We start from the raw sequence: 144179 nt of genomic DNA on the forward strand, positions 1-144179 counted from the left end.
AAAGTGAGTCTGAGTAAGTTCATGAGGAAGCCCTTTAAAAGAATCACCTGAAAATTCTGCAGCCCTCCTCACTCAGCCACAATTCTTCTGGTTTTTACAGCCATAACTAATGGAGACTTCTCTTCTTGGCACTGGAATCCTGGGCTGAAGGCTTGATGTGGGGCTGGGAACCCCTTATTCCTTAGGGGGAACCTCCATAAGATCAAATATCTCTCCTGATTTTTATCAGGCTCTTGTGTCTGACAAGCCCCTTCCATGTCTCCATCTCTGTTTCCACCCTTCCTACAAGTCTGGATGTGGCTTTTTCTTTATATCCTTAGTTGTAGGACTCTGTTCAGTTAGATTTCATACATTTCTGAATGATGGCTGTTATGTAGTTTAGTTGTAATTTTTATGTGGTTGTGGAAAGATTTGAGTACCGTGTTTACCTGAGCCAACTTTTTATTTTTTATTTATTGATTGATTATCTTTTTTCTTGAAAAAAGATATATATATATATATATATATATATATATATATATATATATAGAGAGAGAGAGAGAGAGAGAGAGAGAGAGAGAGAGAGAGAGAAGAGACATTTATTTGTTGTTCTACTTATTTATGCATTCATTGGTTGCTTCTTGTATGTGCCCTGACCAGAGATTGAACCTGCAACCTTTGTATATAGGGATGATACTCTAACCCACTGAGCTAACTTCTACTTTTCTATATTTAAATCCCTCCTGGAAGGTGTGTTTGTATGTGTGTGTGTGTGTGAATTTTATGTATTTAAAAGCATAATGGAATCAGAGATAACTGTAAGTACTGAGATGATCATAAATAAAGGCAATTCATTGTTAGTAGGAATTCTGAGCTAGAGAGGATAAAGATAACTTACAGCCTACTATAATTTTATTAATTCTAAAAATAGGGCCTCGAAATTCCACAGTACATGCATGTTTATTTATGCCTTGGGGCATCTTGCTTTTTTGCAAATCTCTCTTGTGAACTTGGAAGCTGCTGAAAATCAGATAAGCTGTCTTATTCAGGTTTTGTAATGGTTACATTGACTAGAGCAGGTTCTGTATAATACGTACAGAAAACATTTTTTTTTTTACATTTTTCTCCCATCCCTGTAGTTGAAATCTAAGACACTTATCTAATCTTAGTTATCTGTTGATTTGTAATAAATTGCCTCAAAATTTATTTGCTTCAGATAATGACATTTATTTCACTATTTCTGAGTCAGGTATCCAGCCATGTCTTAGCTGAGACTTCAGGCTCTGAGTCTCACAAAGCTATGATCATGGTGTTGGCCAGGACTGTGGTTTCATCTGTAGACTTGGCTGGGGGTGGATACATTTTCAAGCCGATTCTACACATTTTTGGCAGGATTTATTTCCCTATAGGCTGTTAAGTGAAAGGCCTCAGTTTCTTACAAGCTGTTAACAATAAGCTTCCCTCACTTTCTTGCTACATGGACCTCTTCATACAATAGCTCTTAACACAGTAGCTGGCTCCATCAGTGTGAGGGTGCATGAGGTCAGAGGAGGATGGTCAGTAAAGAGAACCATAGTTTTTAGGAACCAAATCTCAGTAGTGATGGTATGTCACTTTTGTGATATTTTGTTTATAAAAACAAAACACTAGACCTAGTTCACACTCAAAGGCAGAGGATTACACAAGAGCATTAATACCAGTAGTTTAGATCATTGTGAGCCTGCTAATATCCATGAATTTTATAGTGGCATGGAGGTAACTAAAAGTGTTCACTTAAAATCATAACACAGTCTTGGTTCAATCATTAGGAAGTTTGTCCAATTTTTAGTTTTAATTTAAATTATAAATTATTCCCAGATATTGAGAAAGATGATTGGTTTGCTTTCCTTTTACCCAAGCCAATATCTATATTCATCTTATCTAGGACTGCTGTGTTAGATAGATCCTGACACAGCATTCACTTTTTTTTTTAAATGGGGCATAATGCCTTCTCACATCATAAAAAGTAGGTGGTCTGTCCTTTCCTGTTATGATGATCAATTTCTGACCTTGTCATGGCTGTGATATAAAGAAAAAGAAAATATAGGAGTAAGAGGAAAGTTATAACTAAATTTATTCTTATGCTAATATAGCATCAGCTTCATGGACACAAAAGTGCTTTCATTGATTTTTTCTTTTGGAAAATTGTTTGGATGGTGCCCATCACTCAGGAGCACTATCCATACGGGGCAGTTAGTTATCTATATATGCCTTCATCAGAGCAAAAATATCTTTTCACCTTTTAATTGTCTTTTTAAAAGTAGAAAGTTTGTAGTGGGATTTGTAATGTCTCTTGGCTGAGGTCTTTTTACACCTACAGTCAGTTTTCTTGGATAGTATCCAAGACAAAACCATGCTAACTCTTTTGTGGCAAGGCACACATCTGGTCCTTGGTAAAAACAGATGCTTTATTCCAACAAGCTGTGGAAGGGTGGGCCACCCAAAGAGGCTACTTTTCTTTTCTTTTCTTTTTCTTTCTTTTTTTTTTTAAATCCTCACCCAAGGATATTTTTTCCATCGATTTTTAGAGAGAGTGGAAGAGGGGGAGGGAGGGAAAGAGAGAAAGAGAGAGAAAGAGAAAGAAATATTTGTTGTTCTGATTATTTATTCAGTCATTGGTTGCTTCTTGTATGTGACCTGACAAGAGATCAAGCCCACAACCTTGGCATATCAGAATAATGCTCTAACGGAGCTGCCCCGTGAGGGTCAGAAGCTAGTTTTCTTTTACTTGTATGTCAGAGCTGCTAGTCATATCTAGCAGCTGCTCTCTCTTTAGATATCTCTATAGTGGTCAATTGTCAGTTCACTCTTCATAGGGCATTAACCTAGCTCAGTGAGTTTACTTAAACCTTCGCTGTTCCCCTCTCCTTTGGGGGAAGTGGAATTTCAAAGAGACCTTAGCTTTGTCAGTTAATCCTAACCTAGCCTCCAACTCCAGATACTTTTAGATTTTACAATGTCATTGAATATGGAAATATCATTAAAAAAATAAAACCCGTTTTACTGACTCTTTAAAAATACGCTTCTACAGTCTTTCTTCTTACTTTGGAGCCTAATCCCATAGGGAAACTCTGGATGTAAGTCTTACCTCTGAGTTGAACTGACCCAAGGCAAAGGAGCTAGGTCTTTCTTGTAACTGTCACATGCCTGCTGGTCACTGGTTAAGAGAAGATCCAGAGAGAATAAATTATCTGGCACTGCCTGGCTTTCAAAAGATATCAGGGAAATGGACTTAGTAGCCTGGGGGTCCCTTTCCTTAAACATACACACAATGTTGAAAGATATCCCAGAGGATCTGAGTGGAGTACCAAACTTGCAATATAGACATTTTTTTTTTTTTTATAGCACATGAGTACTAAAGCAGCTTTTCAGTTTAATCCTGCTATCATTTTTTATGTGTTTATAAAATTTACTATTATGTATCTTGCTCATTTATCCTAAAATTTTCTTGCTGAACCCTCACAGTCACACCAAGTGTTACAAAACTTTTCTGGAAGAAACAACCAGAGTCTTAACCAGATTACTTTTGAAAATATTATTGTCCTATAAGTACAGTTGTCCCTTGAACAACATGAGACTTAAATGCATGAGTCCATTTATACAGGAATGTTTTTCAATAAATACCTTTATTGTTTTGGATCTAAGGTTGGAAGTCAAAAGATGTGGAGGGCCACTTATGCATTAATCAACTCAATTTTATATAGTGGACTTCAGCATCTGCAAATTTTGTTATCTGCAGCGGTCTAGGAATACATACCCCATGGGAGTCAAAAGTTATACATGGATTTGCACTGATGCCCCTAATGTTGTTCAAATGTCAACTGTACTATCTATTGTAGAAAGAATAAATGAGTGCATTATGTATTTCTAAGAGATGTAGAAAAATGCTATCCAATTCTTTTACACAAAGGCTATTGTTAATCTCTTGTAGTCGTTTAATAGATCACTTGTTTTAGTTATTATTACCAATAAACTCAGTTTAAAATGCAATGGAATTTTAATTCTAATATTCCTTGATCATTCCTTAGCTCTTCCACTGTTAAAGATCTACTTCCTGAGCCTGGCTGGTATGGCTCAGTGGTTAAGGGTTCACCTATGAACCTTGAGGTCTCGGCCTGATTTCCAGTCAGGGCACATGCCAGGGATGCAGGCTCAATCCCCAGTGGGGGGTGTGCATGAGGCAGCTGATCAATAATTCTTTCTTGTGATTGATGTTTCTCTCCTCTCTGAAATCAATAATAATAATAATCTTAATCATAATAAAAAGATCTACTCCTTGAAATTATATAATCTCTTGGGTTTTTTTTTGTTTTTCATTCTAATCTTTATACAATTCAACAAGTGTGAGAAGATTCAGGAAATGCATATTTTGTTTGGTATCAAGTTGAGTGCTCCTGAGACTTCTCCTTTTTTATAATTATTTTAATTATACAAAAAAGGACACTATCAGTCCTCGATTATTACTGAAACAAATTGGCTTATTTTAAAAAATATATTGCTTGAGCAATAAGCAGCAATGATAAGACTGGAGCTTTAGTATTTTAATGCTCATTTAACCACATATTTGCAATACAGCCAGTTTAAGTAATTTCTATTTAAAGAACATTAGTTTCTTAACTGGTTATTAAAAAGGAGAGAAAGTATAAGAAATATATCCTATATAATAAAAGGCTAATATGAAAATAGACTGAATGGCAGAACAACCGAACAACCGATGGCTATGACATGCACTGACCACCAGGGGGTGTGTGTGGAACATGGCAGGTGTCGGCTGTGGCGGGATGGTGGAGCAGGTGAGCAGGGGCGCCATACCAAGGCAGGGTGCCTGTTGCTGTCATCGGGGCGAGCCTCTGGTGGTTACTGAAAATTCTTTGCTCCCATGTTGCTGTCCTGCCCAACGCTCGCACCCGCTGCCAGCACCGGCCCCACTCGCACCCGCTGTCGGTGCCTGGCATTGGCCCCGATCGCTCAGCGCCATCAGCGGGTGTGAGCGGAGGCTGCCAGCTCCAATCACCCCTCAGGGCTTCTCCACCTCCCCTTGCCCCTGAGGGGCAGATCAGGGCTGGCAGCCGCCTCTCACACATGCTGCTAGTGACAGCCCTGCTTGTAACAACTGCCGATGCCAGAGCCGCTGCTCTCAGTTGTTGCCAGTGCGTGGTGCCGGTCCCAATCACTTGGTGCCATCAGTGGGTACAAGTGGCGGCTGCCAGCACTGAGGGCTTCTCCACCACCCCCTGCTCTTGAGGGGCAATTGGGGCCAGCAGCTGCCACTTGCACCCACTGACGGCACCGGCCCAAATCGCTCCATGCCATCAGCAGGTGTGAGCAGAGCCGGCGCCGTCAGTGCCTGAGAGCGGAGGCAGCGGGAATGGGGCTGCTGGCAGACAGGGGACCGGGGTGTGCAGTGGGAGGGGTTGGGTGGGGGCACAGAGGATGGGCTGAGACTCGCCCCTGTGCCACTGCAGCCTCGTGGCCCACAGTTCCTTTTAAGGTGCACGAATTTGTGCACTGGGCCCCTAATATGTGTGTGTGTGTATATATATATATATATATATATATATATGATTAGAAATATTTGACAAACTTTACCTACTGTTAATAAAATCATTGATGGGTCTTACTAGATCAGTGGTTCTAAATCAAGACCATTGGAGTTGGAGTAGTATGTTGGTAAAAGTTCTCAGCAGATATTTGTAATTCCACCACCTACTGTGAATTAATGGATTACACATTTTTTCAGCTCTTTTAGTTCTTAGCTGCTTTGATCTATGAACTATTGAAAGGAGAGGAAAAGATATTTGTTCTCAACTCTTCCTATTTTGAGGTGTAGAAACATCTTGTCTTTTCCCTGCTCGCCCTCCCTTCCCCATAGTAGGAGGAATGGATTATCTGAATAGTAAATGGTGAGCAGAAACCAGGAATGTGGATTTCAGGTCTTTCGCTTTCATCTCTCTTCATTTCCACTTGCCTATAGAGAGCACATTAGTTTTTTTTGCTTCCCTAGATATTCCCTTTCCTGTGACAGTGGTTATCTAGTACTGCCTGTGTTTAGGGTGGTAAAGAAGCCTGTTTAATTCAATGATACTATCATAGTAGTTGTGCACCTAAAGTAAAAAAATTCACAAGTTCTAAAGTTTGATATTTTGACCTCATACCTTTTATCTATCTCTCAATTGGTTGATAATTCAGAAAGTAAATTTAATGTGTTATACATATTGCACCCCTCAATCCTCAAAATTTATCACTGAATGTATAATAAGGGTATTTTAATAGCTGATTATAAGGAAACTAGAGACCCAGTGCACAAAATTCATGCACAGGTGGGGTCCCAAGGCCTGGTCAGCAATCAGGGCTGATCAGAGCCAGGCTGATCAGAGCCAGGTCGATCAGGGCCAGGCTGGAGAGGGGACGATGGTGGCTGGGCCGGGTGCTGAAGGAATGGACACTGGATGCTGACGCTGCCATCATCAGCACACCACCACCACATGGTTCCCCACCCCCCCTATTTCTCCCTCTCCTGCCGCCATGATGCCATGCCGCCACTGTGGCAGGTGGGCAGCAGGCTGATTGGGGCCTGTTGACCAGGGATGAGGGACGGGGCACAGGAGGTTGGCCGCCAGCCCTGAGGAGGCAGCAGGCCCTTGGCCCTCCTGGGAAAAGGGACACAATCGCCGCCAGTCACCCCCAGTTCCCTGTCCCAGCCTGGGGACTGCCAACTGGGAAGAGGGACTGCAGGGGGTTCATTGGCCAAGGAAGGTTGGCTGTGGGAGCACACTGACCACCAGGGGCTACTCCTGAATTGAGTGTCTGACCCCTGGTGGTCAGTGCGTGTTCTGGTCGTTCCAGTTGCTTATAAGTCTATCAATTTACCTATTTATGCAGTAGTATTACAATGCAAATTAAGAAATGAACCCTCCATTTGAAGGATAAGAAAGAGACAAAACAGAAGTTGGCTTATGCCCTATAGAAAAGAACAATGTTCCAGATGGATAATGCCACTGAGGTGAAACAATGAGATTCCTGTTCAAGATGAGACACTGGCTAATTTCAAATAGCACTAGTTGACCTTTCACCTTCTCCCAAAACATTCAAGTCAAACCTGCTAGCATCACATCTCTTTAGTAAAAAAGATTTCAGTTAATATAATAAGAAATTAACAATATAAAGGCAAGCATGGATCCAAAAAGAATCAAATTTCTAAAGGTAACCAATATTATAAAAGGAAAACTGAACACATATTAGAACACTAAAATAAACCCATGGGAGTCTCATAGGAAAATATCCTATCTAATAATAGACAAACAGGGTAATTGACCGTACCTTTGCTACACCATCCATTGCCTAATCAGCATGATATGCAAATTAGCAACCAAAAAATGACAGTTAATTTGCATACATAAGCATCCAGTGGCTATCGGCTATTGGAGCCTGCAATCAGAGCTGAGAGATCCCCTGCCCAGGCCTGACGCCTCGGTCAGAAGCGTTAGGCCTGGGCAGGGCCAGAACCAGCCATCGCGGGGAGAAGGGGTGGAGTCGATGATCATGGGGAGCAGGGGGTCCCTTGCCCAGGCCTAATGCCTTGGCCAGAGGCGTTAGGCCTGGGCAGGGGAGGAGCCTGCCATCGCAGGGATCTGGGGGTCCCCTGCTCATGGCCTCAGGCCTGAGCAGGGGCAGAGTGGGAGATCGCGGAAAGCTGGGGGTCCCCTGCCCAAGCCTAACACCTCGGCCAGAGGTGTTAGGTCTGGGCAGGGCGGTGCCAGAGATCGTGGGTAGTAGGGGTGGAGCCGGTGATGGTGGGAACTGGGGGTCCTCTGCCCAAGCCTAATGCCTTAGTCAGAGCCGTTAGGCCTGGGCAGGGGTGAAACCAGCCATTGGGGAGAGCAGGGGCGGAGTCGGCGATCATGGGGAGCTGGGGATCCCCTGCCCAGGCCTAATGCCTTGGCCACAAGCGTTAGGCCTGGGCAGGGGCATAGCAGGAGATTGCAGAGAGCTCTGGGTCCCCTGCCCAGACCTAATGCCTAGGTGAGAGGCATTAGGCCTGGGCAGTGGCGGAGCCATCAATCGGGGGTAGCAGGGGCAGAGCCGGCGATGGTGGGAGCTGGGGGTCCCCTGCCTAGGCCTAACACCTTGGCCAGAGGCATTAGGCCTGTGCAGGGGCGGAGCAAGCAATTATGGGGAGCAGGGAAGGAGCTGGCAATGGCGGGGAGCAGGGGCAGAGCCAGCGATCATGGGGAGCAGGGCCTGAGCCCACGATTGAGTGAGCTGGAGGTCCCCTGCCCAAGGGCTAATGACTCGGCCAGAGGCGTTAGGCCTGGGCAGGGGCCAAGCCGACAATTGGTGTGAACTACAGAGGAAACAGCTTTTCTGACTGCTCATTGGCTTAGCTCCCTCTATGCCACTGGTAATATTCCTAGTAACTTGGGTAATAAGAATCCAAATAGGTGATCAAGGGTTTTTTACCACACTTCTGGATAAAAAAAGGAAGGTCTGCTGCTGGAGGGTTAAGAAATGTCATATCCTGTCCTAGCTGGTTTTGCTCTGTGAATAATGCCTCGGCCTGCCCACTGCTGGGTCTGGGTTCAATTCTGACTAAGGGCATGTACCTAGGTTGCAGGCTCCTCCCTGGCCTGGGCCCAGGTCAGGGCTCATGCAGGAGACAACCAATCAAAGTGTTCCTCTCACTTTGATGTTTCTCTTTCTTTCTCTTTCTCTGCCACATTCTCTAAAAATCAATGGAAACATATCCTCAGGTGAGGATAAAAAAAGAAAGAAAGAAATGTCATATCCTATGAAAGACACATCTTGAAAATGCCTAAAGAAAGTTGTCATTTTTTCATGATGAAGGGACTGGAGTCCATGTTGATGAAAACACCTTGGTGGCTGTGGTGACTGGCAGTGGCTGCAACAGCGGGGAGATGGGGTTGGTGCCTTCCCTGATCAGCCTGGTCGCCTCCCACAAAGGGAGGCCAGACTGTGGCTTAGGCCCGCTGCCCAAGGGGAGCAGGGAGCAGGGAGCAGGGAGTAGGACATCCCCTGAAGGCTCCCAGTATGTGATAGAGGGCAAGCTGGGCTGAAGGACAGCCCCTCCAGTGCACAAATTTTTGTGCACCAGGCCTCTAGTATTATATAAAATATTTTATTTATTTATTTAATTCTTGCCTAGGAATATGTTTATTGATTTTAGAGAGAGAGGTAGGGAGGGAGAGAAAGGGAGAGGAAGAGAAGGAAAGAGAGACACCAATATGAGATAGAAACACCAATCGGCTGTTTCCCACATGCATCCAACATGGGATAGATCCTGAAACCTAGGTATTTGTCATGACCAGAATTTGAACCTGAAACCTTTTTGGTGTATGGGATGATGATTCAATCAACTGAGTCGACTGGCTGAGGCTAGTGTTTTATTTTTGAACTAGAGGCCTAGTGCACAAAATTCATGCACCAGGAGGGTCCCTAGGTCTGGCCAATGATCAGGGCTGATTGGCCTCTTCTGGCTGCCATCCAGGGCCTTCCTTCGCTGGCATCCGGATACCAACTGGGGCCTTCATTCATTCTGCACCACCCCCTAGTGGTCAGTGCATGTCATAGCGAGCAATCGAACTCTCCGTCTCTAGGTCGAACTCCTGAGGGGACACTTTGCATATTAGCTTTATATATATATAAACTAGAGGCCCGGTGCACAAAAATTTCTGCACTCGGGGAGGGGGGGGCGGCGTCCCTCAGCATGGCCTGTGCTCTCTCACAAACTGGGACCCCTCGGGGGATGACCACTTGCTGGCTTAGGCCCGCTCCCCAGGGGACTGTGCCTAAGCTGTCAATCAGACATCCCTCTGGCAGCCCGGGAGCCCTCGGGGGGTGTCCACTTGCCAGCGGGGAGCAGGCCTAAGCTACAGTCAGACATCCTTAGCGCTGCTGAGGAGGCGGAAGAGGCTCCTACCACCACTCCTGTGCTGGCAGCCAACAGCCTGGCTTGTGGCTGAGCAGAGCTCCCCCTGTAGGAGTGCACTGACCACCAGGTGGCAGCTCCTGCATTGAGCATCTGCCCCCTGGTGGTCAGTGTGTGTCATAGTGACCAGTCATTCCCAGTCCTTCTGCTGTTAGGGTCAATTTGCATAATACCCTTTTATTATATAAGATAGAGGCCTGGTGCATGGGTGGGGGTCAGCTGGTTTGCCCTGAAGGGTGTCCCGAATTAGGGTGGGGGTCCCCCTGGGGTGCCTGGCCAGCCTGGATGAGTGGCTGATGGCTGTTTTCAGGCTGGTCAAGCCCCCCCCAGGGGGCCCTCACCCCATGGAGGTTTGGCCAGCCTGCATGAGGGGCTGATGGCTGTTTTCAGGCTGGCCACACCCCCTTTAGGTTGGGGGGGTCCCCACTGGGTTTCCTGTCCAGTCTGGGTGAGGGACTGAGGGCCGTTTTCAGGCTGGCCAAGGCTCCCCGATGATGGAAGCTCCCAGCCTCTCCATTTTTTCTTTTATTTTAATTCTGGGATTTATTTACCTTTCTATAATTGAAACTTTGTTGCTTTGAGTGGAGCTCAGAGCCGGCCGTGGCAGGAAGGAAGCTTGGCTTCCTCCATCATTGGGGCAACCAAGCCTCCTGCTTGCTCCAGCTCCATGACTGCCGGCTGCCATCTTGGTTGGGTTAATTTGCATATAGTTGCTCTGATTGGCTGGTGGGCGTGGCTTAAGGCATAGTGAAGGTACGGTCAGTTTGCATGTTCATCTTTTATTAGTGTAGATAAGAAAGACAAAAAGATATAAGAAAAGAATAATTGCTATAGATACACCAGAATGAACTAAAAAATCCCTCAATTGTATAATTTATTAATTAAAATTTTCTATTTTTACAAATATAATTAAATTAGCAAATTTGTGGTAATTGTGATTAGAAAAGAAAAGGAGAAAAAATACATGAGCATGATTGAGAAAAAAAAGAGCATAAAACTGAAGATTCAAGGAAGAGTGATAAAATAATAAATGAATACTGTGTTCAACTTATGGCAATAAATTTGACAACACAGACAAAATGGTCAATTTTTCTGGAAAAAATGAATATTTCTAAAACTGGCTAAGAAACAAGCATAGTGCCTCAAGAGATCAATACTTGAAACAGATATAAACAAGTAGTAAATTCTCTGCCTGTAAAGAGACAGCACTAAAGCAGTTTTAGAGAAGATTTTCTCCAGCATTCAGGGAAGAGATCTTTCTTGTCTTTTATAAAATGTTCTGGAGAAAAAACATTAAAAGGTGAAGGCCTAGTCAACTCAATTTACAAGGATTACAGATTCCTGATATAAACTTTTCTAAAACAAAAGAATTGCCAATAAACAGCTGACCAACCAACAAATAAATAAAACTATTTGCCAATCTTACTTGTGAATATAGATGCTCAAAATACAAAAATGAATAATTGCATAAGTAATTATATATGAGCAAAAGGATCTACTATAAAAATATTTCATGTTTATCTTATTTCAAGATTAAAAGGTTAATGTAATTATAAAAATTACCCCAGTGCAATCGCTATCAATGTAATCAGTAAACTAGCAGAATTCAGGTTAATAATCAAACTCCCTATTCTTTATATACATTGTTTGATTTAATTTACTACTATTTTGTTGAAGATTTTTGCATCTATGTTCATGAGAGATATTGGTTTGTAGTTTTTTATCCTTGTAATGTCCTTTCCTAGCTTTGGTATTAGGTTAACTGGCAACATGAGTAAGTTTGGAAGTATTCTCTCTACATCTATGCTCACAAAGAGATTACGTTGAATTGGTATAATTCTTCCTTAATTGGTTTGTAGAATTTTCCGATGAACCCATCTGGGCCTGTTGCTTTCTGTTTGGGGAGGTTAACAAATATTGAAAATTTCTTTAATAGATATAGGCCTAATCAGATTATTTAGTTATTAATTAATGAGTTTTGGTAGCTTGTGTTTTTCAAAGCATTGATACATTTTATCTAGATTATCAAATCTGTGTACAAAGAGTAGCATTCCTTTATTAACTTTTTAGTCCATGGGATCTGTTATAATGTTCCTGCTTTCATTTATGATGTTAGCAATTTGGGTTTATTTTTGTTTGTTTGGTTTTTGCCTGGATAAAGTCTTACTAGTTCAAAAAAAGTATATTATTGGCATAAGAATAGACAGATCGAGCAATGAAACAAAATAGAGGCTGCAAATAGACCCTAACATATATAGTCACTTTATTTTTTTCAAAGTCTCTAAATAAATTTAATTAGGAAGGATAATTCTTTACAAATAATTGCTCTTGAGCAACTATAGAAACATAGGAAAAAAAGAATATTCACATAAATTCCATCATATCAAAAATTACTTTAAATTTAATTTAAAAAAAAACTTATGAAATTTTACAAAGAATATTATATTGCTACTAGAGGCCCAGTTCATTAAATTCTTGCACTGAGGGGGCGGGGGGAATCCTCAACCTGGCCTGTACCCTCTCGCAGTCCGGGATCCCTCAGGGGGATTAGGCCTAAGCCGGCAGTCAGACATCCCTCTCGCAGTCCAGGGCTCTCACAGTCTGGGACCCCTCCCTCCTTACCGGCTGCCTGCAGCAGAGGAGGGAGAGGCTCCTGCCACCACCACTGCACTGGCCAGCCAGGAGCCCGGCTTCTGGCTGAGCAGCACTCTCCTTGTGGGAGTGCATTGACCACCAGGGGCAGCTCCTGCATTGAGTGTCTGCCCCCTGGTGGTCAGTACACATCATAGCAACTGGTCATTCCACCGTTTGGTCGATTTTCATATTAGGGTTTTATTATATAGGATCATTGTTGTAGGAAAATATTTTTGAGGCAAGAGCACTAATTAAAAAGGAATAAAAGTGTCACATTGAACTTGAACACTCTTAAAATTTCTCCACATGAAAAAAATGTAATTTAGAGAATGAAGTACAAGCCATGGACTTAGAAAAATTACTAGCAGTGCATATAGCAGACAAATAATTAATTTAAAGAATATATAAAGAATCACTATATATCAGTAATTACAATACAATGTAATAAGAATTGGTGAAACATTTGAAGATACATTTCACACACAAAAAATATTATTCAAAAGCCATTTAAGTCTTTGAAAATGTTCTCAACATTGTTGGTCATCATGAAAATGCAAGAGGAAACCACAATAAGATGATCATCATTCTTTATATTCTTTTGAATAGCTAATTAAAAACAATTGACAACACAAATTTTTGGAAAGGATGTGGACCATTAGAATTCTCATACACTGCACACACATAACCACAGTGGAAAACATTTCAACACTTTTTTTTATTGTTTTTTATACCCGCTATCCTAGATATTTATCAAGGAGAAATAAAAGCATATGTTCAAAAAAAGATTCATATAAGAATGTTCATAGTCATTTAATGTATAATACCTCAAATTTGGAAACAACCAACAGTGGAGTGGAGAAATTGATCGTAGAATGCCACGCAGCAATAAAAAAAGAATGAGCTACTGATCTATGCAGCCACATGGACAAATTTAACTGGGATGATGTTGAGTCCAACCCAAAGATTTATGCAATAGAATATTACTCATATGAAATTCAAGAAAATACAAATGTTACATATGCTATTTAAAATCAAAGTAGAGTTTTCCTTATGAAACAGATGTTGGCATTGGTTGGAAAGTGGCATGATAATAGTTTCTGGGATGATGCAAATGTTCTTTGTATTGACTGTAGTGGTAGTTTGGTATATATTTCTTTGTATACAAATTATTTCTCAATATAAAAATAAACTATCAAAACAATTAAGGGATTGAGCTAAAAACATTTTAGAAAAATAGACAAAACAAATAAACAGCCATAATTGGTCCTAAAATATATGTAAATTATATGTAAAGTTGCTTAACTTCACTTATACTAAATGTAAATTAAAACTTTTTTGAGATAGACATTTTAACCTTTTAGATGGGCACAATTCCAAGAGCTTCATTAAACAAAGCATGGCCAACAAGACTATCAGGGTAAAGTAATTAGTTGGCAAGTGAACATGGCATAATCTCTATGGAGGGGATTTGGAAAAATCTCATGAAACACATTTATTTTGGGCTTTTTTTCAGCAATCTCACTTCCAGAAATTTACCCTGAATTATAGATTCACTAATGTAAACAAACAACAATGACATAATATCAATAATAAGAACACATACACAAATATAATCACAAGATCAATTTTAATTGCAACATATTGGAAATAATCTAATACTGCAAATAGTTATTAACTAGAAAAAGGGGGTATTCTTTATTAGAATACTATGCAGCTATCTATAATAATGAAAGGATAATTTGCAAATTATACCAGACGTCATTCCATCCTTCTGGACGAAGCTAAGGCTGTGAGGGAAGCCCGGGTCCCAGGTGCCAGAGGGAAGCCAGTGCCAGCAGCCTGGGGGAAGAAGGCCTACTCTTGCACGAATTTTGTTCATTGGGCCTTTAGTATATTATTAAAAAAAAATCTCTTTGAACTTATTTTGAATGCTTTCTAGTCTCTATATTAGTAAGTTAATAAAAGGTCTTATAGTATGCATAATATATTACTTGCTCATGAAGAAAATAAAAATAAGTCTAATTTTTGTAATAATTTTATTCAGGGACAATAAACTTTTAAAAAGTAAAATAAAACTAATGAAAATAGTTACTTACAGAATGTGGGTTTAAAGTGATAAAATAGCAGATTCAATTTTTGTCAATATACCTTTTCCCATAGTTTTGAATTTTGAACCATGTTATTATTTGGTCAAGCTAATTTTGTTTATTAGAGTAATATAAAACATTAAGTTAATTTTGTTTACTAGAGTTATGTAGTAAATTAGTAAATATATTGATTTTCTTAGGAACAATTGTTCTTACTCTGCGGGAAGAAAGATGCAAATACGGAATAGAAAAAGGGAAGGAGAGTGAGAATGATTTTGACTATGATGCTGAACAGGAGTTAAAGTCATTGGAATCAAGTAATTACTAAAAGACATGGAAACCAACTATGCATTGGCAATGACCATATTTTATGCCCATTCTAGATACTATTACCTACTGAAAACAAACAAACAAACTAACTAACTAAAAAAAACTAATGTTTCTTATAGAAATGACTGGTTTAGGTGTTGGACAGGAATTTCAAAGAAAGCTGGAATATCCAATTGTTCAATGAAATAACACAATCCTCCCAGCCTAATGGAGGTCTGGCAAAAACACACAGGAGCAAGATTATACAGCTCCCACTGGCCAAATTATGAGCTTTACAATGAATAGTGACATAAATGGATCCTAACATATAGTTTTCCAAAATATATTCAGGTCATACTCATACTAAAACAAAATTATAATTAAAAAGTGAGAGAAGAGCAAAGGAATAGTTTTTCTTAAAAAAATAATGTTACTGGGTATTTTGTGGACTTCATTTAACTAACTATTCAGTGCATATTTTTAATAAATCCATGGATAAAATCATTTTTACACAAATGAACTTAAAAAATATACTTTCTGAAACTTTGTATTTAAAATTTTCTATTTAATTATGAGCATTCATATTGAACTGTTGTTGAAATGACTCTAGCTCATTTGAAAATTGGTAAAACAGTAAGTCACAATCTCTTTTGCAAAATATGGGCAAGGCAATGGGTATATATATTTTAAATTTTATGAGCAAAGATAATTATTGCCTTTTAAATATGCATGTCATCATATATATTTTTTCTTGTATTTGTCCACCTGTTTAGTGTTTGTTTCTTCTGCTAGATTGTGATTGCTATTATCCTTACAGAATGTTGCATTCATCCTTATTTCTGTAGGGCCTAGCACAGAGGTCGGCAAACTGCGGCTCGCGAGCCACGTGCAGCTCTTTGGCCCCTTGAATGTGGCCACGAAGTTTCAATCGCACTGTACATGCGCACCCACACATGGTATTTTGTGGAAGAGCCACACTCAAGGGGCCGCAGTTTGCAGACCACTGGCCTAGCATATTGAGAGTATCAATATAGATTTTTAAAGTATAGTAATGATCGATGTTATTTGTTATCATTAATAACTTATTCAATACAAATGATTGTTTTGTTAAGTAAAGCAATTTTATTTAATAAACAAACTCTATTTTGTTACCCGTATATTAAACATAGGTATTTGGTTGGTGCTGTGGGAATAACAATAGTTAACTTGATGTGCAGCAGACACATACAACATGCATCTATAATGCATGGCTAGAAGGTCATAGTGAGACATCAGGGACATCAGGGTTTGCTTTGCACAAAAAATGTAGACACTTTCTGTGAGAAGGGCTAGGATAGTAGAACTGACATTAAGTACAAAACTATCAACTGCACATGCTTAGTAAAAAACAAACCTTCACTAGTCAGAAGGAAATAATTCATTTAAAAACCTATCACTTCCTTTCTTCAGAAGGGATAAAGTTTGGCATTTCTAATTTAAACTTGTTGTTAAACCAATACCATGAACTCATATGTGAACTCTAGGAAGAAAAAAAATGGGTGCAAATAGTTAAAAAATGATGCAATTGTTTTCAGTCAAACTTTTGGAGATGGTGGAATCAGAAAGTGGCATTATGGGAAACAATATAGGAGAGGATGGTATCAAGATCGGTGAGGGTAGGGGTAGCCTCCTTGCTTCAGCCCAATGCAGGCTTGGATGCAGAGGAGCATGGCAGTTGGATGGGCAGAAACCCCTCATCTGTCTGGGTGACCCGACCATCAGAGGAAGACAAGAACTTCAAGTCTTCTTCCACAGCACTCATTAGACAACCCCTTTGGGCTCCAAAAGGTAAGAAAGAAAATTTTGAGAGGGACTAATACTTGTAATAGTGGGTGAAAAAATAGAAATTTCGTCATGATGATATGTCTTCATTTTTACTTCCAGACCAATATGACCCAGAGTTTACACAGAGCCTTTGGTTTCAAGTTCACAGAATAATTTATCTGCCAGTTATATTGTAGAGATTTTGAAGCAAAAAATGTTTAGGTTTCTGGAGATCCCTATAGATATTAGCCTTACAACTTCCTTTAAGAGTATTTAGAGAAATTTTTTTTAAAAGGTGATAATAAAGCACTCGAAGAACATTTATAAAAGTTGAATCATTATCATAGGTAAAATGGTATGAAATACTTTGGAGAAGAAAATAGTTTTAAAGAATTCAAATAAAAGACTACTGTAGCAGATTACCATTTGTATAAAAAAATAAAATGAATTATTGGCTTATTAGACTCCTATGGCAGCTAGAATTTTACATAAAATAAAAGGAATAATTTTTTTTTTGTATGGGTACCTTAGTACTAAGAATCAACAAATATACTGACCTTTAGTTTGAAAAGGATTAAAGAAAATAATATAATATAAAAAACACTATGTAAAAAATGTGTTATATTTTACATAATATAATTTATTAATTTGAATTCTGATTGATTTTTTTAACCAATAAAGTCCTTAAATTGCTTCAATGACTTTTGCTTTATAAACTTTCAACTTGCATGGAATTATAAAAGCACTAGAGGCCCAGTACATGAATTCCTGCATGGGTGGGGTCCGGCCAGCCTGGCCCCAATCGGGGTGGATCAGGGCTGAGCCTGTTGAAAGGAGGAGATGGCGGAAGGTTGGCTGGCCAGCCCACCCCAATCATGGCCTGATCATGCCAGGCCAGCTGGGGGAATGGACTGCAGGCGATTGGCCAGAAGGTCCCGCCCCCGACTGGGATGGGGGGCAGATCAGGGGTCAGTGGCCAGGGGAGGGACCATGAGAGGTTAGCCAGCCAGCCCCACCCCCGATTTGTGTGTGGGGAGGTGGTCAAGGGCGGAGCTGGCTGAGGGGAGGGGCCGATTGGGGTGGTGGGAGCTGATCGAGGGTGGGGCTGGCCATGGGGAAGGGCTGTGGGCAGTGGGCCAGCTGGCCCCACCCTCCAATGGGGTGGAGGGTCCAATCAGGGGCCAGCAGCCTGGGGGAGGGGCCATGGGTGGTTGGCTGGCCGGCCCTGTCCCTGATCAGAGTGGAGGGGGCAATCAGGGGTGAAGCTGGCTGGGGGGTGAGGCCATGGGCTGATGGGGTGGTGGGGGCCCATCTCAGGGGTGGGGTTGGCCAAGGGGAGGGACTGCAGGTAGTTGGCCAGCCAGCATTGCCCCTAATCAGGGTAGGAGGGCCGAACTGGGGTGGGGCCTTGTGGGGGAAGGGGCTGCGGGCCGATCAGGGTGGGCCAGGCCAATTTGGGGCAGGGCTGGCCAGGGGGAGGGGCTGCAGGAGGTTGGCTGGCCGGCCCCACCCCCAATCAGGCCAGTTCGCTGGCCGCAGTGAGCGTCATAGTGACCAATCATTCCAGTCATTATGGTGTTCCAGTTGCTGGCTTTTTATATATATAGATAGGATTAGTTGTCAAAATATTTATTAACACTTATTTGCTATATTTATTAAAGCGATCAATTTCATATTACAAATTTGACATGGCAAAGTAATTAAAAACATGTTTCCATTTTAAGGTAAAAACATATACACAATTAAAATTAAGTTAATAATCTCCAGCATAAATCTTTGCATTTACTTAACAACATTTTTATTATTTCTATACTTCTGGATAGTCTTTTGACTAAATTAGGAGGCATTCCAGGAAAAACAACTAAAGATGCTCTTTCTGTACCATACATTTTAAGCACCACAAATATTCTTTGTGCTCACTGTGACTTTCTTAATTACACTTTCTTTTTCAGTACTTTGGATTGTTGGATTCAGTATTTTGTTTTCTTTTGATCAGAAGGTGTGAGACTTTATTGCCTGATGTGGTACCATTTGTTCTCTGTGAAATATGGTTAGCGTCACCTTACTTTTTTATTAAGTGTATATTTATAACCTTTAGAAGCAAATGTTCTCTATCCACATGGCTAGCATTTATTGTTTTATGTTCTGCACGCAAAGCTGCTTTTCTTAATAATAAGAAACAGCTGTCGTAAGCACAACAATGAATGCAATGGGTCATACATGCTTAAATTAGAGACAAAGGGAGCCAAGCAGGGCTAAACTCTTTAATTCTGTCTCACTCTTCCATGATTGATGCACTCTAAAAAGAGTGCTTATACACTGTGTTGAGATTTAACAGATGCTAAAAGGAGCCCGTTCCAGTATACATTTGTTAGGCAGCTGTGTTTTACACCAGCAGTGATTACAATGGGGAAATCAATGTTTCTATGACTGTAAGACAGACTGAACTTACATACAGGAAAACTAAGGTAAAATAATGAAAAATATTAGTGTGGTCCACAAATGCAATCAATCACTTCTATGGTAAATACACACACACACACACACACACACACACACACACACACACACACATTAGATATCATTACATTGATTTGTTCTTAATATATTTATATCATTTATTAAATCATATAAATTATTTTATTTTCATATAAATGATAGCTGAGTTACTGAACTATGCAGACTAGTGGTTATAAGACATATGAAGCTACGTATATTTTAAGGAAAAATGAAAATAAACTTAGAATTTTTGTCATGTGGTACATAAGGCTAGCCAAAAAAGTTTTCTTCTATCTTAACCTCTGTTTTCATGGATTTAAAAGTCATCTTTTGATTCTGTATTTTACATATTAAAATTTAAATGTGGACATTAAAAAAAATTGTCTTTTCTGATGTACACATCTACTTATTAAAGAAGCAAAACTATATATAAAATAATGTCTACAGAGGATTTATATGGTTTCAGGGAATTTACAGTTAAGAATATAAAAGTTATTTACAAATAACAACCCAAGTGCCCATCAGTAGATTCGTGGATATAAAAGTATGGTACATTTACACAATGGAATACCACTGTGTCATATAAAAGAAGGACGCCTTACCATTTTGTGACCTGGAGAGAATTATACTAGATGAAATAAGCCAGTCAGAGAAGACAAGTATCACATGATTTCATTTGTATGTGGAATCTAATGAACAAAATAAAAAAAAATAGAAGCAGACTCATAGATAACAGACTTACAGCTGTCAGAGGGGAAGGGGCTGGTTGAAAAAGTTGAGGGGGTTAAGCAAAGAAAAAACAGTCTCATAGACACAGACAACAGTATGATGATTACCAGAGAAAACTACCAGAACATTAAAAAATAATAATGATGATGGAAATGTTACAATCACCCAAAGCCCCAGGAAAGGTGATATCAGACGGCCTGGAGTCAGAGGGAGAAGGCTGTGCCCACTTCTATTCTTGTCCTTTCATATGAATTAATTAAATAAAATGAGTTACTCAAGATAATTGCATTGTGTTAAAGAAAATTTATTAAGAAGGTAATTTATTAAGAAAGCAAAACATGCAAAGTTATTAAAGGAGTAAGGCAAACAAATCTATCATCCTACTTAATGGGCTCTCTCAACTAATCTAAGGAGCGAGTTGGGTGTGAAGTTTCTGCCTTATAGACTTTCTGACTATAGATTTTGAAATTCCTCTGCCAAATATCTTGGCACAGATTAATTTTCAAGGTCTCCCTTTTACTTCCATGTGGCTTTCCCAGAATTTGGAAGAAATACCTGGCAATTTTATCTTGTCAAGCCCCTAGATTGCTGGCTTTTCTGTTTAAGAAGTGGAATGAGAGACTGAACTCTTCCTTCCCCTTCCTCCCTCTCTCTGCATTCTTTGGAGATACATTAATTATTTGCTCTCAAGAGTCCTTGGCTGGGGGAACATAAAGGCTTGCTATTTACAGGTTGGCTGCAGGCTGTCAAATTGTTTAATTTTCTTGTCTCAGTTTCCCTATTACTCCTGCCTTGGAATTTTTCTAGTTTCTCAATATCCTGAAACAGAAGGAGACTTGATGGGGTGGTGAGCACACAATACAATATACAGATGATGTATTATACAACTGTACACCTGAAACTTATGCAATTTTAACTAATATCGCCCCAATATGTAATAATAAAAGCATAATATGCTAATTAGACTGGACAGCCGAACCACCTTCTGGACATCATTCCAGACGTCCTTCCGGACAAAGCTGGTGCAGCGGGGGCCAAGGCAGGGTTGACCAGGCAGGCAGACAGAGGTGGTTAGGGGTGATCAGGCAGGCAGGCAGAGTGGTTAAGGGCAATCAGGCAGGCAGGTAGAGTGGTTAGGAGCCAGTGGTCCTGGATTGCGAGAGGGATGTCCGACTGCCGGGTTTGGCCCAATCTCTGTGGGATCAGACCTAAACCGACAGTCAGACATCCCCTGATGGGTCCTGGATTGAGAGAGGGTGCAGGCTGAGCTGAGGGACCGCCCCCCTCCGTGTGAACTAATTTCTTGCACTAAGCCTCTAGTCCTTTATAATAAAACCCTAATATGCAAGTTGATCGAATGGTGGAAAGACCAGCGAAAGGACCGGTCACTATGATGCACACTGACCACCAGGCAGCAGACAACACTGGAGCTGCACCAGACAGAGTCAGCAAGTGGGTGGCGCCAGGCCACCAGCCAAGGCGGGTGCCAGCGGGGGCCCCCTGATTGTCTGCCGGTCACTCCACAGATCGGCCCTGATAGCCGGCCAAGCCTCCCTATATATTGGGAACAGTCTCTTAGATTTAAAAATTAAAACCTGGCAAGGCTACTCTAACAGTGAAAAAACAGGATGATGCAGCAATGACATGTATGGACTCTGCCTTGCACATTTTGTGGTCAGCCCTGATTTTGACACTTATAACTATGTGACAAAGCCAATTACTTCAGCTTTTCCACCCATAAGATGGGGAAAATGGTACTACTGCCTCAGAAGAATTATGTTATGTACTACTTTTTATAATCAGGGCCAAAAAATGTAGCTGCCCTTACAATAGCAAGATGACTTTCACTGGTATGAAAAGTATGGTCACTGGTGCATGCAGCATCTCAGATTCCGAGAGGGATGTTCAACTGCCGATTTAAGCCTGAAAGGCCTAAACTGGCAGCTGGACATCCCCTGAGGGGTCCAGGATTGCGAGAGGGCACAGGCTGGGCTGAGGGACACCCCCCTTCTGCCCCGTGCAAGAATTTAGTGCACCAGGCCTCTAGAAAAATCAATAAAAATTGTAAAAAGAATTTTGCGTTTTTTAAAAAATCTTTTGTCTATTATAAATAACTAGTGGCCTGGTGCATAAAATTCGTGCACATTAAAAGGGGATTAATTAGAGGAAATATTTTAATATTGTTATTTGACCTTTCTCTATAATAGAAGTGTCAGAGATGAAAGAAAATTAATAAAATGTATATGAAAACCTTCTTCTTGTCAGAGTCTAGGGTGCGCTGCAGGACCCAGAGGCAAGTCCCTGCCCACCCATGGCACATCAAACTCACGCAAGACTCAGACCCAGCTGGCCTCACTCCCATTGGGCAAGATCCAGACCCAGCTGTCCCTGCCCTTGTCAAGCGCTGCGAGGAGAGGGGTGCAGCCTCAGGTCCTCCAGCCTGGTGCTATGCAGGAGGTGCAGCCTCAGGTCCCCAAGTGTTCGCTGGGTGGGGGGGGGCACAGTCTCAGGTCCCCCAGCACACCCTTAGGCCCCCTGGTCCGGCGCTGGGTGGCGGCATTGCCTGAGATCCCCCAGCCTGGCACTGGGGCAGGGGGCATGCCTTGAGGTACCCGTCAAGTCCCGACGGGCGGGGAGGTGATATGGCCCGAGGTCCCCTGTCAGGCCCCATTGTGCGGAGAGCGCAGCCTGAGGTCCCCCATCAAGCACTGCTGGGAAGGGGGCATGTCCTGAGGTCCCCTGGCCAGGCACCAGGGCTAGGGGCATGGCCTGAGATCCCCTGTCAAGCCCCACCGGGTGGGGGTGCACAACCTCAGGTCCCCTGCCATGGCCCAGGGAGGGCCATGCAGCTTCAGGTCCCCGCTGATTGCTCATTAAGGCTCATTACAGGAACTCAGCCTCCACTGTGGGTTCTGGGTGCAGCCAACTTGTGTTACGGAAACCCTGCCTCCACTGTGGGCACCACCATCTTTGTGACCGCATGACAGTCAATTTGCATATTTCTGCTTTATTAGATAAGATAATTCAATGAATCAGAGAGTTTGAATAACTTTTTGGGAGCCTGCTTTCAATTCTTCTGGATAAACACCTAGGGTGTGACTGCTGGATACTATGGTAGTTCTATTTTTAAATTTTTGAGACTGTCCTTACTGTTTTCCATAATGGCTGCACCAGTTTACATTTCCACTAACAGTGCACGAGGGTTCTAATTTCTCCATATTGTCATAATAATTTGTTATTTCCTGGGATGTTTTGATAATGGCTATTCTAACAGGTATGAGGTGATATTTCGTTGTAATTTAAATTTGCATTTCCCTGATGTTGAGAAACTTCTTGGCTATTTGAAGATAAATGGATAAAGAAAATGTGATATGTACATATAATAAAATAGTAGTTCTGCTTTAAAAAGGAAGGACATCCTATCATATTGAAACAGGAATTTTAGGGGAATATAGGCAGGTTTAGGGAATTTTTAGAATTGGGGTCCATGGAAAAACCATAGGGCTACAGGTTGGGAGAAGGTACATTTCCATAACACAAGGGAGAGGCAACAGTTACATTTACATAAGATAAGGGAACTGGGAGTAGCCAAGAGGTCTATATTTACAAAATAAAGAAGGAGGAAGAAAGCTCAGAAGAAATAGGAGGACAATGAGGGAAGAGAGCCTCAGAAGTTACTATAGTAAGCAATTAGAAAGGGAATATTGACCAATCAGAGGGGATATCAGGACACAGGGACTGCAGGTCCGTTCTGTAGGACTCTTTCCCCCACCCCACATGGGAGTCTGTACTTGTTCTTCAATAAATCTCCACCTTTGCTATACCACCTTCTGTTCATGGATTCATTCTTCTACTCCAGTGGACAAAAAATCTGGGATCCAGTACAAAAATTCTGTATCAATATGTTATAATCCTGTCATAGGATACATCTTGAGGTCACTATGCTTAGTGAAATAAGCCAATTAAGCCAGAACAAATACTGAATGATCCCATTTATATGAGGTATCAAAAGTGGTCAAAACCATAGAGGCAGAAAGTAGAATGGTTGTTGACAGAGGTTTAGGGGTAGGAGAACATGAAAGCTACTGTTCAATGAGTGTAGTTATCATCAAGCAACATGAGAAAGTTCTAGAATTCTTCTGTACAGCAATATTCATATAGCTAACAATACTGTACTGTACACTTAAAAATTGATGAGAATAGATTTCATGTTTTAGAATTATTTTATCAAAAAATAGAATAGAGGAAAAGAATATAGTCTTGCACATATTTACATTCACATAGGCAATTATTAGCATGCAGTTCTTTTACTTTTATAAAATAGTTTTCAAGTATGTATTTCATAAAGATTATTAATTAGTCTGCTTGGGATGCCATAACAAATTACCACAGATCACTAGACATTTATTTGTTCACAGTTTTGGAGGCTTTAAGTCCATGACCAAGGTTCTGGCAAGTTTAGTTTCTGGTGAGAACTCTTTTCCTGGCTTTTATCCCCAAAGTCACTGAGGAATAGTAAATTTTCTTCAATTTTTAAAATATTTATTGCTGAATGTATTACAGATGTCCTCTTTGATGTTTGTAGCTTTTTTCCCATTGACCTGCCCTGCACCTGCCCCTCTCAGGCCTTCATCACTCTATTGTCCATGCCCATGGGCTATGCATGTATGCATGTAAATTCCCCTGTTAATCACTTTCACCCACCACCCACCCCCACCTTCCCTCTGAAAATTGTCTGACAAATTTTCTTCAATCATTTAATTTCTATGTGTTCTTCAAAATTAGTTTAAATAATCTCCAAATTCACTATTTTTTTTCTGTTATCCATTCTTCTGACAAACCCATCAAAACATGTTATTTGTATCAGCTATTATAACTTTTAGTTCTAGAACTTTAATCGTTTGTCTTTGTTTTCTATGCTCTGCTGAGAGTTCCCATTTTTAAAAAATTGTATCCATCTTGTCCTTTAAGTTTTGTACACACTTTTAGTAACTGACTTAAAGTATTAGCTATTTATACATCTGAATCTTCTTAATGTCAGTTTATGTTTACTAATTTTTCTTGATTATCATATTTTCTTGCTTTTTTACATGTCAAGCAATTTTTATTGTCTTTTTGACATTATGTATATTAAATTGTAGGCTATTAGGATTATGTCCAATTTCTTTAAAGGGTATTGAATTTTTATGCTGACATACCTATTTATTTACTCTTGTGAGAAGAATTTTCTACATTTGCTTTCCTTACTAAAGTCATAATTTGGTGAAGAAGACAATAAATACCCTAGGTATTATAAGTAGAGAGTGTCTCAATGAAAATGATTGTTTGTTTACTGAAATGGAATTTTTGGACTGGAACCCGGATTCTTTAGCCACTGGAGTTGAAGAATGAATCCACGAACAGAAGGTGGTATAGCAAAGGTGGAGATTTATTGAAGAACAAGTACAGACTCCCATGTGGGGAGAGGGAAAGAGTCCCACAGAATGGGACTCCCAAGTAGGGAGGAGGAAAGGGTCCCACTGAGTTCCTTTTCCCTATGGCTTATAAAGGCTGCAGATTCTGGTGCCTTGATATCTCCTCTGATTGGTCACTGTCCCCTTAGACTGGTTACTATAGTAACTCCTGGGCTCAAAGGTTGAGTCTCACATGGGACATGTGAGGTTCTCCCCCCAGCCCCCTCCTTCCTTATTGTTTTCTATTCCCTTTGGGCTTTCTTCTTCTCCTTCTGGATGAAGGGCTTCCTTCTCTTTATTTTGTAAATATAGAGCTTTTGCTGTTCCCAGATCCCTCATTCTATGGAGATGTACCTGTTGCAGCTTTTCAGCTTCCCCTATTCTATGGAAATATACCTTCTGCTTCTCTGCAGCCCTGTGCTTCCTCCATGGTCCCCTTAATTTCCAAAATTTCTAAAATTTCCTAAACCTGTGCTATTTCACTCCTAAAATTCCTGTTTCATTGCAAAGCTTTTCAAAGTCATGTGTTTATATTCTGCTTTTGGAGGAAGACTAATATCTTCCAAATATCAAATGAATCATTGCCTTGGAAACTGGCACTAAAACACCACTGGAAAAAAAGATTCTGAAAACAGTAGTTTTCATGCTTCTAGACCCTATCCTACACAAAATCTCTTATAATCCTCATAATATGATACTTGAGTTTTTTCTACCACTATCTTATTGCAGCCATAGTGTTTCTATTTTATTTTGTTGTTCACTTTCTATTTTATTGGTCTGTGCTTTTTTTCTGTTGGTTCATCACTCCTATTTGAAAACTGCTGTATCCTTGCTTTTTGATATAGTGTTTTCTTTTTAGGGTACTTCCCTTTAAAGTATCCCCCTTTTTCTCTATATTTGCTCTCTCTACCTACTGAGATGATTTCTTCTTAAGTGTTAGAACTGAGTTCTGAAATAAGAAAAAGACATAAAAAGTTAAGTAGTAGGAAAAAATTAAGAAAAAATCAAGAAGCTTAGTTAATAGATATTTTTAATCATGTATATAACTTAGGACCACACAGGTATTTGCACATAGTAGGATCTAAGTAATGAAAGGAGTTTTTAGGGGTAAAATAAGCAGGTTTATGGCGTTTTAGGAATTAGGGGGTGGGAGGAAGGCATAGTTGGTTGAGGACTTGGAGCTGGCAAAAGGGGTCACAGGATAAGGGCAGAGGAAGACACACATTCACAGAAGGTAGGGGAAAGCCACAGGGAGAAGAGAAATGAAAGGGAGAAGGAGGAAAACAGATTTGCACAGAGGAGAGAGAATTCTACCACTGAAGGGGGAGAAATGAAGGGGGTCCCCCGTGGGGTTTGAGCTTTGAAGCTGCTATAGTGACCAATCAGAAGGGAGTATGAAGAGACAAAGAACTGTAGCCTTTATAAACCTTAGGTAAAAGGAGTTTAGTGGGCTCCCTCCTTTGGGAACCCCCTTTCTACGTAGGAGTCTGTACTTGTTTCCAATAAATTTCCACCTTTTCATATACCACCTTTGTCCTTGGCTTCATTCTTTGAACCCACCTGGACAAGAACCCAAGGAAGAAATCACCTTTGCATCCTGCCCAGGAAGAAACCATGTGTTTCAGTTCGGTTCCAAGTTTCAGCAATATGCATTGAATGACATATGAGTTCAGAAATTAAAGAATGAAAGAAGAATTGAGTTAAGTAGCTGGGATAAACTCCCTTTGGAACAATGGCTTCTTCCCCTAATGTTTTAATCCTATTAACTAAAACCTTGTCTGAAACAACCACTACTTGAATTTTTCTGTTCCCCGTGTAAGCACAAACAAATACATGGGGATATATGGGAACTGTGAGAAATGGCTCACCTGTCCAAATTTCAAATGACGGACTAGGAAATAGAAGCATGGCGGAAATGAGACTTTTAATAACACTCTAGAGAGCGGGCACCCATTTTACAGGATCACACATGGGGCAAGGGACATAGCCTATTTATTAGACCCTCCTTCAGCTCCTCATTGGCTGAGGACTATTTGGTCACCTATTTCCTGTCTTCCATTGGGTTATTTTTAAAAAATGGGCCAGGGCCTTCTCTGGTTGTCTCCACTTCCCTTTGCCTAGCAGCGGTTCTCAACCTGTGGGTCGTGACCCATGAAAATATATCCTGCATATCAGATATTTACATTACGATTCATAACAGTAGCAAAATACAGTTATGAAGTAGCAACAAAAATAATTTTATGGTTGGGGGTCACCACAACATGAGGAACTGTATTAAAGGGTCTCGGGATTAGGAAGGTTGAGAACCACTGTTAGGGGAATTCCTAGGACATGTATCAGCCACATGTACAGCTCTCATCCTCTCTCCACCTTGACATCCTGTTTGCTCTGGGGAAATTCAGCAGCCACCTGGCCACATGCTGTTTCTTTTCCATGAAGATAAATCAGTAGCATATTTCTTACAGAACCATGAAGACATTCTAAATCCCAAGGGATTACTAAAGTTTAGTGAAGTATTAAATTACATTTTGTCACTTGGTCCCTTACTTTTTCTTCCAGAATTTAGTGATGGAATTCCTCATTAGGAAACCAAATCTCAATTGTAAATAAAATAGTAACAATAAGAAGAACAACAAGAGACACAAAGTAATTTAATGGTAAAGAGAAAAATTTCTTCAACAAGTGTTGCTGAAACAAGAAATGAAGTGAACTCCTCCCAACCTAGTACCATATGTAAAAAAGAATTAATGTGATAAATTATGAAACTAAACATAAGAGTTATAACAGTAACACTTAGAGAATACCTCATTGGAGAAAATATTTGAGATCTTGGATTAGGCAAAGATTTCTTAGGAGACATAAAAAGCATAAACTACATTTTTTTTAAAAGTTATATCAGGATTAAAATTTGAGGGTCATTAGAAAAGAACCATTATCAATAAAATAAATTATTATTTACATACCACGATAAAATATATTCATACAATAGAATATAGCTCAGTAATTTAAGGAACAAACTTCCTAATATGTTCCTAATGTGTGTAAAAACATGGATAAATCTCAAAAATATTGAGCTGAGTTACAGAAGCCAAATATTGAAACCAAAATGTGGGATGTTGAGTCCAAGTTTGTGGTCTCGCAAAATGAAGAATAAAGTTGCTGACAAAAACAGTTACCAGAACCGAAGTTTATTGGGAGAAGTCAGTCTGGACAAGGTGCAGCTGGGGTTCCAGGAGCAGCCCAATGTCCAGAGCTTCCTTTTCATGTCACAGTCAGGAGTAGTTCAGCATCCAAGCTAATTAAAGTCTATTAGTCCACGTGTGGAGGCCCACAGGGCCATAAGCCACTGGGGCATCAGGGGCTGTGCTTCCCCGCAACAGGAATGTCAGGTATCTTGTTGCTCTGCACCAGGGGAGAGAGAGAGAAGGAAGCACACATGCTTTTCTGTATATATGCTTGTTCGTTTCTGATTGGTCTTTTCAAAGAATTTTGCCTTAGACTACCTTGTGTTTGGTAAGCTGCCTGTCTTAGTAACATTCATACATTTCAAAGGTAGCCTCCCCCACACTCCTTCCTTCCCTACCCAGTTGGGGTGTCTTAGTAACTCTGCCTAATTGAGTTCCCAGGTTAATTTCTCTCCCCCCATGGTCCCCATCCCTCTCTACCTAGCTTTCTTCTGGCTCCTCAATATGATTTCATTTATCTGAAAATGTATAATACTTTATAGGTTCTTCCCACATTGATGGATGATAGAATTAAGAAAGGGCATTGGTTATTAGGCTTTATCTTTAAATTCTACCTACCACACTAACCTATGATGGTAGAAATCAGATCTGGTGTTTCTTCTGGGATGTGGGATTGATGAGGAAGGGGCACAAAGAAACTCATGGGGGTGATGAAAATGTGTCTTTATTAGTTTTAAAACTGATTGAAGAATACACTTAAGATTTTATAATTTCCATGTATGTAAATTATATCAGTATAAAAAATAAAACTACACAAATAAGTATATGTTAAAAAATGTACTAAGAATTTAATGTACATAGTATGTTATTATTTTCACAACTCTATAAGGTGAATATTATTGTTATTCTTGTTTTAAAGTTTAGGATACTGAAGTTCTGAACTCTTCAGTTAAGTAATGTGATTAAGGTGTTATGATTAATAATATGAGAGCTAACATTCAATTTTAGATTTCTCTAAATGCAGGAGCCAAGATCCTTTTCTTTGGGTTTTATATTGGTAGATATATTTTTTCCAGAAACTTAAGTTATCCTAAGTGTTATGATGAACCTGATGATGATTATGAATAATATATATATATATATATATATATATATATATATATGTGTGTGTGTGTGTGTGTGTGTGTGTATTATATATATTTAAAAACTACTGTGATTCAAACATAAAGAGAAACATACAGCTATGGGGTGGATAAAAGCATAGGGGATCTTGAATTGTCAGAGTTATATTTTCCTTACCAATATGCCAGGTTATCTCTTCCTTGTTCTCATAATTCAATAATTCCAGTTCCTTGCTAAAGTAATTATGTTTGGGGCTCTCCTACCCTGGAGCATGTCTGCACGTTTGCTTTTCCCCTCCAACACAGTCCTATACCCTTCTTGTTCCTAATCTCCAAGGGCCCTTCTTTTGCCTCCATAACTTGTTTCTCGAGCTTATTTCTTCTACTGCTAACTTCTACCTCTGTGACTTTCTCAAAACAACAATAACAACAAAACAATTCTTTTTATACTAGAGTCCCAGTGTACAAAATTCGTGCATGGGTAGGGTCCCTAGACCTGGTTGGCGATCAAGGCCGATCAGGGCCTTCTGTCTGCCGGCCAGAGCCTTCCTTCTTTCTGCGCCGCACCCTGGTGATCAGAGCACGTCATAGCGAACGATCGAACTCCTGGTCTCCTGGTCAAACTCCTGAGGGGTCAATTTGCATATTAGCCATATAGATAGATAGATAGATAGATAGATAGATAGATAGATAGATAGATATAGATATAGATAGATAGATATAGATATAGATAGATATAGATATATAGATATAGATAGATAGATAGATAGATAGATAGATAGATAGATAGATAGATAGATAGATATAGATAGATGGCTGACTTGCCAGTTATACAAAGTTAAATGAACATGCACATGCATATGCATATTTATGAATTTGACAAGCAGAACAAGCAACCTCTATTAGTTTGTGTTTGCTCTGGGTCAAAGTTTCAAATGCTGATTGTTTCTTACTGGGAGCACAAAGGAGCATTCAAGAATTGACAATGGTTATAAATTAGGTTTGGGTACCAGTGTGGCTACTGCATATTCAGAAGCCTCAGGCAAATTTTACTGAAATTGAATCAATACTTTCTAAATTAAATCCTTAGTCAGAAGAGCTATCCTATGTTTTTATAAGTACTGAAACCAGGTCTTATAAAAAAAAAAAAAGACACTTCTATTGAACAACACTGTCAAAAAACTAACACCACAGGACTACAGGGCTTATCAGCATTCTGCCAGTCTTGAGAGGACATTTGTTATAGATGCAATATGGTCATCTTCATCATACTGAAAACAAGCTCCATTCTGAACATAGGAATGTGGTCAGCACCTCATCAGATTTCCTGAAAAATGACAAAATTACTTGGTGAACCTGTACAGATGAAAGACTGGTAGTCTGGTAGTCTTATTGCTCTGCAAAATTTTGATGTTTGGTATGATTATACTATTTTCTACACATAAACTAGAATTCAATTACTGGAACAGGAAAAATTACACCTAATCATTGGACTTTTTCCTAGTAGGTATGTTTAAGTCATGAAAATATTGTCATATCTTATTTAAACATAAAGCTGAAGTTTCTTGTTATTGTGCCAAGGAGATAAGAATATACTTATGATATGAGAAAGTTGGACTGGAACACATGGTGTTCCCCTGGGCAGGATGGTTCCTGGGTTCTTTGTCCGGTGGAGTGAAATAATGAAACCACAGACAAAAAAATAATGGTACAGGAAAAGGTAGAAATTTATTGAGAAACAAGCATAGACTCCCACGTGGGAGGGAGAGAGTCCCACTGAGTCCCTTTTCTCTAAGGTTTATAAAGGCTACAGATCTTTGTGCCTTATATTTCTTCTAACTGGTCACTATTCCTTTAGATCGGTTACTATAGCAACTCTAGAGTTCAAACCTCCTTCTCCTTATTGTTTCCCTATTCCCTCTGGACTTTCTTTTTTTTTAAATATATTTTATTGATTTTTACAGAGAGGAAGGGAGAAGGATAGAGAGTTAGAAACATCAATCAGCTGCCTCCTGCACATCCCATACTAGGGATGTGCCCGAAACCAAGGTACATGCCCTTGACCAGAATCAAAACTGGGACCCTTCAGTCTGCAGGCCGAGGCTCTATCCACTGAGCCAAACTGGATAGGGCCCCTCTGGGTTTTCTTTTTCCATCTCTTTGAATGAGGGACTTCCTTCCCTTTAATTCAGTGGTTCTCAACCTGTGGGTCGCGACCCATTTGGAGGTTGAACAACCCTTCCCCAGGGGTCACCTAAGACCATTGGAAAACACATATATAATTACATATTGTTTTTGTGATTAATCACTATGCTTTAATTATGTTCAATTTGTAACAATGAAAATACATCCTGCCTATCAGATATTTACATTACAATTCATAACAGTAGCAAAATTACAGTTATGAAGTAGCAACGAAAATAATTTTATGGTTGGGGGTCACCACACCATGAGGAACTGTATTAAAGAGTCACGGCATTAGGAAGGTTGAGAACCACTGCTTTAGTTTGTAAATGTATCCCTTCTGCTGTTTCCAGCTCCTTTATTCTAGACCTGGTTTGTCCCTTCTGCTGATTCCAGCTGCCTTATTCTATGGAAATGTACCCTTTGTAGCTCTGTAGCCCTGTGCTATTTCCATGGACCCCTTAATCCCTAAAATTTTCCTAAACCTGCCTTTTTCACCCTTAAGAACTCCTTTCACTTAGGTTTGAGGATGCCTGTTGTATCTGTGGGGCTCAATTAGGAAAGCACAATCACTATGAGGATTATGTAATAGGGAATTTATTATAGGAATTAACGTTTACTGCATTTGGGAGGAGATAGGGAAAAAATGTCTGAAAAGAGAGCACTAATCAGGGGAAAACATTATTTAAAAACCCTGGCACAGTAGAAAGAACTAGAGTTTTCAGGGAAACATGAAAACCGGACATGCCTATATTCAGCTACTTGTTTGGAACTAAAAAAGGGAATTGATGTGGAAGTCTGTGAAAAGTTGTTGACTCTTCATAGTTGTTGACTCTATAAGTTCGAAGCAAATTGTCCGGTGATAGGCTTATGTCAGGAACGATGGCAATTTGGGGGCTAGATGAGAAATGGGAAAGATTGAAGACAAATTGGAAATCACTGTTGCTTCTGCATTTGTCTCATATCAGCTCTAACCAACGATGACCTTCAGAGATTAATGGCTGCCACTTTATTTTTGCCTTTCCAATTTTGTGTAAATTTACTTTTGTTCAACTCTATGCTGATCCTTGAAAAAAAGAACAATTACAGGAAATGGTTTTTGGAAACACCAAGTTAGCAATAGAGTACCATAGCACTCAGGAGAAAATTAACTTCTGGAGGAATTTTGTGATGATAGTAAAACTTAGTTTGAGTGTACATTAAAAACACAGACACTAAGAGATCAGTCAAAAGTAGCAAAGCTATTAAATCCAAGCATGAGTGGGCTGAATAAAAGGCTATTTGTGTGTGTGTGGAAAAGCTGAGGTTATAGATAAGAGAGGTATCCCAAGACAAAGGAATTAGGTCTTAGTGTGATAGAATTCAGTTACCTGTCTATGGATAGCCTTTCATTATGGTGAATTCTTAGCATAGACAGAAGGGCTGCCTTGCTATCTCAAAGTAGACTAACGTGAATTTACAACTTAGGATCATTTCCAAGCTCATTGTCTTCTTAATCTCCACTTAAAATTTGTGTTCCATGACTTCATTATTTTCTTTCTTTGTGAAAATATGTCTACACAATCATACATCTAGCAACATTTAGCCTATTTGCACATGTTTTATTAATGGCATCACTTTAAAAAAACCCTTCTACAATATTCTTTTTTCCTTAATAGATTTCTGAGATTTAACCATGTTGGTACACATGCTCTAACGTAGACATTTTGATGGTTATATTTCCTTTTATTGCAGAAACACAGCAAAATAAATTTATTGTACTGTTAATGGACATTTAGTCTGATCCCAGACTATGATATACTATGATATATCATGTTGCTAAGAACATTCTGGAATATTTTACCAGTGCATATGGTGTATATAGATAAGGGGATCTGATGGTCAGAAGGGAACCTTATTGCCTTTGTTTTCCCTGGGTGACTGTGCTAATTCATAATCCCACCAGTTATGTATAAAACTGTTATATTGGAATTCAGCAAGTCAAACAGAAGATGCCACAGGTAGAGGGCCGAATTTGGAGTCTTTATTGCAAATGCTGGCGGCCGCAAAGGGCTCATGCCTCTCCAAACCTTGCAGCCCCTAATCAGCTTAGGGCTGTGGTCGGCAAACCGGTTCCCAAGTCACATGTGGCTCTTTGGCCCCTTCAGTGTGGCACTTCCACAAAATACCACGTGGGGGCGCGCATGTACAGTGCGATTGAAACTTCGTAGCACATGCGCAGAAGTCGGTATTTTGTGGAAGAGCTGGTATTTTGTGGAAGAGCCACACCGAAGGGGCCCAAGAGCCGCATGTGGCTCGCGAGCCACGGTTTGCTGAGCCACAGTTTGCCAACCACTGGCTTAGGGGATCACTTATAAAGGCAAACTACATCCTGGTTAGAACAAAGGGGGAAGCTGTGCTTAGCAGATACTTTGCAGAGAGCTTGTAGCCTTGAGCACTGCATAGCTTAGATAACCAGAAGACACCTGGCATAGGAAGAACCAAGGACGGACCAAACCCCCACACCAGCAGAGCAGCTTGCAGGACCAGATAATTAAGAGGGAGCAGTGACTAAACTATAGGCTGATAAGAATGTACATTAGGTTATTGGCACAGATTCAGATTGCTAGTCCCCCCAAAAAATGTCTTATTTTCCCCATTATTTGAGCAAGCGTGCTTACAGAAGCTAGAAATTGCGGAATTACTTCCTGGAATTAACAGAACAAAGGACCATCTGTGTTTAGTGGAAAATTTTCTTACAAAATGGAGATTATGGCAACAAGATGGAGTGCCTATGGTTCAGATGGAGGGTGAGGGACAGGGTCAGTCCTTTCAAGGCCCATTGTTCAAAACTTTCTATGGTTCAAAATAATTGGTAGATATTTGGTATTGTTAGTATCTTTTTTTGCCAACTTAAACAATGTGAGATAACATTTCTCTCTAGTTTTAATTAAATCTTTACAATTACTTGTAAGTCTAAAAACATTTTCACTTGTATATTGAGATTTTTAAAAATCTTTTAATCATTATAATTATTCTTAAACATTGCAGATACTAATTTGTTGACATTTGTATGCACTGGGAGAATCATAATTATATGGCTTTCTTTTTCATTTTGTTTTTGCTAATTTTAATGCATGAAATGTACCATTCATTTCCTTTATGTTTTTTATCTATATCTATCTATATCTATCAATCTATAATTTATTAATTATCTATTTATCATCTATCATCTATCTATTATCTATCTATCTATCTATCTATCTATCTATCATCTATTTATCTATCTATCTTTCTATCATCTATCTATTTCTTCAGTGTAATTATTTCTGTTTTCTTCCCCAAACAAGATTTTAACTCACATGAAAAATAATTTTGAATATAAATTCAATCCCCCCCCCCACACACACACAATGGATATTTTATTTTCTGATGCAATTTACTGAAAAGTCTATTGTATGTTTCACTAACTTTTAAAATATTTTATTTTGAAAAATGTGAAATCTACTGGAAACTTGAATAAATAGTAAAATGAACATATATATTTTCATCTAGACTCATTAATTGTTATTCTTTTATAGAATTTGCTACAAGACATTGTTTTATCACTCTGGCCTCTAGTCAGAAATGAAAAAGAAAAAACAACGACAAAAATATCACTTGTTTTAATTTTGCCCTGTTTCTACAGAAAGCATCCATTGTGAATTAATTATCTTTAATTATCCAAAATTTTTAACATATTTCTTTCAATATATCTAAATGTTGCAATACATTTTTAAAGAGGAAATAAGTTGACTTTGTTAGTAAATTGTTTAAAGCAGTATTTACTGAAAGCCTGCAGCTCTATACAGAGCACTGATTTGGTTTCTTAAAAGATCCTTTAGTTTGATGAGGAAATCCAGTACATGAAAATAAATAACTTAGAAAGAAATAAGAAATGGGGAAAAAAATGTTGACTGTGACAGGATTAGGGTAAAACTTATAAATGGAATGTGTTTTATGGCACAAGATCATTTAAAAGGCTACGTTAGAGAGATTTACCCAAGCTAAGGAGAATAGAGGCAAAATAAGGGGCAATGTTAAAAAAACTATTTGAGCCGAAACCTGTTTGGCTCAGTGGATAGAGCGTCGGCCTGCGGACTGAAGGGTCCCAGGTTCGATTCCGGTCAAGGGCATGTACCTGGGTTGCGGGCACATCCCCAGTAGGAGGTGTGCAGGAGGCAGCTGATCGATGTTTCTCTCTCATTGATGTTTCTAACGCTCTATCTCTCTCCCTTCCTCTCTGTATAAAAATCAATAAAATATATTTTAAAAAAAACATTTGAAATTTAAGTTTTATTATTATTTCTTATTTTCTTGCAAATAATAATCATACAACACATATTGCTACCTGATAATGTAGAGTGAAAGAAAGTGTTTGAATCTTGCAGGTGATACAGGATATTTGGACTGGAACCTGGATTCTTTGTCCGCCAGAGTCAAAGAATGAATCCACTGACAGAAGGTGGTATAGCAAAGGTGGAGGTTTATTGAAGAACACATACAGACTCCCAAATGGGGAGGGGGCAAGGATCCCACTGAGTTCTTTTTCCCCATGGCTTATAAAGGCTGCAGATCCTGGTGCCTTGATATCCCCTCTGATTGGTTACTATTCCCTTAGACTGGCTACTATAGTAACTCCTGAACTACTTCCTTCCTTATTGTTTTCCTATTCCCTTTGGACTTGCTTCTTCTCCTTCAGATGAGGGCTTCCTTCCCTTTATTTTGTAAATATAGACCTTTTGCTGTTCCCAGATCCCTCATTCTATGGAAATGTATCTGCTGCAGCTTTTCAGCTCCTCTATTCTATGGAAGTATACCTTCTGCGGCTTTGCAGCACTGTGCTTCTTCCACGGACCCCTTAATTTCTAAAATTTCCTAAAACCTATCTTTTTCACCCCCAAAATTCCTGTTTCACAGGCATAGTTTCAAATCCTAGTTCTAATACAAAATACTTATAATTGTAGACTCCATTGATTTTTTTACAAAGTACATATGAAAAATGCCTATTATAAGTACTCAGCACAATGTAGTATACCCTGGTTATGTATTATGTATGTGAAACTTCCCCTTTCTTGAATAAATTCACTTGTATTCTCCATAGAAAGGACATAAATCCAAGAAAAAAAGTGTTCCAAAGTAAAACTTATCCTTATAGTTTCAATTTTGTTTCTCAAAAAATGACAGTTAAAAAAATAACCTACTTTATCAATATGTATATTTCAGTATTACCTATTTTATATAAAAACTTTTGAGACTAAACCTTATATCCTAAAAAATGCAGGGTAATTCTTCTTAAGTATGTATTCTATACATCCACAGAAGAAAAATATAAAACACAAAGAAATATAATTTATTGATAGCAGTACAAATCCTATATACATTCATCCTAAATTATTTTGTTTTCTCCAAGAACCTCCCAACAAAATACTAACTACAAAGAGAAAAAAATAATAATAATATATTTACAGTGGAGAAGGCTGGAAGATCCCATTTTAATCAATGATTAATGTTAACATTACCAGAAATGGGACACATTATCATCATGTGTCAATTCATAGGATACAACATTTTGTGGGAGGTATTTTGATGCTACAATAATATCTTATTCCTTGTTATATTCTAAATGAATTAATTAATGCCAGTACAAATTTATAGACCCTTATTTTATTCTATAGCTTGTAACATTACTATAATTATGCCTACTTTCTGATGCTTAGATGGTCTGTTTTAGAGTGCGGGAGAACTTTCAAGTTATTTATATGTCCTTTTGACATGGCTAAGTTATTCTTTAAGCACTCAAGATATTTTAAGCAAAACTAATGTACTAGGCTCCTTTGTAATTTCTCTGACCTAGTCTATTTCTAAGAAATCAACCATTTCTCCAAAGGAGTCCTACTTTTGTTTTGTTTTTTTCCTCCAATAAAGTTTGATACATAAAGCTATCTTCTGAGTTGTGCTCATTAATCTTAAGTAATAGTGGACAAAGCTGAGGAACAATCTATATTTATTGTTCTGGGGCTTACTACTCTCTCTCTCTCTCTCTCTCTCTCTCTCTCTCTCTCTCTCAACTTGTGACTCCTTCCTCAAAAAGTGAAATATGTGATTGTCATTATATACAACAAATTGATTAATTTTAATGGACCTCCTGTACATATCCAAATTGTCACCATCTTACTACACAGATGCCCTTCTCTCTTTGGTTTTTTCTTTTTTCTTTTTTTTTTTTTTAATTCTTTTTAATATATTTTTTATTGATTAAGATATTACATATGTGTCCTTGTCCCCACGTTACCCTCTACCCCCCCCCCCGCTCATGCCCTCACCCCCCCGTTGTCCATGTCCATTGATTAGGCCTATATGCTTGCATATAAGTCCTTTGGTTGATCTTTCCCCCTTACCCCCACCCTCCCCTACCTTCCCTCCAAGTCCCGACAGTCCAATCAATGCCTCTCCGTCTCTGGATCAGTCCTTGTTCATCAGCTTATGTTGTTCATTATATTCCACAAATGAGTGAGATCATGTGGTATTTATCCGCTCTCCAGTTCCATCCATGCTGTGGCAAATGGTAAGAGTTCCTTTTTCTTCTTCCTCTTCTTAAAGAATACCTTTCAGCATTTCATATAATGCTGGTTTGGTGGTGATGAACTCCTTTAGCTTTTTCTTATCCGTGAAGCTCTTTCTCTGACCTTCTATTCTGAATGATAGCTTTGCTGGATAAAGTAATCTTGGTTGCAGGTTCTTGCTATTCATCACTTTGAATATTTCTTGCCACTCTCTTCTGGCCTGCATGGTTTCTGTTGAGAAATCAGCTGACAGTCGTATGGGTACTCCCTTGTAGGTAACTGACTGTCTTTCTCTTGCTGCTTTTAAGATTCTCTCTTTATCTTTTGCTCTTGGCATTTTAATTATGATGTGTCTTGGTGTGGTCCTCCTTGGATTCCTTTTGTTTGGGGTTCTCTGCGCTTCCTGGACTTGTAAGTCCATTTCTTTCACCAGGTAGGGGAAGTTTTCTGTCATTATTTCTTCAAAAAGGTTTTCAATATCTTGCCCTCTCTCTCCTTCTGGTACCCCTATAATTCTGATGTTGGTACGCTTGAAGTTGTCCCAGAGGTTCCTTACACTATCTTCATATTTTTGGAATCTCTTTTCTTTTTTCTTTTTCAGTTGGGTATTTTTTGTTTCTTTGTATTTCAAATCTTTGACTTGATTCTTGGGATCCTCTTTTCTGCTGCTGAATCTCTGTAAATTATTCTTTATTTCAGTCAGTGTATGCTTAATTTCTAGTTGGTCCTTTTTCATGTCCTCCATGGTCTCACTATACTTATTGAGGGATTCATTAAATTTATCGGCGGTTTCCATAAAATTCTTGAAAAACCTTATAAACGTGGCCTTGAACTCTATATCCAATCGTTTGCTTTCCTCCATTTCTGCCATTTGTGACCTGTTTCTTTGTCTCCGCATTTTGGCAGCTTCCCTGTGTTGATAGAGTGGCCCTGTGCGCCAGGTGTCCTGTAGGGCCCAGTAGCTCAGCCTCCCCAGTTACCTGGGGTGGACACTCTTGGTGCACTCTTGGTGCCTTGGTTGTTGTAGAATCACTGGGAGGAATTGACCTCCAGGCCAATTGGCTGTGAGAATCAGCTGTGTCTAAAGTGGGAGAACTTCTGTGCTGAAGACACCCTTCTGGGGCAAGACTTGCTTCAGTGGGGCTTTGGTGCTCACTGAGTCTGCTCCCTGAGTGTGTCCCTTATGGGTCTGAGGAGTTGCAGTCTGGATGGACCCCCTCTGACCACTGGGTACAGTGGCTCCTGGATCTAAGGAGGTGCTAATTCAGCCTCTGCCTGAGGCCACACAGCAGGAGCCACGAAGAGGCTCAGCTGTGAAGCAATGCAAGCTGCTGCGGGGCCTTGGGCCTTCTCTTGGAAGTTCAGGGTCTGCCTGGTTCGGCTGCAGTTAGGTACATTCACATGCAAAAGCCTCTGCCGCAGCCTGGGTGGGGCGGGGTCTCAGGGAGTCAAAGGGCGGAGAAAGCAGCCATGGCCGATTCTCCTCCCGGAGTCGCGCGTCTCAGTGTCCCGGTAACGGCTGCAAGCACCTCTGAGGGAAAGCCGCCCTCAAGTTCGCTCGCTGCCGGACAGACCAGCCTCTCCCCGTATGAGTCCTGGGTCCCCAGAGACTTCCCGGAACCGGAGTTCAGAGCAGTCAGGAGCTTGTGACTCAAAAAGTCAGCCGCGTCCTCAGGTGCTACCCCCTTTCCTCGCGCGCCCGCGCCGCCGTACCTCTGCACTTCACCTCCGCAGTGCCTCTGGCTCTCAGCGTGCTTTTCTTTCCTTCTAGTTGTAGAATTTACACTCAGCCAGCCTTCCTGTTGTTCTGGATGATGTTTGCTCAGTCCTTTGCGGTAATTTTCAATTGTTGTGTGAGGCGACAATTTCCCGGTGTTTACCTATGCCGCCATCTTAGTTGCTCTCCGCCATAGCTATTCCGAACCTCAACTTCTGGTGATCAATAATAATTCTTCAACTTCTGGTGATCAATAATAACTCCTGCTCCTCCTCACAGCCTGCCGGAGGACAGGAGGAGGACGCAACGCGGCTTCATAAACTGGAAATGACTGAGAATGTGGGGCTGACCCAGCGCGCTGCCCAGGAGAAGACACCCTGGGGCCTGGGGCCACGCTGATGAGCCTCTCTTTGGTTTTTTCTGATGCCCTGTGCCAGGCTGCCACCTCATCTGTGGTGAGCTCTGATCCCATGCTTAGCTCTGATCCCGTGCTGGGCAGCCTCCCATACATCACTCCAAGGCCACTACAATTCTGAAAACGCATGTCATACCATCCCTCCATGAGACAGCTTTCTTATCTTACTTCAGCTCTGACTCTGCTACCCCACTCCCAAATTCTTCCTCATTTGATGCTTGCTCTACGTTAGCAATCTGGACTACTATTATTCTCCAAAACCAGTGGTGATGAACCTATGACACGCGTGTCAGAGGTGACATGCGTGTCAGAGGTGACACGCTAACTCATTTTTTTTTGGTTGATTTTTCTTTGTTAAATGGCTTTTAAATATATAAAATAAATATCAAAAATATAAGTCTTTGTTTTACTATGGTTGAAAATATCAAAAAATTTCTATATGTGACACGGCGCCAGAGTTAAGTTAGGGTTTTTCAAAATGCTGAGACACCGAGCTCAAAAGGTTCGCCATCACTGTCCTAAAGCCAAATGGCCTTCAGGGTTACATTGTTTAGAAGGGAACAGAGTAAAAACAAAAGAGAAGAAAATAAAGGGGGGAAAGTGGAAAAGGATGAAAAAAATAAAGCTTCAGTTCTTTTTTAAAAAAATTATCTTTTATGTTGAAAGTATTACAGATGTTCCCCTAGTTTTCTCCATTAGCCCCTCCAGCCCCCTGACACTCTAGGCCTTCACCACATTATTGTCTGTGTCCATGGGTTATGCATATCTATACTAATAATAGCCTAGGTGGTCATCACGCCCTCATGTTGTCACAGGATGGCAGTCACAAGATGGCTGTCACAAGATGGTTGTCACAAGATGGCCATAACAAGATGGCCATGTGCACAGCGGAAGCAGGGCCTGGCGTCTCTGCTGCCTCACGTGGAGGAGGTGGGTCCTGGTGGAGGTGGCAGGTTGCAGCATGGGAGGGCAGTTGGGGGCAATCAGGCCTGCAGGGGAGTGGTTAGGGGGCAATCAGGGGCAGGCAGAAGCGGTTAGGGGCAATCAGGCAAGCAGACAGGGGAGTGGTTAGGAGCCAGCAGTCCCGGATTATGAGAGGGATGTCAGACTGCCAGTTTAGGCCGGATCCCTGCAGGATCAGGCCTTAATTGGCAGTCTGACATCCCCTGAGGGGTCCCAGGTTAGAGAGGGTGCAGGCTGTGCTGAAAGACACCCTCCCGTGCACAAATTTCATGCACTGGGCCTCTAGTATGCATATAAATTCTTTGATTACTCACTTCTACCCACCCCCAACTTCCCTCTGAGATTCGTCAGTCTGTTCCATGCTTCTATGTCACTGGGTCTATTTTTATTCATTAAAATTGTTCATTAGATTCCACATATGAGTGAGATCATGTGATACTTGTATTTCTCTGACTGGCTTATTTCACTTAACATAATACTTTCCAGGTCCCTCCATGCTGTTTCAAAGGGTAAGAGATCCTTCTTTTTACTGATGCATAGTATTCTATGGTGTAAATGTACCAGAGCTTTTTAATCTGATCATCTACTGATGGGCACTTGGGCTGTTTCCAGATCTTAGCTATTGTAAATTCTGATGCTATGAACATAGAGGTGCATACATTCTTTCTGATTGATATTTTGGGATTCTTAGGATATATTCATAGAAGTGGGATCACTGGATCAAATGGAAGTTCTATTTTTAATTTTTTGAGGACACTCCTACTGTTTCCCACAATGGTTGCACGAGTCTGCATTAGCAACAGCAGTGTACTAGGGTTCCCTTTTCTCCACTTCCTTGCCAGCACTTGTGATTTGTTGATTTGTTGATGGTAGTCATCTGACAGGTATGGGGTAACACCTCATTGCTGTTTTAATTTGCATCTCTCTGATGATTAGTGACTTTGAACATTTTTTCATATGTTTCTTGGCCATCTATATGTCCACTTTGGAGACATTTAGGACCGTTGTCCAGTTTTTAAATTGGATTGTTTGTCTTCCTTTCATTAAGTTGTATGAATTCCTTATATATTTTGGAAATTAATCACTTATCAAATTATTGACAAATCTGTTCTCCCATATAGTGGATTCCCATTTCATTTTGTTGATGGCTTCCTTTGCTGTGCAGAAGCTTTTTGTTTTGATATAGTCCCACTTATTTATTTTCTCCTTTGTTTCTCTTGCCCTAGCAGATGTATTGGCAAACACATTGCCAGGTGAGATGTCTAAAATTTTGTTGCCTATACTTTCTTCTAGGATTTTTATGGTTTCATGGCTTACATTTAAGTCTTTTTTTTCTTTCCATTTTGAGTTTATTTTTGTGTGGGTGTAAGCTAGTGTCCAAATTGCAAAGGAAGAAGTAAAACTGTCATTATTTGTAGATGACAAGATATTGTACATAGAAAACCCTAAAGACTCCACCAAAGCTACTAGAATTAATAAATGAATTTGGCACTAGAGCAGGATAAAACTAACAAATTATCACCCAAAAATCCATGGCATTTTTATACATCAATAATGAATTCTCAGAAAGAAAAACTGAAAAAAAAAATCCCATTTACCATTGCAACAACAACAAAAATTAAGATACATAGAAATAAACTTATCCAAGGAGGTAAAAGACCTGTACTCGGAAAACTACAGGACATTGAAAAAAGAGGTAGAGGAAGATATAAACACGTGGAAGACTATAATGTGTTTATAGATTGGTAGAATTAACATCATTAAAATGCCTATACTACCTAAAGCAATCTATAAATTCAATGCAATCCCTATTAAAATACCAATGACATATTTCACGGATCTGGAACAAATACTCCAAAAAATTATATGAAACCTAAAAAGGATGCTGAATAGCCTTAGCAATCTTGAGAAAGAAGAACAAAGTTGAAGGAATCATAATACCAGATATCAAATTATACTACAAAGCCACTGTAATCAAAGCGGCCTGGTTCTGGCACAAGATCAGGCACATAGATCAATGAAACAGAACAGAGAACCCAGAAATTGACCCAAACCATTACGTTCAATTAATATTTGGCAAAGGAAGCAAGAGCATACAATGAAATAAAGACGGCTACATGCAAAAAAATAAAACTAGACCACCAACTTACAACATGCCCAAGAATAAACTCAAAATGGATAAAAGTGGTTTTTCAATATCATTTTTGGAAATAAGAAATATACACTAACTGCCTAAGCTAAATTTTGAAACTCTATCCAGTCATTCCTCTAAGACACATGAGTATTGATGTCTTCCTATGTAATAGGCATAGGGAAATTAAATTGCTCCCTTGACTTGCATAATTTATAGTAAAATATACAAAATGTATATTAAAAAATTGTGATTACCAGGACAACTTTCAATGATTAATTTTGAAACTATTAGAGTTCAATTTGTGTTCATATGTGTGAATTTTAAAAACATGCAATGCTAGAATATAGAATGTTATTTAGCTACATTAGATTCATTTGTTAGAAATAAAATAGAAACAACTATATGTCATCCATATATACCATATGTTAAGTGCTGATTATATGCCACATACTTTTATGGATTCTTTAAATATATTAACTTGCTTAATATTCACAATGAACTTATGTGTAAAGTTGTATTTGTACATTGTTTATAGATAAAATACTATACAAATTCAATATAAGTGACAATTTCATCAAAGCCTCCCTATAAGTCAGCTATCCAGCTATCTCTAGCAAAAAGAAAAGAAATTTATAGGCAATAATAGCTGTACCTCATTAAAACATTGCAGGAAAACAAACAAAAAAGCAATGTGTCCCCACCCACACACATGCCAGCAAACGGTGGTGAACCTAACATTTCACATTTTCAAGGCTGTTATGACACACTCATGATTCAAAAATGAATCATGGACCTAAAAGTAAGTCATAAAACCATAAAACTTTAAAAAATAAACATAGGAGAAATCTTTGAGATCTAGGGATAGACAAAGAGTTATTAGATTTTATATCAAATGAACAATTCATAGAAAGAAAAATCAATAGAGCATCAAATTAAAAATTGTGTTTTGGTAAACATTTTGTTAAAAAGGATGAAAGAACAAGTTACACACTTCAAACTGCATAAATCTGACAAAGCCCTAGTATTTAGAACATATAAAGAATTCTATAGGAAAACAAATAAATTAGAAAATGAGCACAGATATTTTACTGAAGAAGATATACAAATGGCAAGCAAGCATATGAAAAGAAGTTGTTCATCATGCTTTGCCATTGTGACATGCAAATTAAAACCACTATGGAAAGAAACTTGACTTAGGGTAGCGAACACATAATACAGGGTACAAACGAAGTGTTCTGGAATTATGCACCTGAAACCCGTGCATAATTGTTTTAAGCAGTGCCACCCCAGTAAGTGCAAGAAAATGAAAAAAAGCCACAATGAGATAAAACTTATCAGAAGGGGAAAAATAGTGACAACATCAAATATTAGCAAGATGTGGAGAAATTGGATCACTTATGCATTGTCTGTGGGAATGTAAGATGACAATTTTAGATAACAAATTGGCAATCTCTTAGACAAAAAGAAAAGAAAAATTACACATACAACTACTATACAACTGAGAAATTCCACTCCTGTGTATTTTCCCAAATAATTAAAATATTATGTTTATAAACAAATCTACACACAATACTTATAGTAGCTTTATCCTATATAATAAAGAGATAATATGCAAATTAACCCTCACGCCCTCACAAGATGGCTGCCTACCACCAGGCCTGCAGAGGGGTTAGTGAGGGACGACCAAACAACTGAACAAGCAGGCTGCGTGGAGTGACCAGGTCGGCAGGGGTGTTAGTGAAGGACGACTAAACGACTGAATAGCAGGCTGCGTGGTGAGACCAGGCCTGCGGAGGGGCCGTGAGGGGTGACCAGGCTGGCAGGGGGGGCAGTTGAGGGTGACCAGGCCAGCAGGGGGGGCAATTGGGGGTGACCATGCCAGCAGGAGGGGACAGTTAGGGGCGAACAGGCCAGCAGAGGGGGGCAGTTAGAGGCAACCAGGCTGACAGGGGAAGCAGTTGAAGGCAATTAGGCTGGCGGGGCGGCAGTTAGGGGCGATCAGGTCTGCATGCAGAGGTAGTGAGGGGGCCATCAGGCTGGCGGGGGGGGGAAGTTAGGGGTGACCAGGCAGGCAGGCAGGTGAGCAATTAAGAGCCAGCAATCCAGGATTGTGAGAGGGCTGTCAGACATCCCCCAGGGGGTCCTGAATTGGAGAGGGTGCAGGCTCAGGTGAGGGGAACCCCTTCCATGCACGAATTTCATGCATTGGGCCTCTAGTTTATAATAATTGCAAACTGGAAATATCCAAAATGCTTTTAAATTGGTAACAGATTAAACAAATTGTGGAACATCCATGTCATGGAATGCTATTGAGAAACAGTCTATTATATTTAACTAGTGTGCATGGATCTGTGCACCAGTGGGGTCCCTTGGCCTGGCCTGCGCCCTGTCTCAATCCAGAACCACTCAGGGATTTTGGAGAGCCAGTTTCTGCCCAATCCCCACAGGTCAGGCTGAGAGACCCAATTGGTGCATGAATCTGTGCACCAGCCCTCTAGTATGCATATAAGATCTTTGGTTAATCCAGTGATGGCAAACATATGACACGCATGTCAGAGGTGACACGCGAACTCATTTTTTTGGTTGATTTTTCTTGTTAAATGGCATTTAAATATATAAAGTAAATATCAAAAATATGTCTTTGTTTTACTATGGTTGCAAATATCAAAAAATTTCTATATGTGACACGACACCAGAGTTAAGTTAGGGTTTTTCAAAATGCTGACACGCCGAGCTCAAAAGGTTCGCCATCACTGGGTTAATCACTTCCCACCCTCCCCTCTCCCCGCTTCCCTTTGAGATTCATCAGTCTGTTCCATGTTTCCATGCCAGGTGCATTGAGCATCTGTCCCCTGGTGGTCATTGCACATCATCGCTACCATATATATATATTTCTATTATACACACAGTACATAGCATCCTGGATGATTCTCCAGGTAATTTTGCTAAGTGAAGAAAGCCAATTCCACAAGATATATATCTATATGTCTATAGATATATAGATAATATAATTATCTTGAAGTAACAAAATTATAGAAATGAAGTATAGATTATTGGTAGTCAGGTGTTAGGAATGATGGGGGAAAAGGTGGAACTGTGGAAGGGCATGGGGCGGCTATAAAGGGCAGCTAAGGGTTTCTTGTGGTGATGAAAATGTTTTGTATCTTGAAAGTGTCAATGTAAATATCCTGGATGTGATACTGCACTATGGTTTTGCAAGATATTACTATTGGGGGAAACCAGGTATACATGGGATCTGTCTATATTATTTCTTAAAACAGCATGTAATTCTACAATTATTACAAAGTGTCAAGTTCAGGAATGATAAGAAAAGTTAAATGAGTGGTAGAATTGGACTATCTATCCCCAGGTGCCCTACTCTTAACACTACCCTCTCATAACCTGCAATATTTTGTCCTGACAATGTCCTGTGGCCTCAGTTTGTTTTTACCAGCAGAGAATTTTCTTTTTCATTTTCTGATTGTATGATAATAGTTTCTAGGATTTTTTCCCTAGATTTTCATTGCAGTTAAATCCTAAAGAACACAGCTATGAAACTTTATGATGTAACGTGTATGTATTTTGGGTATTTTATGGGTAAAGGGTTTCCCATAAAATACCCAAAATACATACACATTATTTCCCAGTTTCCCAAAGAGGTTTATTAAGAGTACTATCATGCTCTATTTTATGGGAGTAGCACTTATGAAATGAGTCAGAAAAACCATCTCATTCTATTTTCTCATATGTCAGTTGAGAATAATCACTTCATTGGGCTGTGAGGATTAAAGATAAAGTAACCATCACAGTACTTGACACACAATAAAACAAGATAATTTATTTTCCTCCTTTTCTCCCCACCTGCCTTTCTCATAACTATGCAGAAATTCCATGTAATCTTTCCATGGATGTTCTTAAGTGTTCTGACAAAAGGATATATGTTAGCTCAGTCAGAATTTCCAAATGAAGGACTAGAGAATATTTTGGCCAGGTGATACCTGATATAAGGGTCATATATAACTGGATGAATATAACTCAGGGTAAGACAGCATTAAAAATGTGTATCCTGGGCCAAAGATGTTATTTTTTTTATCTTCAGAATCCATACCTCCTATTTTAAAATGAGCATAATATACAATAGGCCTTTGTCTATAGCTAAATTAACATAGAATTTGCTTTTAAACACAATGAAACTTTAATAAAAAACATGGGTTCTAATTATGTTGATATATGTATTACATTTCAGAAAATTATTTTATGTTATTAAGGTAAAGCCATCATATAGATATATATGTATAGCATATATACACATATAGCATATTTAGTAAGAATATAGATTACTCTCTCTAGATTAGTACATTATTTATTCCTTGAAAGTTTGAAAGTCTTCTTGGCAAAAATCAGGCAGTCCTGGAGCGATTTTTTTCTTTTTATCCTCCCCAGGATATGTTTTTATTGATTAGAGAGAGAGAGAGAGGAAAAGAGAGAGACAGAGAGAGGGACATCAATGTGAGAGTGAAACATCAGTTTGTTTTCTCCCATACTCACCCCTACCTGGATTAAACCCCAACCTGGGTATGTGCCCTGACTGGGAATTGAACCCACAATCTTTCAGTGTATGGGACTATGCTCCAACCAATTGATCCACATTGGCCAGGGCCTGGAGCCCTTTTTATCTAACAATGTTTCTCAATTATTTTCCTGATTGTGATTTTTTTTTCTAATAAACATAAAGCTAATTTTGCAATTTTTAAGAATATAAATGGTGTTTTTCTCAATAGATTTCTCATACTATCTAGCATAGCTTTATATACTTATTAATTTGTAAATGTTTTCGTTCTTTTTTTAAACAAGTAGCTTCATTATTTAACATTTCATTTTATTAATAAAATGAAAAAATAAAATGTAAGCCTAAAAAATGCTACAAATAAATCCTTATACTACAAACAAAACTATCCTGGGCCAAATAAATTTATTTTTTATTTTTCATTATTCAATTATAGCTGACATTCAATATTATTTTATGTTAATTTCAGGGGTATAGTTTAGTGGTTAGACATTTATGTAGTCACCATGCATAGTTATTACAATATTAATAACTACATTCCCTATGCTGTACTCTACATCCTCATGACTATTTTGTAACTACCAATATGTACTTGTTTATCCCTTCACCTTTTTCACCCAGTCCCTCAACTCGCTCCCATCTGGCAATTATCAGTATGTTTTCTGTTTCTATGAATCTGTTTCTGTTTTGTTTTTTCATTAATTTTGTTCTTTAGATTCTGCATATAAGTGAATTTATATGATATTTGTCTTTCTCCATCTCACTTATTTCACTCAGCATAATACCCTCTAAGTTCATCCATGTTGTCACAAATAATAAGATTTCATTTTTTTTATAGTCAAGTAACACTCCAGTGTATATTATGTACCACAACTTCTTTATCCAGTTGTCTACTAATGGGCACTTAGGTTGCTTCCATGTCCTGGCTATTATAAATAATTCTGCAACACCTTAGAGGAGCTTTTTAATGACTCTATAATTTGGGATCAGCCTTTCCTTCAATTTGGTTCAGTTTAAATTTATCTATAGACAAATTTCCTTAAGGTTTCTGTCATAGCCTATATAATAACGAGCTAATGTGCAAATGATCATCACGCCCTCACATTGTAATGCTGTAATGTCTCAGACACTCAACACTGGGGAGAGAGGAATGGGGACTGGCCAGGAACAAATGAGCTCACAAGAGAGGAATGGGGACCAGACAGGCATAAATGAGCTTGCTAGAGAGGAATGGGGACTAGCTAGGCTATGGCCCAGGAGAGGGATAAGCTGCCCGCCCCGTGGTCCCTGGCACCAGTGGTTGTTTCTGGGCCTGTGGCCGGAGAAAGGGACAATCTGCATGCCCCATGGTCCACGTGGTCCCTGGCACCAGTGGCTGCACCTGCAGCCTAGGAGAGGGACAAGCCACCTGCCCTGTGGTCCTGGGCCCTGGGTGTGGGGCGAGGCAGAGGTGGTTAGGGGTGATCAAGACAGCAGGGGAATAGTTAGAGGTGATCAGGCTGGTAGGGGAGTAGTTAGGGGCGATGAGGCTGGCAGGCAGAAGGGTTAGGTGTGATCAGGCAGGCAGACAGGTGAGTGGTTAGGTGCCAGTGGTCCCCGATTGCAAGAGGCAGTTGGACATCCCCTGAGGGGTCCTGGATTGAAGAGGGTGCAGGCTGGGCTGAAGGACCGCCCCACCCCGTGCACAAATTTCATGCACCAGGCCTCTAGTGAATATATAATCTCAGTATTCAGTTAGGATCATTTGAGTGCATTTCTGGAAGTAGTTATGTGTCTGTGCTGTTATGTGTCTGTGCCTCTTGTCTACAGTTTTTCCTTCTTGTTTCTTATGTCTTTATTCCCTTTATAATCCCATAACTATTACTGGTAATACAGATCTCCCCTCATAATTTATGTTCTTTCTCAGTCCCCCTTTTTTCTTTCTTTCTTTCTTTCTTTCTTTCTTTCTTTCTTTCTTTCTTTCTTTCTTTCTTTCTTTCTTTCTTTCTTTCTTTCTTTCTCTCTCTCTCTCTCTCTCTCTCTCTCTCTCTCTCTTTCTTTCTTTCTTTCTTTCTTTCTTTCTTTCTTTCTTTCTTCTTTCTTTCTTCCTGCAAGGAACAAAGACTCACAACCATCTCAGGTAACTGTTTTTTATATGGGTACATATTGTACTCTCACAGAAACCCACAAACAGACCAAAATACATATAGGCCTCTTATGGAGAACAACTAGGAATTTAAAGGTCATCAGAAATTCAAATTCCTATTTATCATGGTTCGTTTATCAATGAACTTCTCTCAGTCATTACACTTCTGTTCCTCTCTAGGTGTCTGAACTCTTTATATGTTTTACCTCAAGTGCCCAGTAACAAGTGGCTCAGTCTCATGTATCCAAATTCTAAGTTTCTAAAATATACATCTAATTGCCCCAAATCATATTTTTCCTAGGACTTCCAAAGTCATAGAGAGTGAAGGAACCTCAATTTTCTTCACGTTTTACATAAAAAGAGTTCTTATGTCCTATGTATTTTATGTGTACACCATTTAGATCTCTTCTTCTCTTGTCATATTTATGACAGTTCTTTGTTCTAGATGACATTGCCTTTAGCCCAACTGCCTTCCACCTGATTTTCATACCTATATCTTCTCACTGGGTCTACACCTGCCCGGCACCTCCCTCTGAACCACCAGAAAGACGAACAAGTCTGTCCAATACCAAATTAAGCCTGAAACATTGTTGGAAGAACTGTACTATTTTGGCCGCATCATGAGAATGGGATACTTAGAAAGAAATATTCCTGGGAATGTAAACGGAAGCAGGAAATGAGTAAAACCAAATATGATATGGATTAACTTCATGAAAGAAGGCTTAGTCATGAGCCTACAGGAGTTGAACAAGACTATTGAGGACAGGCTATTACAGACATCACTCATTCATACAGTCACCAGGAGCTAGAGTCAATTTAATGACAAATAACACAAACACATTCTTGCTGCTTCAATGTATCCTCCAGGACACTATAACTAACTTTAAAGAATGAGGATTATGCATCTGTAGGAAAATAGCAGAGAGAAGCAAGAAGTAATAATTGGAAAAGTTATAGACTTTAGATTCAGGTAGACCATATCTAGAATCTTGGTTCTTGAATGAGCTATTTACCTCTAAAATGTTTGCTTAATTTCTGAAAGCTTATGTTATTTTCTGAAAAAGATGGATTTTTGTAGTTATAATACCAACATTGTCCAAGTAAGAGGCCAACAAATCTGACAAGATTGCATGTTCCTTCACGAATTTGGAAGAGCCCAGAGACTAGTATGGCTCTTGGCCTAACTGCTAAGGAATTCTATTTGTTAGCACACTTAGCATAATTTCAATGTAACTCATTCTGTAATATTATTGCTGTATGCTTCTTTTTTACATAATTGCTATTTTAAAAACATATTTTTCTCTTCACCATGTTTATTGGACATGCAAATAAGACCTAGGTGATAAGTAGGGCAAATATTGCTACAGATATTGACACTAAAATATTGTATCTATGGGTTCAAGAATGCCACTGAGGTTAACTGGCTTATCTGTTTATCATCCTGAAAAAATATATTTTCAGCCTGGAATGAGAACATTGCTATCTTCAGGGTTTTTCCAATATGAGTGTGGTTTGTGCTATTTGTGGCATCTGAATAGTAATGTGTGGTGGTTAGTCAAAACTACAGTGGCTGTCATCAGTGGAAAAGGTGGTGTAGAGGAAATTAACTTGAGGCAAGGAAATAATAATGGCCTGAAACATGGATTTTTATTTTTATGTAGACAGTAATTTTCTGAGTCAATAATAGCATTTGTGGTACCATTCATTGGAGATTTGGTTTCAACAAAATTTCCAACTACAGATGTTATTAATTTCCTTCAGAAACCACAAACAACAACATATTGCAGGATTGTTAATTTGTTTCTCACAGAATATCATACAAAATTGTATTTTGAGTGAGGAAATGGCAAAATAAGACAATTAGAAACAAATAATTGCTGTAAAAACAGTATTCTTTAATGTAAAACTTTGGTTTCAAATTAAAAATTGAATTTTATGGTAACTGAAAAATAACAGCAAATGTGTTTTCTCATGTAAAGTCTTATGTCCAGTGCCCTACATATTACCCCTTTTATTTATGTTACCAAAATTTATTTAGTTTTTGGCAAAATAATATTTACCAGTTATTAGCTTAGCTACTAATATTACTCAAAATTTATATTTAAATGAAGAAATTTTTCATGTGCTTTGTAAGTTTTCCTATAGATTACAGGGAAAACATGTAATGTCCTAGCATTTTTTAAAATAGATTTTTATTGGCTTCACAGAGGAAGGATGAGGGAGAGAGAGATAGAAACATCAATAATGAGCGAGAATCATTGATCACTGCCTCCTGCATGTCCCTTACTGGAAATCCAGCCTGCAACCCGGGCATGTGCCCTTGACCAGAAACAAACCTGGGACCCTTCAGTCCTCAGGCTGATGCTCTATCCACTGAGCCAAACCAGTTAGGGCTGAAATGACATGGTATTGAAAGGGAGATACTAGAAGAGAGTATTTCTAAGTAAACTTATAGTGACTATAGGTCCCCATAGATCAGGCTTTAAATTAAAGAAAATGTCCAGTGGAAAAATAAATTACTTGGTGTAAATTCTTCAAAGTGAAATCAAAGTGGAGAAAGGTATGTCCATGATTCAAACATTCTTTGTTTAGATACCATAAATGGTGTGGAAAGAACTATCAGAACACAATTATGTATATTGGGAAGTTCTTACACCCATTTATGCCATAACTGAAAAAGTATAAACTATGAATAATGATTGGGGTGACAGAAAAATTCAGTGGAAAGAAAAAAATAATCTATGATACAGAAGCTAGAAGAGTGTCAAAAAAGATTGTGAGAAAATCTTACTACAACACCAAAGGAAGGATTCAGGGTAACTTCTCATGGTCTGGGTTTATTTAAACCCTAGGTAGTTAACAATTGGGCAAGTGGGAATGGCAGTAGATATTATACAAAATAGAAAATTAAAATAATAAAAACTTCACTGAAAGAATTGTTTGCCTAAAGATTTAAAGAGATCTATTTAGTTACTAGATCTTTTTAGCTATGTAACCTAGCCCATAAAGGACTAAATTACTTTACTTGGACTGTTGAATTTGTCACAGAGAGGGTATACTCTTTCTGGGATTATGATTTGCCTGAATAATAAACTATCAGAAGTGATATAAAAGTGAAACTTATAATATTGTGTTACTTCTTCTACCTCCTGGATGATTTTATTGTGTTCCTATAATTGGTGTTCACTTTTTTAGTGGATCAGCTTATTAAGAAGATATTGTATCAAATCTGTCAGGTTGGCAGTAACTTTGAATATTTAGACTGAATGGTGAACCAAGCTGTTATTCCTAGTTTCACATAAATTCAAGATTTTACATTGCAAAATATAAGGGAAAATGTGTTTCATATTCATGCATACCTTCATTTCATACCAAATTTCCAAATTTAGAGTCAAATGACACTTTTAGTAAGCACTTTGTAAACTTTTGCTTAACCAAATTTCTATTCATTAAACTTTATAAATTTTTTGGAGTGTTTCAGATTTTGAAGTCTCAGATTGGATTCCGAGTTTCTTAAAACAAATATGTCCATGTACTTTTCTTTTAAAATATGTGAACCCAGTGCATAACATTATAGCACGCAGCATATCAGATAACTGTAAGCCAATGCCCATGTGACTACCATCCAGGTTAGAAAGAAACTTGCTACCTGAAGTAGTACCTCATGAGATTTTGCTTGATCACCCCTTCCCTCCTCAAGAGTAACTACTATGCTAACTTTTATGGTAATTAGCTTTGTACTTTTAATGTTTTTGCCAGATAGTATATATCCCAAAAGGATTCTACTAAAAAACACGTATGCTGACTGTGGTAATTATTTCTTTGTTTATATTCCTCTTTTCACCAACTTCTATACACTGAAAGTTTTTGTCTGCACCCACCACCTCTGCCTCCATTCGTATGTTGACATCCCAAACCCAATGTGAAGTGTGTAGGTGATTAGGTCATGAGGACAGAGGGCTCTTCTGAATGGAATCTGCCCTTGTTGAAAAGACCCTGGGGACAGTGCAGTGGTCACATTGTAAGGTATATAAATATTGAGCCCATTATATTGTACACCAAAAATTAATAGAACATTGTACACTTAAATAGAAAAAAGAAAGAAAGAAAAGAAAGAAAGGGAGGAAGGAAGGAAGGAAAGAGGAAGGAAGGAAGGAAGGAAGGAAGGAAGGAAGGAAGGAAGGAAGGAAGGAAGGAAGGAAGGAAGGAAGGAAGGAAGGACGAGCAAAACAACAACTCCACCAACAAAAAGACCCAGAAGAGCTCATCTGTCCCTTCTTCCAGTGAGCGCACGACAGGAAGATGGAGCCTGTCAACCAGGAGGCAGGCTCTCACCAGACACTGGATCTGCCAGCACCTGAATCATGGACCTTCCAGCCTCCAGGACTGTGAGAAAAAGTTTTTGTTTCTTGGCACCCATTCTATGGTATTTTTGTTTTTTATGTCAACCCATGGACTAAGACACTTTCCATCTATATTGTCCCTAAAAAGATATAATACTGTATTTTTTTAATAAATGTAATCATATTACATACTTTATTTTTGTTTGCATCTTTCAATCAATATTGTTTTTATAATACACATATATTTACATGTGGAGTTCAGTACATTTAATTGTTGTATGTTTGTATGGCTATTTAATAATTTTCTATTCTACTAGTGATGGATATTGAATTGTTTTGAGATTTTGGCTAGTGCTAAAATGCTGCTATAGATATTCTTGACATTTATTCTGATGGACATGTACGTGTATGAGTTTCCCTAGATTTTCTACCTCAGAGTAGACTTGTTAGGTCATGGGTATTAATATCCTCAAATCTACTACATAAAGCCAAATAGTTTTTTAAAGAAGTTGTACTTATTTACACTTCTACTAGGAGTGTTTCAGAGAACTTACTCCTTACGTTAGCCAATGTTTCTTACTTTGTTTCCTGCCAATCTGTTGTGTGTATGTTGTAGAATTGTATTAAATTTTCATTTTTGCCAATGAGTCTAATTTTCATTTTCTGTTAATTGATCACTTGGATTTCACCTCTTTTATTTTGAAATTATTATAGAATTAAAAAGGAGTTGTGAAGAAAGTACTGTTTGCATATAAGCTTTATACTCTTTTCCCAAATGTTGACATTTTAAATAGCTATCGTAAAAATAAAAATAAAGAAATTCATTTTGGTACAACAATACTAACAAATTATAGATTTTATTTTTATTTTAACAGTGTTTCTACTAATGCCATTGTTGTAGTTAATCCAGGATAGTACATTGCATTTAGTCATAAAATCTACTTAAATCTCTGAGAGTTTATCAGGTTTTTCCCCCCTCTTTTTAAAAAATTATTTCTATATTTTTGAAGAATTCTGGTAAGAAATTTTGTATAATTACTTCAGTTAAGGTTTGTCTAATGTTTTCCCATTATAGCCTGGAGTTATACATTTGGGGCAAGAATAGTACAGAGGTGAAGTGTCACTATTAATTCATATCAGAGGCTACATAATATCAATATGAATTGTTTCTGGTAATGTTAGCTTAATCATTATAAATTGTTGTGAGCCAGGTTTTTCTACAGCAAAGACAATATCTTTTATTCTCCATTTTCTATTTCTTTAAAGGAAATCAATAAGTCTAGCCCACACTTAAGAGGGACAGAGTTGCCGAAACCGGTTTGGCTCAGTGGATAGAGCGTCGGCTTGCGGACTGAAAGGTCCCAGGTTCGATTTCGGTCAAGGGCATGTACCTGGGTTGCGGGCACATCCCCAGTGGGAGATGTGCAGGAGGCAGCTGATCAATGTTTCTCTCTCATCGATGTTTCTAACTCTCTATCTCTCTCTCCCTTCTTCTCTGTAAAAAATCAATAAAATATATATAAAAAAAAAAAAAAAGAGGGACAGAGTTGCCCTAGCCAGTTTGGCTCAGTGGATAGAGCATCGGCCTGCGGGCTGAAGGGTCCCGGGTTCAATTCCGGCCAGGGGCATGTGCCTGGGTTGTGGGCTAGACCCCCCCACCCAGTAGGGGGCATGCAGGAGGCAGCTAATCAATGATTCTCTCTCATCATTGATGTTTCTATCTCTCTATCTCTCTCCCTTCCTCTCTGAAATCAATAAAACTGTATATAATAATAAAAAAAGAGGGACAAAGTTAAACTTCACTCATAGAGGGAGGAATATAAAAATATTTATGGAGATAAATTAAACCATCACAATCAATAATCTGTGAGGCTGTTAAAATGTTCATTAATTTCAGCATTCATCAGTAGATTTTGCATTCAACAATTACTACTGTGGTTTTCTAAAGGTGATCCTTTACTATTTTTATTCCTTCTACCTTTATTATTTGGAATTATTCTGGAAATAAAATATACCTCTTCTGTGTTCCTTTTTAAATTTAATCATTTAGTTATATAAATGTGGGCTTAGATATTTATTTTATTTTATTGTTTATAACCCAATATTGTCATTATTTATTTTGTTGCCAAAATTATTTTAGCTTTGGTCATTGGAGGTCTTTTGTTTTGCACCTGTGTTCCTCTAACATACTTTCATCCTTCTGTTTCTTTCTCATCCTTTCTTAATATATCTATATCTATATCTATATCTATATCTATATCTATATCTATATCTATATCTATATCTATATCTATATCTATATCTATATCTATCTATCTATCATCTATCTACCTATCTATCTATCTATCTATCTATCTATCTATCTATCTATCTATCTATATATCTCCTATCTAATAAAAGAAAAACATGGTAATTAGCATACGACCACTACCCTTCCCATTGGCTAATCAGGGCGATATGCAAATTAACTGCCAGCCAAGATGGCGGCCGGCAGCCAGGCAGCTTGAAGCGAACATGAGGCTCGCTTGATTCAGTGACGGAGGAATCCAACTTTCCACGCCGGCCTTGCTGGCTTCTAAGCTTGCAGTTTGAAACATTGTAAAAAATACAGAAGCTAAACAAAACCCCAGAAACCTGCTTTCAGTGAGCCGGGATCTCAGAGCTGGAGTTGATACAGTGTTTTGATTATAGAACCCAAACAAACCAGATACCTGCTTTCAGCAGCAGAGGCCTCAGAGCTGGAGCCAGAGCTAAAGCTGGCCCAGAATAAAAAAGAAAAAGAAAAGAAAGGAGCAGTTGGGAGCTTCAGCCCTCAGCCCCTCACCCAGACTGGCCAGTCACCCCAGTGGGGACACCCACCCTGAAGGGTGTGTGACCAGCTGCAAACAGCCATCATCCCCTCATCCAGGCTGGCCAGGCACCCCAGTGGGGACCACCACCCTGATCCAGGACACCCTTCAGGGCAAAATAGCTGGTCCCCACCCATGCACCAGGCCTCTATCCAATATAGTAAAAGGGTAATATGCCTCTCAGCAACGGGATCAGGGGAGCTGAGAGGCCTCCCGGCACCAGGATCAGCGTGACAGGGGGCAGTGCCCAAACCCCCTGATCACCCTGCAGCTCTGTGTGTGACAGGGTGCGGCACCCCAACCCCCTGATTGGCCCCGCTCTGTGCCTGATAGGGGGGAGCTCCCCAACCCCCTTATCGGCCCTGCTCTGTGTGTGACAGGGTGTGGCGCCCCAACCCCTCCTCCCCCCATGGGCCCTGCTCTGTGTGTGATGGGGTAGAGCCATAACCTCCCCATCGGCCCTGCCCTGAGTGTGACAGTGGCGGTGCCCCAACCCCCTGATCAGCCCTGCTCTGTGGGTGATAGAGGGTGGCGCCACAACCCCCTGATCGACTCCGCTCTGTGCGTGACAGGGTACGGAGCCCCAACCCCCCTAATGGGCCCTGCTCTGTGAGTGACAGGGGACAGCAACCCAACCCCCTGATTGGCCCTGCTCTGTGCATGACAGGGAGTGGTGCCACAACCTCCCCATCGACCCTGCCTTGAGTGTGACGGGGGCGGTGCCCCAACTCCCTGATCTGTGCTGCCCTGAGTGTGACAGGGGGTGGCATCGCAGCCTCCCAATCCACCCTGCTCTGTGCATGACAGGATGGCGGCGCCCCAACTCCCCATTCAGCCCTGTTCTGAGACCGACCAGGGGCTGCACCTAGGGATTGGGCCTGCCCTCTGCCACCTGGGAGCAGGCCTAAGCCAGCAGGTCATTACCTCCCGAGGGGTCCCAGACTGCGAGAGGGCACAGGCCGGGCTGAGGGACCCTCCCCCCCCCCCCCAGTGCACAAATTTTTGTGCACCGGGCCTCTAGTATATATATAATCGATTTTGAGAGAGAGAGGGTGGGTGAGGGAGAAAGAGATAGAAACATCAATGTGAGAGCTAAACATCTATCAGCTGCTTCCTGCATGATCCCTGAGCCCACAATCTAGGCTTGTGCCCAGGCAGGGAATAGAACCAGCAACTTGGAATCGAACCAGCAACTTGGAATCGAACCAGAAACTTTTTGGTGCACAGGACAATGACCAATCAACTGAGTCACATTGGTCAGGGCCCTTCTTACCCTTTGATAATGCAAAATTATACAGGATTGTCTTGTATTTTTTCTACTCCAGGTTTAGAATCAACTATTTTTCTGAGGAATTTTGGTTTCCTTTATCAACAAATGATATTTAGAAACCAAGGTCTTAGTACTTGATGTGCGGGTTGCTATTGAGGTGCTTCTAAACCTTCTAGTGAACAGAGGTAGCAATAAATGCATATGTGCTAACTGTGTATAAAGTGTATTTATAACTGTTTCTGTATCTATTTGTTATGTATTAATGTAAAAATGAATCTACATTGACATCAGTTAAGACAAGTTTAAAATGTTGTGGCAAAGCAAAACTCTGAAGTAAATTCAATAACCAGTTTTAATGTAAATAATAGTTAAAATAACAAACAAATATTATAAGAATATATCTTACCATCAACTGTTTACTGTTTCATTTACTAAATAATTTAGCATAACAGCAAGTAGAGAAACACTATTAATAAATGTATATGGGAAAAAACTTCAAAATACCAACAACTAATGCAAAAAATGCAAGCAACAATCACCCAGAAAAGAAGGAAGGAAGCTGAATCTGAAGAGGCAGAGCTTATTTACAGAAGGTAAGGTAAAGGAATTGAATGAATGGGGAAATGGCTATGATTCAGTATAGAGGAGGTAGAAAGGGAATGAATGTATAAGGAGAAAAGTAAAAAACAAAATACTCAAAAATATAGTAGAAAATAATAATTACAAATAATAAAAAATAGATATAAAAAGATATACTATAGATAAAATTTAAAAAATATATAAATATATATGTATAAATTATTCCTTTTCTTTAATATATCTATCTATCTATGTATTCATCTATTTTTAGAAAAGGAGAATAGAGAGCAGATAGGCCTGAGTTGGTGATTGAAACTAATTAAGCTATTAGAAGAAGAGAACAAACGACGAGAAGGAAAACAAAAGGATAAAATAAATAAATAAATAAAAAACACACTAACAAACAATCAAACAAACAACAACATCAAGAATGAAAAGAAAAAAAATGGCTAGTGAAGAAAGAGAAGAGAAATGTGCATGGACTTGGAGCAGGGGACGGGAAATTAGGTATATGAGTAGGCTAACAGAGACTACTTTATTTTTATTTATTTATTTTTATTTTATTTTATTTTTTTTTTGTATTTTATTTATTTATTTATTTGTTTGTTATATTTTTTTAATTAAATCTTTATTGTTCAGATTATTACATTTCTTCCTCTTTTTTTCCCCCCCATAACTCCCCTTCTCCCAGTTCCCACCCCACCCTCCGACCTCACTCCCCACCCACTGTCCTCATCCATAGGTGCACGATTTTTGTCCAGTCTCTTCCCGCATCTCCCACACCCCTTCCCCCCCAGGAATAGTCAGTCCATTCCCTTTCTATGTCCCTGATTCTATTATAATCAACAGTTCATTCTGTTCATCAGATTATTTATTCACTTGATTCTTAGATTCACTTGTTGATAGATGCATATTTGTTGTTCATAATTTGTATCTTTACCTCTTTTTCTTCCTCTTCCTCTTCTTAAAGGATACCTTTCAGCATTTCATATAATCCTGGTTTGGTGGTGATGAACTCCTTTAGCTTTTCCTTATCTGTGAAGCTCTTTATCTGACCTTCAATTCTGAATGATAGCTTTGCTGGATAAAGTAATCTTGGTTGTAGGTTCTTGGTATTCATCACTTTGAATATTTCTTGCCACTCCCTTCTGGCCTGCAAAGTTTCTGTTGAGAAATCAGCTGACAGTCGTATGGGTATTCCCTTGTAGGTAACTGAGTTTCTTTCTCTTGCTGTTTTTAAGATTCTCTCTTTATCTTTTGCTGTTGGCATTTTAATTATGATGTGTCTTGGTGTGGTCCTCTTTGGATTCCTTTTGTTTGGGGTTCTCTGCGCTTCCTGGACTTGGAAGTCTATTTCTTTCACCAGGAAGGGGAAGTTTTCTGTCATTATTTCTTCAAATAGGTTTTCAATATCTTTCTCTCTCTCATCTTCTGGCACCCCTATAATTCTGATGTTGGTATGCTTGAAGCTGTCCCAGAGGCTCCTTACACTATCCTCGCATTTTTGGATTCTTTTTTCATTTTGCTTTTCCGGTTGGGTGTTTTTTGCTTCCTCGCATTTCAAATCATTGACTTGATTCTTGCGCTCCTCTGGTCTGCTGTCGGGAGTCTGTATAATATTCGTTATTTCAGCCCGTGTATGCTTAATTTCTAGTTGGTTCCCCAATATAACATCAACGGTCTCATTAGTTTTCTTGTAGATCTCATTAAGTTTATCAGCGGCTTCTAAACAGTTCTTGAGAGACCTTAAAAGTGTGGTTCTGAACTCTATATCTTCCATTGACAATTTTGTCCTGTTTCTTTGTCTCCGCATTTTGTTATGCTTCCTTGGTGCACCCCCTAGCGGTCTTTGTTCGAAGTCTTATAGTTAAATCTTGATTGTTGTAGCTAATTCCAGGGAGGGTTTGACCTCCAGGCCAAGTGGCTATGAGAATCAGCTGTGTCAGCAGTGAGAGAACTTCTGTCCTCTAGCGAGGTGCTAATATAGCCTTTGCCTGAGGCTATCCGGCAAATGCCTCTGTGCAGGGTTTGGGCGGGGCGGGTCGAACAGGATCAACAGGGTGGGTTGGAGAGAGCAGTTATGGCGGCTCTCAGTCCTGTCCCCAGGGGCTCTGCCTCTCTGAGTCCCAACCCCGGCTGCAAAGCTCGGAGAGAAAGCTGCACTCGCTCTGACCGAAGCCAGACAGTCCCGCTTCTCCCGTTTGAGTCTGGGTCCCTAAAGACTCGCCCGTATCTGGAGCTCAGAGTCTGCGACTCCCTCCCAATTGAAAACGCCAACCGCGCCCTCCGCCGCCAGCCCGCTCCGCGCACTCCGCACCTCAGAATTTGACTTCAGCACTGAGCCTCCTCTGAGTGTCCGTATGCGTTTCTCTTTCCTCCTAGTTGTAGGACTTCCACTCAGCCAGCGTTCCTGTGGTTCTGGGTGATGTCCCTTCCGTTTTTTGGTTTCACTTTTGAAGTAGTTGTTCAAAGCACCAAACTCCGGCGTTAACCTATGCCGCCATCTTGGTTCTCTCTCCAGAGACTACTTTAATAGTAATGTGTCAATAAAGCAGATAAAGAAGATCAATTTTTAACAAGTAGTAAAAAGAAAGTATAGAGAAAAACTAAAGCAGGAACAGGAGAAGAGAAACAGGATGAAAAAGGGAAAAGTGAGGAAGAAAGTGTTGGCATAAAGGAAAAAAAATGAGATAGAATAAAATAATTATAAAAATATAAAAAGAAAACTAGAATGCATAACACTAATAAAAATTAAAAAGAAAGGTAAAAATAATAATCCTATCTAATAAAAGAGAAACATGGTAATTAGCCATACATCTTTTACCCTTCCCATTGGCTAATCAGGGCGATATGCAAATTAACGGCCAGCCAAGATGGCGGCCAGCAGCCAGGCAGCTTGAAGCGAACATGAGGCTTGCTTGCTTCAGTGACGGAGAACTCCAACGTTTCCCGCCTGCCTTGCTGGCCTCTGAGCTTGCAGTTTGAAACATTGTTACAAATATAGAAGCTAAACAAAACCCCAGAAACCTGCTTTCAGTGAGCCGGGATCTCAGAGCTGGAGTTGAAACAGTGTTTCGATTATAGAACCCAAACAAACCAGATACCTGCTTTCAGGAGCGGAGGCTTAAGAGCTGGAGCCAAGCCTCAGAGCTTAAGCTGGCCCAGAATAAAAAAAAAAAAAAAAGGAAAAAAAGGAGTGGTTGGGAGCTTCAGTCACCCGCCAGCCTGAAAACAGCTCTCAGCCCCTCACCCAGACTGGCCAGGCACCCCAGTGGGGACCCCTACCCTGAAGGGGGTGTGACCAGCTGCAAACAGCCATCATCCCCTCATCCAGGCTGGCCAGGCACCCCAGTAGGGACCCCCACCCTGATCCAGGACACCCTTCAGGGAAAACCAGCCGGCCCCACCTGTGAACCAGGCCTCTATTCTATACAGTAAAAGGGTAATATGCCTCCCGGCACCAGGATCAGCGTGACAGGGGGCAATGCCCAAACCCCCTGATCCGCCCTGCTCTGTGTGTGACAGGGGGCGGTGCCCCAACTCCCCTATTGGCCCTACTCTGTGAGTGACAGGGGGGAGCTCCTCAACCCCCTAATCGGCCCTGCTCTGTGCGTGACAGGGTACGGAGCCCCAACCCCTCTGATGGGCTGTGCTCTTTGCGTGACAGTGGGTGGCGCCGCAACCTCCCCATCGACCCTGCCTTGAGTGTGACAGGGTGCAGTGCCCCAACCCCCCAATCAGCCCTACCCTGAGCGTGACTGAGGGTGGCATCGCAACCTCCCAATCTGCCCTGCTCTGTGCATGACAGGCGGCGGCGTCCCGACTCCCCAGTTGGCCCTGCTCTGAGCCCGACCAGAGGCTGCACCTAGGGATTGGGCTTGCCCTCTGCCACCTGGGAGCAGGCCTAAGCCAGCAGGTCGTTATCTCCTGAGTGGTCCCAGACTGCGAGAGGGCACAGGCCGGGCTGAGGGACCCCCCTCCCCCTTGAGTGCACAAATTTTTGTGCACCGGGACTCTAGTAATAAATAAAAATAATAATAAAAATAAAATAAAGTGAAAAAAATTTAGTTTCTTAAGTAAAAGATAAAAAATAAAAAATGAAGTAGTGAAGCTCATTTGCTTTAGCTGAGTATTTAATGTCCCATGGGGGTTGGTTTAAGACCCCTCTCTACTGTTCTGCCTGCCAGCTCTCAGTTCCCTGTCAGGTAGTCAGCACAGTGTTTAAGTTCCCAGTTACCCACCGCTCCTCTGTGTCATAGCCACAACCTTGTTTTCAAGCAGGAGGATCAATCTGCCTCCTTTCAGTGTGTTTACACAAGTGTGTATTTCTGACACGGGCCCCAGGTGGTGGTGTTTCTGTATTAGTTCCCAGGACAAAATGGCCCCGCAACCCAGTCCCCCAGGGCTCCCTTTGGGTATTTAGAATCTTCCTTTCCTCGCCACACTCAAGACTGGGTGCGGCTGCACTGCCAGGAGGAGCCTGGTCTTCAGGAGAAAAATGTCTGCTCAGGGCGGGAGGGACAGACTGCCCCAGAGCTGGCTTCCTGATTGTCTCTCCCTATTCTGCTCCCCAGTTTCCACAAAAAGCACCTTCCCCTGCACCACAGCCTCAGTGAGTGTTTTTAATTGAAAGATCCTATACACTGAGTTTAGCAAATAAAAGCATGGAAATTATAAAGACAGAGCAACTGCACCACCTCACGTCGTCTTTCTCCCGGCACTGCATAGCTGGTGTAGAACTTCAGGCTGCCTTTATGGGTGTAGCCTCCCATGGCTGTGGGCTTAGATATAGAATCCCCCGCTGCCAGCAGCCCTGTGGACACCTTTCTACATTCGAGAGCTACACTGACCCCAAGAGACGCAGATTTGGTGCAGCACAGTCCCCCTCTGAGACTCTAGTCCCAGCTGCATGCATTTCTCCCTCCAGCCCGGATGCCAGATCCCACCTCTCTCCAGGTGATCTCTGACCTTTCCATCCACGATTGCCTCACCAGCTATGTTTAATTTGCCAATTTTGGGTGGATGTTATTCTATTTAGCTGTTTCTTCTATCTGCTCTGTGAGAAGGCACAGGACCCATCTGCTTATTCGGCCGCCACCTTGTCTCCCCCTGGACAAAGTTTTTAGGTGCCTGCAGCCAAGGAGGCTGGAGTCTTGATGTTCATGGGTTTGCAGCCGAAGCAGCTGGTTCCTGGGCGTTGCGGCTATAGAGTCCTGGGTGGTATCCAAAGCCTCCCTGGGTGAAGGTAAGGCTGGGCTGATTACAGGCGCTCTCCCCTTTAAGATGGCATGGTCTCTGCAGCAGAGACGACTGCCTGGGAGAGATTTCAGTGCTAGTAGAGGCTGCCCCGCCAGGGGAGCCTGGTCTGCCAGTCCCCGACAGTCCTGTGGAATATAACTCCTTAAGTATATTTTTATTGCAATTGAATCAACAGTCTTTATACTTTATATAAAAAAAAAAGTTAAAAAACATGAACATGTTTTCCCCCTCACTTTATTCTGGCCTTCAGACCTTCATGGTTTTTAATAAGAAATCCTCAGTCATTTATGTAGTTGTTTCCCTGTAAGTAATGTGTGAATTTTCTCTAGCAGCTATCAAGCATTTTCGTAGACTTTAGTTTTCAATAGTTTCATTATCATGTGGCTGACATGGGTTAGTTTGAGTTTTACCTGTTTGGAATGTTCTCAGCTTCTTAAATATGTAACTGTATGTCTTTATATTTAGAAGCTTTCAACTATATTTCTTCAATTTTTTTTTCCTGTTCCACACTTGGTCTCCTTTCCTTATAGAAGCTTTAAGCTATAAATATTAAACTTTTTTAGTTTTTCCCATTGGTGGCTAAGGCTCTGTAAATTTTTGCCATTCTTTTTTAAAAGTATTATTTTTCCCTCTTTTGTTTAAATTGTCAAACTTCAACTTCAATGATATTTTCCCCAGTATGTTCATTATGCTAATTGAGCTCACCCAGTGAATTTCTTATTGTGGTTATTGTATATTGCAGTGCAAATATTTCCACTTTATTTATCTTTGTACATTTTATTTTACTGCTTTAAACTGTCTATTTTCACTTTCCTTACTTCTTGGAGAACGGATGCAATAGCTGCTTTAATGTTTTTATCTATAGCATCAACATGTGCATTATTTTGGATTTGAATTTTTTTATTTTATTTTACTTTTTATTTATCTTATTGTATTATCTTGTGAGTGAGACTTTTCTGATTCTTCTTGTGCTCAGTAAGTTTGGATTGTATCCTGGACATTTTGAGTATTATGACATAAGTATCTTGTTCTTGTTTGAATCCTAACATAAAATGCTGATTTTTATTTGCTTAATATCTACAATACACCTTGTTGGCTTTGGCCTTCTCTGAGGGCTGAATTTCATTATGGACCTCAGTTTTTATTACCACTTTATTGAGGTATAATTGACACAAAAATGCTCTACAAATTTAATATGTACAACTTTATGAGTTTGGAAATTAGCAAATGCCTATGAAACTATCACCACAATCTATGTCAAACCAATATCCATTACCTTCATAAATCTCCTCCTGCCCTCTGTATGTGTGTGTGTGTGTGTTGTGTGTGTGTGTGTGTGTGTGTGTGTGTGTGATAAGACCCCTTAATATAGGTTCTACTACAGCCGTGGGCAAACTACGGCCCGCGGACCGGATCCGGCCCGTTTGAAATGAATAAAACTAAAAAAAAAAAAAAAGACCGTACCCTTTTATGTAATGATGTTTACTTTGAATTTATATTAGTTCACACAAACACTCCATCCATGCTTTTGTTCCGGCCCTCCGGTCCAGTTTAAGAACCCACTGTGGCCCTTGAGTCAAAAAGTTGCCCACCCCTGTTCTACTCTCTTAGCAAAATTTTAAGAGTACTAGAGGCCCAATGCACGAATTCGTGCATGGGTGGGGTCCCTCTGCCTGGCCGATCTGGGTCAGCTGGCTGGGAGGAGGGACCATGGGAGGTTGGCTGTGAGAACACACTGACCACCAGGGGGCAGCTCCTGTATTGAGCATCTGCCCCCCTGGTGGTCAGTGCACATTATAGCTACTGGCCAGTCATCCAGTTGTAATGGTTACGTAGGCTTTTATATAGATAGATAATACGTTATTATTATTAACTATAGGCACTATAGTATATGGAAGATCTCTAGGAGTTATTCATCTGTATAATTATAACTTTGTAGCTTTAAAAAAAATGTTTTAGTGCCATTTGGAACTGTTTTACATACACACCTCTCAGTGGGAAGTCTGTTCCTGGATGGTGATTTTTTTTTTCTATAATTCTGTTATCAGGAGGGGAGCAGGCCTCATCTCCCCCTGTTACTGCCTGGGGCAAAGTTCTTATGATATCTCTAGAAAAGAAATTTTCTGGGACTCACATGGGAGGATGTGATATAATAGAAAGCTTTATTTCCGTGGAATTACACCCCTGGGTTTCCAAAGTCTCGTTTTGCTTAGTCCAGTCTTAGAAGAAGTGTAGCTGGGGTATCAGTAGAGCTAAAATCAGAGCCTGTGTCCAGTGTTTCTATTCCATGTGGAGCCAGGTCCAGTCCAGCATCAGGCTAGCAGTGGTCCAGTAGTCCATTGTGTGTGGGGTCCACATGGCCGTGGGCCATATGGGCAAATGTAAGAAAGCCAAGGAAGTTCATTCCACGCAACAAGTGTCCCAAGAGTTCTGAACGCACAAGAGCCCGGGCTCCTTCGTTCAGCAGATTATGTGTTTCAAATCGTCCTGTGCTTGTAGTGGCTGTGCTTATTCTAGCCAACCATCCCTGCTCCCAGGTGTGATTGACAAGCAAGTACTTTTCCTATGTCACCCCCATTTCATTGGGCATGCATCTATCTTCCCTATGTGGTTCTCTCCCCCAGTGTTTAGCAGGGAACATGCCTATAATATCTGGCCTTTCTTTTGTTCCTTTCCTGTTATTCGTAACTAGTTAATTACGATGGTATCAGTTCAGTTTTAAAAATCATTGGTATTCTGTTTAGGGAAAGGTATATGTAAATGCATCTTAGGACTGAACCCAGGAAATGAAACAATTTTAAGAAATTCCGTCCTGGAGTTCCTTCTTCTCTGCAATTGCCCTCATTCTTTCTGCTTCCCTAGGGCTTCATTTTGCTAACTTGCCTGTTCCGCCACACACTCTCTGTGACTGAGTCCACATCTAGAGCCAGCTATCAGGATAAAGAGCAAAGATAAGCAATGGGGCATCCATGCTCTTGGGACTATGGATGCTGTGGTGGGAGAGAAAGGCTCCCACCCCTCTGAGTTTAAGGGCATCACTGCGCTGGCACCAGCACTAGCACCACACAGCAGTCACTGTTGGCTGAGATGAGAGAGGACAACAAACACACACACAAAATAAACAAATAAACAAGCAAACAAACAAAAGAAAAAGAAAGGAAGACAAATAGAAATCTAACCCACTGTGGTTGACTCTGTGACTCTGATTTTCTCTTTTCTTGTTTACTGGACCAGAAAATGAACACTTCCCTTGGAGCCTTTTCTTTCTGTGCACTCCTGTGTTTGGGTTGTCATTCAGTCTTAGAGAAATAATACCAAAGGCAAAAAATAAACAAAATGGCAATTTTACCACTGGTTTCGTGGAATTACAAAGTCTAGTCTTCTTTTGTAATCAGCCTACCAACATATAAATACTTTGGTGAAAAAATTTTGTCTGATCATAGCACCAAGGAAAGTTGTGATTCATGTAAGTAATTTCAAATCTTAACTTTATGGATATAGTGAATTTTCTAAGTGATCTAATTACTTAGTTTCAGTTGGTATTAGAAAGCTTCGATTAAAATAATTTGACCTTTCCTGTGTTATCGGAGAAATGGATGGATGGTCTATATCCATTGCTAGTGGGAGTGGGGTTCTTGAGGTACCACTAGAATAAGCATTTTTGGAGGCCCCCATGGGAGGATGAGATGTGGTAGAAAGCTTTACTTTCATGTAATTACATTCCTTCAGGAAAGCTAGAAGCTTTACTGACCAAAATTTCCTTTCCCTGGTGGAGTGGGGTCCAGAAGAGCACCGGGCTAGTTGAAGTCCACTAGTCCGTTGTGTGCAGTCCACATGTCCATGAGCCGTGTGGACAAATGCAGAAGCATGAGGGCCCCACAAGTCAGGATTCAACCAAGAGGAACCTAAAGGGCGCCAAGAGAGCAAACTTCTTTGTTTAGGGGGTAAATCTTCCAAACCTTCCTGTGCTCGCAGTGGCCACAACTATTCTGGCCAATGACCTGTTTCCAGGTGTGACTGACAGACATGTACCTTCCCTATGTCACCCAGGCTTTATTGGGCATGCGTCTATTCTCCCCCCTATCTATTATTCCCTTCCCCCAGCGATCTGTGGGGAATAGAATAACGGCATCCTGGCAAAGCTGCACAAATGGCATGCCTTTGCTCCTTTTCTATTATTCATAACTAGGTTTATTACAATGGCATCACTTGCACAATGTATACATGATTCAGAGCTGAATTTCTGTCTTCTTTATACCTCAGTCTTTTAAAAAAATTTTCTTTACCTCCTTTAGTTAAACAATATTTATCTTATTATAGTATCTATATGTTTTTTAAGCTTCTTTAAACAAACAGGATAACAATAAAAATGTTTTTCTTACCACTTTGTGGCAGACACAGAACTCTGCTGCTCAGATCTCTCCTAAAGAAAAGCCTGGCTAGCTACATATGAGGGATGTGATGAGCTGACAACTTCCACCTGGGAGCTCCCACCTTCGATTTGAGTTAATTCTATTTACTTCTTAGGGAAATACCCAACCAGGCTGGGGTACAAGAGCCTGAAGAATTTAGTCAAGTGAGAAGCAATGTTAACAGAAAAGAAAATGTATTTAGAATAGCTAATCTATCTAAAATTCTAGGAGCAGATGAAAGAAAGCTAAAAGAAGAGCACTAGTTAATTATTAATGAAAGTTTCCCTGAGTTGAAAAATCGAAATCTAAAATTGAAAGAGTCAGAGAATTCAGAATGAATTGATCAGAAAGAAATTAAAAGCAAAACCAAATGAAACACTAACCCTAGCATATACTGGTAAAATTAATGAAATCTAATCACAAAGAAAAAAATAGCTACATGCTTTCAGGCATAAAACACTTGTTAGTAACTTGTATATAATATTTGCCTGGCATTTTAAGTTTGACAATTATTAAGTAACTAGAGGCCTGGTGCACAAAAATTTGTGCACTCGGGGCTGAGGGGGGGCGGTCCCTCAGCCTGGCCTGTGCCCTCTCGCAGTCTGGGACCCCTTGGGAGATAACGACCTGCTGGCTTAAGCCTGCTCCCGGGTGGCAGAGGGCAGGCCCAATCCCTAGGTGCAGCCCCTGGTCGGGCTCAGAGCAGGGCCGATTGGGGAGTTGGGGTGCCGCCCCCTGTCATGCACAGAGGAGGGCAGATTGAGAGGTTGCGATGCCACCCTCAGGCATGCTCAGGGTAGGGCCGATTGGGGGGATGGGGCACCGCTCCCTGTCACACTCAAGGCAGGGTCGATGGGGAGGTTGTGGCCCCACCCCCTGTCACACTCAGGGCAGCACAGATCAGGGGGTTGGGGCGCCACCCTCTATCACCCACAGAGAAGGGCCAATCAGGGGGTTGGGGTGCCGCCACTCTCACACTCAGGGCAGGGGCGATGGGGAGGTTATGGCTCTACCCGTCACACACAGAGCAGGGCCCGTGGTGGGGGGGGGAGTTGGGGCTCCGCACCCTGTCACACACAGAGCAGGGCCGATCAGGGGGTTGAGGCGCTGCACCCTGTCACACACAGAGCTGCAGGGCGACCAGGGGGTTGGGGAGCTCCCCTCTATCAGGCACAGAGCAAGGCTGATCAGGGGGTTGGGGCGCTGCCCCCTGTCAAGAACAAAGCAGGGCGGATAGGGAGGTTGTGGCCCCGCCACCTGTCACACACAGAGCCGCAGGGCGATCAGGGGGTTGTGTTGCTGCCTCCTGTCACGCTGATCCCAGTGCCAGGAGGCATATTACCCTTTTACTATATAGGGTAGAGGCCTGGTGCATAGGTGGGTGCCGGCTGGTTTGCCCTGAAGCGTGTCCTGGATCAGGGTGGGGGTCCCCACTGGGTTGCCTGGCCAGCCTGGGTGAGGGGATGATGGCTGTTTGCAGCTGGTCACACCCCCTTCAGGGTGGGGTTCCCCACTGGGGTGCCTGGCCAGTCTGGGTGAGGGGCTGAGGGCTGTTTTCAGGCTGGGGGTGACTGAAGCTCCCAACCGCTCCTTTTTTTCTTTTTTTCTTTTTATTCTGGGCCAGCTTTAGCTTTGAGGCTTGGCTCCAGCTCTTAGGCCTCCGCTGCTGAAAGTAGGTTTCTGGCCTTTGCTTACCTTCTGTATTTGAAACAATGTTGCGATCCTGCTGGCTGAAGCCTGGCGGAGTAAAGCAGGTTTCTGGGGTTTTGTTTAGCTTCTATATTTGTTACATAGTTGCTTAGAATTTCAGCTCAGAGGCCTGCAGCGGCAGGTGGGGAACGTTGGCGTCCTCTGTCACTGAAGCAAGCAAGCCTCATGTTAGTTTCAAGCTGCCTGGTTGCCAGCCGCCATCTTGGCTGGCAGTTAATTTGCATATCTCGCTGATTAGCCAATGGGAAGGGTAGTGGTCATACACCAATTACCATGTTTCTCTTTTATTAGATAGGATATTCAGAGATGACTGAGAGGAAATGATTGCAACTGATTTATCCACTATCCCACAGAGGTAACTATGGTCAAGATGAAAGAAAAATTAACACAGATATGCAACAATTTGGAGATACCACACAAACACTACATCTGAGGAAAACACTAGAAACATAATTTTAATCAGAAAGATTAAAGAGAAAAGCAAAGCATAGAAAATAAATGACAAACATAAATGGATGCCTATATTAAATAGTTATTATATCTAATAGCATTTCATATCTAACATATATGTAGATAGATTTAATTTTCCTATAACGCAATCTCAGATTGGGTTAGTGCAAAAAATGTTGTTCCCAAAACAATGACATATTTAGACCAAGAGATAAAGTAAGGTTTGATAATTTTCAATAGAAATACACACAAAAACAAAATGAGCACAAATATAGAAATATTCATATTAGATACTAAAAATTGAAAATAAAGACCTAGTAGAGCACCATTAAGAAGATATAGATATCATAAACATGTCCTTAATTGATTCTACAGTAAAAAGATTAACATCATCATAGAGAGATAGAAGATAAAGAGTAATTAGGAGAGAGGGAAGAAGGGAGAGAAAAAAGAAAAGAAAATGAGAAAATTAACTTTTTCAAATAGGCAATATACATACATTATAGAAATATGTACTAGTATAAACTATTAGTAAAATCTCTCAATTTTTTTGCCACAAGAAAAACTTAGAATTTTAAGATTTTATTGTCTATTAGATTATTTATTATTATTATTTTAAATAAAGTTATTCATGATAACTAAAAAGTGTGTCAATAAACATCTTAACTACTTTTGGGAAAACATACTTTGACTCTGTAATCAAAGAATAAAATTAAACTAATACAATTCAAACTACTGAGAAATCAATGAAAAGAAATACCCTTTATACTAACACATATGAAATGGAGTAAATTCTTTAGCAGAGGGAGTTTATAGCTATCTATAATTCATTAAAGAAGAAAAAAGTTGCAAAGAATGAGGATTTATCTTTTGAATTTAACCAACAAAATAACAAAAATATAAAGATATTGATTAGTGTTTTAGTAACACATAAAATTGATAAGCTCTCAGCAATTGAATACAATAAAAATGTAAGCAATATTAGACAGATTAAGCTTTTTTATTTGTTTGTTTTTAAAATATATTTTTATTGACTTCAGAGAGGAAGAAAGAGGTAGAAACATCAATGACAGAGAATCATTGATCAGCTGCCTCCTGTGTGCCCCACACTGGGGATCAAGCTCACAACCCAGGCATGTGCCCTGACCAGGAATTGAACTGTGACCTCCTGGTTCACAGGTCTACGCTCAACCACTGAACAATGCCAGCTGGGCAGATTACTAGTAAACTCTTTTAAAGAAATTATTACATTTGACTTTGTAAAAAAATAAATGTTTGATTGCCTAGAGCCATGAAATCATCAAAACTGATCCAAGTAGAGGTAAAATTTGACTGATTATGTTAAAAAATATTAAGATGGTTAATTAATTTATATTGATAAATAATTTGTAGTTGGATAATGCAGTATTTCACCTCCTAACTTTTAAAAAATAGTTCAATAATATTTAAATTATCATAATCCATAGAAAAATATAGCAAATCAAAGCCATACAAGTCTGAAACACACCAAATGATGGAAAGTTATGAAGTAATGAGCTCATGTTACTGGTGACAGTGTAAATGGTACATCCATTTTGGAAAAATGTCTTGGAATTGCTTATAAAATTAAAACTGTATCTATCTTATGACCCTGTGATTCCAATCCTAAGTATTTACTCAAGAAAAATGAAAACATATGTCCACAAAATACATGTACAAGAATGTTGATAGCAGCTTTATTCATATTAACTCCAAACTGGAAAAATTCCATATGCGTATCACTAGGAAGATGAACACATATATTTTGGTATGTTAAGAAAATGGAACACTACATAGAAATAAACTACTGGTGTATGCAACCCCATGGGTTAAACTCAAAATCCTTATGCTGAGTGAAAGAAGCCTTAAACAGAAGAGGAATATTGTTTGATTCCATTTTTATGACATCAATGAATAAGCAAATCTCATGTATGGCTGAAAAAAATTAGAGTAGCTATTGTTTCCATGCATGTAGGACAAAAGTTGATTGTATAGGGCATTAGAGAAACTCCTGGGATGATGGTAATATTCTACATTTTGGTAACATTATGGATTATATAGGTATATGCATTTGTCAAACAATAGCAAAAATACAGTTAATGTTATAGTATTTTATTTAGAACAAAAGAGTTCATATGAATAATATTACTATTTACCCTTAAAATTTTATGAAATATATTAAGAATGTTTCTCCCAAACTTTTATAATTATAGCAATCACTTAGCTTACTTACTAAAAATATGGATTCCATGTGTCCTTTTACTGAATATTCTGATTCACTGGATCTGGATCACAATTCATCATTTTTATGTGTCATAGATAATAATTTTAATTTGGGCAATGCTGCTTTAAGAAATACACATCATTTGCTTCCATGTTATCAGCCAAAATTTCAAGTCTCACTGCCTCTACCAATTGTTGCCACAGGAATATATATTTGCCATTTTAATTTCCTTTATCACTGATATTCCAAATTAATTTTCCTAATAATGATGTTTATAAAATTTGTGGCTTAGCATAGTATTTCTTAAAAAAAAATAAAACACTAGCTTCTCTTCTTAGAAAAAAATATGATATTTGAGAAAAATGAACTATGATTTTTAGAAATTGTTTTAAAGTCTTTTGGAAGACATATTTTTCACATTACTATGCAATTAGAAATAAACTTTGATGTTATTAAATCCAGAATTTGGTAAACTCTACTTAACAATCAGGTGGCTTTAATTCACCTGAACATTTTCCTTAACCATAATAAAGAGACGCTAGTGCCCTAGCTGGTTTGGCTCAGTGGATAGAGTGTCGGCCTGTGGACTGAAGGATCCCCAGTTTGATTCCAGTCAAGGGCACATGCTCAGGTTGAGGGCTTGATCCCCTGTAGGGGGCATGCAGGAGGTAGCCTATCAATGATTATCTGTCATCATTGATGATTCTTTTTCTCCCTCTCCCTTCCTCTCTGAAATCAATAAAGATATATTTAAAAATCCTATATAATAAAAGAGAAATATGCAAATTGCCACCCCTCTGCTATGCTCAAGCCACGCCCACCAGCCACGCCCACCAGCCAGTCAGAGTGATATGCAAATTAACCTGACAAAGATGGCGGGCCTGTGGGCAGCAAGCACATGCACAGGCGCCAAGCTGCTGGGGGCAGGGGTCCCGCACTGCCCCGCCCTGGCCGATCTGGGCCGGTGAGCAGCTCGCACAGGGGCAGACTAGCCAGGGCTGGGCAGGGCAGTTCGCCTGGCTTTCACTCTGCCCCTGTCACTCTGGGCAGGTGAACAGCACAAGCTGGCATCCCACCCCGCCCAGGCCGCTCCAGGCCTGTGGGCAGCTTGTGGAGAGCCTCTGGTCAGGGGAGGCAAGCCAGTGCAGGGCAGCTTGTACTCCCCACATGGCTGCAGTGGCAGCCCTGAGCACGCCAAGCGGAGCCTGCAGGCTGAGATGAAGTAGTGCCTGTAGGCCATTAGTGCTGAGGAATGGCTCCACAAATCCCGCCTCCTGGCCCAGAAGGTGTAGGATCCCAGGGACAGCCACCATGGTGGGCCAGACTGACGTCCTCCTGGCCATGCCATGGGGGTTTGCGGATCTGCAAAGCCACAGGTCTCTGGTGTGCACATCCTCTCCTCCCGCGCCTTGCATGCGAACGAACATCCCCCAGCGTGCTGTCACCCTCGTGCGCCTGCAACAGTCACAGACCAAGGCGCGCACAAGTTCCCCCGCCCCTCTGCTCCACTTCTATCAACCCCAGCATGCCTAAGTCCCCCACAGGATGTGCACATGTCCCCTCCAACATGCTCACGTTCTTTGGAGAGTGTCTGGGTGTTCTGGGTGCTGAGTCTGGGAGCCTGTGATATGACAGTGAAAGGGCTGAGTGGTGATGCCCTGTTCCCAAGGAGGCCAGTGCAGCAACAAGGTCACCTCTGTGGGGCTAATGCAGGTGCTGAAGTGGGAGCAGGTACAGACAGACACACCTGGTGGGCACAGTCGGCCCTTGGGCCCTCGCTGAGGTGCCTTCAGTCAGCGTTCAAGATCAAGAACCCAGAGGCGGTGAGGAGTTAAATCCTCTCAGTGGAACAGTGGGATAGTCAGGGCGACTGCAGAGGAGGAATGTGCACTTTGTGTGCCAGCACCCATGAGCGAAGGCTGCCCTGACTGAGCCTCGCTTGCTTGGGGCCTAACGCACTCCTGCCGGGCAGCGGGTGACAGTACGTGCTTTTCTCAGTTAATGAGAGAAAACATTGATTCTCCCACTGCCCATGAAGGTGGAAAGTGAAGTGGGGAGACATGTGGGGAGTGAGCAAGGTTCCCTGTCTGGGGGTTCCAAATCCGCTATTGGTTCCTTTCACCACTGACTAGAGATATACAGGGTGTCTCCCCAAAATGTATACACACTTTGAATACCTACCGATTCCAATGGTTTTAAGCATGAGAAGAAAGAAACAACAATGGAGCTGTCATCTGTTAAAAGTGTGGGCACAAACAGGTAGTCGGACATTCCCCGAGGGGTCCCGAATTGGAGAGGGTGAAGGCCAGACTGAGGGGGCCCTTTTCTCCCCCACCCCAGTGCATGAATTTTGTGCACTGGGCTACTGGTAAATAAATAGACACTAGAAGTATTTACCTATTAGTTTGACACTGCATGGGAAATTCTGTGAAAGGATCATTTTGCAAACAATGAATGACTCACAAGTATTAGTTGGATTGTTTTGGAATTTAGAAAAAAATATATAATTTTGGAGAGTAATGCAATAGAATTAAACAGAATGTATTTAGAATATAAATGTAAGCAAATATGGTTAGTTAGGGCAATCTGACAAACTTGACTATAAAGGTTTTACCTTTGCTATTTTTCTTTCACAAGTTTGAGTCAGTGTGCGTGTATGTGTGTGTGAGTTTGGACATTAATTAGTTCTTTCTTATAGTTTGGACTAGTTCTTTCTTACAGTTTACATGTGTTCATTAAATAAGGGAGAGAGAAGGGAATCCATTTGTTGAAATTGCCCACACTGTAATGCATATGCTCTGCTGTTTTTCACATTTACACTCAGCTTGCTTCAACATGTTTTGATTGAACTTGCCTCAACCTCAGGACTCCAAATGCCCTGTGACTTTTCATCTAGACAGAAGAAAGCTGGGAGTTGTCAGGAACACCTAGATGTGTGCATTGCTTTTCTAAGTAACATCAAGTGTGTAAGTGGGAGCAGAGGCTCACTTATTTATTATTGTACAGCATATACACATAAAAATAATCTTTTTGGATGAAAGACAGAATCGAGTAGGTTATGTTTTTTTATTAGAAGGAATTTACTGCTGCTATTAGAATATAAATTTTCTGAATACAGACCTTTTGTAACAACCATGAAAACAATGTTCCTGGAGCAAATAAAATATTTCCTTTATGTTTAATTTCTGCTATGCTGGTATTTTAAAAAATCTCATTTTTAATTTGTTATAATTTTTTAAAATCCTACATCAAAAAGTTATGAGCCTAAAGGTAAAGCTTTCAATAAAAGTATATTTATTTGCTCAAAGAAGTAAAATAGCCAGTTGGATATTTTATATTTATATACCAATTAATCTATTTTCAAAACATTAGTTTTTGAGAAATTCAGATGGACTCATTCCACCATCTTAGTTGAAAAACATTTATTAATAAAGGGCAGATTACAAGGAAATTGTTCCTTTTTTTATTTCAATTTGGTCCGTCACCAATGAATAATTATGTTGACTTTTTTTGTGATTTATTTTTATTTTTATTTTTATTTCAGAGAGGAAAGGGGAGGTAGAGAAATAGAAACATCAATGATAAAAGAGAACCATTGATTGGCTGCCTCCTGTACGCTTCCCTACTGGGGATCAAGCCCACAACCTGGGCATGTGCCCTGACCAGGAATCAAACCCTTACCTCCTGGTTCATAGATCAATACTCAAGCACTGAGCCATGCCTGGCGGGGCTGATGTTGACTTTCTATGTTGTGTTTTACAGTAACTGTTAATGAGAATCACACATGCCCTGTGAAGGCAATGGGATGCAATGAAACAAAAACTGATTTTAATGTAAAACAAATCTGTTTTCTAATGTTTTCCTTTTTTATTGATTTTTAGATAGGAAAGGAAAAGAAGAGAGAGAGAGAAGCATAAATGTGAGAGAGAAACATGGATCTGTTGCTTCCCAGACATGCCCCGAGTGCTCCTACAAAGGGAATGGACCCTCTGCCTGGTATGCACCCTCACCTGGAGTTGAACCTGCAACCTTTTGGTGAATGAGAAGATACTCCAACCAACTGAGCCACTGCAGCTAGGGCTAATTTAAAACACATTATTATATAAGGATATAAATTCTCAACCTCTCAATACCTGCTTATTTATCTGAAATAGTTCCAAACATATATAAAAACTTGAGATTAAAATATCATTTTTAAAAGGATTGACTAGTATAAATTGAAACAATGCCTTTTAAAAAATTTAAAGAAAAAAACAACAGAGGTGAAAATCACATACATTTTTTAATATTTGCCTTTACATAATTCCCAAATTTGTCCACACCCTATGTTATTGTTATCTTTTTTTCAGTTGACTACGCATACTGAGAAGTGTCAAGGTGTTTGTAGTTATCATAGTCATTCATAATTCAAGAAAGCCCCTTTGTCATTTTAACTTTCAGGGTTTTCTTATTCTTTGAATCTTCTATAAAAGTAATAGGTTAAAGTGATATAGTAAAAGCAAACAATTCTTTGAGTACCTTTGTGTGCATATCATTGAATCTTGGGGATGTAAATACATTTAAGTTATTTAAGGATTCCCTACATTTCTTTTTCCTTGTTTTAGTTTGGCTTACAATCTTTTCTACCTTGCTGGGATATATTCAAGTTATCTTATCACACATGATGTATTTTTGTAAATAAATGTAAGCTATTAAGTTTTTATATCATTATGCTGCCTTTTGTTGTTAAAATTCTCAATCAAGGGAACAAAATAGAGTTGGTATTCTTCTAAATAATTCTGATCCTATAGAGTTTAAAGTACGGAGTTTGCAGAATCTTGAGATTTGCCTCTCCGTTCAATTTAATTATCTTCTTTTGTTTGTCTTCTCATTAGCCATGCTGATTATTCATAAGCATTTTTTTCCTTCCACAAAAACATTCTGGAACTAAGAAACTTAAAACAATGAAACAGGTCTCTTTCCAACACCATTTATTCCCCCTATACCAACTTCAACCTCCTCCTAACTCATTTTTCCTCTGGTAATTGCCATACTGTTGTCTGTGTCTATGAGGTAGATTTTTGCATAATCCCTTCACCCTTTTCACCTAGCTCTCCAACCCCCTTCCCCTCAACAGCTGTCAGGTTATTCTCTGTATTTATTAGTTTATTTATATTTTGTTTGTCAGTTCATTTTATCCTTTACTCCACATATAAGTGAAATCATATGGTATTTTTTCTTACTCTGACTGGCTTATTTAACTTAGCATAATAATCTCCAGGTCAATCCATGATGTTCCAAAAGGTAAGATATTCTTCTTTTTTATGGACAAGTAATATTGCATTGTATATTGTACAACAGCTTTTTGGTCCACTCCTTTACTGATAGGCAATTAGGCTGCTTCCAACTTTTGGCTATCATAAGTAACATAGAAACAAGCATAAGGACCCATATATTCTTTCAAATTATTGTTCAGGTTTCTTTGGGTATATTCTTATAAGTAAAATTGTTGGGTCATAAATCAGTACTATTTTTAATCTTTTGAGGAAACTCCGTACTGTTTTCCACAGTGGCTGCACCAATATGCATTCCAACAACAATACATGCCGGCTCTGGTTTCTCCAATCCTCACCAGCACTTTTCTTTGTTGATTTATTGATAATAGCCATTCTCACAGATGTGAGGTGATATCTCATTGTGGTTTTAATTTGCATTTCTCTGATGGTTAGTGATATTGATCATCTTTTTATGTTTATTTTCCATATATTTATTGGCCAACTATATGTCCTCTTTGGAAAAGTTTCTATTCAGGTCCTTTACCCATGTTTTAATTGGATTGTTTGCTTGTTTTGTTGTTGTTGTTAATCCTCACCTGAGGATATTATTTTCCATTGAGTTTTAGAGAGATTGGAAAGGAGGGAAGCAAGAGGGAGGAAGGGAGAGAGAGAAAGAGATTGAGAGTGAGAGAGAAATATCAATGTGGACGTGAGAGACACATCTCTTTGTTGCCTCATGCATGCACCCTGACTGGGGCCAGGGATTGAACCCTGCAACCCAGGTATGTGCCCTTGACTGGGAATCAAACCCATGACCCTTCAGTGCACAGGTAGATGCACTAATTACTGAGCACACCAGCCAGGGCAGAATTGTTTTTTTGTTGTTGTTTTGTTTTGTTTTATTTTGAGCTGTTTTGAGTTTTGTTTTTATTTTATAAATTTTGAATATTAAGCCCTCATCAGATGTATCCTTGGTAAATATGTTCTCCCATTCAGTGGGTTGTCTCTATTTTTCTGATGATTCCCTTTGCTGTGCAAAAACTTTTTAGTTTGATGTAGTCCCAGTTGTTTGTGTTTTGTTTCAGTTCCCTTGCCCAAGGTGATATAGCAGAAAAAATATTGCTATGAGAAATGGCTGAGATTTTACTCCCTGTATGTTCTTCCAGAATTTCTATTGCTTCAAGTCTTACATTCAAATATTTAATCCATTTAGAGTTTATTCTTGTATATGGTGAAAGAAGGCTATCTAGTTTTTTTTTGTTTTGTTTTTTGCATATATCTGTCCAATTTTTCCATCACAAATTATTGAAGAAACTGTCTTTACTTCATTGTGTGTTTTTGTCTCCTTTGTCAAATACTAATAGACCATAAAGGTGTGAGTTTATTTCTGGGCTCTCTATTCTGTTTCATTGATCTCTATATTTATGCCAGGAGCATGCTATTTGATTACTATGGCCTTCTATATATATATAAAAATCTAAGTGACCGGACAACCAAATGACCGAACGACTGGTCGACTGGTTGCTATGATGTGCACTGACCACCAAGGGGCAGACGCTCAATGCAGGAGCTGCTCTGTGGTGGTCAGTGCCCTCCAACAGCCAACCTCTCACAGCCGGCCAACATCCCGCATCCCTTTCCCCTGGCTGCACAGCCCCGATTGGCCCCAATAGGGCCGGCTGGCCAACCCCCTGCGGTCCCTGCCCCCTGCCGGCCAACATCCCGTGGTCCCTCCCCCTGGCTGGCCAGCCCTATGACTCTTATTGGGGCAGCTGGCCAACCACCTGTGGCCCCTCCCTCCAGCCTGCTGATCACGAGGGCCGGTCACTTTCCCACAGTCCCTCCCCCAAACTGGCCAACCTTCTGAAGCCCCTCCAACCCACCCCTGACTGGCTGGCCAAACTCCCACAGCCCTGATTGGCCCCAATCACTGGATTGGCCAAGGGACCCCACTCATGCACAAATTTGTGCACCAGGCCTCTAGTGTAGTATAATTTCCTCCAACTTCATTCTTTTTTTCTCAATATTGTTGTGCCTATTCAGGGTCTTTTGTAGCGCCATATAATATTTTGGAATATTTGTTCTAGTTCTGTGAAACACACTGTTGGCATCTTGATAGGAATTGTGGTGAATCTATAGATTGCCTTAGGTAGAATGGACATTTTTGTGATGATAGTTTTTATCCATAAACATGGTATATGCCTCCACTTATATGTGTCTTTAAGTTTCTTTCTTCAATGTTTTATAATTTTACTAGGGGCCCGGTGCATGAATCCACCGGGGCGTCCCTCAGCCTGGCCTGTGCCCTCTTGCAATCAGCGACCCCTAGGGGGATGTAGTAGCATGCAAAGCAGCAGGCAGCCGGGGAGGAACCTGAGCTTGGGCCAGGTGTCATGTTGCTCCCACTCATCCGGGCCCCTCTGTGCCTGCCTGTGCCACTGCTCCATAACGCTGCTGCGGAGGTGGGAGAGGCTCACACTGCTGCATTGGCGCTCCCCAGCTGTGAGCCTGGCGTCTCGTGCCTGTCGATCAGCTGAGTGGCGCTCCAGCCATGGGAGTGCTCTGACCACCAGGAGGCAGCTCCTGTGTTGAGCATCTGCTCCCAGGTGGTCAGTGTGTTCCTCTGGCTCTGGGTCCTGCTCTGATATTGTCTGAAGCTGGCCATTGAGTGTTGCTCAGTGGTTAGAGTGTAGGCCCATGCACTTAAGAGTCACAGGTTCAATTCCATGTTAAGAAAATGTACCTGAGTTGTAGAATCAATCCCAGGTCCCAGTCAGGGAGCATGCAGGAGGCAATAACGTGTCTCTCTCACATTGATATTTCTCTCTCTCCCTCCTTCCCTCCTTTCCACTCTCTCTATAAAATCAAAGAAAAAAATATTATTGGGTGAGAATTAATAAAAACAAGCAATCAAACAAAAAACAAACAAACAAACAAAAATAACCACTCTCTTCTCATTTATTTTCCTTCTCTTTTCAAGAAGACCCTTTAACATTTCTTTTAATACTGGTAGTACTGAACTTTGTTAGATTTTTTTTTTTCTGGGAAGATCTTTGTTTTCCTTTCAATTTTAAATGAAAATCTTTCTAGGTAAAGTAACCTTGGTTGTAGTTCCCTGCTTTTCATCACTTTGCATATTTGGTGCCAATTCCTTTTGGTCTGCAAAGTTTCTGTTGACAAATCAGCTGTCTTAGGAGATGTCTTATAGGGAACTAATTATCTCTTCTTGCTGCTTTTAAGATTCTCTCATTGTCTTTAACCTCTAATATTTTAATTATGATGTGTTTTGGTGTGGGCATCTTTAGGATCATCTTGTTTGGGACTCCCCATGCTTTCTAAACTTGTGTATCTTTTTTCTTTACCAGGCCAGAGAAGTTTTTAGTCATTATTTTTTCAATTAGGTTCTCAATCCCTTGCTCTTTCACAGTCCTTTAGGTATGCCTCTGATGGCAATGTTGTTATGCTTCATGTTGTCCCAAAGATCCCTTAAACCAGTGGTTCTCAACCTGTGGGTCACGACCCCTTTGGGGGTCGAACGACCCTTTCACAGGGGTCGCCTAAGAGCATTGGAAAACACATATATAATTACATATTGTTTTTGTGATTAATCACTATGCTTTAATTATGTTCAACTTGTAACAATAAAATTGGGAGTCACCACAACATGAGGAACTATATTAAAGGGTTGCGGCATTAGGAAGGTTGAGAACCACTGCCTTAAACTATCCTCATTTTTTAAAATACTTTTTTTTCTGCTCTGGTGTTTTCTGCTACCTTGTCTTCCAAATCACAGATTTGATTCTCTGCTTCATCCAACATACTATTTATTACTTTTAGTCTATTCTTCATTTCTGATTTGTTCTTTTTCATAGTTTCTATGTCATTTTTCATTCTGTTGCTGTTCTTACTAAGTTCCTTGAATTTCTCACCAAGTTCCTTGAGCCGTCCTTATAAGCATTGTTTTGAACTCTATCTCTGATAAATTGCTTGCCTCCATTTCACCTAGTTTTTTGTTGTTGTTTTTTCTGGCGATTTATTTTGTTTTCTCATTTTTGGCATGTTTCTTTTTGTGCTTGCATAGTATCATAAAGAAAAAGTTCTCCCCATTTTTGCCGTCTCTTTGTGCTTGTTCCTATGTATTAGATAGGTCTTCTATGTCTCTCAGTCTAGGTAGGAAGGCCTTATGTAGTAGGTGTCCTGTAAAACACAGTGGCACAGTCTCCTTGATCACCTGAACTGGGTGCTCCACATATGTCCCTGTGTGGGTTATGTGATTACTTCTGCTGTAATTGAGTCTTGATTGCTATTGGTCTGTTCATGTGTGGGATCCAACCTCAGGCAGACTGACTGTGAGGATCAACTCAACCACAGTGTTTGAGAATCTGTTCAAATGCTGACCACATTAAATGAAATTCACATCAGCATTGTATTGTGTCTGTGGATATTTCCCTTTAAGTATACCACTTGTGAGGCTAATTGGGTCCTGCTCTGATATTGTCTGAAGCTGGCCATTGAGTGTTTTTGTTCTGGGGCCTTTTGGGAGCAACTCTGGTGAAGGTCAATGTCAGACCCTGCCTGTGACTTGCCGTAGGCAACCTGTTTGGAACTACAAAGTAATCCACAGATTGTGACTGCCTCTGTTGAGTTTTTGTAACCATAGGAAGAACCAAACTTCACACCAAGGCCAGCTTTCACCAGCCCAGAGCCTGGGGGCAGGTTAGAAAAAAGCTTGAGGCATCCAGAGATCTACCTCCACTTGCCTCCACCTGTTGGATGTCTATTCAGCTTGGTCACTGGAAGAACTTCTGGTGGTACTCAAGTTGCATAAAGTAGGTTCTCACTGAGTCACCAGGTAGTGACGAGTGGTGTTCTCCAGACTGATACAGGTTCAAACTCAGTGTCAATGCTGGGTCTGAGGTCATTCAACAAAAGTCTGAGGGTATACACGGTCTAGCTTCCCCGCCCCCACTGGTTGTCTGAAGACCTTTGTGGTTTTCCAAGTCTCAGGGAGATGGCAGGGTGAGGCCTGCAGAGTTTATCAGGCCGAAACAGTTCAAGATTTCACTGTGTGAAGAGAGGGCTCTGCACTGGTCAGGTATGTGAGGGAAAAATGTGCCCCATCCTAGACTCACAAAACTCAGTCTGTCCCAGATTATGAGGTACCTGAGCTCAGCAGGGCAGGGCCAGATATCAGGAAAGTGGGGCTATGGAATCTCTCATGAGGTGGAATTGATGGTCAGGCTTGGGGAGAGGTGGGGTGAGTTGCCCCCATCCCAGGGCCACACAATTCAAGTCTGTCTCAGATTCTATCTAGACCTCCACCATTGGCTGGGGGCACCAAGATTCCAAAAGGTGGGGCAGCCAGGAGTCAGTAGAGTGTTGCTGCAGGGAGCCTGGAAGGTGGGGCAAGCAGATCTCCTGTGAGGAGGAGGTGTCATTCAGGTTCACTAGAAAGTGTGTGTGTGTCGGGGGGGGGGGGGGGGGCGGTGAGGAGGTGGAGGGGTGGGGGAGGTGTCTTCTGCCCCAAAGCCGCAAAACTCAGTTTCTGGTACCCCTGAGTCTGCTTGGACCTCTACTCTCTGGCCAGAGAGCTAACTCCTCAGTAGGGAACAAGATCTGAAAAATAAGGCAAAAGAGTGTACAGGGTATGGTTATTGCACTCCTCAAGGCTGATGCCATAAGGAGGGGAGTGCTCCACCCAAGAAACATGATGTTTGTGGTGTGGGAGTGGGACTTAGTACAGGGATCTCGTTGGCTGTATCTTTAGCTCTCTTCCCACAGGCATAAACCCCAGTCTCTCTTCAGATGACTCTATCCACTTCCTCCCTCACTTCACCAGAGCCCAGGGTGAATGGCTGTGAAGGAGGTTTTGCATTGACCCTTTAAGAGGTTGCCTGTGTCTGTAGCAGACTCTTGTCTCTCCCTGGTGGACAGAATCCCCACTGATTTTTCACAGCCAGATCACCACATGTGGATGTCTCTTCCTGGCTCTTGTGCTCTAGGCTGCGAAGCCTGGCATTGGGTTGAGACCCCATACTACTCAGGGAGAACATTTAAAACTGTGATATCGCTCTGGAATCTTAGTCACTGACCATGGGAGCAGGGCCAGTCTTTTTCACATCTTCATCCTTTCCACCAGTCTAGATGTGGCTTCTTCTGGAAATCCTTAGTTATAAGACTTCTTTTCAGCTACTCTTCAGTTGGTTATTCCAGTTAATTTTTTAAATATTTTAGTTATAATTCCATTTTGGTCCTGGAAGGAGGTGAGTGAACCATTTACCTACTCTGCTGGCATCTTGGGACCATTAATTTGTATATCTACTTTCTTAAAGTATCTATCCAAGTCCTTTGCCCATTTTACTTGTCTTTTAGTTATTGAATTATAGAGATTCTTTAGTTTTGTATAAAGTCATTTGTCTAGGCAATCCACTTCCTTGCTTCCATATATTATGAGTATATGTTTTTACTTTTTGATGATGTGTCACTCAATATTTTTTCTCTAATGGTTATTGCTGTATGTAAACTATCTTTGTCTACCCATTGATAATTAAAATATTTTTCTATGTTTTCTCGAGGTTTTTATTTTAGGACTATATTCCTCTCAATGTAATTTTGAGGTTTGACTATGTGGTTATTTTCTTATCCCCAAAACATTTATTGTGATTTTTATTTTTAATTGAATGTTTGACAAGGTTTGGTTGAAATCTAGTTAACCATGTGAGATTATTTTTGAACTTGATCTTCTGTTACATTGATCTTTATGCCAATATCATATGGTCATAATTTCTCTGCCTTTAAAATAAATTGTAATATCAAATAATGAAAAAACTATAACTTGTTCTAGTTTCTTAAGTTTATTTGACTGTGCGGTAGTCTTTTTATTGATATATCTATTTTAAAACCAGATTCTCAATTTCTTTAGCATGCCTTCTGTAATTTCAATTGGGATGCATTTAACCTGTACTTTAATTTGCAAAGGGTTGATGCCGTAACAATATTGAGTGATATAATCCATAAATATAGTGTTACTTATTTTTATTTAAGTTATCTTAAATTTTAGTTTATTGGTTTTGTTTTCAGGAAATTATGCACATTTTCACTTTCTCTTCTTTTATATCAGTTGGTTGTTACATTCAATTCAATTTCTTAAACACAATTTACATGACACTTTTAAATGTATATCTCAATTTAAAGACCTCTCCCCAAAGTCTAGATTTAATTATGCAAATGCCTATATTAACTCCTTTTGCATAACTTCTAAAGGTCTAAATCACAACATGTCTATATTAAACTCCTGTTCTTCCCATATCTACCCTTAATCAATAATACCTCTAGTCTTCTTGTTTCTGAAATAAATAACCTTGGAGTTATATTTGTATTCCTTTCTCTCACACTGAACATTCAAACTATTAAGAAACCCCATTGTCTTGCCTTTAAAATGCATCCATAATTTGAACACTTCTCACTAATGCATTGTTATTACCCTGGACTAAGCCTCTGTCATTCTTTAATACCCTCTCAAACTTTTTCTATCACCCCTGTTATTTATTTTATTTCCCAAAGTGCAGAAATAGTAATCCTATTGAACCACAGGTAGATTATTAATTTCTTCTACTAATTTTTTTCAGGATGAAAAAGGAAAACTTTATCTGCATTTATCAGACCCTGTATAAACTGGCCCCATTTTTTTTTAAGATTTCTTTTTCTACTACTCTCTCTATTTAGTATTCTGCTTCAGTCACTCCAGTCTCCTTATTTTTCCTCAAATATACCAATCACATTTTTGTTTCAGGGTTTTTGCTTCACTGTTCCCTCTGCTTGGTATGTTCTACTTATCCACATGGCTATATGCCTACATTCTGCAAGTCTTTGTATAAATCTCATCCATTCAAAAATTACCCTGATCATCATACTTAATATTGCACTCCAAGGATCTCCCATTACTACTACTCAGAATTCCTGATTTCTTTTATTTTGTTTCACTTTTTCTCTTTTCCAATCTTAATCATTAACATAACATAAAATTTATATTAGTTGTTTATTATCAAACACTCCCAGTAAAATAAAAATTCTTTGATGACAGGTACGATTTAATCTTTTTTAACCAATTTATCATTAAAAAATGCCTGGCAATAGTGTAGTGAGTTCTAATGAAATGTTGATTGAATGAATAAACATAAATATTCTAATAAACTATTTATCTATTTGATTATTGCTTATATATTATTGAGATCAATTCTTCTTGGATCAGCTATTTCCATGAGGTTGACAAAGACTTAGGCCAAGGTCTTCTTTGAAGGAAGAAGGAATTGTTTATATAATAATTTGTATGTATTGTGTATATATGTAAGTTAATTCCTAGTCCTTATAACTGAGGCCTATATTCACAATTTAGAGGACTTTTTCTCTGTTCTATCCTGATTAGTTTCTTCATCTTGCATAACTTGATTTTCTAAATGATTCTTAATTTATAACCCCACATTCATTCCAAATTGCATCTAGAGATGCTCTACCAGCCTACTTGGTTTTATTTTATTTCCCAAGTTGAATATTGTTTTACAACTTACTTGAGAAAAAAAAAATCAATGCAATAATAATAATAGTCTTTACTAAGTGACTTTCCTAGTTCCAAGTGATATATGTACATGCACACAGATATAGTAACATTTAATTTCTCAATGACACTATGAAAAAAGTAATATACTCATGTCCATTTTAAATTGAGTCTACTAAGATAAAACATTTTATGTAAATTTGCTGAAGTTTCAAAATTTTTTATGTTACAGATGGTATTTGTAATCCAGATGTAATGGCTTAGAATCCATGTTCTTGAAAGTCATTCAGAAATATGTCCTCTGCCTTCTTTTTCTTAGATGCACATCTTTGAATATTCCTTCTCTCAATAATAAAAAACAGAACAAGGAAATTTATTTTATTCAGGCTATTGCAAGAGAGAGAACACCCAAGATTTGAAGATGAGAGTGAAGGATGGTATCACCTTATCTATATACTAGAGGCTCAATACACGAAATTCATGCAAGGGGCTCGGCCCTCATAGCCCCGGTTGCCTCGGCGGGCCCTGGCAGCCCCGGCTTCATCCAGAAGGTTGTCTGGACAGTTGTTCTGCTGTTTGGTCTAATTAGCATATTAGCTTTTTATTATCCTATCTAATAATAGACAAACAGGATAATTGACCGTACCTTTGCTACATCTCCCATTGGCTAATCAGCACGATATGCAAGTTAACCACCAACAAAGATGGCGGTTAATTTGCATATTTATAGGCACTCAGCAGATATCAGCTATCAGAGCCTGCAATCAGAGCCGAGAGGTCCCATGCCCAGGCCTGACACCTCGGTCAGAGGCGTTAGGCCTGGGCAGGGTTGGAGCTGGCAATCACAGGGAGCAGGGGCAGAGTTGGTGATCGTGGGGAGCTGGGGGTTCCCTGCCCTGCCTAATGCCTGGGCAGGGGCAGAGCGGGAGATTGTGGAGAGCTGGGGGTCCCCTGCCCAGGCCTAAGGCCTCTGGAGGCCTTAGGCCTGGGCAGGGGTTGTGCCAGAGATTGCTGGTAGCAGGGGCAGAGCCAGTGATGGTGGGAGCTGGGGGTCCTCTGCCCAGGCCTAACACCTCAGTCAGAGGCATTAGACCTAGGCGGGGCGGAGTGGGAGATTGCAGGGAGTTGGGGATCCCCTTCCCAGGCCTAACGCCTTGGCTAGAGGTGTTAGGCCTGGGCATGGGCGGAGCCAGCGATCACAGGGAACAGGGTGGAGTCAGCTATCATAGGGAGCTGGGGGTCCCCTGCCCAGGCCTAATGCCTCCGCCAGAGGCCTTAGGTCTGGGCAGGGGCGGTTCCAGCAATCAGGGGTAGCAGGGGCGGAGCCAGCAATGGTGGGAGCTGGAGGTCTCCTGCCTAGGCCTAAGGCCTTGGCCAGAAGAGTTAAGCCTGTGCAGGGGCGGAGCCAGTGATCGCAGGGAGCAGGGAGGGAGCTGGCAATGGCAGGGAGCAGGGGCAGAGCCAGCGATCTTGGGGAGCAGGGGCTCAGCCCACGATTGAGGGAGCTGTAGGTCCCCTGCCCAGGGCTAATGACTCAGCCAGAGGCTTTAGGCCTGGGCAGGGGTCAAGCCGGCAATTGGTGTGAACTACAGAGGAAACAGCTTTTCTGACTGCTCATTGGTTTAGCTCCCTCTATGCCACTGGTAATAGTCTTAGTAACTTGGGTAATAAGAATCCAAATAGGTGATCTAGAGTTTTTTACCATACTCCTGGAGAAAAAAAGGAAGGTCCACTGCTGGAGGGTTAAGAAATGTCATATCCTGCCCTAACTGGTTTGGCTCAGTGGATAGAGCGTCAGCCTGTGGACTGAAGGGTCCCAGGTTCGATTCTGGTCAAGGGCATGTACCTTGGTTGTGGGCACATCCCCAGTAGGGTGTGTGCAGGAGGCAGCTGTTCAATGTTTCTCACTCATCGATGTTTCTAACACTCTATCCCTCTCCCTTCCTCTCTGTAAAAAATCAATAAAATATATTTAAAAAAAAAAAGAAATGTCATATCTTGTCCTAGCTGGTTTTGCTCAGTGGATAATGCCTCGGCCTGCCCACTGCTGGGTCTGGGTTCAATTCTGACTAAGGGCATGTACCTAGGATACAGGCTCCTCCCTGGCCTGGGCCCAGGTCAGGGCTCATGCAGGAGGCAACTAATCAAGGTGTTCCTCTCACTTTGATGTTTCTCTCTGTCTTTCCCTTTCTCTTCCACATTCTCTAAAAATCAATGGAAATATATCCTCAGGTGAGGATAAAAAAAGAAAGAAAGAAAGAAATGTCATATCCTATGAAAGACACATCTTGAAAATGCCTAAAGAAAGTTGTCATTTTTTCATGGTGAAGGGACTAGAGTCCATTTTTATGAAAACACTTTGGTGGCTGCGGTGACTGGCAGTGGCTGCAGCAGCGGGGTTATGGGGCTGGTGCTTTCCCCTGATCAGCCCAGTCGCCTCCCACAAAGGGAGACCAGACTGTGGCTTAGGCCCGCTCCCCAAGGCGAGCAGGGAACAGGGAGTAGGACATCCCCTGAGGGCTCCCAGTATGTGATAGGGGACAAGCTGGGCTGAGGGAACCCCCCCCTCCAGTGCACAAATTTTTGTGCACCGGGACTCTAGTATAGGATATAAAAAGCTAAGTGACCCTCCATCCATCCGTCCAACCATCGAACTGACTAACTGACCGGCCGGTACATATGATGCGCACTGGCAATTTAAAAATAAACATTGACTCACCCATGCATGATACATATAAAGTTTTCCTTCTTAGAGGGGATTTTTGACAATGTCTCAGTGTTGTGCCACATGCTATGTGATCGGCCATAGTACAAATGAGTTTAAGTTTAAAGTACTGCAATGTTTGGGGATGTTTCAGAAAGTTGTCTCTTACAACAAATATGAGATCAGAGGATTCTGCTTATAGCAAATGGTTAGTAATACTTAGAGATGGCAGAGTTGATAGCAGGCTTGATTTAGGAATGAATATTATTGAAATCCCCCATGAAATGATTTGTAATGGATATATTATTGAAGCTACCTTTGGAAATAGTATATGTATAGATGCTATTAAAAATATATCTAGCCCTAACCAGTTTGGCTCAGAGGATAGAGCGTCAGCCTGCAGACTGAAGGGTCCCAAGTTCAGTTCCAGTCAAGGACATGTGCCTTGGGTGCAGACACATCCCCAGTGGGAGGTGTGCAGGAGGCCGCTGATCGATGTTTCTCTCTCATCGATGTTTCTGGCTCTCTATCCTTCTCCCTTCCTCTCTGTAAAAAATCAATAAAATATATTTTATATATCCTATCTAATAAAAGAGAAACATGGTAATTAACCGTAACTTCACTACCCTTCCCATTGGCTAATCAGTGAGATATGCAAATTAACAGCTAACCAATATGGCAGCTGGCAGCCAGGCAGCTGAAGCGAACAGGAGGCTTGCTTGCTCCAGTGATACAGGAAGCCAAGGTTCCCCGCCTGCCGCTGCCAGTCTCTGAGCTTGCACTCTAAGAAACAATGTTGCAAATATAGAAGCTAAACAATCCCCATGCTTTCAGCCAGCCAGCTGAACTGGAGTTGCAACAGAGTTTTAATTATAGAGCCCAAACAAACCAGATCCCTGCTTTCAGCAGCCGAGGTCTCAGAGCTGGAGCCAAGCCTCAGAGCTAAGCTAGCTCTCAGTTCCAGTGACAGCCATAGAAGGTAAATATATCCCAGAATAAAAAAAAAAATAAGAAAAAATGGAGAGGTTGGGAGTTTCAGTCACCCGCCAGCCTGAAAACAGCCCTCAGCCCCTCACCCAGACTGGCCAGGCACCCAGTGGGGATGTGCACCCTTAAGGGGGTGTGACCAACTGCAAACAGCTATCATCCCCTCACCCAGGCTGGCCGGGCACCCCAGTGGGGACCCCCACCCTGATCCAGGACACCCTTCAGGGCAAACTACCCAGCCCCCACCCATGCACCAGGCCTCTATCCTATATAGTAAAAGGGTAATATGCCTTCCAGCACTGGGATCAGCGGGGCTGTGAGGCCTCCCAGCACCAGGATTAGTGGAGACGCGAGGACTCCCGGCACCGGGATCAGTGTGACGGGGGCAGCGCCCAAACCCCCTGATCGCACTGTGGCTCTGTGTGTGACAGGGGCCACAACCTCCTTATCCACCCTGCTCTGTTCGTGACAGGGGAAGGTGCCCCAAACCCCTGATCAGCCCTGCTCTGTTCCTGATAGGGGAGAGTTCCCCAACCCCCTGATCACCCTGCGGCTCTGTGTGTGACAGGGTGCGGCGCCCCAACCCCCTGATTGGCCCTGCTCTGTGTGTGACAGGGTAGAGCCATAACCTCCCCATTGGCCCTGCCCTGAGTGTGAGAGTGGCGGTACCCCAACCCCCTGATCGGCCCTGCTCTGTGGGTAATAGAGGGCGGAGCCTCAACCCCCCCTCCATGGGCCCTGCTCTGTGTGTGATGGGGTAGAGCCATAACCTCCCCATCAGCCCTGCCCTGAGTGTGACAGTGGCGGCACCCCAACCCCCTGATCCACCCTGCTCTGTGCATGACAAGGTATGGAGCCCCAACCCCCCTGATGGGCCCTGCTCTGTGAGGGACAGGGGGCAGTGCCCCAACCCCCTGATTGGCCTTTCTCTGTGCGTGACAGGGGGTGGGGCCACAACCTCCCCATCGACCCTGCCTTGAGTGTGACAGAGGGCAGTGCCCCAACCCCCCAATCGGCCCTACCCAGAGCGTGACTGAGGGTGGCATCACAACCTCCCGATCCACCCCCTGCATGACAGGGGTTGGCGCCCCAACTCCCCAATCAGCCCTGCTCTGAGCCCAACCAGGGGCTGCACCTAGGGATTGGGCCTGCCCTCTGCCACCCAGGAGCAGGCCTAAGCCAGCAGGTTGTTATCTCCCGAGGGGTCCCAGACTGCAAGAGGGCACAGGCCGGGCTGAGGGACCCCCCCTCCCCTCCGAGTGCACAAATTTTTGTGCACCGGGCCTCTAGTATATATATATATATATATATATATATATATATATATATATATATGCAATTCTTTGTCCTAAAAATGAGCATGTTCATAAATTAAATGAAGAAATTTTGGATATACTCAGTGGAGATTTTCATACCTATTTGAGTGATGATTCCATTGATTCAACGGATGATGCTGAGAAGGAAAATTTTCCTATCAAATTTCTTAAATAGTATTACTCTTTCGGGAATGCCATGTCATAAATTCAAATTGAAAGTAGGTGCAATCATCATGATACTGAGAAATCTTAATAAGAAATGGGGTATTTGTAATGGTACTAGATTTATTATCAAAAGATTGTGACCTAACATAATTGAAGCTGAAGTATTAACAGGATCTGCGGACGGAGATATTGTTCTGATTCCAAGAATAGATTTGTCCCCATCTGACACTGGCCTCCCATTTAAATTAATTAGAAGACAGTTTCCTGTGATGCCAGCATTTGTGATGACTATTAGTAAATCACAAGGAAAAACTCTAGACAGTGTAGGAATATTTCTACCTGAGCCCGTTTTCGCACATGGTCAGTTATATGTTGATTTCTCTCAAATTCGAAGACCATGTGACATTAAAGTTAAAGTTGTAAATACTTCATCACAAGGGAAATTAGTTAAGCACTCTGACAGTTTTTTACTCTTAATGTGGTATACAGGGAGATATTAGAATATGTTTAATCAATTTATCAGTCATTGTTTTTAATCAATGTTTTTATATCATGTCTTTTTATATTATGTTATTTTTATATCATGTCTTTGTTAGTTTTATATCATGTTTCTATTGTTTATTTATTAATCAATTTATATATTATTTTCATATAAATTTTACAAATTTTCTTTTATCTCTGACACTTCTATTATAGAGAAGTTGGCGAATAGCTATATCAAAATATTTTGTATTTTAATTTCATAATACTATATTATATATACTATTTTGACATGTAATTTTTTGCAGTATCATAATTACTGCATGGATCTTTCTTCTAATTAATTTCCTTTCAATGTGCATAAATCCGTGCACTGGGCCACTAGTGCTTTTATAAGAAACAATAAATGAGTAATAGTTGGAATGATTTAGAGTCAGATTGATTTTGCAATCAGGGGATGTCACAGTCATTTATCAAAACAAGAAATATTTACCTCTGTATCTAGCTATTTTAGAGAACAAACAATTCAGCTAATCATTCATGAGGAAAAAAATGGGAAATATGAGGGTATGTTTCTGGCCTTGTTAGGTTCACACAAAATGTCAAAGATCTGTGTTTAGCCTTTTCATAGGTAAACAAGGGAGTTATATGTCAGTCTTATGGGAGTCTGTATAACTTATGAAAAAGATGCCGAAACCGGTTTGGCTCAGTGGATAGAGTGTCGGCCTGCAGACTGAAAGGTCCCAGGTTCGATTCCGGTCAAGGGCATGTACCTGGGTTGCGGGCACATCCCCAGTAGGAGATGTGCAGGAGGCGGCTGATCGATGTTTCTCTCCCATCGATGTTTCTAACTCTCTATCTCTCTCCCTTCCTCTCTGTAAAAAATCAATAAAATATATTTTAAAAAAAAAAGAAAAAGAGTGGACAGCAAGTCTAAATAAATCATATGGGGAAATATTGCTCTTTGTTATAGACAATACGCTAGGATACAAAAGAGTGGAGGAGATTTATTAACCATTGCTGTTTCTAGGGCTTGGGTAAAGTTAAACATTGTCATCTCTTAGGGATTTTCCATATCTCTACTTAACCTTTATTTTATTTGGCTAGTTTTTCTTATGTAATGTGGTTTGGGGTTACAGATGTCTCCTAATATTTTTAAAACTCTCTGAGAGGAGAAGGCAGAAAAAAATTTAATTGTGCTACTTAAAACTGAAAGTTCTAAAAATAAATATTAGATACAAGACCACAAAAGAGATATGTAAGACAATAAACGCATTTCCATATCACATGTGTTACTTATTTGTATTCTTTTATATATATATTTTTTCTTCTTTGGCACTTTTTTTTTATTTCCTGGAAACTTGTTCTTATCATTGTTCATGTAGATATTTTATTATCAAATCAATTATAAGAATTTCACTTTATTTCCTAGCAAAAATTCCATTATGCAGATATCTTTACTATTCTGATAAATTTTATAGAATCAGAACTAAGAAAATATTGCCAAATAATTTTAAAGGGATTTTATTATTAGAGTGAAAGTTATTTAAAGTATTAATAAAAATTTGGAGTATTTAATTTGTTTTCCAAAACACACAAGGTAATTTTAAGTATGGACTGAAAGACAGGCTTATATGAATTGACTGTTTATTTGATTATTATTATATAACATTGCAAATATATTAAATATGATGTTAGTATTGATTTTTATTACTTAGAAAAAATTTTGGCTTTTTTATACAATAGGTCATTATTGAAATTCATCACTTACATACTTTACTCATTATCTGCAAGCTGCCAAGTGTATGGATGAACTTGTAGCCAAAAAAGAAAGGAACACCTGAAGATAATAATTATAACCTTGCAAGAAAAAGATGAAGATTCCCTTGACCATTTGCCTCCCTAGAACTGAGTGAAGATGTTTGAATTTTTCTGAAACTAATAATCATGGTAATAATGTTTTAATCAAACAAATGTGATTCCATCTGAGATTGTATTTTATATATTTTATGTACCATTAGGGAGCAATAAATATGAGAACTTTTATATATCTAACCATGTATTTCAGCTCCAAAAGGGACTTAAGTTGAGACAAAAAATAAGGCATTTACATAGTGAAGCAATTTAAGAAAAATGGTATTATGTAATTACATCAAAATGAGGTTTATATTTTCACACTTTGGGGGAATGGATTGTGGCATATGACCATAATTTATTTGAAATAGTAAATGGTCACTAGTTAAAGTTACAATAAAATATGAGTCTCAAATATTCCAAGTGAATATTAACCAGAGAATGTGGAGATATCACAATTATAATTGGCCTAGTTATTATTTAAATAGTGTTTCAAATTTCAGTGCCTCAAACTTAGTAGAAATAAAACATTGGAGACAGTACCGTTGAAAGGAAAAGAGATGATTAAACAGTTAGAAAATCAGAATAACATGTAAAACCTAAGAAGTGATATTTTCGTGACTTGAATAAAACACATCTAATGATGACATCTAATAATAGCACTGTATGTGGTATGTGAGTGAGCTCCTATATTAGTAGATGGACAACTGTTCTCCCCTTGCACCAGGGCAGAAACAAAGAACTGAACTAAAGTGCAACAGTAATGATTTAGGCTAAAAGTTAGAAAAAGCAGGAGATATTACTCTAACCATTGACCTCAAGTTTATATCACTCTACAAAGAATTTCAAAGAAAAAAGTGCATGGCCCTTTTTAATGATGATGTATAATTAATTAGTCATTTAGTCTTTCTAAATCTTAGTTTCCTCATCTATGAAAATTTTAAAAATCAAGTACATTTTCATCACAATTAATGGTCTTCTTTCACCAGCAATATCTTATTTTTTTATCACTACAACAACTTTGTGAATTAGATGTGACAAGAATCTATATGGTACAGGACATAGACTCAGAGTCCCAGGATTCTCCGGGGTGTCAACCTAGATCCAAAGATTCTTGGAATACTTGTGCTTCCCCTGCGCCATGCTCAATTGTATTGAACTTCTTAATCTACATAGTAGAAAAATATAAAAGCCAAGTCAATAAGCCTCAGAATTCACTTGATCTCTACTCATATGGTCTCAAGAAAAGAGAAGATTCAAATATACCAAGGAAAAGTATTCTTTGAAGTTAATATTAGTCTATGAAAAATAAAATGTGGACATAACACTGCAAGATATTAATTATAAAAACATACATTTCCATGTTCCAAGGACATATTTGATCTCTTAAATTTTAAACAAAGTATGCATTGTTTTTGCTTAATAAGCCCTCATTAATTTTATTGATAAACTGTCTAATATTTTAGCTAATTTTGATTTTGAATTAGGGTCTTGTTTTTTTGTTTTTATTGCACAAATAAATAGTTAATTAATTAATTATAGCATAGTTATTACATAATACTAATGTTGGAAAAAATGAAAATGTGAAATTATCTTTAGGAAACATGATATGCATAAATATAAAGCTTATTTTCTGTGTAATTAGACTAAAAGGAAAAAAAATCTGTTTTTGATACCTGTAGAATATTGAGTTGAAGCACCTAATAACAATTATCAACTACAAATGGGGCTTTTTAATACATTTTGAAATTCAACAGTTTTTATATCTGGTGAAATATTGACCTCTCCCCACTGCCCCCACCAAAGGGTCAATAGTGAATGGATAGATCATTTAGATTCTCTTACTAGGAAAATTGCATACAAATATATTTTGAGATTTCATCTACACTAATAAAAGAGAAACATGCAAACTGGTGTCACTCTGCTACTCCCACCAGCCAATCAGGATGAGTATGCAAATCAACCCAACAAAGATGGTGGTTAATTTGCATATGCAGGCACAGAGCAAAGACTGAAGACTGAAGACTGAAGACTGAAGAGGCTTGCCTTCTCCACTGAGGCTGGAGCAAAGGCCTGGGTCCCGGATGCCAGAGGAAAACCGTTGCCAGCAGCCAGGGGAAGGAATGCCTATTGCATGAATCTCTTCGTGCAATGGGCCTCTAGTTCATTAACACAAAGAGAAGCAGACAAAAATATATGGGAAAATGTAAAAAAATAGATTTTCTGAGTAATAATGACAGCAAGGTATAGAAGCAGAGACATTTATAAACTGACAGCCATTTGAGTTCTTAAAAAATTACCTGAGCTTCTGCCAGACCTATTATTTGATTAAACTATGAGATTACCGGAGGAGAAGCAAGGTGAGAGGAAGTAGAAAAGGTCATACGGGGGATAAATGGTTATTGAAAGTAACTTGATTTGAGATGGTGAGCACAATACAATATACCAAGGATGTATTATAGGATTGTGCACTTGAAACCTATATAATGTTATTAACCATTGCCATCCCTATAAATTCAATAAAAAAATGATTACATTTTTTGTAAGTAGAGAATAATCAAATATTGGAATTTTTTTTTATTCACCAGATAGAATTCATAATGACCCATAAAGACTTTGCCTTCTCTCTATACCCTATTCTTATTCCAGTGAATTTTCTCTCTGAATCTTCATTCTTATGAGTAATGAATGTAAATTTTCTGTCCAAGAATGCTAAGAAACAACTATATTTTTTAAAGAAAGAGGCAGGAGATTTATTTTAAAGCTCTGTACATAATTAACACTATCATCTCATTCATATTTTATGTTTATTTGATGTGTTCTAAAGGTAGGTGTACATTATACAAAGCAACCTCCTTTCTCCTAGGCAGTTATAGTTCACTATGGAATAAGACCATAAAGAAGATTGTGCTTTTCCCACAGCAAACAGAAAAGAACGGTTGTAGGAATTACTTAAAGTGTGAACTTTAGAGACAGACAAACCTGGTTTTAGTATGCTTTTTATTTATTTTTATCTTTTGCTTAGTCACAATACTGTACCTTTCCCCATACTTTATCATCTTAAGTAATTGGACTATTACTCATACAACCTAGAAATCTAGGGAACATTCTTTGGTCCTTTATGAAAATTATTACATATCTTAGATCTTTAAAAAATTCCTGTAAATTTTAACTAAAAAATATATTAATTTCTTTCTACTGTGACTACTACACTGCTAATATAACACATAAACACACTTATACATATGAACATATATTTGGAGATAGATAAATATCTACAAATGTATTGTTTCCTCTACCAATCATTATCTATAATAATAAAAGGGTAATATCTAATTAGACTGAATTTCTTCTGGGCGTCATTCCAGATGTCCTTCCTGACAAAGCCAGGGCCAGAGGGAAGCCAACTGGGTCCCAGGTGCCTGCTGGCATCCAGAGGAGGGAAGCCTGGATCCTGGGTACTGGAGGGAAGCCGGTGCCAGCATCCGGGGCAAAGAAGGCCTACTCTTGTGCAAATTTTCGTGCATTAGACCTTTAGTCCTATATAACAAAAACCTAATATGTAAATTGTCCCCTCTGCTGGGAGTTCAACCAGAGTTTGACCAGGGTTCAGAGCCGGCCAGCCAACCCCCCTGCGGCCCCTCCTCTTGGCCTGCAGTGGTGGCGGTGGTGGCAGCAGGCAGCTGGGGGAAGGGAGGCCCCTGGCCGGCAGTGGTAGCCAGCAGCTGCTAGGGACCTACCCATGTGCACTGGGCCTCTAGTATATAAATACATGTAGATATGTTATATCCTTCCTATATATATTAATATATAAAATATACTATATGTTAAGTTGTGATTATTCAATTAAAATATTATATGTATATACATATTTTAAATTTAATAATCACTAAAAATTAATGCTACATATAGAGTAGCATTATTTTCCCCATTTACAGGTGATGAAAATGATGCCAAGAGAGTTTAGTCATGTTGCTTAACCCATTGTACTCCATAAGCATCTGTAGGCGCAAGCAGTGGACCTTCCTCACATGCCACATGCATCTATATAAAAAAAAATGTTTTCCCTGACCAACTTTAAAATCATTTTTTTGTGAGAATTTTCAGCTGAAAATATTCAAGAACACCTGAATTGTAGATAATATATTTATTTTTATAATATTCATTGCAAATTGATTTTTTAAGTTAAATTCAAAATATGATGGGTTTGGGGATGGTTTCCATTTTGGACGCATGGCAGTTAACTGGTTAAGATTGAGAAATATAGTCAAGATTGGAACATAGGCAATTCTACTTCAGTGTCTAAAAGTTCCTAACCACCAACTATGGACTATTTCTTTCTTCACACCACACAGGTAATCATTAACACATACCTCTACTGAGGGAAAATTCACAAAACACTCCTTCATCCTTGCTCTATGCCACTGAATCCCAAACTTATCATACATGCAACACTGGTAGTTTAAAAGTTACATGGGATAATGCCAGATGCTTCGGTATATAAGTGGAGCTTTTTGGACAGTCTGCCCAAGAAAGGGCTAAAAAAATCTAAAAATAGCTTAAGTTTACACTGCAGGCTGATCTTCAGCACAGAGACAGCTAACAATAATAGCCCCCACCGCCCAAAATCAATAAATGAAACAATGGCGATAGGGGGCAATCTAATTTTCATAGGTAATACATTATTCCACTCAAATGCCCAATGTTCAACACAATAATCAGAAGGCATACAAAGAAATTGGAAAAGTATGGCCCATTCAAAGGAAAAATAGTCAATAAAAACTGTCAATGAAATAAACCTAATGGCAGATATACTGGACAAAGACTAAAAAGCTATCTTAAAGATACTTAAAGAATTAAAAAATATGAAGTAAAAAAAATAATGTTTGAACAAAATGAAAACAAGAAAGATCTCAAATCAACACCCTAACTTTATAATTTAAGGAACTAGTAAAAAAAGAACATAACTTTTATTTTCAGGGAAAAAGGAAAAGCATATATATTACTATTACTCCAACAATTCTTCAAACTATTTGATTGGGAGGTAGTATTGCATTCATAAAACTCATTGTTTTTTATACTTTCTTTTATCAATTGAATATTCTCCCTCCATTATTATTAATTTAGCCACAAATCCATTGACTTATAGGAGAGACTTGTCTCCCATAAACATTATGTTAATTGAGTATCTGCACAGATTTATGGCTTAGAACAAGCTAGTTTATTTTCAGTTCACTGCCACCTTTATATAAAAAGAAAATTAAGCTAAATTGTCCAAATTTTCCAAAAGGAGTCTCTTTAGGCTGAATCCTTTGTAACCAAGGCTGATGCTTTTCAAAATAATATTCATTTATCAAAATAAATTTTAAATTAACAAGATGAAGTTTTGTTTAATAAAGTGGAAAATGTGATAAGATACCAATATTTGGCCCAGGAGTTTTCATTGTATTGCTATATATAAGCATGCAAGATAAAGCAGGTTAATGTATGGATTGTAGCCATTTTGAAACATAAAAGGAAATTACGCTTAAAATGTTTTCATTTTTCCTGTATATTTGCAAAAAAACAAACTTACATTATCTTGAGGATTATTATTAATTTAAATCTTCTTTCTTTAAAATCTAAATTAATGTCATACTGTATACTATAATGATTTGCTAGAATGCCATAAAAAAGTACAATTGGTGGCTTAAACAGTAGAAATGTATTGTTTCATAGTTATTGTGGCTAGAAGTCCAAAGTCAAGGTATAGGCAGGGTTGGTTCCTTCGTTGGCCTGTGAAGAAAGGAACTATTGTGGGCCTTACTCCTTGGTTGATTGATGCCATTATCTCCCTACTATTGCTTCATACCATCTTTTCTCTTAGTATGTCTTTGTCAGAATTTATTTTTTATGAGGAAACAAGTCATATTGGTTTGGAGTTCACCTTAATGATCTCATTTTACCTCTGTAAAGAACCTTTTCCAAATAAGTTCACATTTATACTGGGAGTTAGGGCTTCCGCCTATGGATTTGGAAAAGAACACAATACAACCCATGATCCTGATGTTTCCAAAATTGTGTTTAAATCTCACGAGGCCACAAAGTACACAATTTTATTTTCTACTCTTTGATCCTGACTTTAGCATTCTGAAATTGGCTCAGAAGATTTATAGTTGGGGGATTATCATATTTAGTTTTATGAAAAAAACAATATTTCTCATATAGATATGAATATACTATTAATCGTGATCAATATTAAAAGAATGTAGCTGAGATTTTCCATTTATAATCTCACTTTATACTTACAATAGCTTTATGAGAAGGTAAAATTATTCCTATTTTAATGAAGTTGAGACTAGGCACTGGAAGGTTAAATAAATAATTGAATTGCTCTGTAACTGCAAGATGTGAATCAGCAGTGTAGAGCCCCTTCTCTTTTATATATTGCACTAGAGGCCTGATGTATGAAATCACGCAAGAGTAGGGCTTCATTCCCCTGGCTGCCGGCACTGGCTTCCCTCTGGCATCTGGGACCCGGGCTTCCCTCGCAATCCTGGCTTCATCTGGAAGGTCATCTGGGAGGTCATCTGGAAAGATGTCCTGTCTAATTAGCATATTATGCTTTTATTATTATAGATTATTATAGATTCCTTCCCTCTGAATCAGCCATTATGCATAGAGAGTTCTCCAGGGTCAAAGGGCAAGAACATTTTTAAAGCTGTGAATATATTTTGCCAATTTGAATATGAAAAGGTTGTTTATTCAGCTAGACTGTATATTTCATTCAATCTTAGTTAGCATCATATGAAGTTCTTGATGTTCAATACTAGAGACTAGACACTCATATTTTTTTGTTTCCTTGGGTGTTTTGTAATTTTGAATTTTTAATCATTTTTAGTAGGGTTTTAACCAAATGAGGCATTCTCTAACTTTATCTGTGGAGTCCTTTGCATTTACTTTTGATAGTTGCTTCTGGCTGCTAGGAAACTTGGAATTACTTAATATCACTTATTTGGTGTGAACTGCCTTGACCATGTTGTAATTGCCAAAATAAACAACTTTCTTTAGCTAGCCGAGGGGATTTTTATCAACATCTCATAGAAGCTTTAAATGTTCTAGAGTTCAGAGTTAAAAATCACTACTCTTAATTACCACAACTAGTATATGACCCAAGGGTGACTATAACTTGAGAGTCAACTTAAAATTTTCTTGTTCAGATTTTTTTTTTCTAGTTTCTGGGGATTTTTGTTATTCTCCTGAAAGCACAATGTAGCATTAACAAATGCTTGCTACACTTTTCCAACATTCATAGGTGTTTTGTTTCAGGCATTTTCTCAGAGCATCAATTTGGCATATTAATAGAGAATGAAATCCAGGTACTTTCTGTTTTCTGCCAACATAATAAACAAAGAACTTTCAGCTTTTACCTTCCTGAGAGATACCATCTGGCTCTGAAAGAAGATAAGAATACAAAAGTCTGGAGAACAAGTAAAATTCTTCAGATTGGCCACAAATTTTATAAATCAATATAAAGATAATCAAAGATTCCTCACTGAGATGACAAAGTGTTTGTGTCACTTATAACAAGTATTGATTTTCATAACCAATAAAAACACTTTCTTTTAAAATGTGATGCTAATTGTAATTCCTGAGGTCATTGAAATTATTTTACTTTAAATTATACAAAGAAGAATTTCATCATAAAGGAATATTAAATAAAAACGTCACATCACTTCTACATACCTGCTTTTATATTTACATAAAATGAAAACACTTTACAAGGAAACAACTTTCTTAAAGCAAACATTTTTGTTCAGATATAAGTACAAATTAAAATAATTAGGAAATTTCTATCAAGATTCTTTAAAATATGATATACCTTATTACTAAGTGTTATAACTATTCCATTGCACATTGCCAAATAACTTCTCCAGATACACATTGTTTATATAAGCACAGAATTAAGTTGTCATTGTTCTTTTATGTTTATGTCAAATTGACAAAACTCATCATAGGTGTTTACTCTGTGCTGGACAGATATTTCATATTCTAATTAAAAATTTATACTATTCACCTATCTTAACTCATAGGGAATCTTTCTGATTTATTGGGGCTCTGACCATTTTGTGCCTTAATTGTCATTTTAATTTACCATTCCAACTTTAAAAAATGTAAGTGGAAAAATATATATATTTATATCTCATTTCCCTGTTGATGTGTATATGTCCCGAAGATCAGTATGACTAACTCATTTTTTTTATCAACATTTTTTGATTGACTAGATTGTTCTAAATTTTATGCAATGTTCTAGCTCATAAAAAATAAGTATAAAGTAAGCACAAATTTGATATCAAGCTTGCCAAACACTATAAGCCTATATCATGAAAGGGTAATATGCAAATTGGCCAAATGGTAGAACTACCAGTCGCTATGACACACACTGACCACCAGAGAGCAGACGCTCAATGCAAGAGCTGCCCCTGGTGGTCAGTGAGCTCCCAAAGGGGGAGCGCCACTCAGCCAGAAGCAGGGCTCACTGCTAGCTCCACAACAGCGCTAAGGATGTCCAACTGATGGCTTAGGCCCGCTCCCCTAAACCAGCAGTTGGACATCTCCTGAGGGCTCCCAGACTGCGAGAAGGTGCAGGCTGAGCTGAGGGACCCCCCCTACCTGAGTACACGATTTCATGCACCGGGACACTAGTACATTATAAATTCATTTATATTCAATTCTTCATCTGCTTTATTATACATACATATTTACTTATTATCTTCATCCACAAGAAAATAAACTCCAAATGACTATTAATTATCTATTTTATTCTCTAACTAGAGGCCTGGTGCACAAAATTTGTGCATGGGAGGGGGGTCCCCTCAGCCCAGCCTACACCCTCTCCAATCCAGAACCCCTTGGGGGATGTCCAACTGCCAGTTTAGGCCTGATCCCTGGAATCGGGCCTAAACTGGCAGTCAGACATCCCTCTCACAATCTGGGACTTCTAGCTCCTAACTGTTCACCTGCCTGACTGCCAGATCGCCCCTAATTGTCCCCCCCACACCAGCCTGATCACCCTAACTGCCTCTGCCTGCCATCCTGGTTGCCCCCAACTACCCCCCTGCCAGCCTGGTCATCCCCAACTGCCCTCCCCCCCCCGACTGGCCTGATTGCCCCCAATTGCCCTCCCCTGCCGGCCTGGTTGCCCATGCAGCCTGCTGTTCAGTCATTTGGTCATCCCTCACTAACCCCCCTGCCAGCCTTGTTGCCCCAGGCAGCTTGCTGGTCATTACTATTACTGTGATGGTGTCCCAGACAATTTCATATTCCTCAATTATTAATATAGATATAGGCTCTAGTTACTGATTTTAACCAGTCAGCATTCCTTTCTTCTTATTTATATAACCTGCTCCTGATATTCATGTGGGAAGCCAAATTTACCAACTCAGCCTCATGAATAACCCCAATTCTTGATTCAAGAGTGGAGTTTGTCAGCTAGAGCTTGGGCACATGAATACATCTCATTAACTTGCAATAGGGACTACTTCTGAAAATAAATTCTTGGCTCAATTTGGGCTAATCAGGGCTATTTAGTCTTAGTTTTGGCATTTGGTTGATATTAATGTGTAAGCATCATTCCTCTTATGCTGGATTAAAGATAAGGTTATGAGAGAAGGTTGAGGAATTAGCTAAATACATATATGCATAACCCATAGACACAGACAACAGTGTGGTGATGGCTAGAAGGAAGGGAGGGCTGGGGCTAGGTGGGAGAGGGCAGGGTGGGGAGAATGGGGACATCTGTAATAGTGTCAACAATAAAAATAAAGTTTAAAAAAAGTAAAGTAATGACATATGAACTTCTTTAGCCATTATGTCAACCTTGCTAAAGAATCTTTTTAAAAATGGAGAAAACAAACAAATAAGGTAGACACATTACAAAGTAACCTAAAATGTCAAAATTATAGGAAAAATATGCAAAAATAAAATTAATGTTGTACACATATATTTAAACTTCAATTGACTATTAAATAAAATAAGTGCGTGTTTTGAAATGTGTTATTTTAAAAAATAACTTAAGGAAATATATTCCTATGTATGTATCTATATATATAAAAGCCTAAGCAACCGTCCAACAATTCGACCATTTGACCAGTAGCTATGATGCTCACTGACCACTAGGGGCCAGACACATGGAAACATGGAACAGACTGAAGAATCTCAGAGGAAAGGTGGGAGGGGAGAGGGCGGGAAGAGATTAACCAGATATCTCATATGCCTACTAGAGGACCAGTGCATGGATTTGTGCACTGGTGGGGTCCCTTGGCCTGGCCTGTGGGGATCAGGTTGAAACTGGCAGTTCAAGATCCCCAAGGGGTTCCAGATTGTGAGAAGGTGCAGGCCAGGCCGAGGGACCCCACTGGTGCATGAATTCGTGCACTAAACCTCTAATAGACATATAAAAGTAGATGGATCCAGAGAGGGAGAGAAAGTTCCCAATGTTGGAAGAGGTTGTGTAGTGTGTTTAGGTCAACTGAATAAGAGAATGATACAACCCCTCCAAATTGACTAAATACATTTATAATCTTAAAAATTATTTTATCCTTTCACCCTGGAGAACTCTCTATGAACAAAGGTGTATTCAATGGAAGGGGATATCCTAGCTAATAAAAGAGCAATATGCAAATTAACCATCACTCTGCGACAAAAGATGGTGGCACCATTAGCAGCCAGGGCAGGATGCTGACTGCGTCACCCCGGCAACGTGAGCCCACCAGGCATTACTGTGGCGACCCAGAGCAGGCAAGTGTCCAGCAGGGCCTTCTGGCGAGTCGCTGAGGGGATCCGCGAGCAGGCAAGCTTGGCCTGCAGGCATCACCCAGCAGGGCCTGCTTGCCGTCACCATGGTGTGTAGCAGGCAGGACTGCAGAGAGCGGAGAAGCTCGGGGAGTAGGCCTAAGCTGTCAGTAGGACATTCCCTGAGGGCTCCCAGATGGAGAGGGTTCAGGTCGGGCTGAGGGATCCCCCCCCCAAATACCCTCTCCACCCATGCACTAATTTTGTGCACCAGGCCTCTAGTCTATATATATAAAAGCCCAGTGACAAGAACAGCAGAACGACCAGAACAACTGGTGGCTCTGACACGCACTGCGGCAGCTAACCAGCCTGATCAGCCCCCAAAACCTGGTTTGGGGTGGGCTGGCCTGACCCCACCCATGCACAATTTCGTGCGCCGGGCCTCTAGTAGTATATATAACAGCAGAGGTGCTAATCAAAGTTCCTATTCACTTCTTCTATTGGTCCATGGAATTGTATGTCATCCAGTTATTTATTTGATCATCCTTTGCTTAGTTTTCTCTCCAATAAAAATAATTGTACCTGCTCATGAGGCTATTGTGAATATTGTAGAAACGCTTAGCCACATTTTCCAAATATTAATAATATTCACATTCATATCTGTAAGAGAAAATATGTGATCTAAACTTCCATAAATAAGGGGTATAGTATACATAAAAATATAGTATACTTAGTGCATTTTTCAAATTAATAGTTAAATTTGTTATGTAATAATAGACCAGGATTTACAATAAAGTTATAGGTTAAAATTTTGTGCAGTCATTGTGGGTGTAACTGTAAATATAAGTACAATCATAAATTCACTCCCTAGGCATAGATATATGCGGGTAGCACTATGTGGATTTCTTGAGTAAACACATAAAAAAAATGTATACTAGGGCTTGTTACAGATTAAGTATCATGAATGTTTTCTTAAATAAAATAAATGAACCTCTATAAAAGCTCTTTATAAAAATAAGTAGAAATTATAAAACATGCCTATTTTTTTTCTTTAAAATTTGTTCTTCAAGATTATTGAATATATTTTTTTTCTATTTTCTCTCTCAAGTTCTTTTTATTAACAAAAAGTGCAAATGTTTTTAAAAAAAGCAAGTCACAAATCACAGCAAGTAGCAAGACATCAGACATGGAAAAGTAAACAATATTAATTAAGTAAAATATAAGAGATGAGGTGCATCTAACATGTATTTATGGTCATGCTTTTTCAAATGTCTCTTAGCCAACTTTCAGTGTAATTTCACAAACAGTACAGCAACACAAATGCAGAAGCACAATGGCAAAGTTGGCAATTGTTTTAGGCTAATTGAAAGTATGAAAATAAACCTTATACCAATTTTACGGAACCACTGTGCAGTATATATGAGTCTTTAAATGCATTGACCCTGAAATCATTGCATGACTTAATGAAAATAAAGGAGAAGAGAGAGTTTTTGCACTTTAGTTTTTAATCATAGGAAAAAAATAAAATAATTTTAAAAGATATTACATGTGTTCATATGACCAAAAGCAATCAATTCACGTTAATTTATTTCATTTAAAATTACATTTTTAAAGTTCACAAAACAGAAAGATTGTGCCATCAATGGGAATGTACTTGAACAAACAAGGTTTATTTTCTTGATAATATATTATGCCTCTTTATGAATTATGATTTTTTATATATATCAAGAATAATTTTTTTTCTAGAAAAAAATGAAAAGTTTCTAAATTGAGGAAAAAACAAAACATTATGGAACATTTAAAATGAGGATATCATGTTGTGAATTAGAACATTTTATAAACACCATATGTCCACAGATGTACATGATATTTTCCAAGAGCAAAGTTGTTTTTTTCTGACTTAAAATGTTCAGTTATTAGTATTAATAAATGTAACAAAGTATAAGTAATTTTAAAGCTCTAGTGTGCTGTTTTATATTATTATGTAACCCTCTTACCCATTTAAAATGAACATGTAGGGAATCCATTTTAATAGCTTCTTCCTCTAGGCTTGAGGGATTCTATAACTAGCACAAGTCCTAAACCAAAAATGCAGTTGGTGATTTCCACTCATTTAAAGATTTCTATGCCAGAAAATTTTGTGTTGATTTGGCATCTCTTAGGAATCCAAGTGAATAAACAATACAGAAAGTGGTAAGAGAAGAGAAATATTTGTTCAACACTTTGCATGTTGTAACAATGTGCAACATCATTTATGATATGTTACTCAGCCAAAAATGACATGATATTATAAATCACCAATTCCTTGACTTTGAATAGGAAGTTGGAGATATGGGGTAAGGTCATGTTCAGTTCAGGTCATGAAAACCAAAAATGTTCAGGTTGGACTTTTTATAATGTTTTACCAAATCCCAGAGGAGGTTCAATACCATGGTTATTACTATTATTTTCTGCTTGGAAAAGAAAGGAAATGGAAAAATTCTTTCCCAAATTTTGAGACATTATAATATGGCCTGGACGAGTTTTACTTTATATTTAATACTTATAAAATCCTGGCTATTCTTTACTTCAAAGGCTAACATTTCAGCAAATAAATATTAATAACTTTTTTTAACATTCCTTATTCCCAGTAATGCATTTTTCTTTACCTACATTGATCATCCTAAATTTCTGCATTCTGGATTTTATTTGAATCTTCAATAATAAATCTAAATGAGTATTGGGATATATGTATATATTATATATTTAAAATTATGCCACAATGTTTTCAAAGTTGAGATATTTTAAATAATAGGACCCAAGAGTATCAAACAGCTGGTTTGAACCGGAAAGACTGTTCTGCTAGAAGGTGAGAAATATATGAATTTTCAGTCTTTCTCTTGTCATTGTGCCAATAGGATCTTTTTCACTCTCAATCAAACTTCTATTTCTTTCACTTAATCTTGGTGGAAAAAACCACACACAGAATAACAGTTTAAAGATAAATTATCCAACAGAAGAAATAGAAAACTCTTGAAAAGTTACCTTGTTTTTAAAAGATCACTGGACTAAGGATGGAGTTTAGCTCCCTGTCATAGACCCTGTTGGACCTAATCTATTTCCTATATGTTTTGTGTTCCAGTAAACAGCAATGAGCCTATTAAATAATGTGACTGGTCCTTTATTTTAGGACTTGTCATGTAATACATATCAAGATAAACTTTGTCATTTGAAATTCTTGCTGCACTTTTTATCCATTTACTCCACAGACATTCATTACCTATTTCTTATGTTTAAAACTTTTAAACAATTAAAAATAAGGCAGTAGTATTTACATCTTCTGCTGATAATATAAATGACAGTCCAGTGAAAGAGATGGATAAACTTAAAATGCAATAGAATGAGGTAACCAAAGAACGCATAAATAAGTGAACAACAAATTGATCTCTCTCTCTCTCTCTCTCTCTCTCTCTCTCTCTCTCTCTCTCTCTCTCTCATCAATAAAAAATGCAATAGAACAAAAAAGGAGGCTTTATAAATATAAACGAAGAGTGCAATAGGAGAAAGCATGGCTAAGACAAAGAAGTCAGGCTAATGCAGATTAATATAGTATCTTTATGGAAAAGCTAAGTTGAAAATCAAGGTTTGCTAACATTACATTGAAGAATTACTATTATTCACCCAGGTACAGGCATAGCTGGAAAACCACCAACTTCCTCTATTTAGGTTACCTTATAAAATTTATAGCATGTAGAGACCCCTGACTCTAAAAGAGCAAAGAGCTAAGCTGAGCATGTCTGGCTCCTTTAGGTTAAATCTCTAGTCAGGAAGGAAACTCACTTCTCCCACAGAGAGATACAGATAATGCGTGGGGAAAGAGCTTGAAGTGTTATACTAGTGAACACCTTCACGTGGAAACATAAAGAACAGTTTACCAAGGACCTTGACTCTTAAGAACTGAAGGACTGTAAGGCAGACACTTCCTGGGAACACTTAAGCCCCACCCTCTTTCACCAATTTTACTCTCAGAAGAAAGCAAAAAATCATGGGAAGCCTGAACCCTGAACCCTGATACCTCTCCCTCACCAGATCACTTCCCAAATTGAGCATGAAATGAAATAGTATAGTGTATATAATTCCTATAATGAGCAATATTTCAGGGGTTTTGGCACCTACTGAAATGTTATTGGCCACAACAGAGTTCACATCATAATAACTGAAGATCTGTTAGGTAACTTGAACTTAAGAATGAAAGCAAAGCACTGAACTGGAATATAATTCTCCTTATATAGTTTGCTTTATGAGATCATCTTTAAGTTTATAAAAGCATATTTGAACTTTAGAGGTATTCTCTTGGTTTCTCCCTTTTTCCCTTAAGAAATATAACTTTGATATACATTTTTGGTAATCATACATGTAAATGTTACTTTAAAATAATAGATATTTTTTTAAAAAACTGACCCTTTCTTCTCTTAATATAATTAATATTACAGACATCCTACCCTTCTAGTTTCAGAGTGCACTTAAATGAAACTTTGATTATTATTTCTTAGACTTAAATCAACCATAATGGTCTTCTCTAGTCAGATCTCAGGGAAGTCCTCTCTGCCTAAGACAGAGGCCCAAAGCTAGAAAGAAGTAATTCTCTCTTGTTTGGGTAGAATTACAGTCTTACTTTTGCTGGTTACCACCACTCCTATCACATTATCCTACTTTAGTAGAGCAACTACTATTTTGTACCTTGAAAAAAAAAAAAAATCACTTGGATCATTTAAATAAAGATGAAGGTACTTAATTGTTCTTTAACTGTTGATTGCCGGAAAGAAAACTTAAATGTCAACTTCTAATAACACAATCCTATATAACAAAAGAGAAAAATGCAAATTAACCGTCCCTCCACTATGCTCAAGCCATGCCCACAAGCCACACTTACCAGACAATGAGGAGCGAGTATGCAAATTAACCCAAATAAGATGGCAGCGGCCACGGAGCTGGAGTGAACAGGAGGCTTGGGTTGATTCTGGCGATGGAGGAAGCCAAGCTTCCCACCTGCCCTGGCTGGCCCTCGGCTCCGCTCAAGACTACAAAGTTTCAATTATAGAAGATAAATAAATCCCAGAAAAAAAAAAGAATAAAAGGAGAGGCTGGGAGCTTGGGTTGCCAGGGGGCATGGCCAGCCTGCAAACAGCCATCAGCCCCACAACCAGGCTTGCCAGGCACCCAAGCGGGACCCCCACCCTGATCTAGGACACCCTTCAGGGCAAACCAGCCAGCCCCCACTCATGCACCAGGCCTCTATCTTGTATAATAAAAGGGTAATATGCAAACTGACCCTAATAGCAGAAAGACGGGGAATAACTGGTCACTATGATATACACTGACCACCAGGGGGCAGACGCTCAATGCAGGAGCTGCCCCCTGGTGGTCAGTGCGCTCCCATAGGGGGAGCGCTGCTCAGCCACAAGCCAGGCTGACAGCTGCCAATACAGTGGTGGTGGTAGGAGCCTCTCCCGCCTCCTCAGCAGCACTAAGGATGTCTGACTGCAGCTTAGGCCTGCTCCCTGCTGGCAAGTGGACATCCCCCAGGGTTCCGGGCTGCCAGAGTGATGTCTGACTGCCAGCTTAGGCCCAATACCCCAGGGAGAGGTGGTCATCCCCCGAGGGGTCCCAGACTGCGAGAGGGCACCGGCCGGGTTGAGAGACGCCCCCCCGAGTGCAGAAATTTTTGTGCACTGGGCCTCTAGTCTTATTATAAAAATACTAGAGGCCCGGTGCACAAAAATTTGTGCACTGGGGGGGAAGGGGGGTCCCCTCAGCCCGGCCTGTGCCCTCTAGCAGTCTGGGACCCCTTGGGAGATAACGACCTGCTGGCTTAGGCCTGCTCCCAGGTGGCAGAGGGGAGGCCCAATCCCTAGGTGCAGCCCCTGGTCGGGCTCAGAGCAGGGCCGATTGGGGGGTTGGGGCACCACCCCCTGTCACACTCAAGGCAGGGTCGATGGGGAGGTTGCGGTGCGACCCCCTGTCACGCACAGAGCAGGGACAATCCGGGGGTTGGGGCACTGCCCCCTGTCACACACAGAGCAGGGCACATCAGGGGTTTGGGGAGCTCCCTCCTGTCATGCACAGAGCAGGGCCCATCAGGGGGTTGAGGAGCTCCCCCCTGTCACTCACAGAGTAGGTCCGATAGGGGAGTTGGGGCACCGTCCCCTGTCACACACAGAGCAGGGCGGATCAGTGGGTTGGGGCGCCGCCCTCTATCACCCACAGAGCAGGGCCAATCAGGGGATTGGGGCGCCGCCAATGTCACACTCAGGGCAGGGCTGATGGGGAGGTTATGGCTCTACCCCGTCACACACAGAGCAGGGCCCGTGGTGGTGGAGGGGTTGGGGCACTGCCCTCTATCACCCACAGAGCAGGGCCGATCAGGGGGTTGGGGCGCCGCCACTCTCACACTCAGGGCAGGGCCAATGGGGAGGTTATGGCTCTACCCTGTCACACACAGAGCAGGGCCCGGGGGTGGGGGGGGAGGTTGTGGCACTGCACCCTGTCACACACAGAGCAGGGCTGATCAGGGTGTTTGGGTGCTGCCCCCTGTCATGCTGATCCCGGTGCTGGGAGGCATATTACCCTTTTACTATATAGGGTAGAGGCCTGGTGCACGGGTGGGGGCCAGCTCGTTTGCCCTGAAGGGTGTCCTGGATCAGTGTGGGGGTCCTCACTGGGGTTCCTGGCCAGCCTGGATGAGGGGATGATGGCTGTTTGCAGCTGGTCACACACCCTTCAGTTTGAGGGTCCTCACTGGGGTGCCTGGCAAGTCTGGGTGAGGGGCTGAGGGCTGTTTTCAGGCTGGGGGTGACTGAACTCCAAAACGCTCCTTTTTTCCTTTTTTTTTTTTTTTTTTTTATTCTGGGCCAGCTTTAGCTTGAGGCTTGGCTCCAGCTCTTAGGCCTCCGCTCCTGAAAGTAGGTTTCTGGCCTTTGCATACAATGTTGCGAATCTGCTGGCTGAAGTCCGGCGGTATTTGTTACAATGTTTTTTAAACTGCCGGCTCAGAGGCCTGCAGCCGCAGGCGGGGAACGTTGGTTTCCTCCGTCACTGAGGCAAGCAAGCCTCATGTTAGTTTCAAGCTGCCTGGCTGTCAGCCGCCATCTTGGCTGACAGTTAATTTGCATATCTCGCTGATTAGCCAATGAAAAGGGTAGCGGTTGTATGCCAATTACCATGTTTCTCTTTTATTAGTGTAGATAAAATTGTTAGTACAGATTATGTACTAAAGCTTTCACATCTCAAAATTAAATAATTGATCAATAATGTTTATCTGCACTTCCTCAAAATTACAAAATACTAACCTAATTACGTAAAATTTTTTGTCATGCTGACAATTGTTAACCCAATGTGAGACACTGCCTCAAATAATCCTTTTGTATTAAAAAATTAAAATAAGCAAATTTGCCTTATAGTTGTGTCTCATTAATTGTTCCTTATGCTCATCCTTTCTTTTGGAGACTACAAGTACATATCCTACAGATATTTCATATATTATGCTATTTAAGATTGTTTCATCACTTCCTGGTGTTCTGTTCTCAATTTATATTTTTGAACCTTTTCTGTGTTTCATTCTGGATGGTTTCCATTGCTATGTTAACAAATCCAGTATTGAGGCATATAGTATTCCCTATAGTAGCTTATTTAAGTAGCTTATTTAAGTAGCTTATTTAAGTATACTGCATGCCTGAACCATTCTTAATGTATTTGGAGTTTACACTGAATAATTTAAATTTAAGACATTTTTTAACTTATCAAAAATTGTTGACATGAAAAGTGAAATATTTACTAAATAACCCTAGGATGCCATTTTAACTATAATCTAAAAATGTTGAGTAATTATTATTGAGTGACTTATATGCCATTTGTGCTTTGGGGAATGATGTCAGGTAATCAATTAATCAATTAATTCTAACAGCAAAACTGGAGGGTAAATACTATTCTTATTTAACAGAAAGACAATTTTGTCAGTGTTAGCGCAAGTAAACTACCATAGTACTGGTAAACCGCAGTGCTAAAAATAGAATCTTATCCACTTAGACTTCAAAATCCATGTCCTTTTCCCCAGGAATCATGGCCTGGAGAACTGCTCTTTTAAGGGAATAGATACATTTTTCTGGGGATGGGAGGTGGGGCATTGGACTTTGAAAACTTACACCAAATATGATAAAATTAATTTATACTTAGAAATTAAAGAATATACATTTGCATCATAAAATCTAGACATCAAGGCTTGACAAACAGCTCAGATGTTGGAGCATGGACTCAACGGATGTTTAAAAATACTATATTAATATTTTCAAATTACTGTGAAAATACAATTTTTCCCAAAATTGATGACTCTCAAATCTAGTGATTCTAAAATGAGAAAATAAAGAGCTCTAATTTTACATTCCATACTTTATATCAATAGATACTTCTACATCAGTACTTATATTAATGACAAAGAATGAGTCAATATTAAAAAACAAAACAAAAAAACTCTTGACATTAGCCTTCCCTGACTCTTTGAAGCACTCAAAATACCAGATGTTGTGTTGATGCCATAGGAATGTGTGTCATTAGGAAATTAGGTTCTACAGAACTGCAGCTTTGATGATTTAAAAAAACAAAAAAAAACAAAAACTGAGCAAATATCCTCTTATTTCCAACATATAAACAACTTATTGTGTAATTTTGAAAATACTTCATGGAAAAAATTAAATAATATTGTGGAACAAATGTAGCACCTGGAGAAAAATGTCTTACAGTAACTATTTGCAGACCTCGAGTTACTTCTCTATTGAAAACAGTTTTCTTTATTCCGTTAAATTAAAAGCTTCATATTTCATAATACTTGTGATAACCACTACAAACAAAAACAGATTGTTTAACAAGAGTATAGGAAATACATGCAAATTGGAAGTTTTTTCACACTCATAATTTCACACTTAATTTTATACAGTTCAAATATTTAGGCTTTCAGTGTGCATTACTCAGTGAGGATTTTATGAGCTGCATCACATAAGTTGGGAAAAACCAAAGAATTGTTTTCTGCAGGATTCTGCATTCTTCTTCCCAATAGTGAATTGTTAAAGAAGAACATCCTACAATTATGCTTTTACTTTCTCCAGGCCTTTCTTCCAATATATTTTGTTTTTTAGTGTGTTTGTCTTTTGACATAAGAAGTTAGAAAATAGTCCTAAAAAAGGTAAGAAAATATTTTTTTCTGGTGGTTTCCTTTTGTTTGAAATTGTTTACATGTTTATTATATAAACTGACATTTTACCCTAAACTAATGAATTGCTGAAGTACAAGCTGTGAATAATATACTTCATAGAAAATCTTGTTTATATTTCATTAACCCTCCTACATCAGATATGTAAATTATTACAACTTTTTTATAGTTTTAACAATTTTAGAACTTCATATGAATGAAAAGTACAATAAAAATTATGTGTTATGTACACTTTTGTGTCTTTTGTTTTGTTGTTTTTTTCTCTTCTGTAGGGAAGCATGATACTTGGTTGGAAAATTTGTAAGGAGGACATTCTGAGAAGGCCGCCTGCCCTGTTTATCGGAATTTCGACTTAGGGGGTGCCGAAGGTGGTGCCCCTAATTATTCCTTGACCTTTCCAAACAAGTCTGTGCACGAGGAGATCCCCGGGTGTTTACTGAAATCCTTATGCTTCATCTTTTGGGTGTCCATGCTTAAAAGACACTACAAACACATGTGTCCTCCCAAGATTACTTACCTTGCTGATTGTATCTAAAACACTTTATCTCAAACTGCTGCTACAATAAAAAGCCTAACGAGGCAGGCAATCGAAGCTGCCCGCGTCCTCTAGCCAGGCAGTCACTTAGCCCTGTCTTTCACAGCAAACACTGGGTCAGAGTAATAGGAGTAATACATTTCATCGCTCAGGGTCTGCTGGTCAGCCCTAGCACTCTTCAGCATAATGCTTGCGAGGTCCATCCATGTTACGGGATTCAGTAATTGGTTGCTAAGACTATGTGTATATCAATCCTCTCATGTACATCCTTTTTATTTTGGTAAATAGTTGGGTCATATGGTAAGTATATATTTGTCTTTATTAGTAATTGCCCAACTATAAAGACAAATAGTGGTAATATTTACACATTCACCAACAATATATGAGTCTAGTTGTTTCCCATCTACACCCAAACTTGGTATTTTCCATTTAATTTATGCATACTAGTGCATGTATTTTTGTAGTTTTAATTTTCAATTCTCAGATGACTAAAACTATTGAGCATTTTTATATGTTTCATGCCCATTCATATATCTTCTTTGGTGAAGTTTCTGTTAAAATATTTTCAGACTTTTATATTGGTTGGTTTATTTTATCATTGAGTTATGAGTTCTTTATTTTTCCAATTTTATTGAGAAATAATTGACATATAACATTGTATAAGTTTAAGGTATACAATGTGATAATGTGATATATGTATACATTGTGAACTGATAACCATAAGAATGTTAGTTAACATGTCTATTATTTTAAAGTTATAAGCTCTAATGTGTGTCAGGGATATATATTTTTTTCTTTAGAAAAATAGTATACTATTTTTTATTCCTGAAACTTTGTTTTCAGGAGTTTCCTAGAAATGTTTGTAGATAGAGAAAATGTGGAATTTCTTATTGAAAGAAACTTGAGATAGCACCTAGTTCAGAGTCATTGTTCCTTTTCTAAGGTTGGTTCCAATACATATTATTGGGATGTAAGTGACTTTTACAGTTCTAACAGCACCCTAGCTCCTTAGCCCAACATGAAGCATAATCTGACCCAAGCTGAGTCCATCATGTTGGTCACATCCAGTGTAAGGCAAAAGGAGGTTTATAGTTCTTTGTATGGAAATAATACAAAATTAATAAATAATAAAACAGGAATAAACTGTTTCACGTACTCACAACTGTACACCTACTTTTGCCTCACCCTCTATACTTGACTACATTTTTGAGTCAGAACTGTGCACCTGAATCGTTAAGCCTTTTAGAATCCTCTACTAGTTTTCCCAACTCATAGCAAAGAGCAGGGGAGTACTTCTCTGGTGGTAGTAACCTTGATATATGAGTTTTAGAAGCTATTGGTGACTATAGTCCATGTGAAGAGGAGTAGAAAGTATGAAGTCCACAGGCAAAGAATAAAAAAGACAAGATGGAGGAATGATGCATGGCAATGTTTTGAACTGTCCTTTCAAAACTTTCATCAAATATTCCAATACTAGAGGACCGATGCATGAAGATTTGTGCAAGAATGGGCCTTCCTTCCCCCGGCTGCCGTTACCACCTTTGCTCTGGCCCGGAATCACCTTTCTGACTTCCTTCTGGTCTGGAGCCACCTTTCCACCTTCCCATGCTGCCCAGAGGCCTGGAGCAGTTGGGCTGGTGTGGAACAGCCTCCTGCCCCTGGCCACTCAGCGCCTGTGTCTGCAAATTAACCCACCATCTTTGTTGGGTTAATTTGCTTACTCACTCCTGATTGGCTGGTGGACGTTGCGAAGGTATGGTCAATTTGCATCTTTCTCTTTTATTAGTGTAGACTAGAGGCCCCATGCTTGAAATTCACTTGGGTGGGGTGGGGGCCTCTCAGCCAAGCCTGCACCCTCTCACAGTTCGAGAGCCCTTGGGGGATATCTAACTGCCACAGAGGCGAGAAAGGCTCCCGCCACCACCGCTGCACTCACCAGTCCTGAGCCTGGCTTCTGGGTGAGTGGCACTCCCCCTGTGGGAGCGCACTGACCACCAGGGGGCAGCTCATGTGTTGAACGCCTACTCCCTAGTAGTCAGTGTGCATCATAGTGACCGGTCGTTCCGCCATTCTGTCGATTTACATATTAGCCTTTTATTACATAGGATTTTTCAATAATTCTCACCTTTACTCTCAAATATATCAAGTTTACTTTTTGACTTATTTGATAGTAAATATGTAGTGACATAAAAAAATTTAGCAGATTCTCAATGTCTGGGGCATTTATTTATTTTCCTTAGACAATTCATTCATTCAAAAAATATTTATTAAGCACCTTCAAAAATAAGAATAAAAGAACATTAATAGTCATACATTCCTGATGCCTAAATATAATCTAAGGGCAAATCACTCTTAATGGTTATTACTCCTGGTACACATTCTATGCCAACTGAAACTATTATTTTATGTTCAGTGGGGTTCCAGTAAAGAGTAATTTTTTGTTTGTTTTGTTTTCAGGAGTTTCAAATTTGAATTAGTTGTGTCAGATTCTTATTTTGAGAGATTTGATGATCTGAGGATTACTATACCTCTTTGTTATCTTTAGTTATACATAAATATTAATTTATGTTTATAATCTTCACCAATGCCAAATACCAAAAGTTTTGAATTATTCTTCATCATTTATTGAATTCAAGGGTGCACTTAAATGAATATACATATGTATCGTCCCATAAAATTAAACCTATCTATTTTAGGAAATGAAAACAAACATAATAGCTTTACATAAATTCAAAACATTTCAGTGATTAATATGTCTTCTCTCCTGGCTAAATTACTTCCTGGAGAGGACATATTATGTAACAATAAAATATTGTTCAAAATAAGCAAAAATTACAGTTAAATCTGGCCTGTTTTTTCTCTAGATAATTACACTGCATTGAAAACTTACTGCTAATAAATTCTTAATTAAAAAACAAAACAAAACTTCTGACACAGTATTCTCAGGAAGTTAAAATTAAGGACAATATTTGTTGGCAGGATAGAGTTAAATTCTCTGTGCACACATACTGGCAATTGTTTCTTTTATTTTGTATTTTAGATCAGTTCATTCTATATTTAGTAGTGACATTTAATGCTTGGATTGACAATATTTTTTCTGGCTGTGTATTTCTGCCCTGAGTAGGATAAGGAAACAGGAACACATCACTCTCATCCTCTTCAGACAATTCCCCTGAAACGTTATTTATATTGGGATGAATTCAAAATTGCTCTCAGAACCTAAGGGTTGTCTTGTTCCAGTATAACTTATGAATCTAAATTCCCTTTTCTAATTTCCTTAACTCTCTATAAGGTCTGTTCTATAAACCTTTCTTTCTCCTTGGGGATTTATTTAGTTTTGTTTTATTCTATTCTAATTGATAAAGAAGCTCCATCTAGGGATACAGCAAATGTTTGGTTATTTATGTAGTTGCTTTCTTCTACTCTAACATTATAATAGGTGGTTGGTGCCCAGTTCTGGAAAAGGATAAATTAGATGCACAGAGAAAGAGAGAGAGAGAAGAAAAGAGGGGGGGGGTAGAGAATGAATAATGAATGAGTGAATAAATAGAGGAATATTAAGCTTTTTAAATTTGTTTATAGAGTTATAATTAAATTGCTTCAAATACCTGTTTTCATAAGCCATATCAATATTCATTAATGGTAGATATTAGAGAGAGACCACAAATATCCCAACTGTTTCTTCTTCTAGATACTCCTGGCTGTTCAGTATGGGGCAAAAGTAGATTTACAGTTGTTTGTATGGAAAATAATGTAATAATTAATAAATAATACTAGAATAAGCTGTTTCACGTGTGAACAACTATAAACCTACTGTTGCCCACCCCTTTTTGCCTTCACTACCCACTTAAATTTAGATGTGGTCAAGGTATTTGTTTTGGCTAATAAAATGGGTGGAAGGTATCTGTGTCATTCCTAGGTAAAACTGTGAAGAGCCAGTTAGTACCTTTTCATACTCCTTAACCTCTGTTGTAACAACTAGTGATGGCCCAGATAATGGCAATTCCAGACTGGATCCCATGATGAGGATGATTATGACAACAGGTAGAGCTCACTGATAACCCAAAATAACACTGAATTTAAACAAAAAATAAATCATGATTCTTTCCACTACTGTTATTTGGAAATTATGTGTTACTTCAGAATAAGCCAAATTTTCCTGAAAGGTATAATTAAACTTGAATGACACTGAATTACCTATAGTATTTAATTTAAAATATTTTTACTTATAATTAATATATTTACTCTAGAAAAATATGAATCTCTATTTTTTGTGGTTTCAAATTCATGATTCACTTTTATAAAACTGTTTTATAAAACTGATTCACTTTTATAATACTCATTTAAAAAATGAGTAATGAAAGAAGTAATATGGGGTAATTTAGAGTAAAGGTACAACAAAGGCCATGCTGCCTTGACATATCTATATAATAAAGAGTCAGGGTAGTAACGACCGTTATGACCAAAGGCTCGACCAGACCGGAAGTCAGTGCTGGGTTGCTGTGGTGTCCCAGCATGCACTGGGGCCGCTGTGGGCACCTGAACCCAGCACTGACTGCCTAGGGGGCTCGGGATCAGATCCGGAGAGAGGCCTGCAGAGAGAGAGAGGCAGGGTCTGATCCATAGCCTCTATGGCAGCCATTGATCAGAACTTGCCTCTCTTTCTCTCCTGGCCTGGCCAACAGCCTGGCCTCTATTTCTCTCCAGCCCTCTATTTCTCTCCAGGCCTCCATTGGGGCTGCTGATCAGCCCTGCATTTCTGATCAGGCCCCATTGATAGGCCCAGAGACACTGACTGGCATAGAAACTGACCAATCAGAACCAAATCTAGGTGAATGTAAGGAGCCAATGGCTGCCTAGGAGGTGGAGCTTTTGACGCTGACTGGTATAGAAACTGACCAATCAGAACCAAATTGACCAGCAGAGGAGGGCAGTTGTGTACAAGATCAGGCCTGCAGAGGAGGGTAGTTAGGGGCAATCAGGCGGGAACAGCAGTTAGGGGTGAGATAAGGCCAGCAGAAGAGGGCAGTTAGGGGCAATCAGGCAGGCAGACAGAAGCAGTTAGGGGTGATCAGGCAGGCAGGCAGAGGCAGTTAGGGGTGATCAGGAAGGCAGGCAGGTGAGCAGTTAGGAGCCAGCAGACCCAGATTGTGAGAGGGGTGTCCAATCGCCAGTTTAGGTTCGATTCCTGTGGGATTGGGCCTAAACCAGAGGTCAGATATCACCTAAGAGGTCCCTGATTGGAGTGGGTGCAGGCTGTGCTGAGGGAACCCCCTTCCGTGCACGATTTTCATGCACCAGGCCTCTAGTAGAATTATAAGTTCTTTAAATATGGATATACTAGAGGCCCAGTGCACGATATTGATGTACGGGAGGTCCCTCTCTGCCTAGCCTTCACCCTCTCCAATCCAGGACCCCTCTGGAGATGTCCAACTGCCTGTTTAGGCCCGATCTCCAGGATCAGGCCTAAACCATCAATTGAACATCCCTCTCACAATCTTGGACAGCTGGCTCTTAACTGCTCACCTACCTGCCTGCCTAATCACCCCTAACTGATCCCCTGCTGGCCTAGTCACCCCAAATTCCCCTCTGCTGCCCTAGTCAGCCCCACTGCCCCCCCTGCCCACCTGGTTGCCCCTAACTCCCCCCTCTCCCTGCCGGCCTGGTTGTCCCTCACTGCCTCCCTGCTGGCTTGGTCACCCCACACAGCCTGCTGCTCAGTCATTTGGTCGCCCCTCACTAACCCCCGTGCCGGCTTAGTCTCCCCATGCATCCTGTTCGGTCGTCCATTTGGTTGTGATGGTCGCTTAGGCTTTTATATATATATAGACTAAAGGCCCGGTGCACAAAAATTTGTGCACTCGAGGGGAAGGGGGGGTCCCTCAGCCCGGCCTGTGCCCTCTTGCAGTCTGGGACCCCTCGGGAGATAACGACCTGCTGGCTTACGCCTGCTCCCGGGTGGCAGAGGGCAGGCCCAATCCCTAGGTGCAGCCCCTGGTTGGGCTCAGAGCAGGGCTGATTGGGGAGTTGGGGCACCACCCCTGTCATGCACAGAGCAGGGCGGATTGGGAGGTTGCGATGCCACCCTCAGTCACGCTCAGGGTAGGGCCTATTGGGGGGTTGGGGCACCGCCCCCTGTCACACTCAAGGCAGGGTTGATGGGCAGGTTGCGGCACCACCCCCTGTCATGCACAGAGCAGGGCCCATCAGGGGGTTGGGGAGCTCCCCCCTGTCACTCACAGAGTAGAGCCAATAGGGGAGTTGGGGCACCGCCCCTGTCACACACAGAGCAGGGCAGATCAGGGGGTTCGGGCGCTGCACCCTGTCACACTCAGGGCAGGGCCGATGGGGAGGTTATGGCTCTACCCCGTCATACAAAGAGCAGGGCCCGTGGGGGGGGGGGGTTGGGGCGCCACACCCTGTCACACGCAGAGCCGCAGGGCAATCAGGGGGTTGGGGAGCTCCCCCCTATCAGGCACAGAGCTGGGCTGATCAGGGGGTTGGGGCGCCTTCCCCTGTCACGAACAGAGCAGGGCAGATAGGGAGGTTGTGTCCCCGTCCCCTGTCACACATAGAGCCGCAGGGCAATCAAGGGGTTGGGCGCTACCCCCTGTCACGCTGATCCCGGTGATGGGAGGCATATTACCCTTTTACTATGTAGAATAGAGGCCTGGTGTACGGGTGGGGGCCAGCTGGTTTGCCCTGAAGGGTGTCCTGGATCAGTGTGGGGGTCCCCACTGGGGTGCCTGGCCATCCTGGATGAGGGGATGATGGCTGTTTGCAGCTGGTCACACACCCTTCAGTTTGAGGGTCCCCACTGGGGTGCCTGGCCAGTCTGGGTGAGGGGCTGAGGGCTGTTTTCAGGCTGGCAGGTGACTGAAGCTCCCAACCGCTCCTTTTTTTCTTTTTTTTTTATTCTGGGCCAGCTTTAGCTCCGAGGCTCCAGCTCTTAGGCCTCCACTGCTGAAAGCATGTTTCTGGCCTTTGTTTACCTTCTGTATTTGAAACAATGTTGCGATCCTGCTGGCTGAAGCCCAGCGACTAAAGCAGGTTTCTGGGGTTTTTTTTTTAGCTTCTGTATTTGTAACATAGTTGCTTAGAGTTGCAGCTCAGAGGCCGGCAGCGGCAGGCGGGGAATGTTGGAGTCCTCCATCACTGAAGCAAGCAAGCCTCATGTTCGCTTCCAGCTGCCTGGCTGCCGGCCGCCATCTTGGCTGGCAGTTAATTTGCATATTGCCCTGATTAGCCAATGGGAAGGGTAGCGGTCGTACGCTAATTACCATGTTTCTCTTTTATTAGATAGGATGTTGTTTTGTTCAACATTTTTATGTTTCCTCTTCCTGAATCACTATATGCAATTTGTGCTTTAAATTCTTCAATAATTATTACTTAAAACTTTCCCTTTTATTTATCTACTAGAGGCCTGGTGCATGAAATTTGTACACTCGGTGGAGAGGGGGTCCCCCAGCTTGGCCTGTGCTCTGTCACAGTGCAGAAGCCCCGCGATCGATCACCCCAAAGAGGTAGTCCCCACCCACCCATCTGGGGCTCCTCAATGGATTGCCCCAAAGAGGTAGGCCTGCCTAGGGTTCCCGCCTCCTCCTGGCTCAACATGGCAAGGCCTGCCTGGGGATCCCCCAGCTTTGCATGGTGAGGCCTGCCTCCTTCCAGCTCCGTGCAGGACCCACAGGCAGGCCTCGCTGTGCAGAGCCAGGGGAACCCCAGGCAGGCCTCACTGGCCCCCCAGGCAGGCCTCACCTCAAGGAGGTGGACTCCCAGGCAAGCTCCATGCCACGTAGGCAGCGTGATGCCCAGCCCTGACCACCTGTGTGTGCCCGCTGTGCACGCAGCCATCTTGAGATGGAGTGAGGGCATCATGACATGAGAACCACTCAGGCTTTTATTAGTAAGGATTTTACTTTTTATAAATCTTATTAGATATACTAAAACATTTTTTTCTAATTCATTTTAATATTGCCTTGATATTGTCTACTTCATTGTCATTCTCTACTTAGTGTATTCTTTGGATATGTCTTCTAGTTTTTTATTGCTCTCTTCAGCTATATCTTTGTTTCTCTTTTATCCATTTGTTTCCCTTTTATATTTTAAGAAATTACATTTTATTTCTCAAACTACATAATTTTAAAATTTGCTTGAAAATCCAGTATAAGTATTTGGCTTGCTAATATTGTGTTTCTGACAATTTTTATAACTTAAGTCCTAGATGATAATTAAAAAAAAACACACTTTATTTTATTTTGACGCATGAGTACTTTTGTGTTTGATGATATTTATTGTAAGTTCATTGGCATGTCTTCATTTGGCAGATAACTGTGATAATAAACTAGAATAATTTTTTAAAATCCTCACCTGAGAACTTGTTTAGAAAGAGGGAGGGGGATATAGGGAGAGGAAGAAAGAGAGAGAGGAAAACACTAATGTGAGAGAGAAACATCGATCAGTTGCCTTCTGTATGCCCCTAACTGGGGATTGAACCCACTGCCCAAATATGTGCCCTGACAGGGAATCAAATACGTAACCTTTTGGTTCAAGGGATGACACTCCAATCTACTGAGTCACACTGGTAGGGCAAACAAGCATACTTTTTGTTAAAAGAGGATTCATATCATTTTCAACTAAGCACCAGGAAAACTATGTGATGTGGGAGCATTTTGGCTACTCTCAGATTTCTTGTCTCAATACATGAATATCAGTCTCAGAAACTTGCCCAAATATCACTAACCCAGCATCAGTGACTGTCTGCTTAACCAGTCTCTGAAATACTCCCAGTAGTTTGTGACTGGGTGTCTAAATTGGGTACCAACATGATTTTGTCTTTAATTTTGGGAGGAATGTTCATAAAGAACTTTCCTAATTTTTATAATATTAGCAATGCCTAAAATAATGTGTCTTTCAGCACCTGGTTGTTCTGCAGTAGGTGTGTTCCCTTCAAGTATTTCCCACACCCCATCATTTAGGATTAAACCCTAGAAGCTGTGCATTCACAAGCTGGTGATTCTAGAGCATTTGGATCACTGAAGGTCTTCTGATAAATACTGATGTTAAAATGCAAAACTTTATTTCAAAATCCATTGAAAAGATAGTAAGGATATCGGTGATCACTTTTGTATAAAGTGAAGGAAAGAGATGGATTGGAGGAAAACAAAACTGAATCCAAGATTAGAGGAAGAAATGGGGAAGCATGAGCTATGGTAGTCATAGTGTAGAGAGAAAGGAAAAAGCATATTTTTGTTTATCTGGATGGATGTTGGTTACATTATCTGAATTGGAGAAGGTAAATTTTTTATTTTTATTTTTTTAATACATCTTTATTGTTCAGATTATTAGATTTGTTCCTCTTTTTCTCCCCATAGCTCCCATCCATCTGGTTCCCACCCCACCCCTGCCCTTACCCCCTGCACTGTCCTCGTCCATAGGTGTACAATTTTTGTCCAGTCTCTTCCCGCACCCCTCACATCCTCTTCCCCCCCGAGGATAGTCAGTCCGCTCCCTTTCTATGCCCCTAATTCTATTCTATTCACCAGTTTATTCTGTTCGTCAGATTTTTTATTCACTTGATTTTTAGATTCACTTGTTGATAGATATATATTTGTTTTCACTTTGTTGTTCATAATTTTTATCTTTATCTTTTTCTTCTTCCTCCTCTTCTTAAAGAATACCCTCCAGCATTTCATATAATACTGGTTTGATGATGATGAACTCCTTTAGCTTTTTCTTATCTGTGAAGCTCTTTATCTGACCTTCTATTCTAAATGAAAGCTTTGCTGCGTAGAGTAATCTTGGTTGTAGGTTCTTGCTATTCATCACTTTGAATATTTCTTGCCACTCCCTCTGGCCTGCATAGTTTCTGTTGAGAAATCAGCTGACAGTCGTATGGGTACTCCCTTGTAGGTAACTGACTATTTTTCTCTTGCTGCTTTTAATATTCTCTCTTTGTCTTTTGCCCTTGGCATTTTAATTATGATGTGTCTTGGTGTGGTCCTCTTTGGGTTCCTTTTGTTTGGGGTTCTCTGCACTTCCTGGACTTGTAAGTCTATTTCTTTCACCAGGTAGGGGAAGATTTCTGTCATTATTTTTTCAAATAGGTTTCAATATCTTGCTCTCTCTTCTTCTGGTACCCCCATAATTTGGATGTTGGTACGCTTGAAGTTGTCCCAGAGGCTCCTTGCACTATCTTCATATTTTTGTATACTTTTTTCCTTTTGCTTTTCTGGTTGGGTGTTTTTTGCTTCTTTGTATTTCAAATCTTTGACTTGATTCTTGCGATCCTCTAGTCTGCTGTTGGGAGTCTGTATATTATTCTTTATTTCAGACAGTGTATGCTTAATTTCTAATTGGTCCTTTTTCATATCCTTGATGTTTCTAGAAGATTCTTGAGTAGCCTTATAACTGTGGTTTTGAACTCTATATCCAGTAGTTTGCTTTCCTCCATTTCTTTCATTTGTGACCTGTTCCTTTGTCTCCGCATTTTGCCTGCTTCCCTGTGTTGATAGAGTGGCTTTGTGTGCTAGGTGTCCTATAGGACCCACTGGCTCAGCCTCCCTAATTACCTGAGGTGGACACTCTTAGTGCACCCCTTTGTGTGCTGTGTGCACAGTCTTGTTGTAGTTAAGCCTTGATTGCTGTTGGTATCACTGGGAGGAATTGACCTCCAGGCCAGTTGGCTGTGAGGACCAGCTATGTCTACAATGGAAGAACTGCTGTGCTAGAGACACCCTATGGGACAGGACTTGCTTCAGTGGGGCTTTGGTACTCACAGAGTCTGCCCCCTGAGTGTGTCTCTTATGGATGCTAAGAGTTATAATCTGGATGGTCTCACTCTGACCACTGGGTATACTGGCTCTTGGATCTCCAAGGAGGTGCAAAGTCAGCCACTGCCTGAGGCCACCCAGCAGGAGCTACAGAGAGATCTGCAGATTCCTCCTCTTTGTTTGGGGTTTGCAGGTGCCCAGATGAGGTTCAGCTGTGAAGAAATGCAGGCTGCTGAGGAGCCTTAGGCCTTCTTTTGGAAGCTCTAGGGTTCTCTGACCCAGCTGAAGTTTGACAGATTTTTAGGCGGAGAAAGGCCAAGCCATTCGTATGCAAAAGCCTCTGCGCACAGCTTGGGTGCGGTTGTAAATTGGGTGGGGCGGGGTCTTAGGGAATCACTAGGGCAGAGCAAACAGCAATGGTTGCCAGTCAGCCCTGCCCCAGATAGGTCCCTGGGTCTCTGTGTCCTGCATCCCTGTGCAGGAACAATAACCATTGCAAGCACCTCTGAGAGAAAGCTGCCCTCACGTTCCAGCCCGATGCCAGACAGTCCAGTTTCTCTCCGTATGAGTCTGGATCCCCAGATTCTCCCCCAGAACTGGATTTCAGAGCAGTCAAGAGCTTGTATCTCCCTCCTGATTAAAAAAGAGAACAGTGTACCCAGCTGTCAGCCCCTTTTGCGTGTGTCTCTGTACCTCTGCTCTTCCACATCTCTGCACCTCCTACCGGACTCAATGAGCTTTTCTCTTTCCTTCTAGTTGTAGAATTTCCACTCAGCCAGCCTTCCCGTGGTTCTGGATGATATTCGTTTTGTCTTTTAGTTGTATTTTTAATGTGATTGTGTGTGGCAGCAAGTTCAGGTGTTTACCTATGCTGCCATATTGGTTCTCTTCCCCAGAGAAGGTAAAATTTTTGATGAATTTATTTGGGGATTAGAGGTGGATTAATATGATTAACTTTGAACACTCTGAAATTGCTATAATATATGGAGATAGTCAAGTTAAATGTATGCATTTGTTACATAAATTTTGACAATATCAAGATATATATGAAATCTGAAACTATGGAAATGAATTATGTGATCCAGGAAAATTATAAAGAGAGGGGAGGAGGAAAGACAATGAATCATAGGGTATACCAGATTTTAAAACTAACAGAGAAGTGGAACTGGTGATATTGTCATATTCATATACATCTAAACAAAAAAGAAGCCATTCTAAGAGAATATTCTGTATTAGATTTCATTTGTCCAGTTTTCTCAGTCTGGACACTAGTGTCTTAGTCTAGATAATTATTTAAAGTAGCAGTCATCAGTCATTATTGTGTATCATAATAACATATAGGTTTGCAGAAATCATCACTCTTGAGCTTTTTCTATAGAGACTTTTAGTCAGAAGAATTATTTTGGCTACCAGATTCACAATTTACAGCTATACACTAATCCAAGCATTTTACACGGACTTAAAAATTAAAAGTTTAACTGCTATTGACCTAATGCTTATATAGAAAGTATGATATATATTACTATAAAATGTTTATATGGTTTGCTATTTAGTTATTTTAATAACCTTCATATATAGTTATTTATACCTGTGTGCCAAGTATTTACCTATGATCTGTAAGATTTGATTCAAACATTCTACACCTACAGAAAGCTTAAAGATAAACTTCTCAGACATGCATTTTCTCTTTATGTTCCAATTTAATGCCTTTCAATGTTTAATGCTTTATGTCTCAGGGTAAAATACTACTTATGTATATATGTGTGTATATGTTATATATACAATATAATATGACACATATATAGAGAAAGCATAGTTTAAACATATAGGAAGAGTAGATTAACATTCTTTTTGCATATGTTTCATATTATACATCAATTATACTCAAGGGACATTTTCCACTTAGATATCCACTAGGTGGCATTATAAACTGTACTGTTTTAATAATTCATTGATTAAACACTTAATAAAATGATGTAATAAAGTACCTGTTCATAATTCCTTTCAAATAACCTGAGTAATGTCCTCTACCCTTATTTTCAATAATGATATGACCTTTATTAAAATTAGGCTTAGTCAAAAGTTTTATTGAAAATCTATAAAGTTGTTTGAGTATGTATATAATACTAAAGGACCTAGTTTAGGGACATATTTAAAATATTACAGTCTTAATCTCATGAGGCACCTTTAAATTCTCATAGGCTTTATATTTCAAAATCCCACCTGTTTAATGGATATTGTCTAAAGAAGGAAATAAAAACAATGCAAATAGTTTAGATAGCAGTACTTTGAGAAGATTAATGAAAGTTGGCATGGTTAACTTGAGGTTTATCTGATCCAGGAAAATAGTTTTATTCACATTTCCATTTAAAACTGCCAGACACTCAAACTGTGGGCTTGAAACCATAAGATTAAACTTTTGAATCACCTGAGGAATAATTTTTTTCAGATAGCCAATTGAAATAATTTCCTATCCTCAATAGGACTGAAAAAATTCAGGCTTAGGATTTCCATACAGAGATTACTTGTGTAATACTCCCCTTGTCTGGGGAATGAATGTGCAGTTTGTTGGAAATGATTACCAAAAAAGAGGAGAGAAATTTTGGAAGAGACACTAGAGGTAAAGGGATATTAAAGTGAGGATACATGTTGTGAAATATGGCCCTTTGAGAAATAATGGAGGCCACAGAATAGTATTTTCTTGCCTTGTAATTGCGTTTCTGATTCTGTGAGGGAGGTGGGATTGAGATGAGGAAAGGCACACCGAGAAGGCCAACTCAAGTACCAGCTATGTATGCTGGCAAAAGTTGAAATGAAAGGAGCAGAATCAAAATGAACCAGTGCATTGGGGAAGTGTTTTTTAAAATGCCACAGGGCATATATGAAAATGTTTTACTTAGCAATGCCAAACTATGTAGGTTATAAATGCTACCTAAATATTCCATGTCTCATATGGTCAGGAAATCTGTATTTATTGAGTAAGTAAAAGAGTATGACGCTGGAGTTAATCCTATGTTTAAAGCAATTGCCTTCCCACAGTAAAATTAATAAACTTACTATTAAGTTAATATTATTCTCCTGGAGCCAAGAGGAACATGGGAAACTGAAAGAGAGTATGAAGATGTGTGGATGAGTGGTGGATGAAAAATGTTTGTTTTGCTAAGAAGTGTGATAGAAGAAAGAAATGATAGTGAGGTAAATGAGGTTAAAGTGGTAAAAAAAAATAGTATATAGTCAGGAGATTCACTTAATGCTGTAAAATAAGTAATGCCATACATCTGTACCTCTCAATGATGGGGCCCATCCATTTCAACTTAAACCAAAATATAAATGTTACTGTTCTGGATAAAATATACTGAAAGAAGGAAAATGTAACAGGGGCCAAAACGCAAAGTGTAAAACCATTTAAAGATCATGAAATAATCATGTCCAAGTAAAACATTATATTATCATGTGGACAGAGAGACAAAAAAATCATTTCCAACAGAAAAAAAAGTATTTTTGCAGAATGTATTTATTAGACTACATATCTGGTGTACAAATATATATATACAAGTATATGTGTATATATATATATATATACACATATATACTGTATATTAATATTATATATATATACATATACACACATATATATACTGTATATTAATATTTTATACATATATATAGTAATTAATGTAACTAATCTAACTGCTGTCATAGTCACCAGACTTGCACTCTTAGCTGTGTGCTTGCCTCAGCTAAAATTAAAATTTATGCTTGGGCCAAAAACTTTGGATTATGCTTTAACTACTTCCTCTCAGAGCACACATTTTATCTGAAAATTTTTATTCTGTCTTCAAATTACTGGTATATTTAGAGTCCATCCATGTCTTATCATTTTCACTGCTACCAAAAATGGTTCTAACACTGGATATCTCTCATGATGATTACAGCTATATCCTCCTAAAAATATTCCTGTTCTCATCATTACTGCCACTCCCAGTTTATAAGAGAGAAGCTTGACTGAGCCTGATAATGACTCATCTGAAGCTTCAACTGGCTTCTTGTTTCACTCAGAGAAAAAGTCAGTAATTTTAATGCTGAAAATGATTTAATCCTTTCTCCTTCACATATCTATTTTTGTCCCTGAGGAGACAAACCTTCAGTAACATCCACCAGGAAAAAACAAAGCAATGTTTACAGTGCTGAGAGGAAAACCACACTCACCAATCTAAAATTCAATGCTCTGTGAAGATTTCCTTCAAAACCAAAGGAGAAATAGAGACTATGTCAGCAAGTAAAAGAGTATGAATATGTGGTTAATAGGCTTAACTTTCAAGAAATGTTAAACAGAATTACACAGAAGGAAATTATATACATCTAAAAACTGATCTACATGAAAAAAAAAAACGCAACATAGAAAAAGAAGTAAGTAAAGATAAAAAATAACAAAACTACTTCAATTTTTCTTATTCTCAATTGATTTAACATTTAACAATTTGTTCAAAATAACAATTGCAACAATGAATTAAATTGTATACAATTATGTATATACATACACTTAATGCATGCATATGTATTAATGAAAAGAAAGACAGCAATAACATAAGGTACAGGAAGAAGCAATTAGGATTATTTTGCTATTACCAGATATTGGCACTATCCATGAAGTGGTACTGTATTATTTGAAAGTGGATTTGGATTTTAAATGTACTGCAAACATTGCAAATGTATATTTCAAATTGTAGGATTACAACATAAAAAGCAAGAAAAAAATATAAATGATATGCTAAGTGAAGAGATAAAATGAAATAATTAAAAATGTTCAATTAAAATACAAAATGCAAGAGAAGAGTGGTAGGGAAATATAGGGACAAAGAACAAAGGCAATAATTGAAAGCAATAACAAATATGGTAGATATTAATCCAAGTATATCATATGGGTGAACATATGGTTTAAATGCACCAATTAAAAGACAAAGATTGTCCAATTGGATCAAGAAAAAAGATACAAATATTATGCTAAGTGAAATAAACCAATATGAGAAAGACAAATATCACATGATCTCACTTTTTTGTGGAATTTACTGAAGAAAATGAATTGACCAACAAAATAATACCCAAAACATAGAGGCATGGAACAGACTGACATACCTCGATGTGGGTTAGGGGGATGAGAAGAGATAAACCAAAGAACTTATATACTTACTAGGGGCCTAGTACATGAATTTGTGCACCTTGAAAGGAACTGTGGGCCGCGAGGCTGCGGTAGGCATAGGGGCGGGTCTCAGCCCACCCTCTGTGCCCCTGCCCAACCCCTCCCTCCATGGCCCCAGGTTCCCTGTCTTCCAGCAGCCCTGCTCACACTGCCACCACTCCCACGCACTGATGGTACTGGCCCCACTCACACCCACTGACAGCATAGAGCGATTGGGGCCTGTGCCAGCAGCAGGTGCAAGCGGGGCTGGCGCTGTCAGCAGGTGCGAGTGGTGGCTGCTGCCCTGATTACCCCTCAGGAGCAGGGGGATGTGGAGAATCACTCAGGGGTGATCGGGGCTGGCAGCCACCACTAGCACCTGCTGATGGCACTGAGTGATTGGGACCAGCACTGGGCACTGGCAGTGGGTACAAGCAGCGGCTCTGGCGCCATCTGTGGGTGTGAGTGCTGGGCGGGACTGCGGTGTGCAGGAGCAAAGAATTTTCAGTAACCACCAGAGGCTCGCCCTGATGACAGCAACCGTTGCCCTGCCTTGGCGTCCCCGCTCACCTGCTCCACCATCCCACCACTGCCAATGCCCACCATGTTCCACACACTCCCCCTGGTGGTCAGTGCTTGTCATAGCTACCATTTGTTGGGTTGTTCCGCTGATCATTCTATTTGCATATTAGCCTTTTATTATATAGGACTCGAGGCCTAGTGCACAGATTCATGCACCAGGGGGATCCCTTGGGCTGGCCGGTGGGGATCAGTGGACCTCCATGCCACTGCAGCCCTGCCTTACCCACCAGCTCATCGGGCTCCAGCCCACTGCCCATGTTGATTCTGCACAACATGAAGTAGTTTGCAAAGCAGCTGGCAGCCAGGGAGGAGCTTGAGCCTAGCCCGGGCTGGGCACCACCCCACTCCCAATCATCCAGCCTCCCTGCACCTGCCACCACCGCCGCTTGGACATACAGGGGGAGTGTCCATAGGAAAGGCTTGCACTGCAGCAGCTGCGCTCGTCAGCTGTCAGCCCGGTGTCTGGCGCCTGTCACCTGAGCGGCGCTCCCGTTGTGGGAGTGCACTGAGCATCAGGGAGCAGCTTCTGCATTAAGTGTCTGCCCCCTGGTGGTCAGTGCATGCCATAGCTACCGGCCAGGCATCTGATTGTCTAGTCATCTGGTCGCTTAGGCTTTTATATATATATGGATATGCATAGTCCATGGATATGGGCAATAGGATAGTGAAGACCTGCAGGGGGTGGGTAGGGGCTTAGAAGAGGGGGAGGAAGGGGAAGGGAATTGGATATATCTGTAATACTATCAACAATAAAAATATATTAAAAATAAATAAATATAAAGATACATGTAGACTAAAAGTAAATGGAGGGAGAAGGATATACCATGCTAACACTATCAGAACAAATCAGGGGTGTCTGCTAATTTCTGACAGAGCAGACTTCGAAGCAAAGAAAGTTATCAAGGATAAAATGGAATAGAGAATTATATTAGGATAAATAGAGTCAACTGCCTGAGAAGACATACTTATCTTAATGTGTAGGTGCCTAATACCAGAACATTAAAGTGTATGAGGCAAACACTGGTAGACTGCACACAATGGATGAATCCACTATTTTAGTTAGAGACTTCAACACCCCTCTGTCAGAAATGGACAGATCCAGCAGGCAGAAAATCTGTGGCAACTGATATCTGAACTCAACAGCAGCATCAACACCGGAATATAAATGACATCTACACACTATATTACCCAACAACAATAGAAAACACATTCGTTTCAAGCTCACATGGAACATTCATCATGACAGACCACACTATGGGCCATAAAACATTGTAACAAATTAAAAAAAAAAGTCATACAATATATGCTGTCATACAACAATGGAATTACACTAGAAATTAATAGGGAGATGATAGCTGGAAAAATCCCAAATACTTGGATATTAAACAATATACTGCTTAGAGGGAAATTTAGAGCATTAAATGCATATATTAGAAAAAAAAGAAAAGGTTAAAATCAATCATCTAAGTTTCCACCTTAGAAATGAGAAAACAAAGAGCAAACTAAACCCAAATTAAGCAGAAGAAAATAAATAAGTATTAGGGCAGAATCAATCAACTTGAAAACAGGGCACCAACAGAGAACATCAATGAAACCAAAAGGTGATTCTTTGAAATGATTAGTAAAATCAATAAGCTTCTAGACAGGCTATGTTAAAAAATACAAATGACTAATATTAGAAATGAAAGAGAGTACATTAGTACAGATGACAGATCCCATAATATTAAATGGATAATAAGGAAATTCTGTGAGTATGTCTATACACAAAAACTTGATTAAAAAAATGAAAAGGTCCAATTCTTTGAAGATACTATCTGCCACACTCACAGAAGAATATATAGAGAATCTGAATAGGCCCATATATATTCAATATATTGAATCAATAATTGTAAGTTTTCATATAGAAAGTAGCAGGTTCAAATGGGTTCACTGGTGAATTGTATCAAATATTAAGAAAGAAACTACACCAATTTTCTACAATGTCTTCCAGAAGACAGACATATAGGTAATACTTTCTAACTCATTCTATGAGGTCAACATTATCTTAATACTAAATCCAGATAAAAATATTGTTAAAAAAAGCAACAACCACAGACCAATATCTCTCATGAATATAAACGTAAAATTTTTCCACAAAATGTTTGTGAATTGAAAAAATAATATGTAAAAGGAAATATACACCCGGACCAAGTGGAGTTACCACATGTGCAAGGCTGATTTAACATAAAAACAAAATCAATGTAATCCATTACATCAACAGGCTAAAAACATTTTTTTAGATCAATGATTATGTCAATAGATGCAGAAAAAGTATTTGAGAAAACCCAACACTCATTCATGATAAAAAATAAAAATATAAAATAAATATTGAGAATAAAATTTGCAGCAAACTACTAGTAGCTGGGAACCTCATTAACTTGACAAAAACATTTACATAAAACCTACAGCTGACATAATACCTAATTATGAGAAACTAGAAGCATTCTAGCTAAGATTGGGAATGAGGCAAAAATGTCCCCTTTCACCATACATTTTCAACAGAATACTGGCTATTTATATAGTATGTTCTACTGAAATAAAACAAGAAAAATAAATAAAATATGCACATATTGAGGAAAATAAAACTGTTTGTGGATGACATGACTGTCCATGTAGAATTTTTTTCACATTTATTCTTTTTATTTTTATTTAAACATTTTTTTTCTTTTTTTTTTTTTAATATATTTTATTGATTTTTTACAGAGAGGAAGGGAGAGAGATAGAGAGTCAGAAACATCGATGAGAGAGAAACATCGACCAGCCGCCTCCTGCACATCCCCCACCGGGGATGTGCCCGCAACCCAGGTACATGCCCTTGACCGGAATCGAACCTGGGACCTTTCAGTCCGCAGGCCGATGCTCTATCCACTGAGCCAAACCGGTTTCGGCCATTTTTTTTTCTTTTTTAAAGTATTACATATGTCTCCTTTTTCCCCCATCCACACCTCTCAAGCCACTCCCACCTCCTCAGGACAAGCCCCCACCCCCCCAGTGCCCATGTCCAATGGTTATACTAATATGTATGCATGCAAGTCCTTTGGTTGATCTCTTACTCCCCTTTCCATTCCCCCCTCCCACCTCCCCTCTGAGGTTTGAAGGTCTGTTCGGTGTATCTCTGTCTCTGGATCTATTTTTGTTCATCAGTTTATGTTGTTCATTATAGTCCACAAATGAGTGAGATCATGAGATATTTATCTTTCTCTAACTGGCTTGTTTCACTTAGCATAATGCTCTCCAGGTCCATCCATGCTGTTGCAAATGGTAAAAGTTCTTTCTTTTTCATAGCAGCATAGTATTCCATTGTGTAGATGTACCACAGTTTTTTAACTTAATTTATTAAATTTTTTTAATATATTTTTTATTGATTAAGATATTACATATGTGTCCTTATCCCCATGTTACTCCCTCCCCCTCCCCCTCACCCCGCTCATGCCCTCACCCCCCGTTGTCTGTGTCCATTGGTTAGGCCTATATGCTTGAATATAAGTCCTTTGGTTAATCTTTCCCCCTTACCCCCACCCTCCCCTACCTTCCCTCCAAGGCCCGACAGTCCAATCAATGCCTCTCTGTCTCTGGATCAGTCCTTGTTCATCAGGTTAGGTTGTTCATTATATTCCACAAATGAGTGAGATCATGTGGTATTTATCCGCTCTCCAGTTCCATCCATGCTGTGGCAAATGGTAAGAGTTCCTTTTTCTTCTTCCTCTTAAAGAATGCCTTTCGGCATTTCATATAATGCTGGTTTGGTGGTGATGAACTCCTTTAGCTTTTTCTTATCTGTGAAGCTCTTTCTCTGACCTTCTATTCTGAATGATAGCTTTGCTGGATAAAGTAATCTTGGTTGTAGGTTCTTGCTATTCATCACTTTGAATATTTCTTGCCACTCTCTTCTGGCCTGCATGGTTTCTGTTGAGAAATCAGCTGACAATTGTACAGGTACTCCCTTGTAGGTAACTGACTGTCTTTCTCTTGCTGCTTTTAAGATTCTCTCTTTGTCTTTTGCCCTTGGCATTTTAATTATGATGTGTCTTGGTGTGGTCCTCTTTGGGTTCCTTTTGTTTGGGGTTCTCTGCACTTCCTGGACTTGTAAGTCTATTTCTTTCACTAGGTAGGGGAAGTTTTCTGTCATTATTTCTTCAAATAGGTTTTCAATATCTTGCTCTCTCTCTTCTTCTGGTACCCCCATAATTCGGATGTTGGTACGCTTGAAGTTGTCCCAGAGGCTCCTTGCACTATCTTCATATTTTTGTATACTTTTTTCCTTTTGCTTTTCTGGTTGGGTGTTTTTTGCTTCTTTGTATTTCAAATCTTTGACTTGATTCTTGCGATCCTCTAGTCTGCTGTTGGGAGTCTGTATATTATTCTTTATTTCAGACAGTGTATGCTTAATTTCTAATTAGTCCTTTTTCATATCCTTGAGGGTCTCACTATATTTCTTAGAGGTTTCTAGAAGAAACTCTATATCCAGTCGTTTGCTTTCCTCCATTTCTGTCATTTGTGACCTGTTTCTTTGTCTCCACATTTTTTATGCTTCCCTGTGTTGGTAGAGTGGTTTTGTGTGCTAGGTGTCCTGTAGGGCCCAGTGGCTCAGCCTCCCCAGTTACCTGAGGTGGACACACTTGGTGCACCCCCTTGTGGGCTTTGTGCGCAGTCTTGTTGTAGTTATGCCTTGATTGTTGTAGGATCACTGGGAGGAATTGACCTCCAGGCCAGTTGGCAGTGAGAATCAGCTGTGTCTGCAGTGGGAGAACTTCTGTGCTGAAGACACTTTTCTGGGGCAAGACTCGCTTCAGTGGGGCTTTGGTGCTCACTGACTCTGCCCCCTGAGTGTGTCCCTTATGGATCTGAGGAGTTGTAATCCGGATGGTCCCCCTCTGACAACTGTGTACACTGGTTCTTGGATCTAAGGAGGTGCTAATTTAGCGGCTGCCTGAGGTCACCCAGCAGGAGCTATGAAGAGAACTGCAGATTCCCCTTCCTTTTTTGGAGTTTGGAGGTGCCCTGATGAGGCCCAGCTGTGAAGCAATGCAAGCTACTGTGGGGCCTTGGGCCTTCTCTTGGAAGTTCTGGGTCTGTCTGGCCCAGCTGCAATTTGTTAGGTAATTTTCAGGTTGCAAAGGGCCAGGGCATTCATATGCAAAAGCTTCTGCTGCAGCCTGGGTGGGGCAGGGTCTCAGGGAATCAAAGGGCGGAGCAAGCAGCTATGGCAGATCCTCAGCCCTGCCCTAAGGGGCTGCGCGTCTCAGTGTCCTGATAATTGCTGCAAGCACCTCTGAGGGAAAGCCGCCCTCAAGTTCAGAGTTCTGCCTGCTGCCAGACAGTCCAGTTTCTCCCCATATGAGTCCTGGGTCCCCAGAGACTTCCTGGAACCAGAGTTCAGAGCAGTCGGGAGCTTGTGACTCCCTCCCGATTCAAAAAGACAGCCACGTCCTCAGGTGCCAGCCCTTTTCCGCACGCACAAGCCTCCATACCTCTGCACTTTATTTCTGCAGCTCCTCTGGCTCTCAATGTGCTTTTCTTTCCTTCTAGTTGTAGAATTTCCACTCAGCCAGCCTTCCTGTAGTTCTGGATGATGTCCGTTTTGTCTTTTCGTTGTATTTTTGAAGTTGTTGTGGGAGGCAGCAATTTCCCGGTATTTACCTATGCCGCCATCTTAGTTTTTCCTTAATTTTTTTTTTTAAATCATAAAAATATCTCCTGGAACTAATAAGCAGTTATTGCAAGGTTGTAGGATACAAGGTTAATATGCAAAAGCCAAACACTTTTCTATATACAAGAATGGACAAATGGAATTAAAAATAGAAAACACAGTACTTTTCTATTACCATCTTCCAAAGAAATACTTAGGTATAAATATAACAAAATATAGAGTATGAAAAAAGTAGGTTTACAGTTGTATGTAAAACAGAGTTTATTCTTCTACAATTATTTATTATTGTATTATTTCCCATGCAAATAATTGCAAATCTACTTTTTGTACACTCTTTTTGTGTAAGATCTATATGAGGAAAACTCCAAAACTCTGTTCAAGGAAATCAACATAGCATTAAATAAATGGAGAGATAATCCATGTTCACGGATAAGACTTAATATTGTCAAAATATCAGTTTAGTTCTTCCCAACTTAGTCTGTAGTTGCAATGTATGAACAAACAAAAGCTAGAAAATTATTTTGTAGATATTAACAAACATCCTAAAGTTTATAAAGAGAAGCAAAAGATTCGGAATAATCAACACAATATTGAAGGAGAGGTATAAAGTTAGAAAAGGGACACTATGTCCACAATTACTAAAAAACTACAGTGTAAAATAGGCAAAAAAGTAAACAAATAGCCTAGCTAGCATGGCTCAGTTGAGCATCGACTTATGAACCAGGAGGTCATGGTTCATTTCCCAGTCGAGGCACATGCCCAGGCTATGGGCTCGATCCCCAGTGGGGAGCATGCAGGAGGCAGCTAATAAATGATTTTCTCTCATCACTGATGTTTCTATCTCTCCCTCTCCCTCTCCCTTCCTCTCTAAAATCAATAAAAATGTATTTTCAAAAAGAAAAAGAAATGATCTATGAGGTCATAAATAGAGAGGAAAGAACTTAAATTCATATTATTTGGTAATAATAATAAGTAAAGAAAAATAAACTTCAATCATATTAATTTATAATCTTATTAATTTATAATTACACAGGTCAACTTCCTAAAAAAAATATTAACAATCTAAATTCAGAAAAGTATTAAGGTAACCCATCATGGTTCTTTTAACTTTATCACATAGACTCGGTATTAAAAGGTTGCTTTAATTAGAAAAGTTAATGAAACTCAGGATATTAATAGGAAAACAACTATATGATAGAATTAATCAATGAAATACCTATTTGATATGCTCATCATCCATTTATGATTAAAAGAAAAACTGTAAAATACTCTATGAAGAAATTATTTATGAGGCCAGAAATAGAGAGGGAAGAAATTAAACCTCTAATCTCCTCATTAATATCTGTACCTTGAATAAATCATAAAATCTTTTTCTCAATGATTTTGTAATATGTTATACTTCACAAGGCAGTTTGAATATATACTATATCACTTCACTTAATCCTTACAATAACATAATCCTAAATAATAAAAGCCTAATATGCTCAGTGTCCAGTCATCCAGTTGTCCATTCAACCAATCAAAGCATAATATGCTAATAATATGCTAAGCCCTCTCAACTGCTTGCTATGACATGCACTGACCACCAGGAGGCAGATGCTTCAACCAATAGGTTAGTTTGCTGCTGGGGTATGGCTGATGGGGACTGAGCTACATGGGCTGTACATGCCCTGGAACCCTCCTGTCGTCCCTCCCTGGCTGGTCAACCTCCTAAGTCCCTCTCTGGTCCTGATTGTGCACCGGTGGGGTCCCTCAGCCTGACCTGTGCCCTGTTGCAATCCAGGACCCCTTAGGGGATGTCAGAGAGCTGGCTTTGGCCCAATCCTGCAGGCCAGGCCAAAGGACCCCACTGGTGCACGAATTCATGCACCGGGCCTCTAGTGGGTTATATAAAACAAAGCATATTTATTAGTGTAAATACAGACAATAAGGCTGGGACACAGGTATGTTATAATTAATGTACAATATTGAAGTTGAATATGGCAAAGCCTTGTTTAAAATGTATGTATGGTGACTCCTATTTAAGAGCCCTTACTAATCTCATCTCTGTAGAATTACAACCATTTGTTTTTGTGAGTAACTAAATTTTATCCTTTGTGTTATATATGAGAAAAAACAGCAGTCTCATTCTTTTGTATGAGGCTTTCCAATTTTCCCAGAATCATTTATTGAAAAAGCTTTCTTTTCTTTATTGTATGATATTGGCTGCTTTGACAAAAAAAATTTTTTCCCCCATAGGCTTATTTATGGGCACTTGATTCTGTTCCAATTGTCTATGTGTGTCTATTTTTTTTTTCTGCCAGTAGAATATTGTTTAAATTATTGTCATTTTCTAGTATAATTTGAATCCAGGAAGTGTAATACCTCTGGCTTCTTTCTTCCTTCCTACCTTTCTTTCTTTCTTTCTTTCTTCTTTTTTTTTTGTCAGCATTACTTTGGCTATTCGGGGTCTTTTGTATTTCCATACAAATCTGATGATATTTGTTCTAATTTTTAAAAAAAATGTCAACCCCAGCTGGTTTAGCTCAGTGGATAGAGCATCAGCCTGGGGACTGAGGGGTCCTGGGTTCGATTCTAGTCAAGGGCACATGCCCAGGTTGCAGGCTCGATCCCCAGTGGGAGACGTGCAGGAGGCAGCCAATCAATGGTTCTCTCTCATCATTGATGTTTCTGTCTTTCTCTACCTTTCCTTTCCTCTCTGAAATTAATAAAAAATATTTTAAAAAAGAAAAAAATCTCATGGGATTTTGATGGGGATTGAATTAAATCTGCATATAGCTTTGGATAATATGGCCATTTTAACTATGTTGATTCTTCCAATCCAGGAACATTGAATAACTTCCATTCCAACATGTCTTTTACAATCTCTTTTAATAATGGTTTGTAGTTTTCCATATATAGGTTCTCTATATCTTTTATTTACTTTATTCCGAAGTATACTAGTGCCCTGGGGCATGGATTAGTGCACATTGAAAGGAAATTAATTAGAAGGTGGCTGATGGGGCGGGACTGGGCTAGAAGGGCATTTTAGTTTTAGAAATAGAAAGATAGAACAAGGTGGCTCTAAAAGGAACCATTTTACTTCACATTCAAGTACTATCTTTTCTTGGTACAGAGTTATTTTCAATTATCTAGACAATATTATGAGTATAAATTTTAATTGTGTGAAGATATTTTCTAACCAGATTAAATAATAAAAGTATTTTTTCCTGATTATGACTTCTTTATTACAGCTCTGAAATTGTTTTAGTGGATCTTTGCTTTTTACCATTAATAAAATGTTAGTAATAAAAATATAACCAGTTTTACAATTATATGTATGAACAATACACATAATTTATTTTTATAGGCAATGAAATAATAAACGATGTATTTTTTTGCAAAATTTAGTTAAATAATTATTTTTAAAAGGCAATTACTTTTTCTCAATATTTTTAAAGTATAAGTTGTACATTATATATAAGACATTACAAAACAATAGGCATGCACTCACTTGGCATTCTTTGAAAAATAGTCTTTCATATGAATAGTGTACTAGAGAGAAAATATTTATTGATTTTGTGTATATTTTAAACGATATTTGTTCACAACAAAATAATATTATTATTTTAGATTGCCCTATTTTCTATTATAAAATATAATGATTCCATCAGTAATTATTAGAAGTAATGTTACTGTGTGGATTTGGGTGTGCTAGAAAGAGATGGGCACAGCAATAACAGTGAATTGATTTAACCTAATTTCCAATAAGACTTCATCTTATCTTTATATTTATTTTATAAATATATTACAATTATCTTTTAGTGGTAGGAAATAAAGAAAGCATCCATGAAGGCGCTCAAATAAAAGTTGTTTTAGGAATGTCAAAAGAAAAGTCATTATTTCTCTGTTCACAAAACGAATTGCTGGTTGGCCTTAGAGCTGAATAAGTGTGGGGGTACCTAGGCAACCAGCTTTACTAGTGTTATCATCTGACTTCCGTGTTAGCAGGTTCTTAACATGAGCAAATATTAACCATGATATTATAAAGACTTCTTCAGTGCATCTAAATCATTTTCTAGATACTGTGAAACATGTTATATCTGCATTTCAAATGAGTACTTTCTTCATTGTATAGTTTCATTGGGGGTGGCAAGATTTCAGGTGATTGCTATTAATATTGTTTCACCTATTTTTCTATGCTTTCTTTTTTTATTGCTCAAAGTATTACAAATAGTAGTACATTTTTCTCCTTTTTCCCCCCATTAACCTCCCCAAGCCTCCCCTACCCCTCCACCCCCTGACACAAGCCCTCACCACCCGCTTCCAGTATCTTGTGTCATTGGTTATGCTTATATGCATGCATACAAATCCTTCAATTGATCTCTTACCCTCCCCCACAACACTCCCCTGCTTTCCCGCTGTAGTTTGACAGTCTGTTCGATGCTTCTTTGCCTCTGTATCTATTTTTGTTCATCAGTTTATAATGTTCTTTATATTCCACAAACGAGTGACATCATGTGGTATTTATCTTTCACTCACTGGCTTATTTCACTTAACATAATGCTCTCTAGTTCCACCCATGCTGTTGCAAATGGTAAGAATTCCTTCTTTTTTTACAGCAGCATAGTATTCCATCCTGTAGATGTACCACAGTTTTCTAATCCACTCAATTGCTGATGAGCATTTAGGCTGTTTCCAAATCTTAGCTATTGTAAATAGCTGCTATGAACGTAGGGGTGCATATATCCTTTCTGATTGGTATTTCTGTTTTCTTGGGATATATTCCTAGAATTGGGATCACAGGGTCAAATGGGAGTTCCATTTTTAGTTTTTTGAGGAAACACCATACTGTTTTCCACAGTGGCTGCACCAGTCTGCATTCCCATCAGCAGTGCATGAGGGTTTCTTTTTCTCCGCATCCTTGCCAGCACTTGTCCTTTGTTGATTTGTTGATGATATTTTTAGATGATGATTTCAGAGAGGAAGGGAGAGGGAGGAAGAAATATAAACATTTACGATGAGAGAGAATCATTAATCGACTGCCTCCTGCAGACCCCACACTGGGGATCAAGCATGTGCCTTGACTGAGAGTTGAACCTTGAAGTCCAGGTTCATAGGTCAATGCTCAACCACTGAGCCATACTAGTCTGCTTTAATCAAGTGAAAACATCTAATTATTCAGGAATGTCTCTTGGTATGGCTGTACCAGCAAATGTGTATTCTATGTCCAAACGTAAATAAAGCTTAGCTTATAACAGTGATGGCGAACCTTTTGAGCTTGGCATGTCAGCATTTTGAAAAACCCTAACTTAACTCTGGTGCCATGTCACATATAGAAATTTTTTGATATTTGCAACCATAGGACAACAAAGACTTATATTTTTGATATTTATTTTATACATTTAAATGCCATTTAACAAAGAAAAATCAACCAAAAAATGAGTTCGCATGTCACCTCTAACACTCGTGTCACAGGTTCGCCATCACTGGGTTATAACTATGACATTTTATTTGGCCTTAAGTTATGAATTTCATCTACTTAAAGAAGTATTAAATTATTTAAAATTGAACATGCTTCAATAAATTATATACTGGTTTATACAATTATTCAAGTAGACTAAGTCTCTATTATATGCCAGACAATTCAAATTAGTGGTAGTGAAGATGGATTAACAAATGATTCTGTTCTATAAAAGTAATACAGCTCATCAAAGAAATATAGGATGTAAATAAATAAATAAAGTTACCATGGAATTGTATGCTATAACATGGTACAAAATCCTATATAATAAAAGCCTAATATGCAAATTGTCCCCTCAACCAGGAGTTCCACTGGGAGTTTGACCACTCTATTAGTTGCTATGATGTGCACTGTCCACCAGGAGGCAGATGCTCCAACTGATAAGTTAGTTTGCTGTGAGCACTGGTGGGCTGGACTGGGAAGTGAGGATTGAGGTGAGAGCCAGCAGGAAGCTCCCAGGGTCTGGCCTGAGCCCCGGGTGGAGGCAGGAGCCAGGAGGGCACTGGTGAGCATGGGTGGCACGGAGGCTGCTATGGGTGATCTGAGAGCTGTGGACTGCTCAGCCCTCCGCAGCCTGTGGCATTCTCAGTGAACAATTTATAATCTTCAGAGCTGCTTCTTTTTATTTGTTAAGTTTCACTAACTACTCAAGGAGAGTGGATAACCTCATTATAGGGGGATGGCCAGGAGTGCCTTCCTGAGGCCAACTGGTGGCCTCGGGCTCCCAGGGACACAGCAGAGAGGGGGAGGGGGCTAGGTCAGAGAAACTGAGTCCAAAATTTGAAAGGAAGAGGAGGCAGCCAGGGGCAGAGGGTGACAGCTGTGTAGGGCCCTAGAAAAGCTGCTTGGTGGGGGCAGCCGAGGAGCCCAATGCCTCTCCCACAGGACAGGCTCCACGTCCCTCCTTCCTCCTCCCCATGACACATCACCACAGCTCTCCTCTGAGGCCCCACCTGCACTGCCTTGCCCCCACTGCCTCACCAGCCCAACACAGCCTTTGGGA

The sequence above is a fragment of the Myotis myotis genome, unplaced genomic scaffold (genome assembly GCF_014108235.1).
Source record: "Myotis myotis isolate mMyoMyo1 unplaced genomic scaffold, mMyoMyo1.p scaffold_m19_p_3, whole genome shotgun sequence".
Classification (NCBI taxonomy): Eukaryota; Metazoa; Chordata; class Mammalia; order Chiroptera; family Vespertilionidae; genus Myotis; species Myotis myotis.